The 144,179-nt window shown below is 39.7% G+C and overlaps 1 protein-coding gene and 1 long non-coding RNA gene across 3 annotated transcripts; one reads left to right on the top strand and one right to left on the bottom strand.

The window, feature by feature from the left end:
* The first annotated feature begins 53,187 nt into the window (after positions 1-53,187).
* LOC148037936 (uncharacterized) lies at positions 53,188-137,747 on the top strand. 2 transcript variants are annotated; one of them, XM_087676965.1, is made up of 31 exons: positions 53,188-53,601; positions 53,833-53,942; positions 54,016-54,050; positions 54,683-54,878; positions 54,969-55,222; positions 55,308-55,377; positions 55,488-55,636; positions 55,719-55,794; positions 55,878-55,933; positions 56,024-56,078; positions 56,181-56,387; positions 56,456-56,526; positions 85,144-85,225; positions 90,446-90,510; positions 112,082-112,157; positions 112,252-112,323; positions 112,472-112,572; positions 112,659-112,734; positions 113,670-113,714; positions 114,565-114,615; positions 114,718-114,801; positions 120,288-120,377; positions 120,482-120,583; positions 124,529-124,597; positions 124,748-124,852; positions 124,951-125,028; positions 125,113-125,181; positions 125,357-125,509; positions 128,385-128,462; positions 137,098-137,157; positions 137,256-137,747. In XM_087676965.1, the coding sequence occupies exons 2-31, from the start codon at positions 53,856-53,858 to the stop codon at positions 137,742-137,744; spliced, it is 3,201 nt and encodes a 1,066-aa protein (XP_087533091.1). In that variant the 5' UTR covers positions 53,188-53,601; positions 53,833-53,855; the 3' UTR covers positions 137,745-137,747. The 2 variants fall into 2 exon arrangements, with proteins under 2 accessions (XP_087533091.1, XP_087533092.1); XM_087676966.1 differs by lacking the exons at positions 53,188-53,601; positions 53,833-53,942; positions 54,016-54,050 and adding an exon at positions 54,105-54,570.
* Positions 137,748-138,309: 562 nt separating this feature from the next.
* LOC148037935 (uncharacterized) lies at positions 138,310-139,465 on the bottom strand. Its single transcript, XR_015690734.1, has 3 exons — positions 139,217-139,465; positions 138,946-139,120; positions 138,310-138,689 (listed from the first exon to the last, which is right to left on the bottom strand). It is a non-coding gene; the product is annotated as an uncharacterized LOC148037935 (long non-coding RNA).
* Positions 139,466-144,179: the final 4,714 nt, after the last annotated feature.

Here is a 144,179-nt window from a genome sequence, read left to right as displayed (position 1 = left end):
CTAGTTGTAGGCTTTCCCAAAATCCATGTTGATGAGGGTCCATTATATGCGGTCTGTCTAAGGCATAGACCATTAGAATAACTAAATTTATAATTGTATAACGTATTTTGTGTCTTGCCACATAGCCATATTGCAATTTGCTCACTAATCATTTCTTTAATCTTCAAGAGCCTTAGAAAATACATTTTATACTATAGTCAAAATTGTACGTGGTCGACACTAAGAGGGTTTATTGTGGTCAATTCCTCTTGAGACTAACTTAACGAGGCCTTTGTTGATGTATGATGATAGAGCATATGGCTTGCACATGATTAAGTATTCTACATATGCAAGGATCTCATAAGTGCTAGAAAACCTTCATATGAATCTCATTAAGGCGTTAGGACTTTCCAAGCTTTAGATTTTGGATTATTGCTTCCAATTCATCAATGGTTTACAAGTACAGGAGACTTATCTACTATTTTCTCCTCTAATGCACTTAGGAAGCCATTTCTAGCCTTCTTTCATGTATCATTGATTTTGGGCCTACACCAACCACTAATGCTAGATGCTTGCTGAAGATCTTGTTGGTTGCTTTGTCCTCCCCATTTGTATCAAAATGATAATTGAGATGGTATCTTCTTTAAGATTGAGTGCCTACAGATAAATGGCTGAAGAGGCTTTGCTTTGGAGGATCCATTTTGCCAATCCATCAATTGTATTTTGCACTTTCAAAATGATGCTATTTAAATTTTTGAATGAACATATCAATTTCTATAAGGAGCTTGCATATCAGCTCATCATCACCATGAATAGACATTTTAGTCAATGCTCTCTCTACACCAAGAAGCTTGATGGAGAGGGTCTCTTCTATCAACAATTGCATGATGTTTGAATGTTTTAGCAAATCTATGTACCTCAATTATAAACTTCTCTCAATTTTCCAAAGGGTCATCGGTCGGGCTTGGAATCAACTTGTAAGCTCTTTTGATACCCATACATTAGGGGAGATTTGGACTCACTTTTGGGCCTTTTAAACTCTTTTGGGATTCTAGAAATATTCCATAAGGACAAATGAGGGTAACCCTACTATTATTGAACTTTTAAGGTTACTTTTTGGTTAGGAAGCCATAACTTGACCACATAAACTCCAAATTTGTCAAACATTAGTACATTAGTATCCTTTCATCAAGACCTTTCCGATGATATGTTACATTGTATAGTTTTGAGGTATAATGGACATGGTTATCCATGGGCCCCCTTCTTTTAATATAACAATGGCATGACAATTTTACAAGGCCCGAAAGTGAGTTCAAATCTCCCCTAATGTCAAATTTTTTTTGTCTTGAGAAAGAATTATTTAGATTGAAAAAGGGTGGAACTTAATTTACTCTTTTCACACATACAATATTGTATGCACAAACCATTGGGGTGTGGTCTCATTGTCACATATGTTGCAAGTAAATTAAACTAGTGTTTAGGCCAACCCACTCCCTTGATCCTTCAATTTAAATCTAATCTAGATTCATTTTTGCATATCCTCTATTGATAAGTCACCATGGATATATTACAAGCCGCAAAGTGAAATGTACAACATAGGATATATCACGTGTGGAAAAGGGTGGACCCTAATGTACGTAATGTGTAATAGTAAACAAAGCTCTCATTCTCGAGTGTGCAACTTTTGAGCTTATACTTCTCTATCTTCTCTTCTACTGACTGAGAGAGAGAGAGAGAGAGAGAGAGAGAGAGAGAGAGAGAGAGAGAGTGTGTGTGTGTGTGTGTGTGTGTGTGTGTGTGTGTGTGAGGGACTAGTGAGGGTGAAACTTCACCTCTTGCACTCCAGAGCTTGAGAGAGAAAGAGGTTGAGTGAGAGAGAGTGTATATATGTGTGTGAGGGAGAGAGAGTGAGAGAACGTTTGGAAGTAGCTATTTTTCACATTCTTCTTTTTCTTCTTCTTTCTTTCTTTTATTCTTGTCTCTTGGCTTGGAGTTGTGGCAACTTGTTATTTGAAGAGGAAATGGTAGTAGCTTGAGGAGCATCACTTGAATCACAAGGCCACAAATGTCTTCTCTTCCATCATACTATAATAATAGAGCAATCAATTTTAGGTGAGTCTATTGCAACCTCATGAGCGGAAAATTAAAAAAATTTAAAAAAAGAAAATTAAAAAAAGAAAATTAAAAGAAGATACAAGGCAAAAAGAAAATTAAAAAAAGATACAAGGCAAAGCGGAAAAGGGTGGCTCGACTGAAAAAATAGAAGGCGGCCAAAAGCGCAAGGACAACCTTAAAAGTTCAGAGCGAGCACAAAAGAGGAAATGCACATTTTAAATATAAAATTGCACTCTAAATCTATATACAAGAGCGAAAAGCTCTCTCCTATGCAATCTCGTGACGGGCATGCGTGAGGGCACAATGTAAATAGGAAGGGAATAGGAAAGAGAACCTAGGCTACAAAGGCCGGTCATGTAAAAAAGGAATGGGTGTACAAAGGGGATTAGGGTTAGGGTTTTGTATAAAAGGCAAAAAGTGAATGAAGAAGCTCATTCTTGTGTATGGCCAAAACTAGCTCTCCTCTTTTTCTTGTTCTTGCTTGCTTAAGCTTCTGCTTAAGAGAGGGATTGTGACAGAGGAGCTCAAGACCCACAACTCGAGATAACATTGCCTCTAGAACCTCACAAAGAGCTACAACCACTAGTGAAAGATCTAGCCAAAGCATCCAAGATAAGGCAAAGAATGTCGATCAAAGCGAGGAGTTGGCGGACGTGAAGCTAGAGTTGGCTAAGCTGCAAGAGATGATGAGAAGGCATGCACAACCTCACGTGCAATGCATGCATTGTGGAGGAAATCACCTTCTGGTCAAGTGCATGGATCCTAGATCCAGACCCTATGCCAATTGCGATAGGTTTGGCCATGATCCAATGCATTGCCAATTACCGAGGTGGTTGCCATACCCACAGCCTTACTACCCAAGGAATAGACTGCCACATTATGGAAGGGGAGTTCCACTAGCTCTCCTAGCACCCAATGATTCAAAGTCAGTTGTCCCTAGGATGGACATCAACCCCACAGGGATACCTAGACCACTTGGATCCATTGTGACCCATCCATTGATGAGCAACGCTCCAATACATACGTAGAGGTGCCGAACGAGGACGAAGCATACGTGAACCCTTACGTCTCATATGATGAAGAGGGTAATCGCATCTTGATGGATTTCAGACCAATGCCGATGATGGCATTGGGCATGGGAAGAGGTAGAGATCTAGGAGGATAGAACCAAGGACCCATCACTTGCGGTCACCTAGGACACATCTCATCTCGATGCCCTGAAAGAAAGGGAGCAAGCCAATCAAGAGAAGGCCGACTTGAGATGCCCTAAGTGTGGGATCACACTTGTACGTTGAGTGTTCTTAGGCAAAAACCTTCCACTAGTTCAACTATCGTGCCATCCATACCATTGGGACTATTGGGAGGAGTAGAAACACTTGATAGCGAAGCCACACCAATTCCATTGAATGTCATGACTCGAGCACAAGCAAAGCAGGTCAATATTTCATAACTAGGACCTAGCAACCTTGATGCAGCCTCAATAGGGAAGAGAAGTCATAGAAGAAGAAAAAAGTGGGATGAGACAAGGATTACACTTAAGACAGATAGTGCCACCACGTTACTAGAGGTGAAGCAAGTCATGAATGTAGAAGCAGAGACGTCTGCTCCTAAGACAACAGAAAAGGGGAGTGCCAAGGTTGGAAAATCCCAATCTGAGGCACCAATTAGAAGTGGTTGATAAGGTCAAGGAGTGGGTTAGAGCAGCCCAGTTCAATCAAGAGACGCATCTGCACCCCACATAACACTGCATAGACAGAGTCTAGAGGCCACAAGTGGGTAGACTGCCCAACATCATTGGCAAAAGAGTGTAGAGCCTAACGAAAATCAGGCGATTGGCAACTTGCTCACAATGTTGATATTGGCTTTTATGACCCTACCTCTAGGAGAAATGCTTAGGCAGAACCCAATGTTATGGCAAGGGTTAAAGCACTGGGTAGAATGACATGACGAGTTTGGAGCGGCTGACTTGCTTGATCACGACACAGTAACACACATACCAAGCTTAACCTTGAACTAGTGCCTAAGTCTTTGCATGTGAATGCTTTTGGGAAGGCATAGAGATGCACATAGTCTTATCTGTCAACGCATTAGGAGATGCTACAAGGAAGGGAATTGTAGACACATGAGCGAGAGTCAGTGTGCTCAGCCATGCAATCATGCAGGCTTGGGGTAACCCAACCGTGGAGATTGCAAGGTTTAATATCACACTGCCTAATGGAATGAAGGTCAAATCGTTTGGAGTGCTAAAAGACTGGCCTTTGAAGATAGCGGGAGTCTAGTTCTCAGTGAACTTCATAGTCATGAAGGGAGTGGACTGCGACATCCTATTAGGTCGACCTTGGCCACTTGGAGTATAACCCCAACTTCTATGATTGGCTCATGATGAAGTAAAGCACAACAAGCATGCACTCAAATGCCCTTAAACCTTCACTCTCCATTCTGAGGAAGGATTTTCATCATTCTTAAGGGGGAGGGAGTAAAGTGAAACACAAAACATGACTTGAATTTCAAAACTTCAAACCGAATTTCAAAAGCTAAAAAGGGTAAATAAAGAAAACTTGTACTTCAAAAAAATATTTTATGGAATTAATGCTTGAACGTGTGGATTGCTTGGAGTATAAAAAGTTCACATTTCTTATTGAAACATCACACCATTCCATGATGTTCAATCTTAAACTTTTTTCTTTGTTGCAAAAAGTACTCTCAAATGAGTCAATTGTAAGCTATTGTGTCATAACAGGAACTTGAGATGGTTGGGCAACTTCTTTTCTCAAAGGAAGAGCACAATAGATATTGATTGGCCAATGAAATATATTTCTACAACCAACTAAAGTACCGCAACATTAGCAATTTGAAAGAGCTGGTAAACAAGGAGCAATGAGACAAATAGTTGACCAGTGCAATCTCCATAGATACATAGAGAAGTTGAGCCAAAAGATCGACCATGGTAGATGCACGAAATTCTTGAGAACCTTCGACACAAGGAAGAACAGTGGCAGGGTAACTGTCAGGAAGAAAGGCTCCCCTAAAAGAATAGAAGTTGTGCTTAGCCCAGAGATAGTGGAGAAGGCCTTAGGATTGGCCAACATACAGGGGGAAGAGATCGAAAAGGGACATTTATAGCATGTTGAAGATGCTCAAGACAAAGGTTCACATAAATAACGGAATTAGTCTAGTAGACATCCCTAACTCTGCCATTCAATTGCAAGCTAAGATGGTGCATGCCATGTTTTCCAATCACCAATACAATACCCTCATGGCTTAAATTCCAATGCATGTGCTTAAAAGTATTGCATAGGGCCGGGCCCCAAATGAAGTGAACCTAAATGCATATGTCTGCAAGATGATTGAATCATCAGCCAAGGCATTATCACTGCACCAGAGACCTGCACATAGCCGTACGCGCTCTCACACCTACAAGTGTAGTGAGCTTACCTCCATGTTTGATCGAGTTGCCTCCTCCCTCAAGCATTGGAGTAGCTCCACAATCCAAGGTGCAAGCTCAAGTAAGCTCGATCCTCAAGCTCCAAGCTCCATTCTCCATTGCCACACACGAGACAAGAGAAGAGAAGAGAATAAGAAAAAGAGAGGAGAAGATGGAGAGCTTCTCCACCATGGTCCCTCACCCTCACACACTCACTTCCTCACTCCCTCTCTCAACCACAAGCTCAAGCAAGCAAGAACAAGAAAATAAGAAGACGAGAGCTCGTTTTAGCGACACAAAAGAATGAGCTTCTTCATTCACTTTTTGCCTTTTATACAAAACCCTAACCCTAATACCCAATGGGCACCCAACCCTTTTTTACATGACTGGTCGTTTTAGCCTAGGTCCTCTTTCCTATTTCCTCCATATTTGCATTGTGCCTTCACCCTTGTCCATCTACATTTAAAATTGCACAGGAGGGAGCCTGGCGCTCTCTTACAAAGATTTAGAGTGCACTTTTATATTTAAAATGTGTATTTTCCCTTTTGCGCTCGCCCTAACCTTTTAAGGTTGTCCTTATGCTTTTGGCCTTTTCTCCTCCTATTTCTTCAGTCGGGCCACCCTATTTTGCTTTGCCTCGTCTTTTTTTAATTTCCTTTTTGCTTTCTTTGCATTGGGGTTAACACAATAGGAGGGATTGAGGTGTTTGAGAAGGATGAATGGTGAGGAATTACTCTCCTACTTGTACACTTTGCTTACTTCGAAACACATGCTACTAGCTAGGAGACCAAATTGGAAGCCAACCAGTTTGCAAAAAGAAAAGTATTAGATGAAAGTCTTAATAAATCTCATTCTCAATCTTTCATAGGCTTAAATGTGGTGTTCCAATTAGTAGATAGCTTGCACAAGTTGAGTTATTTGCATTATTAGATATGCTTGAGAGCAGTGTTTGAGTTGCAAGTAGTTTTCGTGTGGGTTGGGGACCATCAATATTGTAGATTCCATATGGTTGCTAGACTACTCCTACTTGACATTATTAAGGCTATAAGATGAATAGACTCCAACTCCTCATGTCCATTAAAATTGCATACCATGAGTGTAGGAGACCAACTAGGGTTGATTGTAATGCTTGCTTTTTGAATTTCTATGCTTGCCTTTTGGCCATATGCTACATAGGAGCCAAATCTATAGAGGTAGAAGAGCACCATCTCTGATAATAGCAAAAAAAGCACCTACATTTACTTAAGGCATAAACACTTGAACCTTACTTTTTATGTTCTTTGCCTAATCATGACTATATGATGGAACCCTAACAACTCCTTCAAGTTAACCATGAAAGTGCTTGCCTTGTCCTAGTGTTTTGCCATGTGTCGACATTGCCATGACTATACAAATCTACTTGACCATGACTATTGTGTGCCTTGACTACGACTATTGAGTGGCTAAGATTTGGAAACTTTTCCATTTTGACAACAATATTTTCCCATTGTCAAACCATAAGTAGTCTTTGACTCACAATTCCAAATTATTGCATCACAATGAGCACATACTTTATTCATTTCCAAAAGGCTATGAGCTCAATGGTGGCATAAATGCATTGGATGCATTCACAATGAATTTCCATCATAAGAAGATTGTATAGAAGTGAAACGACTCCACATTAGAAGGATCACCCCTTGGTGGTTCAGTTAAACTCAGTCATCAATGCAATAATGGGTGCACTTGACTTGTGAGGACAGAAATATTCAACGTTTCAACATTAGGAGCCTCATGAGAACCATTACTAATAACAAAGGACAGCCTATGTGTGCGAGTTTGTGTAGAGACAATTGTTGTGAAGAGTGAACTTGATCAAACATGTCAGTTTCATTTGCGTGACAATATGAAGCAAGACCTAAGTGGAACCTACACATTTGTGCATGAAGCCTTGCATGATGTCTTTGATTAACTCTTGTGGAGTTCAAAGTCTATGCAATTGTAGCAAGGGCTCCCTTGAAAGCATACACAAATTTGGAGCCATATTTGGGTGATGATATTGAGATCCATTCAAAAAAAAAAAAAAAACGACAATGTTCTCATAGAGAATAACATGAGAGAGAGAGAGAGAGAGAGTTGTAAAACACATGCACACTAAAATAGCAAAGAGAATGGTGACACACATCTCTCTCTCTCTCTCTCTCTCTCTCTCTCTCTCTCTCTCTCTCTCTCTCTCTCTCTCTCTCTCTCAAAACCATGCACATACAGAGAGTTTATTGGCCATTATCAAGGAGAGAGAGTGTGTGTGAGTGTGAGAGGAAACACATGAACACCAAGAGATAGAGCTATTGGCAATGATTTCACATGCACGCATGAAATACCCACACATCCCCATATAATTGTGAAAACTTTTTTATTGAAGAAACTATTGAACACACACACACACACACACACACACACACACACACACACACACACACACACACACACACACACACACACACACACACACACACACACACACACACACACACACACACACACACACACACACACACACACACACACACACACACACACACACACACACGAGAGCAGAATAAATGCATACTTCAATGCACCCTTAAAACCAACTATTTGTTCAAGGAAGAAAATGCAACGAAAGGGAAATCATTAGACAAAACTATTAAAGAAATAGTTCCACATGGAGGATACATTTTCCAAAAAAATATAATTGGCATGTTGTCAAGGCCTACCATAGTAACCCTTGAAGACCCAACATTTGTATTGATACTACCAAAGGGACAAATACCACGTCTCATAACATAGAAGACATTGCTATTTGTTCTACCACCTACTTCATTGCTTAGCCTAACAGTTGCTACATTAAGAGGACCAAGCTACATCTTGAAGTTTGTACCCTTTAAGACTTCGAGCTCTATAACATCGACCCTTCTTCCCCACCCCACAACAGCCCCCATATCTCTCTATATAATTTGCTTATGTCTCTATGTATGCATGAAGTGATGTCTAGCAGTCCTTGCAGAGCTATGTCAACTCCAACCCTCCATGCAATGTTCTACTGCATTATAGTTTGTTTATGTTGCTGCAAGTTTTGGAGCGCCTACTCAACCTGGCCTTCCAAGTAATGTCATTTTGTGTTGCACACTCAAATTGTTGATGTGAGCATTGGGGCTCTGACAAAAGTGCAACATCGAGACCATTGTTAGAGGTTTGCCTATTTCATGCAGTTGTTGTCAATGCTCGTTTAATGGCCTTAGCCTTGGCCATTTGCTTCACCTTTCTCACATTCATGTGCCTTTTGCAGAGTAGATGCAACCACCTTCGAAATGTCACTGTCAGAGGTCTTAATAGTGTTATTGCGATTGCACAACTTCATACTTGCAAAAATAACATTGAATCCTAAGTTTTTTTAAAATTTTACATAATGATACATATACTTTATAGACTCCGAGGGAGAATTTTGAGTGAAGCCTTGCTATTTCTAAGGATACAAAGTTACCTATTGGATTCACAAAAACACATTGCCAACCTCAAGCAGTTTGTAGCAATTACAATGATTGCAATGTGATCCAAATATCTTGAAAAGTTTTTTACCAAATGGTTTTAGTGTGCACTCCCAAAAACACTTTTCTTGAACATCATTCATAAGGTTGTAAAATTGTTCATGAAGGATATTAGATCTCATAGAAGGGTGAGAAAATGTGTACCCATATAAGAGTTTCCTATAAGAAAGCCCTTAAGGTACCTTTATCAAGCCACCCTTTGAAGGGTGCGACAAAATGTACCCTTAAAGATAAGAGTTTCCTATGAGAAAGCACTTAAGGCACCTTTATCAAGTCACCCTTTGAAAGCAAGAGTTACTCCTCTAAACATTCAAAACCAAGGGTTGGTGCAAATTTTGAGAGGAGAGGAGAGATGGGCATTCTGAGAGAGAGAGAGAGAGAGAGAGAGAGAGAGAGAGAGAGAGAGGCATGCTAATGAGAACCAAGAGCCTTATGTCTATCTATGGCTGTCCAAATATGACCCTACTTGAGGAGTACTTAGCTCACTTTTTGTTGCAAAAGTTGAGGCCAATCCTTTTTTCTTAACATTTGGATAAGCCTAACTAAGACCACATGATGATGTAAGCATTTCTAAAATTATCCAAAAAAGAAAAGTTATTCTAGAATAACAACCTATCTTCTCTTGTCACATGGAATTGTGTCCATAACTAACATATCTAGGGGGATATTGGCCCAAGGAAACATATAACTTGATACAACTTCAATGCCATCCTTGAAAAAACTTTTCATCTTGGATGGCAAGAGGTGGATGAATGAGATACTTTAAGAATGGAAAAGCCATAAATGAGTTAAATTAAAGGAATATAAAAGCAATGCAAAATCAAGAAAACTCTAGATCTTAAGAGCATTTCTAGTAGTCTTGGAATCTACAATGTCCTTTTGCATTTCAATGTGAGTATTTACACAGAAACAAATGTTTTTAGGATACCCTTTAAGAGAGATATTTATGTGAACTATACATCAAGGTCTAGTTGGCAAAGGTGTGCAATGTCCTTTTGGCATTTTAATGAGAATACTTGCACTATATATCAAGGTCTACTGCTCTGTCAAAGTTGAACTTATTATAAGTGAATTGAAACGAAAGCATAGTGTAGAATAGGAGAGTCTTGTGAAGTAGAGTGTGGTGGAGCTTCATGGTTGTGAAGGAGCTATGGCTATCACCCTATGCTTGTGGAGCAATTGTGGCTGTTGTGTTGTGGAGCAGTTGTGGCTGTTGTGTTGTGTTGTGTTGTGATGGGGGGGGCACACTCGACATGCGAGGAAGATGAGAGTTCTTCTTCTTCTTTGTTCTACCTCCCCTAGAGGGTGTCATAGGACTGCACCACAAACTAAGAATGTTAAAATGGTAGGGAGGCCCTTGAATGGCTCACTGTGGTTGGTGGGTGGCTCACATTAAGGAGATGGCCACGAGCTCCTCTTCTTGCTACTAAGGATCTCTGCCCCTAGTCTTTTCCTTGCTTCTCAATCCCTCCCATGGCTTTCCTTTGCAAAGGATTTGACCATATCCAATTCCTCCCATAAAGCTATGATGGTGTATGTGCAAATGGACAAGTTACCAAAAGTTATGAAGATCTTTTGACACTTCGCAAAAGCCCAACTAAATTTTGATGATTTTCCAAGGTGTTTGTTACAAAGCTATTCAACGCAAGATTTCATGCCGCATCTTGAAGATACTAGTTGCTTGAGGCCAAAACTAAAGACAAAAAGTTGTTACTTATTAGTAATTCTTAATAATTATGTATTGCTAACTCTTTCTAGTAGTTCTTAGTGAATCGTGTATTAGTGTGGCATTAATCAATAATTATGTATTACCCTAGTTGTTAGTCCAACATGATACAAAAGGTTCGCTAATGATAGTAGCTCTTAGTTAATTATGTATTAGTGTAGGGTTAATCAATAATTAGTAATTATGTATTAATTTAATTGTTAGTAGCTAATTAGGTATGTAAACCAATTAGTTAATTAGCAAGATTAGTTAAATAGTTAATTAGTTATTATAGTTAATTATATAATTAAGTAGAGAAAGTGTATGGAGTTAGTTTATATTATAGTTAATAAGTCTTAATATGGTACATTGATATAGCTAAATAGTTAGTAATGACTATTGTTATAGTTAATTAAATAATTAGTTAGATAGAGTGTGTATAGTCACTTGTAGTTAGTAATTAATTAGTTAATGAGTATGTGTAGTGATGCAATTAATTAATGACTATACACAATCATTAATTAGTTAATGAGTGTGTATAGTCACTTGAGAGAGAGAGAGAGAGAGAGAGAGAATATGTGTGTGTGTGCGTGCGATTGAATGTCAAATTAATAATTGTTGTACTCACAATTAATATAGTTTCCTCATTCCATTTTGTCTCATCATTGCATGTTTTATTTTAGCAAAGGCAATTGCAATCTTGATACTTACGATCGTTCACAAGTTTAGAAACTAGCTTTTTTCATTATTCTCATAATGAACATTATAGAAACTTAAAGAAAAGAAAGGGAAAGTGCATGTTTTCTCAAAGGTTGGGAGAAAGTCACCTTCCCCCATAATTATAAAACAATGAAGAGACCTGTACGAGCTCGAGACATGCTATTGTGTTATTACTATGCTTTTAAAAAGTTATAAGCTAATTCTTAACCAAAACAATTAGTCAAATGTGAAAGCCATCACACCTTAAACTTTGACTAAGTAAAATTCCTTTTTTGGTTTTATGTTTTACAATGTGCTTTTCATTGCGATGACATGTTAGGCCTATACAACAAGTTTCTCGCCAAATCTAATTAGCTTCAAAAACTTGTAACTAAACTCGATCCAAATCTTTTTCAGAATAGTATAGTTTTTTCAAACATAGAGATTAACATGTAAACCACTCTCTACCAAACCATTCAAAAAACATGGATGCACATGTCAACCTAGTTACTTTCTATAGACTCGTTGGTTCAAAAACAATAACAAAAAATCATAAACCCATATATAATAATTTGTATTTCATTGAAAGCAAAATGTGTGAGATGACAAGCAATGATATGTGAGAGATGACAAACAATGACGTATGTATCATTTCACACATTGTTATGTCATCTCATGGATGTGATAATCACATGACATGTGTGTCTATACATAAAAAAGTGTGTGAGTGTGTGAGTGTGTGTGTGTGTGGCCCCCTTTGTGAGGACTATGGTTCTTTATAGAAGAAGACCCCAAGGCTTTTCTTCAGCTTGTAATTTCCTATTGCTTCTCCTCCCCCTCCCGCACATGAGCAGCCCCCCTCTACTCCTCCTCCATTTTCTCCCTATTATGATGATGCTGATGTTGATGCTGAATAGTGGGCGGGTCTCCTCCTGGTGTTGTTGGAGTTACAGTCGATGGTGATGAACACCATGGCAGTGCAGAAGTCAGAGTCGGTAGTGACGATGAATACCATGCAGGGGAGGAAGGTGGTAGCATGTTGGAGAAGCTTAGACAGTTCAACTACCAATTATAATAAAAGAACCAGGCCCCTCAAAAACTCTGCATGAAGCATGCCTTGGCAAAGAAGCACATCCTCCTACATTTTCTCCATTTTACATACACATATGGTCTATTATTATTTTACATACACATATGGTCTCAGATAGACTCAATCCCTCCCTCCCTCTCTCTCTCTCTCTCTCTCTCTCTCTCTCTCTCTCTCTCTCTTACATATTGTCAAACAGTTTTGACAATGGCACATTCTCTTACTTTTTTTTTATTCATCATATTTTATTATATTATGAGGATTCAAGAAGACCTACTTGTGATTGATAAATGAGAACGAGAGGACTTTGAGATTGCTTAGCATACAATACTAAGTATGCACTTGTCACCTTTACACATGAAAAAATTTACATTTTTAAAAATTCTAACTTGTAATACATTAGTGTTGTTCATATGAGATTTGGAATGAAGACCCAGCTGGCAAAATGGCGCAACTGGCACTCAAACAGATTATGTAGTATGTAATCCAACATACCACCTACACATATTATAGATCAAATGCTAGCAACTTTGACAACTATGAAATCAAACCTAGATATGAAACTTTACAGCAAGGTATCACTACAAGATATAGGCCTTATACCGACGTTTAAAGCGACGAAAATACAAACAACAAAATTTGCCCACGTCATCGCAAAAAGCGTTCTGCACTACTGTGTACAATGCGCTTGCAAACAAAAACAATGTATACTAAAATCATAAAACTGATACATGAAATAAATACATGATCGCATAAAAATGATTGGTACAATCATGACAGGATATCATTAATACATAGAACATGTCTACATAGATCAGGCGACTCAAAAATAAAGGTGTGTGAGCTCCAGGGATCCAAGGGCGAGCTATGCATCCTCGTCCCCTGAAAGCTCATCCCGCCGCAAAGGAGCATCGAACGGACTCTGCAGAAAAAGAAACAACACATCAGTCCACCATACAATAATGCATTCAAATATCTCATGATAACTACGGACAAGAAAGATGAGTGACTTACAGGGCCGCCGCATCTATACAATCGGTCGATCAATACATTGAGACCGTGCTTCTCTGCATATCGAGTCTCAAGGCTAGACGGATCGCGATTTGTAATGGAGTGCTGCAAAGAAAACAAAATGCTAATTGTTAGAAACATGATTGTCAATACAAAGAATATTTCAAAAAAATAAACAAGCAAAACAAAAGAAAAACTTACAAAGTCCTCCAAATATGTCATGTGGCCGCCACTCCCAAGATGATGGACCACTCCGGCCTCGAGTCGTGCCCTCACCGCCTCGCGCTGCTGACTCAACGTCCTGGAGAATCTGTAGCCTCCTCCCTCAATCGTCGGCGCCAGTCGTCTGCATCTAACCACTCGGGTTTTGCAGCCCCACTCTTGATTGCCTTGCGTGCATCGGATCGTCTATGTGACATGTATGCACGCATGCAATCCATCATCCAGCCCGTAGAGAATCTATCTACTGTGGCTGGCACCGGAAACTCCTCATGCAAGGATGCTACTATGTAGTCCTTGCTCCACTCTGGTATGTTCTTCCAATGATCCAAGATGTTGTACCGAAAAACTTGTTGGCACAACTCTCTCATGCGAGCCATCACCCTCCTCCCCTCATCATTCATGATGATGGCTCCTGACCTACTATCGACCAGATATCCATGACCCCTAGGAGTATGCCTAAGATGGGTCCTCTCCCATCTGCGTCTACGCTCCTGGGCATATTCAAGAGACCCCTCTGCATCCGGTGTACCGACGGGGGTAATCTCTCTCGTAGTGGCACCCAAAGGGGTGCCACCTGTGCTGGCTGACGGCTACGCAAAAGCCGGAGTAACTGGAGTAGACGTCCCCATAGGTGTGACAAATCCTGGAGGTGATGCAGCTCCAGCTGAACGACGAGACGGAGATACCGCGTCCGCGTCTCCACAGCATCCACCTGAACCACGAGAGTGAGAAGTCGCACCTGTATCCCACGTCGACCGCGGGCTCACTACCTCTGTATCTCTGCAGCATCCCCCTGACCCTGATCCCGATGCACTCCCTCCCTCTGGCCCAAGTCGTGAGCGTCGAGATCGTCTACTCGAAGTTGAAGCATCCGATCTCGCAGAGCGCCCTGACGAAGAACGAGACAGCTCTCCTGGTCTACCATCTCTCTGAATCTAGTGATCTGGTCAAGAGACATGCGTACGAAGATGTCCTATAACTCTTCATCGCTCATCCCTCAACTCATCCTGAAAATGTCACCTGCACAGACAAAAAATGATGTTAGAATAATCAATTTAAATCATACAAAGCACAGTAATATAAATCATTTTTTAAAAAACTCACTTAAAATGCATATCTTATGTACCCTTATAAGCGATTGGTCAACGAATTGAGTAAGTGGATGCTCCAAGTATGAAGTATCCTATGGTCCCATGTTAATCTCCTGACACAACTCCGCATACACTGGAAGGTCGATAGACATGTCACCACAAAAGAATGAGTCCGCCTCGTTTTCAAAGAATTCTTGGACTCCTGTATTTCCATCATTGTTAGCCGATGCTGGCTCCAAGCTTTCGATGGCCTCCACCCCTTGCAATATTGACCCCCTCTATTTGCATATTATCTTTATCTATGCTCGAAATATCGCTTTGATCATATACTCTCGCACTTCGGGGAGTTGAAGGTATAACATACCACCATTGAGGTTGTCGGGGGTTTGGATAGAAGATTACATGTTCACAAACACGTACAAGAGAGTTCAAACCATTGTGACATAAACCATGTCGTAATACAATTAGCAAGCAAATGACTCCATGCACCTGTTCACAATGGGCCGGCAACACAAAGGTGTCGCACAAATCCGTCCATTTTTTTTCAGAATCTATTTCAAGAAATCAAGATGGACCTCATCGAACTGTTGCTCCAGCTCCTCCAAGTACCACTTTGAACCACTGCACATCGAATAGTATCATGGAGAAGCTACGGTAATCCATCGTAATAATACTTTGCAAGTTCCCAAAATACTCCATCTCATCCACAACCGTGTTTGGATCCGTTGCTCGTCGCCGGCTCTCTTGCTCAAACCTTGCCATGACACCACAGTCCATTGTGGAGCGCATTTTGTCAATACGCTCCACGCGAAAATGCCGTCCACGCGACCACGCTGCACTATATATTTTGTACTGTACATTGAAACACTCAAATTAGATGTTGCATATAAAATTTAGATACGACAGATTCTAAACCCCTCATCACCTTTGGACTACATCCCCTCGAGAATTTCCACTCCTCCATTGAGATCTTTGTCTCTTCGCGAGATGCTGCGGTCAAGGCTCCATGCAACCATCGCGTTGACATAAACCATGGCATCTCCTCCATTCCTTCGGGATATCGAATCGAGCGCTTCCTCTCGATCTTGCCTAGCGATTTGGTACTTGGCGAGCCACGTCTCCATAGAGGCATGGTGCAACATACAAAAGCGATTCACCTTCTCTTCCATTGAGGCATCCATTCTTTTGTCTACCCCATTTCCAACCACCGCATCTCCAGTCAGTCTATCATCGTCCTTCAGCGACCATAGCATTTCATTGTCTGGTTCCACCGTTGGTAGCCATTGTGAAATATGCACTAGCGCCTCAGACACCAACCAACCTTTGGCCATGCTACCTTCTGGCCAAGCTCGTTGTCGCACAAAGCCTTTCAGGGTTTTCATGAAGCGCTCCAAGAAAAACATCCATCGCGTATGAAAAGGTCCAGCAATCTCCACTTCATCCACAAGATGCACAAGAAGGTGGATTTGTATCGTGAGCATGCTGGTGGGCAGGTATTTCTCAAAGAGACAGACCGTCTCCACTACTCCCTGCCTCGCGAATTCAATAGAGGACATCTTAATCTCCTTCTGTGAGATCCATTGCACCAAAGTCGACAGCTTGTAAATGGCCCTGCGAATTTCTGGAGTAAGACATCCTGCGATCGCGATCGGTAGTACAAACTGCCACAAGTGGGAAAGCATTATGAATAATGGCCACATTCCAAATAGCAAAATGCCCACGCCCTTGCAAGTCCTATCGATACCTGCGAGCACCACACTTTGGACATGTCTCCATAGTCTCGTATTCTCCTCGAAACAGACAGCAATCGTTGATACACGCATGGATGTTATTGTAGTCCATGCCAAGCTTCCGTAAAACATGTTATGCATCATCACGAGACTCAGGCATGGTATTTGCAGGTGGTAATATATGATATTTCAATAACCTGAAAAAAATCATAAAACACCTTGAAAAAGCGTAAATTTTTGTAATAATAATATCGAAAAAAAATCAATGAAGCGTATATACAAGGTACCTGAACAACTCGGTCACACTCGTATCGCTCCACCCGTATTTTGCTTGCACACTTAAGAGTGCAAGTAGTGTCTTTAGCCGAGATACTCGGCACCCATCATATAATGGTATGGATGCTTCCTCTCTAAGCGGATCAAAAGTCTCGACATCCATGGGAATCAATGCATCGATCATTGCCTCCATCTCAAGCTCCAAGATTGTAGGTAGGTCTGGAAGGTTGCATGTCTCCTCTGGCATTAACGGTATAGATTGGCCTTGCGAGTGGTGGATTGGCTCCTGCACTCCATTCATCGCACGCCCATGAACTCTTCTAATTGGCCGCAAAGGGTACACTCCCCCTTGGGACGAGACATCACCTCCCTGGATAGAAATTTTGCCAGCAATACCCAATCTTCTTGTATATGGTATTCAATTAGCTTGCGAGTACAATGCATGATTGATATTAACTTCAAATTACCATTTGCTGAAAATCCGCAATCGCCTGATCAATGATCTCAGATTGAAACTCGCCAAATCGTCGTACGTATTCTATAGACAATCGGCGTTTTCGTCTAATTGCCAACTTGCATTGAGAGCAAGGACATGGGACACGCTGATTAAGATACGCCTCGCGATCTTGAACAACAGGACCTTCTTCGTTTTCCATCTTGTCTACGTTACAACAAACAATTTAATCACTTGTAATACAATTTGGGAAAACGACGCTCAAATGGATAGCTTTATGGAGATGTATGTCAAGTTGCAATTTGACCATAAGCTCTTGCTTGAGAGGTTTTAGCCTCTGCAAGAGGTTGAGAAGCAAATTTTGAAAAACATTGAGGTTGATATTGATGCATCCATGGTGTTGAAATCTAAACTTCAAGATATAAGAAATGCTTTACTGATTGATGTAAAAAATGCATGGGACATAGTAGTTGAGAGATTTATTGATGTTATATCTCGGCCATATACCATGCTCAAGGATTTGTTTGTCCCGGTAGATAATTATTCATTATTGTAGAAAAAAAAGGCATTGGTTCATAAGGTTCATGAGTTGGAGACTAAATGTTTGGACTTGACTAAAAGATTGGATAATGCCTTAGATGCTAAAAGGAAAAGTGATGAATATGTTACTTCATCATTGCAACAAAAAGATTGGTGACAAGGATGCTATGATTAATGAAGTTCTTTACGAGGTGAATATAGAGTTGAAGGGGATGGAACACGATTCTTCTTTGGGATTTAGTGGTGATCAGTCAATTATTGAGGTGTCTTCTTGTATGGCCATTATACCTTATATACCTAGCTACGGTCTCTAGGATATGTACTTTGAGTATCTTATCCACACTCTACTAGGATTAGTTATACAACTGCACTAGAGGGCTTTGAGTATAAGTAATCCTAGTCAACAAAATACAACTTTGTTAACACCTAGGATTACTTATTCATCATAGTCTCTTTCTTAGTCTATTGAGGCCATAAAATAAACTAAAGAAAATAATCATCAATTAAAGAGAAATACAATAGGAAACATTCATACTCATCCCTCAAATGTTACATATATATCATAATATGCATTAATCATGCATGTGTGTGTGTGTGTGTGCATGTGTGTGTGTGTGCGTGTGTGTGCACGTGCGCATGCGTGTGCATGTGCGCGTGCGTGTGTGAAGTAATATCATGAAGTAGCAATATGTGTCAGCGTACACCCTAGTTATGGGATATCAAGATGTCAAGTAAATTCTATATGCTTATGTACACTTACCCATATATTTATATATTCTTTCTAGCACAACATCAACATTGATGGTATAGAAAATTTATGAGTATCATTGAGGATCTCTTAGTCTAATAATAAACCAATCTCAACAAAAAGCATCTTAGTAATGTGGGTTTTTTGTCCTGGGTCCATGTATAAAAATTAATGCCATCTATGAAATTTATCAACTTTTATTGTAATGATTGGAAGACATCAAATGCAACAATGTAATACAAGGTTACCATGTCAAAGACAATATCAAATAGTAAAAATGTTTGTGCCTTTGTGGGGGTGTGTGTGTGTGTACCATAGTTATAAAATTTGTTCCAATCAATTATACTCATAGTCATAACCTTTGAAGAAATTATCCTATGCTCAATTTAAGGGATTCTTCTTCTATGGCAACACTTTTGGGTTCATTTTGATGAAGTACCATAATGACCATTAGCTAGGGGATCATTTTCTTTTAGTCCTTCCGTTGACTAGTTGGCATGATTACTAATTTGTTATGCCTATAAAGTTAATACAAAAACAAGGAATTATGCATATCACAATTAGATCCCCTACTTTGACATTATGAAGGATATGACCAATTTTAAGCCATCTTAAAGAGTCACCAATGTACGTGGCCCATGGTAAAGCACATTGCATACCATTATCGATAAGCCCATTATCGTGCATCTTAAATCTCCTAATTAGACTTTATAAAGTGTATGACCAATTTTTAGCCCTCTTAAGGAGTCGTTGATGTAATGGTACCCATAAAAAAAGCAAAGTGCATACCATTACCAAAAATCATGGATATCTTATCGTTCCAATATATACACACACAGGTGGACTACATCTTGAGTAGACAAAAGCTATCCATTTGAGTAGACATACATCTCCATAAAGCTATCCATTTGAGTATACATCTCTTTCTCTTTCTCTCCCTCTCTCATTTCCTCCCCCTCAGAGAATGCACTCTCCCTCCCTCTCCCTCTCCCTCTCCCTCTCTTTCTCTTTCTCTTTCTCTTCCTCTCTCATTTCCTCCCCCTCCCTCTCCCTCTCTTTCTCTCTCATTTCCTCTCCCTCTCACAATATATTCTAACACTCTCCAAAAGCAAAAGGGAGAGGGAGAGAGAGAATGCACTCTCCCTCCCTCTACCTCTCCCTCTCCCTCTCACAATATATTCTAACACTCTCCAAAAGCAAAAGGGAGAGGGAGAGAGAGAATGCACTCTCCCTCCCTCTCCCTCTCCCTCTCCCTCTCCCCCTCCCTCTCCCTCTCTTTCTCTCCCTCTCCCTCTCTCTTTCTCTTTCTCTCCCTCCCTCTCCCTCTCCCTCTCTTTCTCTCTCATTTCCTCTCCTAAACAAGCAAAAGAGAAAGTGATTTAAACCCTAAACAAGCAAAAGAAGGAGAGAGGGAGACTCACCGATAAGATGAAGGCTCCTCCTCTCCTTCGCAAACAACGGCAGTGGCAGCGGTGGCGGCGGCGGCAAGCCTTCTTCCTCTCCCTCTCTCACGATGGTCGCTCTCGCTCTTAAAACGCAAAACGCAAAAACGTGAAATAAACCCGCGCTCGGTTGCGGCCTGTTTTTTTTCCCTATGGAGCGTCCCTATTTGCATCGCTTTTTTGCGATGCAAATAGCGACGCCGGTACCCGCGTCGCTACCCACCGTCGCTATAGGCTTAAATCCTTGTAGTGTATGAACCTAGCAAGATGGGGAGGAAGACAAAAATCTTGAATGGGAGGACTAGTGTGGTTTTGTACCAACCATAACATATTTTCTTGAGGACACTCTCAAATGTTAGCTATTTGATTACATGCATTTTTGGTCAAGTCTCACCACTTGTAAAGGAAAGCCACAAACCAAGGAAAAATACATCCATTTTCTCTCTTCACTCTTCATGAACATACTATATTCGTAAATATCTTTGTTAGGTGTATTAAGAAAAAGTGTCCCTCTACTTGCTACTTTTGAAGCAAGCTATATTTACACATTGTTGTCATTATTCATAGGCCATTGTGTCTCTTTGGACACTCACATTTGCATCACCTACCATGGCTAGGTGTGGTTGCATGTTGATGCCATATCATGAGATTTGAAGTCCTTTCTAAGAGGATGTTCAATAGTTATAGGTTTGTACTACTTTGGGGTCAACATCTATGTCCCCTAATTTTTCAGGTATTTTATTATCGAGAAGAAGCTAAAACTAGCTCTAATCCTATTAAAGCATCCATCTTTATGGAGTAGCATTGAGCATGTCCTCTCCAATTGCCTCTCTCTTGGTCTCCTCGATTGTTGCAAGGTAGAGTGGTTAGCACCAAGTTCTCTAGCCTAATGCTACTACCAGAGTCCATTATGGAATGATTGCAAATGTTACCTTTTGATGATGATTGAATGAATGTGTTTAGCTTATAGATATGTTATTTAACTAAGAGCTAATTTATCATGTTTGATGTCAAAACTTATGGCTTTTCGATGTTGGATCAAATCAATAAATTAACAATGTGGGATCAAGGCAAGCCAAATATGTTGGTCATTTTGATTGGCTCTTGCATGTGGCATCACTAGGGTGGTGGATAGGCAAGCATGTAACTCCTCACATGATATGGGTGGAAAGAAGACCTTGATTTGCAAGAACTATGGTCATTGCTAGCTTCTTACATGCCAATTGGATTGATGTGAACATTTGCGACGAATTATGGCCAACATACTCAAACCAATTGAATGTTGTGATGGGGGATTGAAAATCGAGATCTAGAAGAGGTGCTTGTCCTTAATGATTACCCAATATACATAAGGAAATTCCGACACATTGAAGAAAAAGAGAGAGAAGAGACAATGGAAGTTTGTGTGTGTGTGTGTGTGTGTGTGTGTGTGTGTGTGTGTGTGTGTGTGTGTGTGTGTGTGTGTGTGTGTGTGTGTGTGTGTGTGTGTGTGTGTGTGTGTGTGTGTGTGTGTGTGTGTGTGTGTGTGTGTGTGTGTGTGTGTGTGTGTGTGTGTGTGTGTGTAGAGAGAGAGAGAGAATTGAAAACCTCCATGTGACCTTAGGCTGGGTTCAGACGAGCGATGGTAGAGATATGTCAAAGAGACGTACTTTTGACATGACATCCCACAAATGGCTGAGACTTCCCTCTTCTTTTCTCCTGACCCACCCTCTTTCTACCTACCCCTCCCCCTTGGAAGAGCCTTAGCACTAAGAAAAAACCTATTTATCTTCTTGTAGCACATTGTGCCTCCGGCTTCACTGTTCACACAAAGGAGGTGGAAGGCTGGTCATGTTTTGCAGTGATGCCACCTCTGTCTGAACCTGGCCGTCTTAGAAGAGATTTGAAAATTACTTTCTAACCTAAAAGTGTTTCCAAATGAGAACCCCTATAAGAACATCTCCTTTGTTTGAGAAGACTATTAGGAGGGTGTTTGCAAATGAAAACCAAGGGGGCAAAAGACCACAAACCATTCCAAGGCACCAGTTTTTGGGTTTTTGGAAATAAGCAATATTCGTCTAGAAACATTGTCTTGATGGTCTTCTCAAACAAAAACAAAGCCAAAAATTAGAGCATGTGTGTTCTCTTTGCTTATTGGTGAGGCAAGAAAGGATGATTTTCAAATATAAAATTGCATTTGAAAAACAATTTATGTGACCCTAAATCTACTTTGAAACCAAAAATTGGGCTTAAAAATGGATTCTAGTTTTCACCCTCACAAGAATAACTTCTTTTTTCCCTACTCCCTCAAATGATTTTTTATTTTTGGTCGAAAAACTCCAAATTGGTTGATGGAAAGAGTCCCATCACTTTAATCGACTAGATACTTCAATGGTAGACCACTTAATTTAGCATTGCTATACTTAGGTTACTTATTTGTACATAAAAAGAGTTTTTGAGTGTATATATAAATATTTTGTGTCTATCTATTTGTATGTCTGTCTCTATCTCTGTCTCTCTATGTGCATGCATGCGCACGCATGGAGACATGCACACATGTTCTCAAAAAAAGGCTTTTTTCATGATTGAGTAGCAACCTTATTGGTAAATCACTCATTTTATCAAGGGTTCAAATTTTGATTTTATCCTTATTTATAGATCACAATTCAAGTGTAGGAATTCAATTCAATATGTGTTAGTCACCATATTTTCAACCTACCATTTGAGCTACAATCATTTGGTCAATAACTTTAAACTCAACCCAATGTATTCTAGCTTAACTTCTTTCTTACTTTTGTTAATTTAAGGTGGGCTAAAAGCATAAGGTTTTTTTCTCCTTTGCACCTAAATGTCATTTGTAGTTAGCTTCACTTTTCAACATAAACATTGTAGAATTTAACTATGTCCTATTAGGAAATATTAGCTAACTTCACCTTCATGAATCATGAGAAGGAAAAGGACATTAAACATTTACTGCAGGAGTGCAAGCATGTGAAGGGCTTCTTAGAAGTCCAAAGATGTGTTTAAATTTTACTCTTGGAGTGACCATCCCAATTTTATACACTCAAAACTAAAAAACAACAGCATAAGGTGAATAGAAGAGCACTTATTATATTTGGTAAATTTGATATTGATATGGTTTGACTTTTTCATTTCCATACAATGAAGATGGAGCATAATGTGGGGACCTCCATGTGGATTATGTTGTTTATTTCTTATATCAATAATATATATCTTCCTAATAAGGCTTAGAAGATTGCTTTTCGTACTCTCAACTTGCTTCGAACCTAGGTTAAGGGTCTCTTATTATGTATAAGAGATAGGTCATTCATGTGTGCAAGAGCCACTTTGAAGTTGATGAATGTTGTATCCATTATAGCAAGGTAGATAGACTTGTGAGCAACTTGGTAGGTTGTGTGTACATGGTCTACATTGTGTTGTCACTTTGCGTGTCACAAGCATGCCACGTAGGTTGTCGAGTTGAAGATCAAATATGCATACTTGGCAAGATGAGTATCAAAAGTATGGCAACATGTAGCAATTCAATAATACCTAGTAGCTATGTGTGCGTGCATGCGTGCGTGCGTGCGTGCGTGCGTGCGTGTGTGTGTGTGTGTGTGCTATGGTTCTTGGTCATGAAAACCATGAGCAAAGGAAGATGATTAAAAAATCCATGACATGCATCTTAACCATTACTTCCAAAAAATTGAAAAGTGTATAAGCAACTAAATGGTCCACAAGAGAGTCTCAACTGCAAAGGTTCAATTAAGAGCTAGAGACATGATCAATGGTGAGTCTTCACATCAATTCTTTTTTAGGGCTCCTAAGTCCAAGTGAAGGAGGGATTCTATTGTCACAGTTGAAGATGAAGGTGGGAAGCAATCTAAAGACAACGAAGAACTCATTGATAGGTTCATGTGTCATCTTTCATCTATTGTTGGAACTTTTCCTTATCAAATAGAAGGGTATGAGAATCAACTTGTTTCGTTTCTTGGCTCAATGAAGGTTGTTGTCAGTAATGAAGTGGCCTTTGGTGGAAGACCATTTACTATGGATGAACTTTACTATGTTTTGAGGAGGATGAAGAAGGTAAAGGCACCAGGACTAGACAACATCCCTTTAAGTATCCTTAGCTCTTTAGGAATAAAATGACCCCAATTTATGTATTCTACTCAACAACTATAGATTGGATGGACACATGCTTGTGAAGAAAAATCAAGGCTTCATTTCCTTTCCAAGAGTGAGATTAGAAAGATGCATGAGCCACTGCATACCTCTTACCATGATGAATGTTGCTTATAAGGTCTACTCTAAAGCATTTTCTCTTAGAATTAAGCTTATTTTCCTTAAAGTACATATTGTGCAACTTGGTTTCATTCATTTTATGAGAATTCATGATGCAATCCTTAACTTGTTCGTTGTATTGACTATGTTATGGACCTTGGAGAGGAAATTTAGCTTATTAATATGGAGCTAGACAAAGCTTACAAACAAAGTAAGCCAAGATTTTGTTTTCAACGCAATTGAACAATGTGGGCTTGGCTCCTCCTTTTCTAAAATGGTCAACACAACATTCCATTAAACCTCTGCTATTGTTTGTATAAATGGTTATTACTCCTCTTCCTTTCCATTAAGATGTTCAATTGGGCAAGGTTGCCCCTTTACCTTGCTTTTGTAACATAGTCTCTCTTATATCAGATTGATTTTAAAATTTAGCAAGGAGTTATTAAGGTCTTCCACTTCCAAATGGTAAGATTTTTATCTCTCCAAAATGTTTCTTGGTGTGACAACTCAAATATTGTTGCAGTAGATCATGACTCCTTAAATTCTCTCTTGGCCATATATTTCAAATTGATTAAGGACCTTTTAGATATTTGAGAGCATCCTTGAGAGTTACTATTTCTATTTAGTGATTTGATTGGCTAATACACAAAATTTAATTTAAATTACAGCATATGCCATAAAGGCAAATTGACTCAAGGATTTGCTAGTTGTATCAATATTCTCAAACCTATTCTTACTTCAATGATGATTTTCCATGCCTTGTATTCTCATTTACCAACTCTAACTAATTTTTACTTAAACAATTATTTAGAAAGTTTTTTGGTCTTTTGGTGGCAAGTTGGGTGTTCATGCTATCAAATAACTCTACCTAAGAGCTTTGTGATCCGGTTTTGAACATAAGCATTTATTGAAAAATTTAATCAATTAGGAGGAACCTTGCTTTATATAAAAGCCTATTTGACAAAGGCCTTAAAATGTAGTCCATAGATAAGGAGGTCTTGACTATTTGACATGGCTTGTGTGTTGAAGAAAAGCATTAGCTTTTTGAGGTATTTAGTAAGATGAAAGAAGAGTGGCTACTACCTTTTCACCAAAGGTGGTTTGCCCTTTAAATTCCTACAAATTCCCTATGGCAGTACTAAGCTTTCCTTGAATGAGTGCATGCATTTAATACTAATACTATTTGGACTGTTAGAACTTTAGATGGTTGGAAGAAGGATGATGAATTAAGGAGTACTATTGGATTATGGAAGAAAATGCTCAAGAGAGTGTGGTCTTCCATCTCCTCCTTCAAACTTAACCTCATGTTGTGGAGGGTTTTACCCAAGTGTTTGCCTACTAAACATGAGCTGCAATTCATGAGGGTGTTGCCAACTTGACCATTGTGAAGAAGGGAAGATGAAACAATTAGACATGTATTTTGGGATTGTAGAGAAACCCAAAAAATGTTAGAAATATGTTGTGTCACTCATGGATAGAGCTAACCTTTATGGTGCTATTAGCTGGAAACAAGCCCTATTGAGGGATAAAGGAAACTTGAATGACATCTCCTAACAAGTTTGGGCCTTAATTCAAGCTCTCATTATCAGTATTTTTGAAGAAATTATTGCTCTTTTTGGTTATTTGGGAGAAAATAATCCACCTTTAACATGGCCAACAAACTGCTAGAAAAGCTTAATATTACATCCATGTAGAGATGTTGTACATACCTTTTACTCAATACAATTGTATTTCCCATTTAAAAAGCTAAATGGTACATAAGAGGTGATCTACTCACCAAATGAAGGTTCAAAGCAAAGCTAGCAAAGGCAAGCATGTATCCCAACTCTCAACTATCTCCAAGTAGTGAAGATGTAGAAGCAACAATTTACAAAGATCTTACAACTAAAAATGGTACCTATAAGAGGCAAACAAAAACTTTAGTGGAAACTTGCTCAAATAAGGCTATTGAAATAAAGAATCAAAGGATCCAAGAGCAAAATAATATACCACTTTATGATGTGTCAAAATAGCATGTGTATGTATGATACACATAGAGAGAAAAACACACGTATTTGCACATATGTATGTTGATATATACATATTTGTGGGTATATACATACATAAACAGACATGTATGTATGGATATGTTGATACACATATACATGTGTTTGTGCACTTTTTCATATTTATCTCTATGTGAGAAAATGTAAAAGTGATTTGCAAAACCACCCCTCCCTTGGATCATAGTTCTCACTTGATGTAAATCCTGAATTGCAAATAAAAATGCATCATCAGAGTGCTAAAGCCAAGATGATGAGAGTAATGGGGCCTAGACTACGGCTAGATTTTGTGAGTCCATTTTATGATGGTGAGAACAAAGTCCCCAAATCGTGGTAAAAGTTGGAGTCAAATTAATGAGGTTGACCTAAAGCTCTCCCAATCTTCCATACTTGAACAAATGAATTAGATAAGGTAAACTAAGCTAGAAATGTCAAATAAATAACACCCTCATGTGGGTGGATTGATCCTAAACAATTAGTTTAGGGATATATACCTTTATTAATCAATGTATTATTTTATCAAATGCATGTTTAAGGGATTGTTAAAAGGAACTTTCAATTAAGGACTTAAGAAAAAAGTACATTATTTAAGTGTTAAATAGTATAGTAGCATATAAATTGTCAAATCACATGTACCCTAATCGAGAGGAAAAACAGGCTAACCTTATTCTTAAACCAAGTGCAAGATTGGTTCATTGTCAATAAAAAAAGCCAATCGATCTAAGGGTACAATGTGAATTGGCCTAGAAAACCTTTATGACCTAACCATGTTTTCCCCTACATGACAAAAATATGTCTACCAATTGACAAAAGACCATTCCCCCAAAAGGGTTATGAAAGATGACAATTCAGTCTTCCTAATGGAATTGGTCAACTAATAAAGAGTCTCAAGAGACCTAGACTCACTTAGGGTCAAGAGCCTTACATGTGGTATCATAGTGCAAGTTGCATGAGACACATAGGATTGTGTAGACACTATTTATGCATTTGTGCATGATTTTTGGTCTTCAAAACATACCTAGTATGTAATTGGTTGAGAACAAATTGGTGAGCCTATAAATCGTTCCTCATATTTCACCTAATGTCTATGAAAACTTTCTAGTCATGGAACTTTTAACTTCTCTAAGAAAATGATGCACATCTTGGATAGAGTCTTTGATCCTACCTCGCACACATCTAGTATGGTTGGCCACAAGGAGCTAATCAAAAGCATTCCAACTTTGACTTGTTCACACTTATGTGAGTCACACCCTTAACCTCTCCATTGACATTAAGCACCTTATCGAAGAGCTGAGAACTTTGTCTGAATCTTCCTTGTTACGAAAGATCCACACTAGTACCATGGTTACCATCAACTACACCACTGTGATATAGAGTCATTGGGTGTATGGCTTGGTGATGTAGGTATTGCCCATAGATTGCATAGTTGTCATGGGGCAAAGGTGGTGGAGTGTATTATCTAAAAACTTTTCATTGTTGATATGGCCTTGAGCCATCGTAATATAACGATTAAAGCATGGACATTTAACTGTAGGATGCATCTAAAGTCTTTATAGAATAAAAGCATCAAAGCACAGGATGTATCTAAAGTCAACCATAGGATGTGTCTAACGTCTTTATAGAATAAAAGAGTATGCTTAGCTATTTTAAAGATGTTCATGTATATCCTTAATGGTTGTATGAGGTTGAATTTACTTGCCTTGTTCAATTTGAAAAGTTTGATTTTTTGAGATCTATGGATGGAATGATAAGGCTCTCTTGGGTAGAATATAAGAATTACTTCCAATGAAGGAACTAAACAAAGGCAATTTGAATTTAGAAAATTTGGAATGACTTCCAAGTTTCAATGTGGATCAGTCTTCTTCATATGGAGAGGAAATATTGAATTGATCTAATTAGCTGAAATTCTTAAGAGGAAATATTGAATTGATCTAAATAGCCGAAAATCTTAAGAGGATAGAGTAGGTGTTCCTCTAACTTGAATACATTAAATTGACCAATACATAAATAATGTTTACTATTGGAGTGAGATGTATGTTAAGTAGCTACACCTTAAATTGTAACAAGATGTGCAAAGGTTAAAGAATTAAGATTTTGTCTTTCAAAATTGTCAAATACTACTCGCCAACATCCAATGCTAGTCAACATCTATACCAAAGCTTTGGAGAAAAAGTTCCTTCTCAAGAAAATTCAATATTTTTTAGCAAATAAGGGATTGAGTTCACTTTGATGTAGCTCTTTTTTTGGCTACAACAACCAATGAGACCAACCAAAACATAATCACATGACTTTGACTTGCATGTCTAGTAAAGTTGTGGTGGAAGTAGTGGTGTTAAGACACCTCATTTCTACCATCAAGCCGTACTTTGCTTGCTCTTTCTCAGTGAATGGGAGCTTGCCACCTTTATCTTTCCCTACCATTTTAGGTTCTTGTCGTATATCATAGCTCACCATTAGTTTTCTTGAATCAACTTCCACGAGGTAGATAAACATACGTGAAAGCTCTTAAGAATGTGAAATGCTTAAGTATAGTGTAAAATTTCCACTTCAAGTGATCCACACGATCAAAAAAAAATCCATGATAATTTTTCCCACATTCTAACTCTTGTCCTTTAAACATTGATTGATGTTTTAAGGCATGTTTGTTTTCTTCTTTTCCAGTTTTCTTTTTATGCTTGTTTCCTTTCCACCTTACTCCTTCCCTCCCCTAAGAATGATTTGAATCCTTCCTAGGATTGGAGCGCCTGGGTGGGACATTACCTTGTAGAAGCCAGGCATAGAATTGTGGGTTATATTCCAACTAAGCATGGCAGTCCGTATCATGAAGTCTGATGCCTACGTGTGTGATATATGTGAGGACATCAGTGATAAGATCACCAAAGTTGATCTTGCTAGCAATGTGTAGCTTTTCTTCAGACTTGATCTAGGTAAGGGTGGCTTATTACATGATCTTCCAATGATCGGTTGCGAGTGATGGCCGATACCCTAAAAGAGGTAGGAGCTACATAAGTGGGATCATACTTGGAGGTCTTAATAGTGGGTCATTGCGCAGCATTGGTCATGATTTGACAGCCTGAGTTGGTGAGCATACCACTTGCATCAGAAGGATGAGTCATTATCGACTAGCTTACAAAGTTCGTCTAACTTTTGGCTCATGCCAGTGACTCTGCTCTTGCTATAGGAGGTGATCAGTTGTTGTTTACGGGCTTGGTCTCAAGATATCTCGACATTGGTGATCAATTCCTCCACAACCATGGGCATTTTTACTATCACAAATTCATATTCCTCCCAGGTGCATAGCAAGGAGCGGACATTTGACTCTAAGGATGCATCAAGTAGACCTAGGTCTAAGCGCTCATAGCTCTTAGAAAGTAGGGTGAAAGTGGTATCTAAGTGCTTGATGTAGGTGGCCAGGCTGTCTCCTATGTTTTTAGCTAGTCTTTAGCAAATGTGAGGATCGATCGTCGTTTGTAAGATGGCTTAATACTTGTTGGTAGAAAGGGTCGAAATGAGCTAGACAAGGGAGCTTCTAGTGGTGAGAAGTAGATGGGTCCTAGGCTCCTTGGGGGTGGTTGAAGTCAATGGGAGTCGGCGCCTGACTTGGTCGATGGACTTGCTATAGTGCCAGCAGGTTAGTGATCTTGGGCTCTATGGGTTTAGTATCTTTGGGCTCTGCAGGCTTGAGTATGAGGGTCTCTTGGGGCCTTACTTCCTTAATTGTTGTTTGATCTTGCGTAGATGGGTTTGAGGGTGGCACTTGAGTAGTGCCCTTGACATTTTTGGATTTAGGCACCCATATCTAGGCATTTCCCTCATAATAGCCCTGCGCTTGCAACAAGGTTTTGGAAACCCATCATGGCTTGACCATTCGTCTTCACATGTATCGCCTATTCTATGGCCTCCTAGCCCTTGGGTGTGAGTTTCTAGCGTTGCGAGGTTCCTCAATTTTCATTAATGTGGCAACTTGGACTTTCACTAGGGGCTCTAGCATGGGAGGCTCGTGCAATGGATGTGTGGGAGGGTAACACTTCCTAATGTGGGTCCCATTGAAGAAGCCTATGCCCTCTCCATCTAGGGTTTCGAGATCTACCTTGCAAGTCTTCTCTTCATTGTCCTCCTCTTTACTGTATTCGTTCATGGAATATCATTCTTCATATTCATCATTTGAACTATCCTCATCTAACTACTTGTCATCTCCTAAGCATCGATGCTCCATTACTTTCTCATCGATGACTAGGCCCCAATGGTACATCAAGTTGAGATCGTTCACCTTGGTCCACCTTGACTTAAGTTCGTTCATGAGATCCTTGAGAGGTTTCAAGTTAGCGGCAGGGTTGCTGGCTAACTTTCCTGTCAAGTACTCCAAGACCTCATGGAGTTTTAGCCTATTGCTAGGGACATGGAACATGATAGGTTTGGATTGGCTGCAAGAGCTTCTAGCCATCATGCATAGTGACACTATAGGCTACTTCTTGGGCACTCTCACTTTCTTTGCGGCTTGCTTGTATTCCTCTTCCTCGTCTAAGAATGACAGATCTATTGTAGCAAGTGCATGCATCCAATCTCACTCATCCTTTGGGCAAGGGATATAGCTTGTGAGTGGCCCATAAGAGTTCCTTACTTGCGCATCACCCTTTAGAATGGCAAAGATGGCGTCCAAGTCGACTAAAGTGGTCATGTAGGTGTCCATCTCCACCCTCGCTGCTTCCGTACAGGTACCTAAGAAGATCAAATTGTTACCCCAGTCCTCTATGACTCATGCATTCCTCATCCAAGGTCTTCTCCGTTCATGATGGTCCGACTCCTAGAGTCGGACGGTCTAAGTCGACTTGGGCTTGTTCGATCAAAATGGCAGTCCGATCGAACGGACCAAGGTGGTCCATTTTCTAAGTTTGGTCTGATTGGGGGTTGTCTGACTGGACAAAAAGGTGGTTTGAATGGGATGTCCGATTTGACAGAAAATCATCCGATTAGCATCGGTCCTGATCGGACGGTGATCCCGCTGACTGGGCCTAGTCCGACTGACCATTCATACGGTTCGATTCTACCAGTCGGATTGTTCGACTAGTTCGACTCCGAGAGTTGAACATTGAATGGGGTGGTTTAATCATGGCGAGCACAAATGCAGATGCTAGCGTGATCAATGTCGGGGATCCCTAAGGTTGATGGCATAACCTTTAACCTTCCAAAACAAGCAAATAGAGCACAATGAAGGTTTGGATGTACCTGGAATGGAAGATGGACTTGAAATCAGCATAGTCGATTCGTTTTGTACTTGCAAAACTCTTCTCTCTCTCTCTCTCTCTCTCTCTCTCTCTCTCTCTCTCTCTCTCTCTCTCTCTCTCTCTCTCTCTCTCTCTCTCTCTCTCTCTCTCTCTCTCTCTCTCTCTCTCTCTCATGCTGAAGTGCAGAAATGAGCTCTCCTCTATTGGTTTTGGGCTTTTAGGGTCATGTCCAACCATCTTTAACCTTCCAACTCAATGTCTTGCATGCATTAAAACCCAAAACTCTTTTTTTTCCCCTTTTCTTCTCCTTGTTTTTCATGTTTCATAGTAGCAAAACCCTACTATTTCCTTGCAAGTTCTTGGTCCTAATCTTCCTAAATGCAACCAAAAATCACAAACTAATCCCTGGGCTGAAGTAATCTACTTGTCTACTCATCAAAAAACTCTAAACACTTACTTATTTTGAGTATCAAAGCGCCTAAATCTCCTACCTATATCTAGCACCGGTTCAAGGGTGAAACCCTACTTCAATGCTCGATTCGAAGCACTCAAGGCTCAAATAAGTTGGTCCAAGCAATGAAACCAAAATGATGGGAGCTCACACTCAACCGCCAAGACCCACGGTCTGCTTATTCTTTCAAGCCGTTTCAAGCCGAGCACTAATGGCTACCTCTCACATTGCTGACGCGCTATCCCTCTCTACAAGTGTAGTGAGCTTACCTCGATGCATAATTGAGTACCCTCCTCCCTTGTGCACACTAATAACTTCACGATTTGCGATGCGAACTCGAGCAACCTCAATCCCTCTCCTGCAAGCTCTATCCTTCATAGCCGCGCAAGACAAGAAAAAAGAAGAAAAGAGAAGAAGAAGAGAGGAGATGGTGGGAGCTTCTCCACCCCGGTCCCTCACCCTCACACACTCACTTCCTCACTCAAGCACAAGCAAGAAGGCAAGAAGAAGAAGAAGAAGAAGAAGAAGAAGAAGAGCTTTTTCCACACACCAAAGAATGAGCTTCTCATTTACTTTTTGAGTTTATATATAAAACCCTTATCCCTTTGGGCACCCATCCCCTTTTTTACATCACTAGCCATTATGGCAAGGTTCTTTTTTTCCCATTCCCTTCTAGTTGCCCTTTCTATTTACCTACACCCATCTACCCTTTAAAAATTGCACAGAGGAAGCCTTGCACTCTTTTACAAAAGTTTTATGGGTGCCTTGCATTTAAAAATGTGTTTTTGCCTTCAACTTAGCTTTTGAGGCTGCCCTTGTGATTTCCCTTCGTGCTTCTTCCTTTGTGTCCTCATTTGGGGACTTCTTTGGACCTCTTTTTCTCCGTCTCGAACTGGGGTTAAGAGATAGAGAGGCAAGGGTAACAGGAACTAAGGACAAATTTGGAATAATGTAGGAAAGAACAAGAGGTTCCTTAAGCCCAAAGACAAAAGGACTAGGAAGATATGAATGAACCATTAGAAAATATTTTGAAGAAAATATAAGATAGGAAAAATACTCCTTACATCAAGAATATGAAAAATGATTGCAGAAGCCAATGAACAATTTGCAATAACTGCAAGAAAGGGTAAGTAGAAAGTGCCTAAAGAAATACCATCCATGGGATATATAAAGAACAACTACAAAAATCCCAAGAACAAGTAGCAACAAGTGCAAGAAAGATTAAGGAGAAAGTGCATGAGGGAGTACCATCCATTAAATATTGTCTATCTTAAGAAATTTTAGACATCCTACAAGGTCAATCATCAATAATAAGAAAACCAGCTGAGAAGGTAGAATGCATGGAGAAGAGGTACATAGAAGACATAACATTACTCTCCACTATATATTGTATGAAAAATGACTACAAAAAGCCCAAGAATAGGTACCAACAAGTGCAAGAAAGAGTTTGAAGAAAGTGTGTGAGGGAATACCATCTAGATATATTCTAACTCGAGAGATTTTAGACTTCTTACAAGGTCAAGAATTGATAGTAAGAAAACTAGTTGAGAAGGTAGAATGCATGGAGAAGATGTCTATTGAAGACAAGAATAAGTCTCCATTGCAGAAAGACTAACTTACATGAGTAGACCAATCAGCCTGTCGCATTGCCCCCCCCACCATTTTTGCACCTCTATTTGTAGACTATAGAGCAGGAACTCAATAGCTTTAGTTGACAACTAGCCTCTTCCGTAAGGCTCGAGACTATTTTCAACGAAGCCTAACCCAAATATGGTGGTATAAATGTATCTATTTGTGTAGAAGAGACCTTTTTCATCACAAATATTTTGAATTTTTTGGGTGAGCATAGTCTTGTCCCAAAATGTTAACCTATCTATGCAATTTATTCTTATTTTGGGTGTTTTGGTTTACTAGATGACTAGCCTATTTTGTGCATAAGGGTGAAGGCTATTTTTAGCAAGGTGTTGCTATCCTTCTTGGCAATCATTACTATGATGTGTCAAAGTGATGTTTAGTAATCGCTCAAACACTTTTCCACAAGCAACACCATTTGAACCCCATAGGATACACAGACTTAGCTAGTTGGATAGTCTTAGAGTCTACTCATAGCAAAATGTCAAGGCCTCAACCTAGAGGATCTACATTATAGTTCTTATACATCTAGAGTCTCTTATAAATGGGAGCTTAACACCCATGTAAGAAGAGTCACTTTACAACCAATCGAGCATGGGAGTGGGCTAACATCACACTTAGTTCAAAGAGAGTGGAGCTATATTTTAAACTTACATAGCCATTTTAGGACCAATACCCAATTGCACTCCAGTCTTCTAAAATGGTGTTAAGTCAAGTTCTATCCAACTAAAGGGGGGTAATCATGTTCTAGTAACACTATCTTGTGCGGGAAAGCTATCGACTTATCAAGTCTACCTACCCATAGATTCTCAATCATCAAGATTGGGATGTCCTACTTTCCTCGATGATTTGTTTTAGTTATCTAATTAGCAAAGCATGCTACCACATTGTGAGAACATATAAAACTAGTATTCTTTTTATTATCCCATCACACAAGGTTCATTACATATAATTTAAGCATAAGATGCAAGCAATAAATAATGAAAACAATTCCTTTTAATTAGTAGGGTTCATATTCTAGGTTGCATTTTACTAATACGAGATTAATATAATATGGAAAATCCATGACTATTATATGATGGCCCCCAAAACTATAGAGTATAGTGTGGATTTTAAGTCACTAAGAAAGTCAATAAATATTGGATTGGAAAAGATCCATATAGCTTTATAAATTGATTAAAACAAGTGCATGAAGTGAACAACCTAATGTTGAATACTTAAATAGCTCAAGCTTTTGGTTCGTACTTAAGTGAGAAGGCCAAGTCTCAATTTTTAAGTCTTATCACAAGTGAAAAGGCTAGATTCTTGTGACCTGCATAGAAGGTTGGCTCCACAATCGTTATCAATTACCTTAAGAACGAGGAACTATATAGAGGCACTAATAGTGACTTAGATTGATGAAGGAAAAGAGTAGGAGTTGAGCCTTTTGAATGAAGTAGAAAACTTAAAACAAGAGCTAATGAAGCTAATATAGAGCTTAAAGTCTAGGTATTTGTAGCAACCAAATGTTTAACGTATCTACATTGTCACATTCATTTTCTTCTAAAATGTACAAGACCTAAAAATAAAGATTATATTTGATTTGCCAAGGATATGGCTATTATACTATCATCTTCTAGATGGCTAGAAGATTGCCTTACTCTAATCCTTATACCAAAAACTTTATCCTACTAGTAGACAAGTACCATAGGATTAGGTCCTTTATTACCTTTCCCTACAATACAAGATGAAGAACCATAGTTCATTGATAAAGATTGGAATCTTTCAAATGAGTTGTTGCACAACCTCTGAGGGAAGTAGAGATTCGTGAGGTGGAGGTCATGGTGCATCCTTCTTCCACCTTGTTGTATGTCATAAGTCGGTTGAGTCTTCCACGTACCCTTACATCTTTAGCATTTCCACACTATTCTAGGGCTCTTCTAAGGAATTATTGCTTTTTATTTGTTGACGTTATCTACAAGCTAGAGCTTTGTGTGCCACCTCTTTTGTCATGTGTTCACTTGATAAAACCTAAGAGTAAACACAAATTGATATTGATATAGAAATCAAATATGTTAATTTAGGTCGTGGATTACCATATTAGGTTAAGGAGAATTTTAGGGTGACAACTTCTTTCCTACGAAAGTAAATGTTTAGTAAGAATCAACAAATCTTTAATACGAAAGAGTTTTTAAATACAAAAGCATATTTAGTACCATAGAATTCTAACACTTTCAGATGAGCCAAAGCACAAATGAAACTGTGGCTTGTCTCTTTGGAAAAACCTTGAGAGATTTAGCCTAGTTAATCAAAATATTGAAGTTGAAAAATAATAAATCAATTTAAAATAATTAAAATAATAAATAAAGGAGTAAAAATTATAATTAATAACATTACATTTTAATAACTAAATAACAATTTAAAACTTTTGATTTAAAAATACTTTTACTTATTATAATTTCAAATAATTAATAATAATGATAAAGAATCAAAAACTAATATAAAAAATCAATAATTTAACAATATTAAATGTAAATAATTAAAAATTAAAAATTTTATTTTGATTTTAACCATTATTCGTAATCTTTTATATGAAAGATTAGTAAAAGTATGATAATTAAGATATTTTGCACTTTATATGACTATATCAAACAATATATATATATACATATAATATGGTTATATAATTACAACTTAAATGAAATAAAAATGAATATATTTAATTTAAATATTATCAATTAAAATGTATATTTTAATATTAACCGTTATTAAAAATATTTTATTCAAAAGATTAGTGGAAGTATGATAATTAAGATATTTTGCACTTCATAGGACTATATCAAACATATAAAATATATTTTTACATACTAGAGTTGTATAACTGCAACTTACTTCAATTCATTTAATACAATCCCTATAGGGATCTTGAGTCTCACAAAGTCATCCTAGTCCTCACAAGGACTCTCAACCATCAAGGTCATTTTGATGGATTTTGACAAACCTTCCATGCACGAGGAGAAGAGGGAAAAAGCTTGGTGGATTTCAATAGAGTTTTAGCACAATAGACGAAGAGAGATAGAGAGAGAGAGAGAGAGAGAGAGAGAGAGAGAGAGAGAGAGAGAGAGAGAGAGAGAGAGAGAGAGAGAGAGAGAGAGAGAGAGAGAGAGAGAATTATGTTGATTGTGGAGGGTAGTTGTGTGTTGGGGGTTCAATCTCTTAAAATAGTTTTTGGAGAGGCACCAAGAAAAGGGAGGAGGGAATATGCTTTTCCTCTAATTGCAAAAGCATAAATGCACAAGCACGCTTCAAATCTTAGGGAACACAAAACTAAGTGTTTGGATTGTAAAACAACTAGAAAACACAAACGACACTTTTATTTTGCATTCATGCATAGTCAAATGCAATAGTTCCTACACATGGGAGAAAACCTCAAACAACCATAACTTTTGATCAAAAACTCATAAATCTAAAGCTTTGTGATCATGGTGATAACCTCTACAAGTTTATTGCTCCATTTAAAGAATTTGAAAATTTATGAAGAAACTAATTTTCAATCTCCATGTTTTGCCATTAGGAATCTTTCAAAAATGAAACAAAGCATGGCCTTCAGGATCCCTAATTGTTATTACTCTAAGACCTTGCTCATGTGCTACAAAACTCGCAACATTCTTGACCAACTTTTATTCAAATAATTATTGTGAGTATTACATAACATCTAAGGTGCCAAGGGGATTGCATTATATGTCCACTCCTCATCTCAACAAAAACTAGGGGTACATTCTCAAAAGTGATTCGATATACTTGCAACATTATTACTAGGTAACTACAAATATAGTATCCCAATACATATCAATTGGATAGTACAATTGATCTATTATTGAAGACATAGCTAGGGTTCAAAATTTGTACACTATATTTTCTTCAAATGTCTAATTAGTCCTTGGCTTTCCAATGATGATACAAGATTGTGATCTATTTGTATTGCCTAGACTAGTTGAGTTTTCCTTTCAAGGGCAACACAAAACCTTTAAAATTGGTAGTCCCATCATAATTGGAGTATATAAACTTGAACTAGCCAAGCTCATTACATTTAGAGTAGCCTCTTATTAGAAAATTGACTTGAAGTGACCCACTTTATCACAAATGTAGCATCAAACATTTTCTTGAGTTTCTCGTACATTCAAACATGACCATTTTGTATCATTGATCTTGTAGCACAATAATTTGCATTTTCTCTTGGAATATAATGTGGGAAAGAAAACATGAAGTAGACTAACCATTAAAAATAATAAGCCTAATCTCTTAAAAACAAGTTGTTTAAAATAAATAAATGGTAATTACATAAGTAATTAATAATAATTAATAAAATAATGAGTAATTAGGATAGTCATTTGAGGATTAATTCTCTTAAGAAAAAATTGTATAGATTACATAAATAGCAATTAGAATTATCCTTAATAAAAATATTAATAAAATAATGTGAGTGATTAGGAGAGTCACTCGAGGACTTCTCATCAAAATAATGAAACTTAGACTCACAAAATTCTCAATAAAATTACCCTTGAAGTATGTAGGTAAACATTGGCAAAATTGTTTACATATTTATGGTGAAAATCATAAAACTTATGTCAAATCATCATTAAAATATTAAATTTAAATGAAACATGCGTAGACTTGTCATTAAATTAAATTTACTTAGTTGAAATGGTAGCAAAAAATCCGATCAAATTTTTAAATCTCCAAGAAGAAAATTACTTAATAAAAAATAGTTAAACAATCATTTAGATATAAAAGTTAAAAATGAAATTACAATCGTCTTAAAATTGAGAAGTTTGCAAAAGTATAAAGAGATTTTTAAAAAAATAAAGCTAGCAAAATAATGATGAAGTGCTTGTAAAAATTAGAGTGAAAACATAGTAGAACTGAAAAATCATATTAAGTCAAGACGACCATATTACTATTAATTAAATGCTAGAAAAACCATACAAAACTTATAAGTAGGGATACCAAAAAAAAAAAAAAAACTTTGAGTAACAAAATGATTGCCCTTAAAAAAGGAAACTAAGGTATATTAGGACTTTGTCAAGACCTCATAAACAAAACCCTACATTAAGACCTAGAAAATATAGCTCAAAGAAATTAGAGACTTGAAAGTTAAAAACATGGAATACCGAAGAAAATCAAAACAATCAAAACCAAAACCAATTTAAAATATGATAAGAAATGTAACATACCCAAGATTTTCCTTAATAAGCATGTATGATCTTGCCAATTATACCCCTTTCCCTCCTCCATACAAACTATCAAATTTTACACATAACATTTAATTATATTCTTATTGATTTGATTTGATCCTATTTAGCTTAATTTTACTTTGATTTTTTTCCAATTATAAATAAGTTCTCATATTTTCTCGATTTGATTTTTATCAATTTGTTTAATTTACTAGTTCTCCTAAATGATCTATACTTATTATAAAAAAATTCAACTTATTTCAAATTATTATTAGTTGTTTTACTTATCCTAATGTTTTTTGAATTTTTTCTAAATTTTTTCATGTTATTTTTTAAAATTTAGATTTACCTTATTTTATGTAAATTTTAAAATTTTATTTTACTGGAAATTTCACTTTATGTTTATTAATTCAATAATTCTTAAATGTTTTGAAAAAGATTTCTTATTTTTTCCAAGGTAAATCAAATTTTTAATTGAAGTACTTTAATTATCTACATTTAATTTAGTTTTTTTAATTCATTTTTTGAATTTTTTAAGAAAACGAACAAAAGATTAATTTTAAAATGAGAGAAAATAAAGAAAAAAAGGTTGCCTCAAGGTGGGGTAGAGGGGGGACTCTCCTTAAAGAGGCGGATGTATGCATAGTCTCAATCCACCACAAACCCCCTCCCTCCCATGTCGTATTCTTTTTTCTTCTTTTAAGAATTTTTAAAAAATGCTTTCTCTTCCCCCGTAAGAAAAGAAACAAAAATCATTCCCTCCCCTCCCTACCCCCTAGAATATATATATGTAAGTAAGACCTCCCCTTTACATTTGGTACAATACTAACATGAGAAGACTTTGGAGAGAGAGAGAGAGAGAGAGAGAGAGAGAGAGAGAGAGAGAGAGAGAGAGAGAGAGAGAGAGAGGCAGCACCCAATGATAGCGGCCATTTGCAAGAAGTCAAGGTAGAATTCATCTTTGACTAAAATGGTTCCATGAAAGCACATATAAGTTGCAGGCCCAGCGCCCCTAATTCTGAGAATACTGTGATCAAAATCCAACCCAACAAATGAATCAATTAACCTTTAAATATCTTAAATTATAATTTAATATAAACCCTACATACATTAACTCTCAATTAATGCAAAATCTCAACTAAATACTTAAATTGATAGTAAATTAATGTATCAAAATAACAAGAAATAAAAATTTAAATGTTCAAATTGATTTTAGCTTATGTGATTAGAATTAAATTATATATAAGTATCTATTAATTTAAAAACACTTGAATAACTAAAACAAGTTATGATAAAATTATAGTAAATATTAAATTCAAGAATTTATTGAGTTATTATTAAAATTTACTAAAGAAATCTCAAAGTGTTAAGAAAAACTAAATTTTGATTCTATAAATTTATCAATAATTCCCCATGAAACTTATATTAATTTTATTTACAGATCCTCGAAAGGAAACTTATCTTGGGATTATTTAAAAACCCTAGAATAACTTTTTACTTGAATTATTATTCAAATAGTCAAAGAATACTAATATTGTTAACACAACAATTAAACCATAGTCTAGCATTTAGATCATGTCTATACATAAGAAATGTGCAAAAGAATCCTATGCCAAGATAATTAAGGAAGTTCTCTTTAGTTGTGTCACAAAGTGAGTAGTATGTCTATTTAAAAAACTAAAATATGCCACATCTCCAATGGAACCATCTTATGATTGGATGGGATGAGTTAACTAGGTGGCTTCTAACAAAAATTATAAATGAGACTATAAATCGTGACCATCCTAGGGTTGAATCTTAGAACCAACATAGAACCATTTTAGGGAAACGCTATGAGACTATGCCTTACAAGTAAAGGGGTCGATATTCAACTCCCCCTCATTTCTCACTCTCATTGAACTAAGTGCAATACTTGCCTACCTCAAGCCATTGATGGCTTGTGCAATAGTATATATCACTAGAGACCGTAAATATGCCATTAGGAACCTGCAAGTCAATCCTCATAGGATGAGATTGGATGCTTCACTTGCGACGTAGAATATCTAGTTGCCTAAATCTGTATGCTCATGGGTAGCACAGATGGTGATGGCTAAGATCAGATCCCTAGACAATTACCAAATTACCCTCCCTATGATTTAAGATTGGGTATGGTTTCATGTGGTATAAAAGCCATAAATTTTAGTGTGCTCTATAGAGAAAACAATATTAGATTAGAAATTGTGGATTGTTGTAATAAAAATAATCAAATTAACTTGGATTTGAATTATTTTGTTGTCACCTGATTAAAGCTTAGATTCTCTTAGGACTCTTTGATCAACTTATGAGCCACCAAGTGTTCCAAACAATATACACATGTGCACATGGATCAAGTAGTTTCCCCTTCCAACTTACCTTCAAAATTATCCTTGGATCCAACTGGTTTAGAGTCTAAGTTGAAGGTTGGGAACTGCAATATGGAAATTCATTAATCAATGCTTAGAAAGTAAAACATATAGAGAGGGACATGAAGATGACTGAAATTCTTGAGAAGCTTTTAACTTGATTAAAGCCTTTTGGTTCTTTGAAACAAAAGATCCCTAAGCCTTTATTTGTGTCAATGGGAAAATGAGCAATCAAATCAATATGTTCACTCACTGCTCATGGAAGTCATAGACCCTAAATGCATTGAAATTTGGTGCCATGAGTTCTTTGTACCTAATCTAAAAATATCTAATCATATTGATTATCCCACTGTGGCCATGGATATAAAAAGAGTTCCTCCTCGTGACTATTTGTTGAGCCTAATGTACCTATCACCCCTATTTTGCTAGAATACCACTTCAAGCTAACTAAAGCCTTGTAAATTAAAAGCTTTTCTAGGATAAATTTAGATATAAGGTCCACAATTGACTATTAGCCTCTGAATATTATAAACTTGTAAATTTATTATAAATACTAAAAATTTTCAATGGGCCACTATTATTATTTATGGAATAGTAGAGAATCACTATGTAAGACTCTAAGGGATAACATGAAAAACTCATAAATAATAAGATAGATTTATAAACTTAAATGCTCTCTTACTCACTTTCAAAAACTTGTGCAATAGGAATTTCTTGAGGTGTTCCCCTTTGTTTATCAAGTAAGGTTGCATTGCAATCTCCTTGTGTGTAAGCATCATTTTTGGATGATGGATTGGATTTTCGTTCCCCCTCACCACAAGCTCTTTAGGGCCCCTCCCCCCACCCTCCCTCCCCCCCCCCCCCCTCCCCCAATGAACATAGTATATGGGATGGTATATGACGCCTCCCAACTATTGCATCCATGTCGATCAAGTTGGTAACTTAGCATATGATTTGTAGAGACTTCATTGGGATGAGAGGCCCAACCTTGTTTGCCTCTTCATCTTTTATCCTAGGCACACCAACCCTATTGTGCACCATGAGGGTGAAAACTATGATCTAGACTTAGTGAATCTATAAGAGGATTACCCGAATCATTCAACCCAAACTTGTTGTATTTGTACATCAATCACAAGATTCCAATTGTCAAGTAGAGGGATTTCCCAATCTTCCTAGAGAGTATTTCGCCTTAGACATCATGAGCGAGCCACCTACATATTACTCTAGTTCCCTAGAGTAGTATCATAGTTAATGTTATATGAGATTTATCGCTCCTAATGAGTAAATTCTTTGTATATAAATAAATAAAATAATACAATCCATTTTTTTCTCTTCACAATTTTATTCTAAAATTATAATTCAAGTTAACTTGTTACAATTTACATTCAAAAATAACCATAGCATGACTTACTGGTCTTCTACACCATATACCAATCAGCCCTTCATTCATGGTATTCCTCTTAGAGGCTAGCTAACTACTTTGAAGTGGATTTGCTAAATGGAGTAAAAACTTGTCAATACATTATTGTTCAAAGAACCTAGGGTGAACTCCATCATAAATGTCAATTATCAAAATATCTATGAGGAGCCGTATATCTACGACTGAGTAACCAACATCCTACCTCGTGATAGGATAGCACATTTGGATAGAATTAAGCAAATGAATTATGTCATTAAGGGATTCCCAAAGCAGCCTAGTCAATATCGTATTTGTCAAATTCCACAAGGAGCCTCCAATGTATAAAGAATTCTTTGTCACCATTTCCACGACTAATTTTCCAATCACTAAAAAAGTTATTCTCAAGCTAGGAGCAATGTATATATTTCATGCAACAAAAGTTGAGCTTTCTATGGTACAGATATTTACATTTAAATTTTATAAACCCTTTGAGTTACCCCCACCTCTAGTCGATCTGACCAACTAGCAGAAAAAAAAAACATTACGAAAGGAAGTAAAGCCTCTTGAGTTCAATAGCGAGGGTCCTAGAATTGAAACCAACAGTGAGACTTGCATCGAGCAAATGAAGGATTACATCCCAGGCTATGATCACATGACTCCATCTCACCGAAGAGGCTCGTGTTTGGTGAAAGCAATGGTACCACAATAAGATCATCACCAAGATATCCCAAACTTGGAAAGAAATCAAGGTGGTAGTCCAAGGAAGATACAAGTCCCCATCTTACCAAATCCAGAATATAGATGAATTCTTCACATTAAAGCAACAAGGGTTAACGGTGGAAAGTTACTATTTTTACTTTGTTACCCTCTAAATATATGCCTCAAAGATGATGATAACATAGAAGTAGCTTGATTTTGCAAGGCCTAATGGTGGAAGGTTATTGCTTTCTCTTTGTTACCATCTAAATATATTTCTCGAAGATGATAATGACATAGCAAATAGCTTGATTTTGCAAGGGTTGACAGTGGAAGGTTACTATTTTTGCTTTGTTACCCTCTAAATATATGCCTCGAAGATTATAATGACATAGCAAGTAGTTCAATTTTGCAAGGCTTAAACCCATTGCTAAGGGTAGCTAAAAGCCATGAAACCCTCCCATTTTGAGGATGCCCTATTTTGAGCTTAGCTCTTGGTAAACCCCTCCCCAAGTGCAACTTTTAGACAATCCTACACCTTGCAAATGGAGGATTTCCCTACCCTAAGAGAGCCTAAGTCGATCTCCAAAAAGGCCACCAAAATTGGGGATGTCTTGATCTTGCTAACAATGCCCATAACTACCCACCCAATAACAACTTGAATACTCTTATGCCAATACTAACCAATGACCCCAAGCCCAATGTTTTTGATGCAACTAGCCATGCCATTTTCAAGCCTAGTGACCTGTCATGGCAAACAATGCTAATGCCAATCCTCCTTGTAACCCACTAGGGAGGGGCAACTTCAACAATCACGGTTGAGGATGAGAAATAAGATAAGGTATGCATGGTCGTCCTTACTTCTTGGCTAGGAAAGAAAAAGAAGACCCTATCATACAAGAAATAGAGAAAGGCATCATCCACATCGCTATAAACAATCACAAGGTTGGATGACAATATTCCATCCTACAAGTTTTCACATATCACCAAAGTAAATCCTTTCAAATCCTTATTGATTGTGGTGCTACTCATTCTTTCATCTCTCATAGGTGTGTGAAAAAATCACAATTCAGATTTGAACCAACTAAGAAATCGATAGTCCAACTAGCAAATGAGAATGAAGCTTTTTTTAGAATAGGCAATCAAAAATGTAGAGCTTCGATTAGGAAATCAACACACAAGTACCGACAGATATAAATAAATTAAGCGAGTGAAAATCTATTAGTCTCCAATAGGATAAATCAAGGGGAATGTGAGAATGCTATGGATATATGATTCCCAAAGGATAGCTAAGTGTTTTTAATAAATTCGCTCAATGTTGAAAGCATCATAATCTAGTCAAGCTTACCTAGATGAATTATTAAGTACAATGAGAAAACCTTCCCATGTCTCTAGTTATATGGCTAAGAGAGACTTGATGATATCTTGACCTGTTCCAAAGAAAACAAATATCATCCAAGTCATCTTTGACTTGTTCTAGAGACTCTCTACATGAATAAGCTCTTTCCCAATAAGAGTAAATGTGCCTTCTTCAAAAGGACATACTTGGGATTTATAATCTCAAAAGAAGGTATAGTTGTTGATCTTGCAAAGGTCGAAGTTATCTAGGATTGGCCCCCTCCTCCAAGTATTAGAGAACTCCAAGGATTTCTAGGCCTCATAGAGTGGTATAGGATCTTTATCAAGGATTATTCCTTGATAGTTGCACCTCTCACTGTGCTACTTAAGAAGCAAGCGAAGATAACATGGACAACATGAGAGAAAGACAACTTTAACAAACTAAAAGAATTCTTGACTACTACCTCTATTTTGAATCTACCTAACTTCTTTAAGGATTTGAAGGCATCATTAAAACTAGCATAATGGTGCTTGGGTGTGTTCTTACCCAAGAAGGTCTCCTAGTAGTGTATTCTTCTCAAAAACTTAAACCTCGTGAGAAGAACCATGCCACTCATGATCTAGAGCTTTTAGATATCATTCATGTATTGAAGCTTTGTGTCACTACTTGCTTTGGAGGAGATTTACACTTGTGACCTATCATGAAAGCCCCAAGTTGAATTTACCTAGCCAAATCTCAATATTAGGCAAAGAAGATGAATTGAAGTACTCTAGGAATTTGATTTTGAGATACTGCCCAAGGAATGACAATGTGGTGATGCTTGCATCTAGAAAGGCTTGTTGAATTCTTTAATCCTAGAGGAACCCCTAAGTAGCGGTTTTCTTGTAAGCTTAATTTCTATGCATAGCAACCTCATTTTGTAGGAGTAGGTATCTAAAAATGATCCTGAATATCTTGAGACAAAGACAACTATCCAAGTGGAAAAAAGACTCCTAAGGAGAAGGCCAAGCTCAAATATTACTACCTTGTAGAGGAGCTCCTATACTACTAGCATAGATTATGCATTTCCAACAGCTAGGATCTCAAAAAGAAAACCCTATGGGAAGCACATGATAGTTCTATAGCTAGACACCTTGACCATGCAAACATAGTGAATGTGGTAAGGAATAGCTACTTTTAGTATGGGATTAAATGAGGATATAATCCTATCCTAGTGATTGCGGATATGCTAGCCAATGTAGATATGTCATTCTTGTGAAGACTATCTTTAAAGGCATATGATATCACTGGCTTGTTTAATAAGGAACTCTTTCAAGTGCATGGGTTGCCCAAGAGAATTGTCATGAGTGAGGGATTTACTTTTCACCTCTAAGTTTTGGACTTGTCTCTTCTAGGCCATTAGAACCTCAACATAGCCTATCCCCCTCAAATTCATGGGTATACTAAAAGAGTCAACTAGGTTCTAGAACATATTCTAAGATTCTACTACAAACAACAAGGATCAAACAAAATGGATTGAATACTCACCTCTAGTTGAGTTGACTTACAATGCTTCATATCAACAAAGTACTAGAATGCCCCTCTTCAAGTGTTGTATGGGTAAGAGTGTTTATCTTCTCTAAGTTTTTCTGACCCTACCCTAAAGGTTGAAGATTTTAAGAAAATACTAGAAGATATGGAAGAGCAAACCAAGGCAATCCACTAGGATATTCACACAACCCAACGTCAATGAAATGCCTATGTAGATCCAAGGAGGATCCTTCAAATTTTCAAGGAGGGAGACACGGTCTTCTTAAGATTCTTCCCAAATAAGAGTTGACTCTTGAAAAAGTCAAGAAATTCATTCCATGATATTTTTGTCTTACATGGTTATCAAATGTCTTTGCAGAGATGCTTATAGATTAGAATTTTCACCTCATTTCAAAGTCCACAATGTATTTCATGTGAGCCTCCTAAAATCCTATATACTTAACCTTTATCATATCCTTGATGAAAGACAAACTATAATGCCAACTCAATGAGTCCTTGAGGTACAACCACCAAGAATACTAGATGTAAAGAAGAAGCCCCTTAAAAAGCACACTCTTTTTGTGAATTCCTCAAACAATGGAGAGATTTTCTAGAAGATGATGCAACATGGATTGAGAAATCCATCCTTTGGAAAGACTACATTTGGTTTCTCTTAAGACGAGGAAATCTTAATTTCTACAAGGGAAAGAGAATGCAGTATATCAACATTTCTTTATATAATTTACATCCACTTTTTCTTTTATTTATAATTTATATATGTGCTTAACTTCTACACATCATTGAGAAAATACATTGACCATGTGAAGAAATTCCCTAATTACAACAAGGATAAAAAAGTTGGAATGCTGGTGAGACACACTAAAAATTTATCAAGGTAAACTAGCTAAGACTAACTAGATTATTTAGTCAACTAATTGATGAGTTATTTAATTGATTTAATAATTTAAATTTAAAAATAAGAAATTAAGGCTATTGATTGAGGGACTAAAGTGGGGTAATGAAGGGGAATATGTGGCCAAAAAAAAAAACACAAATCGCCTCCACGATGCTTTGTTTAGAGATCACCCCCATCAACATCATCATCATTGTCATTAGCATTTCCTTATCCCCCTCTCCCCCATGCATCAAGTACATGATTTTCCCCCTCTCAATTGAAACAATTATCTCTCCCCCAAAAATATTGTATATGAAACCATCAACAACGAGCCCATGGCTATTGTTGTGGTGGAACATGCAGTGGAAGCATGACATGAGGAGGCCATGGAATGTTCACAATCCAAACTCATGAGGGTTGTGTACCAATGATGAAACTTGGTTGAGGTGCATTAACAATATGATTTTTCCCATTGAAGTGTACTTTTAATGCCTCAAATTAATGACATGGGACGTGCACAAATTAAATGGTTATAAAAAATGACCTCGACAATCCTAGGAAATTTGAGTAAAAAATAGAGTTTGATCTTTAGAAATAGTAGTAGCTAGAAATTGATCAAACTATCAAAGAAACCAAGAAAAACAACTTTATAATTACTATGATTTTTAGAAATGACAACATGGAAAAAATGAAGGCTAGGTTCATGCATGACATGGCTTATTAAAATGTAGTTGGTGTTTTTTTCTTCTATGTATGACTATCTTTGGTTGTGCTCAAATTCAATGGCTATGAAAAGAAAATTCACTAAAAGATAGAGTTTGATATTTAGTAATAGTAACAACTAAGAATTAATCAAAAGTATAACCCAGTAAATTAAGAAACCAACTTTAGAATTACTAAGGTTTTTATGAATGATAAAATGGGAATAACCAAGGGTAGATTCATGCACAATATGGTACGTTGATAAGTAATTAGTGATTGTTACATAAAGGTTGTGTTAAGGAACCCTCTGTAACAAAATAATAAAAGGAAGAAACTTTGATATTTTTTCACAATGTGGTAACATGCTTTGATAATCAGATAACTAAGACAACCCATTGTTGAGGAAAGTTAAAGATCTTTGTCCTAAAGACTAATCATCTATGTGACTAGGTGGACTGGTTAAGTCAGATAGCTTTCCTACACTAGATTGAACTGCTACATCATTTTAGGGAAATGGAGTGCGATTAAAAATCGATCTTAATGGCCACGGGTAAAAGATGACTATACTCTCTATTAACTAAGTGAAGTGTTAGTCCACTCTTACATATGATTGGTTATGAAGTGACCATTACGTGGATATTAGAACATTGTTAGGGATGACTATCCTTGCCCACCCTATGAAGTGAAACAACAACTCCCATACCCAACTAAGTCCATTGTTTCTCAAGGGGAGACTGGATGGTGTTGTGCATGGATATTAGTGTTTCGAGCAACTATTAGAGGACTCGTGTAGGGTTATAGAGGAGGCACCTAACAATCTTAGCCAAATAATATTTTTATAGCTTATTTAAAATCAAAAGTGGTTCCAAGGGCTTCAATGGAAGTTTCAATTCTACAACTACATTTAAAGAATGTTCCAAGGGTGGATGTAACCATGCCACATATTATATCAACATTAGTGTTGGGCCAATTGCTAGATTTTGTTCCAACCTTTTAAGATCATCGACTGCAATCTACAATCTATAGTTTCTTCCTCTCCCACGTCAAAAGTGGTGGTGCTATAATATCCCCATTATGTAGCTTAGATCAATAGAATAATGTGAATTTTAAAATAAGTCAATTGATATTTGAGAAATGTTGAATAAGTGATTTCATCAATGAAATGTGAATTCTTTACACTTTTGTACCTTTACACTTTGTGCCAGTTGCTAGATTTTGTTCCAACCTTTTAGGATCATCAGTTGCTGCAAAGTCTACAATCTATAGTTTCTTCCTCTCCCACATCAAAGGTGGTGGTGCTATAATGTCCCCATTACATAGCTTAGATCAATAGAATAATGTGAGTTCCAAAATAAGTCAATTAATATGTGAGAAATGCTAAGTAAGTGATTTCATCAATGATATGTGAATTCTTACACATTTGTACATTTAAACTTTGTTAAACATGAGTGTAGCTCATTAAATTTAACCCACAATGTTAAAGTGTAAAATTAGATTGGGCCATTTAACATTGAAATTTGGCAAATTTGACAACATAGATGTATTCATCTCAAAAGATTAGTCAATCTACAATTTTATAGCATATTCATCTAATACCAAGAGTATACTTATAGGCCTCCTTGCAAGAAACAACGAGAAAATGTGCTTTTGGAACAATACAAGAATGGATTAATGAAAAAGAAATTCATATTTTTCTTTTTTGGTGAAAGTAGAAAGGCTAAAAACAAGCAGGATTTTTTGGGAGAAGGCACAATTAATAAAGCTAAACTTAAAAAATATTGTTTAAAAAGGTCTAAGAAAAAGGGGGAAAACATGTTGAGCTCTTCTTCCCCTTTCTCTCCCCCAAAGATCTATATAAACTTTCCCTTTTAGGAAGAATGTCATTTCTTGTTGTTCGGAGAAGAAGTGCAATCATACATAGCCCAACCTTGTGGGTTGGAAGGTCCCATCCTAGGTGGGATGATTGTCTTCTCTTGAGGGCTAGCTCTGTATACCTTTTTGTCCTAATATAGCGTATTGTTTCATAAAGTATTTGTTATGTATTGAAGGCTATGTTAATGAACATTGTGTAATTGAATAATAAAAGGAAATTGCTTTTGTATGCCAAAACAATTGGTAGTGTGCTTTGCTTAATTAGGTAACTAAAAAAACTTGTCAAGGAAAGTAGGAGGCCTCAACCCAATGATTGATCATAGTGGACTTGATAAGTTGGGTACCTTTCATAAACACTAGATAGAGTTGTTAGAACTTGACCCTCCAAATTTAGTATGATAGTTATAATACAATAGGGCATTTAGCTAAGAAGTTTAACATTTAGTGTGAATAGTGAATGTAACATATTAGCATTGATTTAAAACTTAATCAATAAAATAAATACAATCAAACATAGAATGAAGAGGGAACACAAGCTTGATTGATAGGTGAACAATTGCCAAGTGCAATGATTGTAAGCCCAATCTACTAGAATGACTCTATACACTGACACTATTTGTACAATGAACTAGAATAATTAGGTAGAAGGAGAATCACACTATACACTAACACTAATATTGGCTAAAGATCCAAGCTATGGTACTTCACTTCTACACTTGTGTGCGCACAAGTGTGTGTTCTCTATATCTCCACTCATGCTTGACATGGCCATTATTTAGTTGTCTACATACAAGGATACATTATAATAGTAGATCTTGATGTGTACAACTGATTTGGACCAATCTCACCCAATGGTTGTATGTTAAAGTAGAAGTCCTCTAATCGCTATAGGTGGTTGTAGCCCACACTTCTTGCTATTGTTTGCTACCATAATGTAAGCTTAATATTAGGAAATCTAAGTCAAATTTGGACAATCCTAGTGGTCAAGTTATAGATCACATTGAGAGGAACATTTTGGCTTTTTACAATAGAGAAATTTAATGGTTAGATCTTTAGATATTAGGTTGGCAAGATTGCCATCTAAAGCTTGTTGCTTGAAATTTCTCCTCTAATGTAGGAGCACTTTCCAATTTGACTAATGCTCAGTTTTTGCTTTGATAAAAAGTACACGCAATATTATTGACCTTTGATACTATTCATATAGTTCTAAGGATGATGTGGGCTTCCAATAGTTAACTAGTTCGGACTTGTCATGGTATAGAATTACTTTAGATTTATTATGGCGAAAATTTGTTTAGATTTCTTGTGGTAAGGAATATGGTTTAGTTATAATACAATAGCTTAACTTTTTTTCTCTTAAATTAACAGAAACTTAATCTTGGGCAAAAATTATCATGTATTGACTTCTTGTACCTTTATGTCCAAATGCAACTCCAATCCTACTCATTAAACTCAATGTCTTACTTCCAATGTTTCCCTCATGTGTACACTCCTTAAGAACTCTCTACTTACAAGCGTCAAAACAATTCCCAAGTTCTCAGATACAATCCTTTGACATGATTAGCAACTACATAACTAACAGCCTCTAGTAGTTGCTCATTAATTGTACGAATGCCAATATGACATTGTAGAGTTTACTTCAATGTTGGGACAATATAATTGCTATACCCATTTTGATAAGAAGAGAACCAATTTGAGAAATGAAGCAAAAAACTTTGATAGTTTCATTTATTTGACATTTGTTATTGTGGTTCACTTCTAGATGTATGATAATATCAATGTTTTCATCATCAAGAGAAGGCAACACAATTCTAGAATTTGAAGCAAATGATTGTCATTGTATGCTATCAAATATAGCTCCTATAAAATCAAACACATTATCATTTAGCTTCACATAGATTTGGCAATACATCTTAAACACGATTTATTAAGCTTCCAAGTTGGACAACTAACTTTCTAAACACATATTCCTAGAAGGCATTTGTAATCAATTTACTTGCATGCATTCTAAATAGGTGGATCCACATGATTCTTTTAGAAGTACGAGTCTATTCAAACTGAATCGAAGGATTTAGATAATCTTAGATTCTTGCATTCAACAGCGATGGCTTTAATTTGTGTATTGTTTGGCATTGTTTAATCATCAATATTGCACATAGGTTAATCATATTGTTGATGTTTGAGATGTGTGATTTGTTGATCAAGGGCCTCTTCAAGTGCAATGGATGCGTAGATAAAGTGCCACTTATATATATGGAAACTTGAATCAACTTAGGTCTCTTAAATCAATAAAGTAGAGAGTGAAAATTTGTGTAATATGCCATTCTTGTGCCTTGCATGCACCAAATCAACATTGCTATATAGAAATAGACGATGTTGTAGAGAGAGAGAGATGTGAGTGAAAGGATTTAAAGACCTACAAGACTTGAGCGTGTTTTGCAATTATAGGTGACATCTCATCACAATATGCCAAAAAATTGAGACATGTATCAAACGAGAAGCAAAAATAATAGACGAATAGTCAAGTAAAAAGAACTATTTGGTCTAATGTAGATCTAATGAGTAAAGTAAATCTGTCTCAGTCTAACGAAGAGAGCTAGATTAGAAGTTGACTAAAGTGACTAGTTGTGGGCTTGTCATTCATGAGGATCCATTTATCATATATGGTGTCAAACCACCCCTTCGATGTAGAGTATATCCATCATAGAACTATGTCACCATTGCTTTATATTGTCCATGCTCAAGTATCTAGGCGGGCAACTCTTATATTTGATCATGATAGACCAAATTTGGTGATTGAACGAGGAACGAAGTCATCTCCTTGAGGGTTGTGGGCACCTTGAGTGGTGTAGGGTAGTGGCTCATTGTTTGGTATGGAATGAAATAAATATGGGTAAAAATCTCAATAAAACTTAAAGGTATATGCTATTGCTATAATTATTATCATGCATTTTTTAGCATTTCAAATATTTGTTTAGAAATATACAAAACTTTTTAACTATTGATATGATGAATTGGGTTGTAGCTCAAAAACTTCTAGACTTCTTTCCGATCAAACAATCAAAATGCAGTTAGTTGACAAATGAGTCTCGTCTACCAATCTAAGGGGAGGCGGCGTTCATCGGGAAAAGGCAGGTTCACATCAACTTAGAACTTGTTGACCTTGAGAAAAATCAATGTCAATTCTTTAGAAGGAGATAAATCATCTTCAAATTTTTCAAAATATAGTTATATTTTTTAAATGTATACATGAAATAACCCTCTTAATAGAGAAAACTTCGTTCTGAGACGATGTTGAAAAGGATGTGCTTCCAAGTTCCTCTTCCTCAAAAATTTTTTCCCGTGGAGGGGGCAGGCCAGAAAGAAGAAGAAGAAAAGAAAGATTTCGTACCGGGTTGGCAGAATGTGATAGCGGTGGGAATGGTCTAATAACCATTCACAAACGTTCGACTCCGTCTAAGTGCTTGCATTGTTCATGCGATTTAATTGATAAAGAACACACTTACGAAAACCCGCGATGGCGGGAGAATAGTGGCTCGCCTCTCCGGCTCGTCTCGCACGTGTGCGTGGTCGCACGCATGATCAGTGAGGGGAACACAGAGAGAGAGAGAGAGAAGAGGGCCGGAAAAGACAGTCTGTGTGAACACAGTGAAGGTCGACAGAAAGACACAACGTGCCTCGTACAACAGCTAGTAAGAATATTGGTAGGGAAGTTTTAACACCAGCAAAGATGGTACTTTTATGGAGCCCCCTATAAACCCCCCCGGGAGTTTCTCTCTCCGGGCTCTCTTTCCTCCTGCCTCCCTATACTCATTGTCGAGGCAGTCGTATCAGAAGGGGACTCGGGAGACGGAGACGATCGTCATCTGTCAGATTACAAGGAACAGACGGCCGAGGTACTTGTAGTACTTTCGCAATGTACCCCATCCCGCCAAATGATGCCTTTGCATGTCACGTTGCTATTTGTTTTTCCTGCATTTTCATTGTTACATCTTGTCGCCAACTCGTTCTGTGCATGCGCATGCTTCCTTTTGTGTTGTGCGCGTGCATGAGAGAGAGAGAGAGAGAACGAGCTTCCTTTGGTCTGCTTTCTTCTATTGCTTGTGAAGCTATTTCTGTTTTGGCAGTCGGTTTCTTGTTTTCTGCTAGCATGGGAGACACTCCTGTGCAAGAAACTGGGCCAAGGAGGAGCGAACGAGCTCGGAAGTCAAATATAGTTTACATCAATGGTCAACCGGTACGGTTTTCATTGGCAGTAGGGCAAGTATGGTAACCATGTGTCTCCTTATTGGACACCTTCCTCTGTGCAGGTCCTAAAGTTGAACACTTACACGCTTGAAGAGGGGTACGTAACACTCATTTAAGAGTTTATCTTGATGTTGATTTCTCTGAAAGGTTAAACTTAACGTGGAAGAGAGGGCAAGGTATTCATCAATACCTGCATTGTGGCACGCACATTGGTGGTATTACACGTTCTCATTAACTATGTTGGTCGTCAATGTTCCTTTCTGGTACTATGCTTATCACGGGCATGCTGCCTGTGTCTTCTCGTGCCTTGATATTTCTGTGCAGACGATTCCTACTACTTTACTATGCATTTTACGTGCGCATGTGCCCTCACTAGTGCCATTCATTTGCTCAATTCAAACACACATTCTCATTATTTGGGGCATAATCGTTCCTGGATCACTTTGGTGGTTTCTTTGAGAAATCTTACTTCACTCAGGTCACCGCTGTTCCAGCATACAAGAACGTCTTGTTGCAGGGAATAATCTCTATGCCTTGTTGTTTGAATTGATGTAAGAAGGCATGACAAAGAGTTGCCAAACAAAAACTGCTTTCCTTCTTCCAAATTTATCATAAGGGTTAGAGATGTGTTTCCACATTCTTATATTGTCAACAATGGTTCAGCTTGAACTCTTCAAATTTGCTCAAGCCCAAGAGTTTGGCTCTGTTTGCACCGCTGTGCTTGTGCAGTGAGCCCAGTGTCTACACTGAAGATAGAAATTACGATACATTGTTAAGTTCAATCACATCGAGAAAGAGAAAGCTCAGCATCGAAAACAAAGCCAAGCCAGAAAAAAGGAGAAAGCTTAGCAATGGAATACAAGATAGTGAAAATGGGAGATCCAATCACGTGAGAGAAAATTTATGGGCAAGTAATAATCAAAAGGTGTGTTTAGTGAGCCGTAACTGCCAATAACCTTCTCTTTATGGGTATGGGTGAGGGCAAATAGTCTGCTGACACCACTTCTGTTACTAGATAATTGATGATTCAAAGGTCGCCAGGAATAAGGCTATGGTTTTTATGGCAAGTGTTCTAGATGTACTTCAGCCTTTCATTACCAGAGATGTTGAAAAGAAAATACAGGACTTGGTAGCTAGCCTTCCGTTCAAAAAACCTCTTCCAAAATCACAAATCACCAGGCAGCCCAAGTGCATTGTGAATGGTGAGATGCGAGACTATCAGCTAGAAGGCCTCTCTTTTCTGGTCTCAATGTTCGACAATGGACTCAGGTACAATCTGCAAGGCCCTCTTAACAAAAGCCTATTGTATGTGGATAAGACCATTTGCTAATGCTACCTTTGGCTGTTCGGACAGTGCAATCCTTGCAGATGAAATGGGCCTTGGGAAAACACTTCAAACAATTTCATTCTTGGGCTATCTTAAGGTTGAAACTTGGGCTCTTTATCTTGAAAGCTTTATGCAAATGTGTCAATGCCTCTTCTTGGCCTGCCTCACTGATTCAACAAGCTAATTATGAAACTGCAATGCTTCCAGTACGAGCGGCACGTGGAAGGTCCACATCTGGTAGTGTGCCCTTTATCAGTTTTATCATCTTGGCTAAAGGAATTTCAGCACTGGTGCCCAGATTTAAAAGTTATTCGTCTTCACTCATCTGACAAAGCAGAGAGAGAACGTTTCCGCAGGTATTACTACCTCAGTTGGTCAGACAGCATGCCCTCTCCCCTTTGCTTGCAAACTCTTTTTTATTGACCTCAAACTTGTCAGGGAGGTCTTGTCTAAATCGACAGATTTTGATGTGGTTGTGACAACTTACGAAATGGTTACATCTCAAAACATGAAGGTAACTCTGTGCTTTTTTCTTGAGCCAAGTTGTCACGGGACATTTTCAATGGTTTGAGCAGCTTCTTAAACCCATTCTGGCAGATGATTCTTCGCTCAAAAATTCATTGGCGATATGTAGTACTTGATGAAGGACACAAGTAGGGCATTCTTGGGATGTTGCTTCAGTACAACCTGTTTTGCATGTTATCTAGCAATATGACTTATTGTGGACCATTTTCTTTTTTCAGGATAAAGAATGAGAATGCAATCATCACCGATGCTATTCGTCATATAAACCGACAGGTATGTTTGTTAGTATTCAGAGCTAGAGATGGTTCAAGTATATTATCATTTTGCATATGATGTAACAGAATGACCTTGATATTCTTTCAATTGTTGGTGCAGAGCCTTCTACTTCTAACTGGGACCCCCTTGCAAAACAATTTGCATGAACTCTGGGCACTTTTCAATCAATTGTTTCCAGAAATCTTCACCGATTGTTCTTTGTTTGACAAAATCTACAGTTTCAACGATTCTGTTTGTGACTATGAAACACTCGATAAGGCACATGTGTTATTAAAGACCTTCTGTCTACGGCGATTGAAAGTGGATGTAAGTTTTTATCCTGCAGTCAATTCTGAAAACAAGCTGCCTAGAGTGCTTACAGCTGCTATTTGTAGGTTGAGAAGACATTACCCCCAAGATCTGAGTTAAAGATATTCAGTCCACTATCGAAAATGCAGCATTTTTGGTATGGCCATCATTTTCATGCTGTATCAGCTTATAAGGTCTTCGTTTTCATAATTTTGGTAGCCACTTGTGTACGTCTGCCTGGGAGTGAGGCAACTGGTAATGGCTAGGAATCCATTTCCATAAACAACCATGTTGAGTACCCAATAAATTAAATTGTTAACAAGGAACTCTATTCAGAGGGACAATCATTCCACCCCATAATAGCATGGAAGTTGTTTTTATAAAGTGTGAATTGTTGTTCAATTTTGGATTCCAGATTTTTGGTCCTGCTGGACAGGCTGAAGGCTAGCTACCAAATCCTGGATTTTCTTTTTAACATCTCTGGTATCGAAAGGCTGAAGTACATCGAGAACATGTGTATAGATATTCTAGTCTTATTTCTCACAACCTTCGACTCTTCAATTATCTAGTAACGGAATGTCAGCAGACTATTCACACTTGCATGTAAGAGAAGCCTATTGGCAGTAGTAGTTCTCTAGACACACCTCTTGAATATCACTTGCCCATAAATTTTCTCCCACGTCATTGGATTTTCCATTTGCATTATGTTGTTTTTCATTGGTAAGTTTCCTTCCTTTTCCTGATTGTCTTTGTGCCCAGTGAGTTCCTGCAGCGCTCTCACCTGCAGCTGTATTTTTATTGACAACTCGAGCCAGTTTGACATTAGTTCTGAGCAGCATTTCTGGCCCAAAACAGCTGCATCACCTGCAGCTGTATTTTTCATGACAACTCCAGCCAGTTTGACATTAGTTCTGAGCGGCATTTCTGGCCCAGAGCAGCTGCATCTGTACTCCCTGCAGATTCAGCCAGCTTTGTCTCCCAGTTACACTTTTACATTCTCCGGTCTTAAGGGTAGGGGAGAACTTGAATTGTTTGTACTCAGCCCAGAGAGTTCATGCATTTCCTGCAGTGCTCTCACCTGCAGCTGTATTTTTCTTGACAACTCCAGCCAGTTTGACATTAGTTATGAGCAGCATTTCTCACCCAAAACAGCGGCATCTGTACTCACGACACATTCAGCCAGTGTTCTCTTCCATGGCTCTGTTGCCTCATCCTAGCTTGTCCATAAGAGCTTTGCTTTCCTAGGCTACACCATACTCGCTTTAGTCATTCTCCCTCAATCTACCACGTGCATTGAAATGTGGACCTTGTACACAATCTTCTCCTTGCTTGTACCCACCACGTGATTGCCCAAGATGCATGCCTCTTCTGCTTTTGCAAACTCAAGAGCATGTGTCCGCACTTATCCAACAGAAAGCGAAATGCCCTTTTGTAGGATATCTTCCTCAAAGGCCTATATCCATAATGACTAATCATATATGTAATCATACCATCAAATCAACTTGGGGAGTGTTCCCCCTTGATCTCTCTCCACTTTTTGGTTAACCAAAGTAAAGCCTTGTTGTGGGGACCAAGAGTTTTAGGAAGCAATAATTTTTTTTAAATATTGAGATCTGTGACTCTTAAGAGGCTTAAGTTTTGTTCAATCCATGAACATGTGTAGTAGACAGCATGAAGATTGCTAAAATGGCAAAGGCAACATGGAAGGAAATAACACAAACCTTTCTCTTCTCACCATGGGCCATTGATCTTACTTCGTACATTGTTAAGAGTAGCCAACTAAAGATGTAAGGGAAGACGAATGCTGACAATAATTATTGGAGCTAGAAGATGTTGCAGGTATAGCAAGATGCATACAGGGATTTGCACTAGAGCTTTACTTGCCAAAGAGTGGTTGACTCGCCTTTGTGGCTAACTTACTTCTAAAGTACAATTGCACAAGTGGAGAAAGATAAGAGAACCCAAAGGCATAAATGATATTTAAATCTTATGTAACAATATCAAGGAAATGTCCAAGGTGTGGCTCTGAGAGAGCAAGCTGTGCATTGTTCAACGCACTCCCACACTCCATGTTCGAAGAGCATGTCCCCTACCTAGCTAGTGTAGATAGGACAAATCACACTAGTCTTCACTCGATCTTATGCAACCATGAAAACTCTAGTTTGTAATCCTTGAATCTCCACCAACACATGGTGTCCAAGGCCAAATGTATTTGGGTATGGTTGATAATATGCATAACCCCATGTATGGCAGCATTGGCATGATGCCTAGGGCACAAAGTGGCATGTTTGGTAATGCATATGCACCCCCGAGTGCTTATGGGACTCAAGGAATGAGTGCTGGTTATGCAAATGTTTTTTTTGGTGTCGGTTATGATGCAAATACAACAAATGCCTCCTTTTTGCAGCAGCCAGTAGTGTATGACAACTTGACTCTTGAAGGGGCAGTAAAAGACCATGATGAGGGTGAAAAAGGGGTGAAGTTTGAATCCTTCAATGGTGTACAAGATAGGTTGAATGCTTTGACATTTATTGGGCAGTCTAATGTAGTCTATTTGGGAGGAAACTTCATTGAATCCTCAAAATTCAGAAGGCAGTCACTTTCTTGCAGGGGAATATATTGTAGTGGTGGTCCATGCTCTTAATGCAAGGTGAAGCACTACAACATGGGTACAATTCAAGTAAATGTTTGTATTGAATTGGTTGACTTGTACATTTGAGGTGGACATTATGGCATCTTGGAATAAGCTTGATGTAACACAATGCAAGAGCTTGGAATAGTATAATAGAAAGTTTGGGGATGCCTTGCTGCCAGCGACTTCTTATAGTTTGGTTCCTCTTCATGAGCAAGTGGAAAAGTATGTATGTGGGTTGTCAAAAGGAATTAGGGATTTTTGCATTAAATTCACCATGTCTAGTATGTCTTAGCTTATAGAAACTGTTGCTATAGCTAATGCATTGCTGTGTGGGAAAGATTTGGGCTATCTAAGATAGTGAAGAGAAGCCGAATAAGAAGATATCGAAGGTTGAGAATAGGGGCAAATCTGAAAATTAGGTTGAAAAGAGGTCAAAACAGTAAGGAAAGGGTTGGAAATTAGTTGTACAATGTTGGGAATTGAGGGTTGCAAATAAATGCTTTGTTTGTGAACAGGAGGGTCATATGGCTAAGGATTGTCCCAATAGGTAGCAAGATGGAAAATAAAAAATGAGGGATATTCTAAGAAAAAGCTGTGGTTTTACATGCTTTGGTTGCTACAGTGATTGTTACATACAGGCTTGAAGATTTTATTGGGTTTTATCCTCTTGGCTTATGGTTCATGCATCTTGGATTTCATGTACATGATTTATTGAGCTTGTCTGTTCAGTTGGCACTCGGTTTCATTTCAGTGGGAGTCACTTGACACTTCGATATTTGCATTGAGCTTTGGATTCATACAGTTGAGCTTGAGCTTCTTTAATTGCAACAATGGGATTCATTTGGGCTATATACATGCTATCTTGATACTTATTGGATGTGGTTACCCTTTAGTGGGCTGATTTGATTCATGCTTTCGACTTGGCACTTATTTCTATTAGAGTGATATCAGTGATGTATACACACTGCTTGGCTACATATTGAGCCTCATTATCCTTGCTCAGTCGGTTGTGCATTTGGCAGTTCTCTTTTATTTCTCATGAGACCTACTACATGCATGATGTCTATGCCTATTGGATGTATGGTTTACTAACACATCGAGATTGTGACAAACCTTAGTACTGGTTGTATGCATCTTTATTGCTAGTTGCTCGTACATATCATATTTGTTGGAGGACACCTAGCAATGTGAGCTTGGATTCTCGTGATTGATTGTCCACAGTTGATCTTGGATTTAATGTTGTATTTATCATAGTAGTGTTGCAATTGCAGGTTTATGCATTCTTTATGAGAGCAGATGCTTTGATTTGATAGCTCATTACTGGTAGTTAGTGAACAACCTCACACTTTGATGTTTTTTTTTGTTTAGACCTTGTCTTGGTTGTGATTTGGGGTTGATTTGCAGCCATTTACAGTAGCTTGTCTTCTTGTATTATGCTTTCATTTGTTGACATGGTGGTTGTTGGATCAAATGACAGTGCTATCTTTAAGATTAACAAATTGGATGGCACTAATTACAACTACTGCAAGGGATAGATATGACAAGTTTTGGTGCAGAAATTGCAAATTAAGCCATTGGGACACAAGGGCATAAAGCTCAAAAACTTTAACGAAGAGGATTGGGCTAAATTAGATGAGTTATGTAAATTTACAATCATTTTGTTGGTCTCTAAGTAGATATTTTACAATATAATCTTTGAAGGGTAGATTGCATGGCAATTATGGAGAGGATCCATGATGTTTATGATAAGCAGAGCCGTGCTTCTTAGATGTATCGGTTGAAACAACTCATGGGCCTTCGTTAAGAAGGTGGGGACTTCCATGACTGTCTACTTAAATGAGTTTTATTCTATTTTCAGTCCCTTGTCTTTGCAAGGGATTGACTTTAAGGAGTATCTTTTATCATTGTTCTTGTTGGTTACATTGCATGAATCTTGGAGAGGTCGATTATCAAAACGATAAGAAATATAGAATTTTTCGTCGAAGTAGTGGTTAAACTTGTTGAGAAATTGAAAATATTGAGAGATTCTATTGAATCAATTTAAACTTTAATTTGTAGTTTATTACTTGCTACAGGAGTAACCATATTGCAGGATATAGAGGGTGTATTATTGAATGAAGAAGCTAACCGAAAGAATGTTAATGCTTTTCATAGCTCTTATGCTTTGACAATGAAAGGTAGTAAGGATATTGAGAGCGGTAATGACTATCGTAGGAGAGACTCTTAAAAGTGCCGTTCTCAGTTATTTAGATAGTCTCGTGGTCGTAAGTCCTCATTGACTTGTCATTATCAGGGGAAGCGAGGTCATATTCAATCACAATGCCATAAAATGCTTGATGATAAGTGTAAGGAAAAGGAAAAGGGCAAAGTGCAAGAAAAAAATGATGATCGTAGCATTGTCATCAGTAAGTCTAGTGTCAAGATTGAAGAGATTAATATAGTGCTTATTGATTCGGATGATGATAACGTACTTGCAACTTTTTCTCTTGATGTTTTCTAATTGACTGATGTCTCATTTGCTTATGCTTAGTATTGGCTGATTGATTGAGGGGCTTTATTTCATGTTATCCCTCATCAAGAGTAGTTTTACTGTTATCGCACCATGATAGGATCGGTCTGATTAGGTAATGATATCGCATTGGATATTGTTGGTATTGGAGATGTATAGTTGTAGTTTGCTTCAGGTAGTATCTTTACTTTGTACGATATACGCAATGTTTCGTCCTTGACTAAAAGCTTACTCTCTGTTGGACAATTGAATGATGCTGGTTACTTTGTATCTTTTGGTCATTCCTCATGGAAGATTACGGGTGGGAATCTTGTTCTTGCATGCGGTGCCAAGATTGATGCTCTTTATTCCTTACTTGTATTTGGGGCTATTGACCATGTTTTGGCCATGGCTGTAGTACCTTGGGTACATGCCATTAAAGAAAATGAGAATGCTTATCTTTTTGTATTATCTTTTGTCCCTTGACTATAAATGTTTTGATTCATGTGATCATTGTCTTCATGGCAAGCAAACACGCAGTTTGTATAAAAAGTTTGACATTACACATATGGGTGAGTCTCTAGCTCTTGTTTTTTCTAATATTTATGGACCTATGCCTTGTCAGTTGCTAGGTATCGTGAAGTATTTCGTTACTTTCATCGATGATTACTCATATAAGGTTTGGGTATGTCCCATAAAGCAGAAATCAGAGGTATTGGCTATGTCTCAATGTTGACTTGCTCTCGTTAAGAATCGGTCTGGATATAGGCTAAAATGCTAACAATTTGACAATGGGGGTGAGTATGTATCTGAAGTCTTTGAGCAATTTTGTGATGAGAAGGGCTTTAAGCATTAGTTGACTAATACATATGCTCCACCCTAGAATGGTATGGTTGAGTGTATGAATATGATGGTTTAGGAGAGAGTCCTTAGCTGAGCAAGCTTATTGCAACATTTTTGGACTGAGACAATTACTATTACTGTATATTTGATTAATAGATTCCCATGCATTGTTATTGACTATCAAGTTGTAGAGGAGGTACGGTTTGGAAAATCACTTATTTGTATGCCTTTGGTTGTGAGGCTTTTTGTCATGTTTCCAAGGACAAGGATAGTAAGTTGGATCTTAAGTCAATGAAGTGCATATTTCTTCGTTATGGAGATGTAAGTGAGATGGGTTATCGTCTATGGGATCCGTAAGTTTGGAAGGTCATTTGGAATTAAGATATTGTTTTTCATGAGGAGAAAATGCATAAGTAGCTTGTTGAGCAAGTAGTTGAGGTACACAAGGTGATATTTTAGGAGGAGCCTCTTGCTCTCATACAACCAACTAAACAACCTATAGCTGATGCTTCAGTGATCCATGACCATGATGTTAGACAATATGTATAAGCCCCACAACTTGCTTTGAGAAGTTCTACTAGAGATAGATGTTCTCTTGAGTGGTTTGAGCTCTCTATGGACTATGTTATAGTGATAGATATTGGTGAGCCTCTTACCTATGATGAGGCCATGCACAAAGGTGATAGTTACTCTTGGGGGAAGGCCATGCAGTAAGAGTACAACTCATTGAAAAAAAATCATATGTGGAATTTGGTTTCTTTTAGTGTAAAGCGTGCATTGTTATATAAGTGGGTGTACAAGTTGAAAAGTATCCTTGGAGACCCTAAGCTAGCATATAAGGCCAGATTGATTATTGAGGGTTTTAAACAAGAGTATGATATTGACTTTAATAAATTTTTTTCTCCTATAGTCAAGATGAATATCTTACACTTGGTAATGGCTTGGTTGCTTAGTTAGATTTGGATCTTTATAAGATGAATTTCTTACATTGTATGATGAGATTTATATGCATTAATCTAAGGGCTTTGAGAAAAAAGGCAAAGAATACCTAGTATGTAAGTTGAGAATGAGCCTTTATGGTTGTAGGTGGACATGTAAGAAATGGTATCATAAGTTTGATGCTATTATGTATTCACAGGGATATATCCGTAGTGATATGGGTCAGTGTTTATATATAAAGAAGGCTCGTAATGATAGCCTTATGATTTTAGTATTCTATATGGATGGTATGTTGATTGTTATTGGGAGAGCTCATGATAAGTTGGATGCCTTGAAAAGTCAGCTTAAGTAGAACTTTTAGATGCAGGACATGGGACATGCCTCATATTCTTGGGATGTGTATCATGCTCTATCGCTCTAAGAGACTCCTTTACTTGTTAGTGAAGGAGTACATCCAAATGGTCCTTGAGCGGTTTCATATGCAAGATGTTAAGCCGATTGGTTGCCCTTTACCTTCTCATGTGAAGGTTAGTCATGTGGATTGACATTGATGAGTAGAAGGTCAAGATGGCCAAGTTTCCTTATGCATCCATAATGGGTAGTTTGATGTATGCCATGATAGCCACTCATCTTGACATAGCATTTGTAGGGGGAGTTGTGGTACGCTATATGGCTCTCACTGGCAGATGGCATAGGGATGCTGTGAAGGCTATCATGAGGTATCTTAAGGGCATAGCAGATATATACATATGTTATGGTGGCCAAGATAGAAGAGTTGTGGGATACACAGACTCTGATTATGTAGGACATGTAGATTGTAGGAAGTCCATCTTTGGTTGTTTTCACCTTGGCTAGAGGTGCTATTTCTTGGATGTTGAGGGTGTAGAAATGCATGGCTCTATCAACTATCGAGGCAGAGTATGTGGTAGTCACCGAGGCTTGTAAGGAGACTCTTTGGTTAGGTCGTCTAGTGACCTTGGTATTACCGATGTGGTTCTTATATCGCAATCGAATTCTATGAGTGTTATTCGGTTGGAGAAAAATTTCGTCTTTCATGCAAAGACAAAATACATTGAGATGCGTTATTACTTTATTAGAGAGGTTGTTGAGGATAAGTCCATTGAGCTTGTCAAGATCTCAATAGACCAAAATATTGCAAATTTGCCCATTAAAAGTCTCTCAACAAAACATTTTTCCTTCCTTAGAAAGATGATGGGCATAGGATGAGATGAGGTCTTTCCTCTATGCTATTGTGCTCCATATACATTTGTACATTGTTACTTTTTTCTTATTCTCTTTTCACTAGAGACACATTTGTCTTTAAGTTGAAGGTTATTAGGGGTAAAGGTGCTTGTGTCTATGTCGCTGGTGTATTCATTACACTTCACTAGACTTACAGCTCTAGCACACTTGTATATTGTAAGTGGCGGGCGTCTATCATTGTTACCTTATTCTTTATTCTTCCAGTAACTAATGGATAAGGCGGTCACACATTGTTACTGTTGGAGTTTCCACATCTCACATCTCTCTTTTGCTCTCTTGTTGCATTCTTCATAGCTTGTATCTCTCTTGCTTTCGCTTGCTTGTGCTTTCACTCGGGCTTTTCCCTTTACACTTGCACATTGAAGGATATGTGGATAGCGAAAAGTTTTTCATTGCACCACTTGAGGGTTGTCACTTTTTTCTTGTTCTCTTCTCACTAGAGACACATTTGCCTTTAATTGGAAGGTTATTAGGGATAAAGGTGCCTGTGTCTATGTCGCACGTGTATTCATTACACTTCACTATACTTACAGCTCTAGCACACTTGTATATTGTAAGTTGCGGGCGTCTATCATTGTTACCTTATTCTTTATTCTTCCAGTAACTATGAATAAGGCGGTCACACATTATTACTGTTGGAGTTTCCACATCTCATGTCTTTCTCTCTTGTTCTCTTGGTCCATCCTTCATAGCTTGCATCTCTCTTGCTCCTGCTTGCTTGTGCTTTTACTCGGGCTTCTCCCTTTACACTTGCACATTGAAGGAATGTGGATAGCGAAAAGTTTTTCATTGCACCGCTTGAGAGTTGTTATGTCTTGCTTGGTATGCCTTGGTGCCATCGTGTGTATATAGCAATTGATTCATATACTATAGTGATCATTATTCAGGATAAGGGAAGGTCCATACTTTGGATATGAAGTTGAAAGGGGAATCTGTACTTGTTGTATTGGTTGCTGTTATTTTTAAAGTAATGAAAATTCATCTTTTGATTCTCCAAATCCCAAGGATTTGTTTCACGATGAGAAGGGTATCTCTTCTAATCCTTTAGCTTCTAATTCCCATTCTTAAAGCCATTGAAATCTCCGTTCACAAGGTGGCATATTTAACTTTATTATTGCTTCTTACCCCAAGTTTGATTGTTTCTTTCTTAATTAGGGTTTCGTATGAATCATAGAATACAACACCCTTAGATGATGCTTCATGAGGTTTACGATATGACCCATCAAAATACATTAAACATGCATTATCAATTTTTTGGCTTATTTGATTTTTGGAAATGTATGCTAATTGCTCTCCTCAGTCACTTTTTGATGGCTATTGCTTGAAAGATTGGAAGATCATGGCATAGATCTTATGCCTGAAAGTAGCCACTCTAATAAGCCACCCTACAAGGTAAGTGTAGCCTAGCAAGAGGATATAATGAGTCATGTAGATGAGATTGTAGGGGGTAGCCATATTCAGTTGTATTGATTTAAAAAGTGAATATGATCAAATTCACATTAGACCGGAGGATGTGCCTAAGACAGCTTTTAAGCCATCTTTTGGGTTGTATGGGTTTCGTGTTATGCCTTTTGGGCTTACAAATGCTTTTGCCACATTTAATAAGATGATGGATCGTATCTTCAAGCTAGATTAGGGATTTGTGGGCACATTCTTTGATGGCACTATTATCTACTCAAAGAATGAGGCAAAGGATTTGGACATTGTGTTCAATTATCAATGAGTTGCATAAGCACAAGCTAGTTATAAATGACAAGAAAAGTGAGTTTTTCTTGCATGAGCTTCACTTTTTGATCTACATTGCATGAGTTGATGGCATTGGTATGGACCTTACAAAGATTGAGGCAATATGCATATGGCTGCCTTTGAAGAATGTGCATAAGATCCCTAGTTTCTTGGGTCTATGTTCCTATTATAGGAAAGTGTGTGTACAATTTTACTGAGATACCATCTCTATTGTATACTTTGCAGAAAAAGGGTGTGTCTTATAAGTGGACAACAATGGAAATTTCAGCATTTGAGAAGTTAAATGAAAAAAGGGATTTAGATCTTGTCACGTGTTGCTTGATCTAAGAAAGTCATTTGTTGTTCAGTGTGATGCATGTGGGAACAATATAGGGGTTGTTTTAATGCGTGATGGTTGAGTTGTGGCACATTAGAGTTGTGTTTTCCATGGTGCAGAAAGGAATTTGCAGGTTTATGAGGAAGAATTGCTTGCTGTAATTCATGCACTTTGGATATGGAAACAATTTCTTTTAGGGATTGATTTCACAATGTAGATAGACCATTAGACATTGTGCTCTATTTTGACTCTAAGATGGGTTAACTTCTTATCTATGTTTCACTTTAAGATTGTGTACATAGATGGGATAAAGAATGCAATGGTTGATGTATTGTCATGTAAGACTTAGATTTCGGTTGTCACTATGGTATATCACATTGAATTGGATGCTATGAAGGATTAGTATGACATTGATTTGGATTTTGCGAATGTATATGATCAGTTGCAATGGTTAGAGGTATGAGCATTTTGTGCTTAGAGATGGTTTTTTGATGATGCATGGACAGCTGTGTATCACAAAGCAGTTGAGGTCTAAGGCGATCATTAAGAGTTATCATACTCTATATGCATGGTATAATATAGATATTGATGCTATAGTTCAAGCGGTGGAACATCTTCTATTGACATTCTTTGAGACATGATGTTGAGCAGTTTGTTAGAACATGCATTCTATGTTAGAAAGTTAATTATGATAGATAAAAGATGTCTAGATAGGCCTTGGTAAAGCATTGCTATGGACTTTATCTTTGAGCTTCCTAGGAGCCTCAATCGAAGGTGGATGGTTGCTTTGGGCATTCCACCAACGAGGCTCCTCGTAACAACAATCCCTACCACAAGAGAGTGCACACCCCCCACCCTCCCCCTCCTTCCTCTATCCTCAGTTTTACAGATCTCCCTTCATGAAACTAGTTGTCACGAGAATGTGAAATTTTGATGCTATGTGTAGCATTTCATTAAGTTGTCAGTCAAATATGTAAATGTGAGGTGTACATGTGATGTGTAAGTTAGTTATAATTTTACCATGTCTAGACAAGGATTGCAAGATGTCAATGGGTGCAAAAGTTGCCATAAGTTATATAGTGGTGCCTAGTGACAGATTTTGGCATAGAATATTTTAATAAGTTATATTGGACATATGTCAATGGGTATCAAAGACAAAAGTTGTACTAAGCTATATTGGACAAGTATTAGGTAGTGCTTGGTGATAGATTTTGGTCTAGAATATTTTATTAGCCACTAATGTGAGTGGTGCAATTTCAAGGGCTAATAAATGCTCAAGATTTCTCGAATAACAAATTGGCCCAATCAATTTCATTGTTGGTGTAGGTGTCTACTGTGGAGGTTGAATGCACAAGAGGTAGGCAATAGCTGATCAAGGACTCTTATAGGTTGACAACATTAGGTTTGATCGTTCCAATGCGTACATTGTATTTCAACAATTGCTTGAAAGTTGATGCTATAAAGGATTATTTGAATGAGTGTGCATTTTAAGTTAAGGTTATATCAACACAGGTTAGGCTTGGAGATGTGTGGTAGATCTTTGCCAAGGTAAGCTGCTATGAAACTTTTTACCAAGGAGTTGTTTATGTACTCCGAATACTAGGATTGGCTATGGACACAAGAGGTCTCACCTTTGAGACTAGTTTTTAGCTAGCAGACGCTAAGGAGCTGGGGAGACTTTGTTGTGATTTCTTGGGTACCCTAAGACTAGTCTAAAGGCCAATCCCCAAGTAAACCAAGGGGTAAATTGGTTTGAAGGTTTTACTGGCTAGTTTTTAGCTAGCAGACGCTAAGGAGCTGGGGAGACTTTGTTGTGATTTCTTGGGTACCCTAAGACTAGTCTAAAGGCCAATCCCCAAGTAAACCAAGGGGCGAATTGATTTGAAGGCTTTATTGGTTTCTATGGATAGTAAGATGTATTGGAGATTAAAGGAGATCAGGTTTGATCTTAGTATTCTTTAACCTTTGTTAATACAAGTTAAAGAAATATTGCAAGGGTGCTAGTTTTTGGGCAAATCAAGTGTCCAATATCCAAGATTAGGTTGTAACATTTGCATCGTAGCAAATTTTAATCAGTAATAGCTTCATAAAATAAATAATATTTATAAAATCAAATATTTTACCATTTTGGGCTAGAATACTCCTTGAAATTGAGAGGAGTTGACACTTGAGTTACCCCAAAATGGTAGCGGGCCCTTGTAGTATTTCTTTTCACATCGATTTCAAAAACCACCATAGATACTGTATCATTTTGGGCTAGAATGTCCCTTGAAATTGCGATGAGTTGACACTTGAATGACCCCAAAATGTTGGTGTTTCTTATAATATTTCTTCACATTAATTACAAAAAACACTTGTTGTATCATAGAAACATGAAACAAGGAACGAGAATGGGAAACGGAGACGGGGGCAGTGAACAGGATGACAAACCTAGGGAATGGGGACATGGGAACGAAAATGGCATTAAATATTTAAAATTCATGAAAAACATTAATATTTTACTCATAATTCACGTGGAGTATTAAAATAAAGGTATGTAATCGACAACGACAAATCATTTTAAGTTTTAACTTTAAAGATATCATGCATTATTCTAAAACTAGTCATTATAAATTGAATTACAACTTACAAGGCTCAAGAGTCAAGCTAGTCAATTATAAAATGCGTAATACATATGCCATAAAACAATGAACAATGAACTAAACTTTAAAGTCTTGGCAAAAAGGACATGTCCATTGCCAAAAAAGACTATAAATATGAAGTATAATCTCTAGATTAAAGTAAAAATGCGGCATGCCAAAATAGCCCAAAGGGCAATTGTAAGACTGTAAGTACAAATAGTATGTTAGTATGATACAACAGCCCAAGTGTCACACTGTCATTAATGATCATATACATGTATCATGAGACTCATTATAAACAAAGTAAATCAAAGATTATTATCATGATCTGAGATTGCTCTAGCTACTCCAGAAGTGCCAGTCTCATCATCATGTGTACCATGAATTGTTGCATCTTCCTCAACATCAGCACACGTATTCTCTTCTTGTTGCATCTTCCACTCTGTGAATGGATCGAACTTTGCTATCATATTGTTACATAACATCCTCAAATTAACACTAACAAATACCAGATTGTTTGTCCTCTCCACACCAAGACGGATCCTCTTCTTTGAATCAATGTGAGCATATGTACTCCACAATTGCTTTAAACAAGAGAAGCTAACTGATTGACTCAAAATATAGATGGCTAGCTATTGCAACTCAAGACTATCCGAATCATAGTCCTCCCACTACAAAGCCCTAATCTTGCAACGATTCTCTTGTGCATCCTCACAACCAAAAGAACTCCGAAAGGTTCTATAATATGAAAGTTGGTTTTTGATCTTTCGTCTACAGACACTAGAAGAGACAATATTAGTCTCCATGTATCCATAACCTCAGTGTTGTTCTTGATCCTTGCTTGGGACTTAGGATCCATAACAAATGCAGCTGCATGCATGGGTGAGCTATAAGAGTTTCACCTCGTTACAACTAAATGGTGTATCTCCTCATATGTCTCATCATCTGGTACCAACTCTTGAAGCTTTTCATTTAGCCTATCCATAGTTTCATATACCTTGCCAATGCAAGGTTACGTAGCATCCATAACCCTCAACAAATGCACAATAGGTGATACCATAGCATCTGTTTGCTTTACATTATCTCGAAAAGTGGAGTTATTTGCGTTCTCCAAGCATAAGATATCCATAGGAGTATTTGCCAATGCTGTTGAGGTAAACTCATCACCAATAAATAATTGCCTCAAGGCATCACTGCATTCTCTTAATCTACCTAGCATCAAGAAGTTAAAGACAAACCTGGTATCAGAGTATTTTAAAAGCGCCTTCTTCGACCACAAAGAGAACTGATGGTGAAGAAACTGGTGATTTAAAACAAAGCTAACCATTTGAGCTCCTTGCTCTATGACAGGTGTAATCCATGACAGCTTATCAATATCCTTTAGTAGGTTACTTAAGCAATGAGTCATACAATATGAAATTGTGGTATGTGGATATTATCCTTGGATGATAGCACTTGCGACCTTGTTTACGAGCTTTCCATCTTCAACAAATCCAACAATATGTTTTGGGCTAATAATAAGCTCAATACCTGTGACCCACTCTGTTGCAAGTATATCTACTGACTTTTCTATCCTTGATGCATCATGCGAAGATATTAAATATATCTCCCCAAAAGAATAAGCAACCATGCCATGAATGGATTGCTTGCCTGTACCACTCCAATCATCAACAATCAATGAAAGTTCATTTTTAGTCCACATGCTCTTTCTAGTCACTGTTGCTTGCTAAATGAGGCACTTTTCCTTGTCAAGCAAAGTGGTATGTAAGGTCTTCGTCGATGATGAAGGTATATATAAAGGGCCATACTTATAAATCTTCTTGTACATCAATTTAAAATACTCTGATTTGGTCGTAAAAAATTGAATGTGGTTTTGATAGAAAAAACATGCCATTGATGTATCCACTTATTTCTTCTTCTTGGGATCCCAACTATCATGAAGTGTGCTCTGTTTACGTGCAACATGTGGCATTGTTGATGCCACGGTTGATGCAATGTTTGCAATAGGTGTGATAGTAGTACTTGTTGATTTTGATCCGGCTCTAAACAATCTGATGGTGGTGGTGGTGTCATAAAAGTTGCAAGGTTAATTGCAACATGTTGTGGGATAGTTGTTAGGTACGAAAGGTAAGATATGGTATGGTATGATAAAATACGGTACTAAATGGTATCTTATGATTTTACAACAAACGGTATGATATTAGTACTTGTTGATTTTGATCCGGCTCTAAACAATCTGATGGTGGTGGTGGTGTCATAAAAGTTGCAAGGTTAATTGCAACATGTTGTGGGATAGTTGTTAGGTATGAAAGGTAAGATATGGTATGGTATGATAAAATACGGTACTAAATGGTATCTTATGATTTTATAACGTACGGTATGATATTAGCACAACAAATTTTTTTGACACAATTAAAAAAAATCATAAATCATTAAATGATAGAATATATGTTTAAAGTGGAAATAGCCATTTCATTACAAAATAAGATGAATACACGAGGGTGGCCATTGCGGTCATGATGGGTTGTACATAATATACGATACAATTAGAGTCTAGTACATACATGGTCCATGGATGATGTATCATAGTGGCATGTGGATACAATGATAGTAGATACAAAAGAGAAACCTATGAATCTATGATGAGGCATCATCATTAGAACCATCAGAGTGCTTATCAAGAGAGTTTCAAGACTTCTCGGCATCGGATGATGAGACACTAATACTCATTCTCATTGAGAGTTTGAAGATAGACTTCTCGGCATCGGATGATGAGACACTTATACTCATTCTCATTGATGAGCTTACCATCATTATCAAATGATGGCTCCCTAGGTGTCGGTTGTGTAGGCAAGGGGGGGATGTCATCATGATGCACGAGATGTGAGCTACTAGAGCCTTGGCTTATATATGTCTGCAAGCCACTCAAATCACCCCTCCTCAATGTGGAGGGTTCCGAATGACCATGCCCTTGCTACCACCTATTGAAGCTCCTCGCCCATGAGCACGTTGATTGGGAGTGTCACAAGTATTTGCTGCTATAAGCTCTCTATAGAAGCTTCCATGGATCAATCTTAATCATATCTTCTTTTCCTAGCTTCTAGCATCAAAGAGGCTTACCTAGCTCGAATCTTGACCAAGCAACATACTGTGGAGGATTGATGTTATGTGTACCCCAAGCTGATCAGCGTGAATTTTGCCGTAAATCTTGTGCTGTTTTACTGCTCAACTTCTCCAGCTTTGATCGGTGTAACTGGGGCTAGAGTAAATTTTTAAGCCTGGGACCTGAGGAAAGCAAGCGATGTCAAAGGCAAAAGTTGCTATATGTTATGTTGTATAAGAACTTGGTAGAATCCGGTGTTAGTTGTTGGCCTAGGTCATTCATTTGGCCATATGTTATGTTAGGTCATTTTGGACAGCAAGGGGAGTTGGAATACCAAAAGGGTATAGTTGCCTTTGTATGGCGTACACATGGATTTGTACCATACCTATTCGTACCGTACGAATTCATGCGATATTTTTGGTGCATTTTTGCCATTCATCCTGTGGACAAAAATCGGTTATGCAGCACGATTTCAGCATATTTTTGTGAGGGCCCGGGGCAGTATTTGGCAAAAAGAGACGGGTTGTGGCCTTGGACCTAACTTGCACACTCTAGTCTCTCTCAAGTCTCACTCTCTCCTCAAGGCTCATCCCCACCCTCTTGTCTTGAAGCATCAACAACCCAGCCCCTCCCTCTTTAAGCATCATCTACTCTTCCCCTCATTTTCTCCCTTTTAATTGTTCTTTCAAGTTCCCCCCATGCCCTCTCTCTTGAAGCATCATCTCCCCACCCTATCTCTCCTGGGTCTTCAAGTCTCTAAAGCTCTAACTCTCACCTCTACCTTTCATTTTCTCCCTCTTCGAGCATCATTATGATTGTCGATCGGAGTGACAAGTCTTGACTCTCTTCTCTCCATTGAGCCTTGCCTTGACATCTTGGAAATTGGCAACTTGCACGCCATCCATGTGGAGAAGGACATAAAGAAGTCCAACTCCCACCATTGGATATGCAAGTATTGTGGGAAGCGCTACACAAGTCGTACGACCCGGCTTCTTCAACATTTTTCCAAGACAGGGGGCCAAGTTGTTGTATGCAAGGCGATCCCTCAATACAATGCGGAGGAGATTCTTGACACCTTGGAAATTGGCATCATGATATGCGAGAAGCATGAGGCTTTCAACTTGCACGCCATCCATGTGGAGAAGGACACAAAGAAGTCCAACTCCCAGCATTGGATATGTAAGTATTGTGGGAAGTGCTACACAAGTGGTACGACTCGGCTTCTTCAACATTTTTCCAAGACGGGGGGCCAAGTTGTTGTATGCAAGGCGATCCCTCAACACAATGCGGAGGAGATTCTTGCCAAGATGAGAGAGGGGGCTTTCACTAGAGGAGGAGAAAGTGGTGCATTGGTGACAGTATCCACATCTATGTCTACTTGTGAGGAAGCCTCAAATGTAGGCGTATCTTCATCCGATGCGGGTTAAGCCTCCACCATTGGTGGTGTCGACTCCACATCTGTTTTCGACTTTGACATTGGTAAAAGGCAAATATTTAAGGCTCATGCGAGACAATCCTCTCTTTCTCAAGCTCTTCGTCATATGCTTGAATTGGTTGTTTTTCTTAGAGAAAGGCAATGACAAGTGGATATTGAGATTGCATGCCCGATGATCGAGTGTAATTTTGCATTCAATGTCCTAAAGCATGCACAATGGAAAAAGATGGTGAGAACCATCACCAATGTGGACCCATGTGAAGGATGGAGCGGTGTTACATATAATGTCATGAGGACGAAGAAGATTGATGAAGAGAAGGAGAGGATTGCTAAAGCCCTTGATCCTATTCGGGCTACATGGACAAAATACGGTTGCTTCATTCTCACCAACGGTGGAGAGGCCGTAGGAAATGATGCATCATCAATTTACTTGTTTCATGTCTACTCGGCATATATTTTTTGCGGGCCGTAGATATCGGCAAGAGGGGAAGTAAAACTGTTACATTAATAAATGTAACTTATGGGGAAACAACAAGAGAGATGACCGTCCGGGGGCCTTGGGCGCCCGTACAGGGTTCAGGGGGCTTAGGAAGGAAGTGAGTTATAAAATTAGTATAACTTATTAGAAGTTGACGGTGGGTAGGGAGAGACACGCTTTTCTCCTTCTTGCATCTTTCTAAGCGAGGTTGGGAGGGAAATCGACAACCTCTCGTGCTTCCCTACATTAGGCGATTGAAACTGGAGTTCTGCCATGCAACACTGGTATCAGAGCCATTCGCGACTGGAGATGGGTGTCGTTGCTAAGGGCCACTCGTGACTTGGGGACAGGCGGCAACGATCTCGTCCACTTGTAATTTGGAGACGGGCGATGTTGCTAAGGGCTGTTGTCCAAGTGACCCCGCGATCTCAGTACACATGGCTGATGACAGGGGGGTTGTTCAAGCGACCCTGCAATCTTAGTACATGTGGCTGGTGACATCCACCACTCCGGTGGCAAATTTTTCCTCTCCTCGAGTTACAGGCGACACAATAAATCCAAGCCGCAGACCTGAAAGAGTTGTCCTCCCGATGTAGAGAAAAGGGGGATATTCTCGCTGCGGCTAAGACCCCACATTGTGGGAGCCTAATACCCACTTTGTCGGGAGTAGCTAACTAATGCAGGTGCTTGCGATCTCGCAACCAGAAAGAAGACGAATTTTCAACTGGCTTGCTCGTGGAAGCTTTTTATAGCGTTGGACACCGCATTGAATTTCGAGAATTTCTAGCATGCTGAAAATTGGAATGAAGCGGATGCAATACAGGGAAGTGCCCCACCTTTGTTTGCAAATTTGTTATATTTTCTTTCAAATTCTAGTGTATAGATGGAGGAAAAAGAGAGAGGGTGCAATGGAATGCTCTAGTTCCGGGAACCACCCTATGGTGGATCCCCCATGAAACTGAAATGCAAGAAGAACACTGGGAATAATTTTTTGCTACATGAGAGCAATTTGATGATTTAAAGCACAAGGGGTTCAAATGGAGTTGCTAACTCAAGTACTCACTAAAATAAAATCCCAATTAGCCTTATTATTAGAAAGGGTTGAAAGGGATAAAAGTAAAGCAGAGGCCTCGGATATTCCATCTTCATTGAAAGATGTAGATGTGAATGCGAGACCCAAGGGAACCCCACCAAAAGCTGAGGGATAGCATAGTGTTAAAAGATATGAAACCCCCTTGGTTTCATGGGGAGGAAAAAGATAGAAACAAAGAAACTATCTTTAACTTCCTCCAAAAATGGGAGGATTTGCTCAAATTAAAGAATACTCCACTACATCTCCAAGCGTTGGAGGCTATGTTAACCTTGGGACCAAAAGCATATAAATGGTGAAGAACTTTAAAGGAGGCAAATAAAATACCTGAAACTTGGGTTCAATTTGAATCGGTCTTTTTGAAAGAATTCATTTTTGAAAATGAAATGGAAAGAAATTGGGAAGATTGGGATTTTGTTAGACAAAAGGGAAGACCTTTGCTGACATATCTTGAGGAGTATCATGAGATAATCCTGAAATTGGAAGAAATAGATGAATTTCAAAAGACGAGGATTTATAAGGGGACTAGATAAGGCCTGTAAAAAGGAAGTGAAAAGAAGTTCACCTAAGACACTTGAAGAGGCAATTAAATTTGTATTAATTAATGAAGATAATATGCATCCAGGTGCACTCACTAGTCCCACCGACATAGAGCCCAAGACAAAGGAATTTGAGGCCTCAAAATTTATAGGTAAATCCAAAAGGAAAATGCCATTCCTTAAGGGTAAGAAACAACTCTTTGAAAAGAAACAATATGTACGGCTGAAGCTAAGTCAAGATGACTTTGATAAGGCCAAAAAAGAAAGGCTGTGTTTCAATTGCCTATCCCCTAACCATGTTTCTTGGAATTGCCCTCAAAGAAAGAAGGGGGAAGATAAAGGAAAGGATAAGGACAAGGGCAAGGGAAAATAGAAACAAATCCATGTAGTGCAAACCTTAGAATTAAAGAGGCATGAAAGGCTAAATCTTTAGAAGTCTTGCACAAGGATATACAACACAGGTGTTGTATGTCAATTTCCATGTGGCAACCTATCTTCAAGCCACATGATTTACTTAAGAGTGCATGGATTGATAGATGGGAAGAGGGTTAGAGTCATGATTGATGACTCTGCCACCCACAATTTCATAAGTTATGCACTTGTCAAAAAGCTGAAACTTCCCCAACAAAAGAGTGAGCATCAATATATTGTTCGTATGATGCGAGGTCAGGATAACAAAATATGGGATACAATGGTATCCAGTTTGGAAATCGAGATCCAAGGATATAAAGATAAGCTTGATTTCCAAATTATGAATATGGAAATGGCCGATATCGTTCTAGGGAGGAAGTGGCTATGGGGATTGGAATCATCCTTAAAGAATAGTTATCATCATAATACATTGGAATTTGAAAGGGATGGTAAGACTTTTGTGATTCAAGGTGAATATGAAGTATCTGATAACCCTCTGATGTGTTGCCTTGAAGTACAGAAGTTGATGAAGAAAGAAGCTTGTGAGGTATACATGTTATGGTCCTTCCCTGTACAGACACTTTTACTTCTTGTAATATAAAGCAACAATTTTCTTATGCTTGTGATTTGAATGTAAATAATGAATTAAGTGGTTTGTTAGATGAATTTAAAGATGTGTTTCCATTTGACTTACCTAGTGGCCTTCCACCAGATAGGGGTGATATAAATCACCCAATTGACATAGATAGAGATACACACCTTGTTTCTAAATCACCTTACAGGCTAAGTGAAACACAACACCAAGAAGTCGAAAGACAAATCAAGGATTATCTTGATAAGGGGTTTATACAACCCAGCAATTCACCTTGGGCTTCGCCAATTTTATGGTCAAGAAAAAAGATGGCTTCATGCGACTTTGTGTTGATTATGAATAATAAATTTCCTATGCCTTGAATAGAATATCTTTTTGATCAATTACAAGGGGCAAAATTCTTCACCAAGATGACTTAAGGTTAGGCTATCACCAAGTAAGAATTAAGGCCTAGGATGCTTTTAAGACGGCATTTTGTACTAGATACGGGCATTGTGATTTTTTGGTGATGCCTTTTGGCCTCACAAATGCACCAGCTACATTTATGAAGCTGATGAATAGTGAGTGTGTTACAGCCCTATCTAGGACACTTTGTAGTAGTCTTCTTGGATGATATCTTGATCTTTAGTAAATCAAGAGAAGAACATTTGGAACACTTACGATTAGTATTTCAATTGTTAAGAACCCATTTTCTTTATGCGAAGGAAACTAAATGTGAATTCTTCGGACAAGAGGTCAAATATTTGGGGCATATTATCTCGAAAGAGGGAATTAAGATGGATTCAAAAAAAGTATTGAATGGCCATCTCCAAGGAACCTGGAAGAGTTGCAAATCTTCCTAGGTTTGTCTGGATTTTATCGTAGATTCATTCAAGATTATGCCAAGATAGCTATTCCAATGACGGACCAACTTAAAGGGAAAAAGAAAAGCTTTAATTGGGGAACAGACCAAAATGAAAGTTGTGAAAAACTTAAAGTAGCTATTGTTGCAACTCCAATACTATTAATTGTGTATTCCGATAAACCATTTGTGGTTGAAGCTGATTCCAGTGATAGGGCAATAGGCGCGGTCTTATTACAAGAGGGTCGATTGGTTGCTTTTGAAAGCAAGAAATTAGACCGTGCAAAACGGAATTATTCCGTTTATGAGAGGGAATTGTATGTAATAGTACATGCAATGAAGAAATGGAGGCACTATCTGTACGGTGCTAAACTTTTGATCTTGTCGGATCATGAAAGCATGAAGTGGCTTAATGGCCACCAATCGGATCTATAAGGGCGTAGAGCCAGATGGGCCGAACTCCTCCAAGAGTTCGACTATGAGATAAGATATAGAAAAGGAAAGTACAATATAGTGGCTGATGCGCTTAGCAGAATGCCCATCATAAATGAATTGGGTTTTACTCAATTTTCTTTCGATTTGCTTGAATTCTTAAAGGGGAATTGCCAGGTTGATTTGACATATTCCGACATATGGGAAGTAATTGAAAATGGGGATCCAAATGTAAGGGCCTCCACTGAGGAAGGAACATCTGAGGATGTTCAATAGGGAAATGGAGCATCAGGGGTTGCTCAAATGGGATTCAGGTGGAAGAATTTTACCATTGATAATGGTTATTTACTCTACAAGGGTAGGGTATGTGTCTCGAAAGATGAAGAAATAAGACGCCAGATACTCTTTGAGTGTCATGATATCCCTAGTGCAGGACATCCAGGAGTTAATAAGGCTTATAGTCTTATTAAAAGGCAGTTCTATTGGCTTGGAATGAATAAGGATGTCCTTGAATATGTGGTTAAATGTAATAAGTGCTAGGTTAATAAAGCTAAAAGATTGAAAATTGGACTTCTCTATCCATTAGAGATTCCTCAGGAAAATGGGAGAATATCTGCATGGATTTTAATTTTTATTGTTGGGTTACCCAGGACACAGAGGGGGCACGACTCTATGTGGGTGATTGTGGATAGGTTAACCAAAATGGCTAACTTTATTCCAACTTCAACTGATGTGAAAACACCAGAATTGGCTAGATTATACATAGAGAACATATACTGATTGTATGGCCTTTCGGCAAATATAGTTTTTGATCGGGATAGAAAATTTGATAGTCAATTTTGGCGCGCTGTATTTAGGAAGTTGGATACTAAACTTAGCACGAGCATAGCGGAGTTCCCGCAAATTGATGGGCAAACTAAAAGGGTTAACCAAATCCATGAAGTTACGTTGAGAGCATATGTAAGTAAAAGGCAAACTAATTGGGAAGAGTATTTACCGATAGTAGAGTTTGCATATAATAGTGCCAAACACTCTTCCACTGGATATAGTCCATTTATGCTAATGTATGGTTTTCAGCCCAGAGCTCCTTATGCACTAGGATTGCATAAGGAAAAGGTTCAGGCAGCAAAAGACTTTTTAAAGGATATGAATAATATGTTAAAATTTGCTCAAGAAAATATTAAGAAAGCTCAAGACCGAGCTAGAGCTTATGCAGATTCTCACCGAAGAGACATCTCCTTTGAAGAAGGGGAATTGGTCTATCTTAAAGTACTTGGACAAACTAAAACCATGAAGACGGGATGATGTCCAAAGCTTTCACCCAGGTATTGTGGTCCTTTCACAATACTTAAGAGGGTGGGGAAACATGCTTATAAGCTTCAACTACCTGCTGGTAGTAAAACACATCCAATTTTTCATGTAAGCAAGTTAAGAAAGAAGCTGGGTGATATGGATAATCTACTCTTAAATGATAAGATTGAGGAGCTATTCAGTGACCAATTTGTTTCACATGAACCAAAAAGAATTTTAAATGTTCGTAATAGACGAAGAAGGCATACTATTTATCAAGAATGTCTGGTAAAATGGAGAGATTGTTCAGAAGAAAGCTCAACATGGGAGCGAGGAAGTACTCTAGGAAAAAGGTTTCCCAATTTACAGTTAGACTTTTCAAGTATGGTTTTCGAGGATGAAACCGATTCTTAAGGGGGAGGAAATGTTACATTAATAAATGTAACTTATGGAGAAACAACACGAGAGATGATCGTTCGGGGGCCTTGGGCGCCCGTACGGGGTTCAGGGGGCTTAGAAAGTAAGCGAGTTATAAAATTAGTATAACTCATTAGAAATTGACGGTTGGCAAGGAGAGACATATTTTTTTTTCCTTGCATCTTCTTGAGCGAGGTTGGGCTGGTGAATCGACAGCCGCTCGTGCTTCCCTATATTAGGTGACTGAAACTAGAGTTACACGACACCACAAAAACGATCGGCATATTCATCTACTACCACATTCGGCAAGCTATCATTGAGGTATACATTGTCTTTTTAAATTTTAAAGTTGTTGCTTTCATTATTATAAATTATAATTTTAAATCATGTTCCCTCGAAGCTTTCTTGATCACAATTTTGAATTTGTGCCATGTATAATGTGGTTATAGGTGGGCCTGTCAAATGTGGTGCAAGTTGCTATTGACAATGCATCTAATTGTCGGTGCATGCTCATGGAGGACATTGGGAAGTTCAAATGGGTGAAGAGGGTGGTGCAAAAGGCTACATCAGTTGTCACCTTCTTCGCGGTGAAGGTGAAGGTACTTGCGATGTATCGGAGCATAGCATGCTTTTGTGGAAGAAGCCTTCTTCAACTGGCTTTGCTTATATGTTGTTGCTATCGGAGTGCCTTTATGAGGTGTGGTCCACCCTACGCTAGGAATGGTGGTGTCCACTCTATGGAATGAGTGGTATGAGCACGAGATAGAGGAGGCGAAAGCCATGTAGTGCTTTTTCAGAAGTGGAGTAGCAATGGAAGCATGAAGATATGCTTTAATAACTTGTTGAAGCACAAGACAATAGAGAAGATATGAAAGTGTGAAGATATGCTGTAATAACTTGTTGAAGCACAAGACAAAAGAGAAAGGGAAAGAAAGAACACTAAAAAACACAATACAATTGATAACTTGGAAGTATGCTCAGGAAATGGAATCCATATATCCAACACGAGATAGTTATATACAATAGTGAGTCACTGGTTGCGTGGGCATCAGCATTGGCTCCTCTCTCCATGGATTCTCCACACGTGTGATGGCAGATGAGTAATTGATTGAGGAGGAGATTGAATATATAGGACACAAATATGTCCTCAATATGATCAGGTCGGCCAACTTTTAATATTGGTTAGCAAACAATAAATGCTCAACATGACCAAAATGAAGACCATAAAAATGTCAAAAATATCCTAAATAATGTGCCCAGCCTTTGCATGCACAGACACACATGAGCTAACATATTTGCTAATATCCTCTCTTAGATCATGGGTGATTTGATACAATACAATGGTACAATGAGAACGAATCATAAACCATATAAGATTGAACCACCAAGTAGAACCATGGATACCCGAGCAATGGGTGATCAAGCCACCACCAAGGTGAGAACACAATGTCGAGATCCATATTTCTAGCACCTGAAAAAAGAGAAGATCATAGCATATCTTTGTGTGTGTCTCAATGTCTCCTCATAGCATACATAACCATTGTGTCAGAAATGCCTCTGGTACATACATGACCATGGATTCCTTGCCTTTGGCCAGACTACCAAAGTGTCCCCTCATGTGAGCTCATGACTAGGAACCGATCTCCCGCTCTGTCAAATAAACAGCGCATCATAAACCTGGATGGCAATCCTAGCTCAAATAGAGATCGGGCATTTGGACGAGGAGTGTCATACTAGGACCTAGGGTCTTCCAACTAGAAAACACAGCAGATCGCTATGATTGCCTCGACTTCGATTGGCCAATCCAGTGGGGCTATGCCTTCTATTTGTTGGCCCATTTGCTCCTTCGGCCTTAGTGATTACTAGAGATGTGGGACGTAGACAACCTCGATAGACATTCTCTTTCACTACTCAAGGACTGGTTGATTGGTCTATGAGCACTGATCCCTTTGCACTTTACGCATCCACTTCACATCCACCTCCATCTAGGACTACCTCACCAACTCGTGAGGTGTTTCATTGGTGAAGCCTTGCTAGTGGGCGTACGTGATGGTGGCCACATCCTTAGATTAGCTCCATATTATCACTCTTAGGTCCTTAGGCTATTGAGTTAGGCCCATAGGATTTTTGTCCTTAGTTTTTTATTCTTAAGTCTCTTGTTGCATTTACTCTTCCACATATACACATTTGCAGCATTGTATTGTTCTTTTAATTAGCTTTTCATTTCATTTTTGTTTTGTTTTTCGGAGCATCTCACTATTGACCTCTATGACTGAGATCTTCATCTCTTTTGTAAGGTTTTGTTTTCAATGTAGGATTAACATTTAGGTTTGCACTAGTTCTACTTGGACTGGAGGCTTGGGATGTGTGCCATTCCATTCATGGTTTCATCATCCTAGGAGTTTTACTCTTCTACCAATATGGAGGCTTTCCCACTCGAGGTGGATCATGTAACATCTCTCTTGATGCTATCATGGCCATGACTTCTATCTTGTTCTTCTAGTTGGGACGCTTTCTCACATCATGGTTCTCGGCACCACATAAAGATTAACATTCTACTCCTCTTCGGCATTGAATTTCAGGTTTGAGTGGGGGTTGCTATCATTCACTTTGGTTCCATCCACCTTTGCGGGACTTGGTAGGCCATTGGGTAGCTGACAAGCACCCTTTGTCCGATGCATTGTCCTCTCTTTGGGGTGTCTACTTGGACTCCCTTGGTAAGACAACTATCGCCTCTATAGTCTTGGTAGGCCATTGGGTAGCCACCGTTCACCCTTTGTTCGATGCCTTGGTTGCTTTGGGGTGGGACGCCTTTGGCAATGCTTTCCTTTCTAGCCTTGTTTAGGGCTTGAGAGGGGTTGTTGAGCTAAAAAATGCATTACATGCTGATTAACCTCTTAAACAGCCCCAAAACATGCTTATTTAATGGAAAACGCGAAAATGATGTGTGGTTTGTGAGAGTTTTAAGTGAAACTATAAGTTAGGGGGCTCCATCCACATCTACAAATAGACAAGTTGCCTCCATTCAATCTTCATCCTTTTGTACAGGTTTCTCACTTTACTGTTTAGATTTCAGCCATCAGCCACCTGCCATGTGTTGTCTAGCCATCATTGATTGTAGCCCATCACCATCCAGCCCTAGATGGCCTGCTTTCAGCCATTGCCTTGCTGTTTGGAGGTAGGTCTCCATTTGTTGCATCATCATAGCACTTGATTAGCTTGTGTTTGCAACATTTGGTGCTACACGACAGGTTGCTGCCATCTCTCCCACTAGGTGACTGCTGCAGTACCTACGTTTTTGCTGTCCAGCAGATCGCCTACATGAACAAACACTTCTCCTATTGTTGCTTGACAGTTCTCTGCCTTGGTGATCAGTTTTCCACCTTCTTTGGTGGTACATTGTTGCGTTTACCGGTTTTTAGCCTCCGACTGCTGTGTTTTGGTGACCTGCCTACTACCCTTCATGGTTTAGCACTCTCTCATCTCCGACTAGTGGTTATAGTACTTGGGATCCGTCTCCAGTGGATGTCACTCTTTGACACTAGTGCTCTCTACCCTTCGGCATTCTGTACACTCTTCATTCACTTCAGAGTTGTGTTCTTTCTCTCTCCTTTTGCTTGTGTTTGTTTCTATATTTGAGATTTGAGTTTTGCTTTTAGGGTTTGATTTTGCATGTCTGTGTCTCTATCGTTCAACTATGGTTCCATATGCAACTAGACAAGGCATGTTGCTGAGAATTGCCTCAAGAAGCTTGATTTGGAGGACAAAGCTCCCTAGGGGAAGTCAAGACCATGGAGGCTGTCTCAACCTGGTCCTTCATGGCTTCTTCCCTAAGATATAAATGTTGAGAGATAATTATTCTTCTTTGGGGTGTCATGATCTTGTGGTCTTGTAGGCGATGGTTGCGGGTCATCCTGCATTTTGCTTGGTGGATGGTGGAACATTCAATGTAAATTGATCCAAGATAGGTTTGCAGAGAAGTATCATCTCCAAATGGTACTCACAAGTCTAGCAAAACTAGTGGAGCAGGGTTTACATCCTAAGAGAAAGACTAAAGCTGAGAAATACGACTTGAGGCAGCAAGTGGAGGATGTTGCTATCCACATAGATTATTTCAAGGTTTGAGATACTTTCAAGGTAGCTCCTCTTGGTTTGCATATAGCCTTGCATAGCCCAAAAGTCTTTGGTCTTTTTGGCATCCTTGTCACGAAAAGATTGGATAGACCTCAATTTGATGTTTTTCATGAGTGACGTTGGACCTTCAGCTACTTTGTAAATTGATTGTTTATACATTATCTTTCCTTTAGAAAAGTGTGCTTTGTTGGGGCTGGTAGAAACAAGAAGGCTTCCTCAGTGATGCAGAAGGGCTGGATGGAGTTTGGTTGTAGCCAGAAAAGTGGAGGGAGGAGGTTGGGATCAGGAAGGGGAGAGAGTCAAACAGACTCCAGGGCATGCATGGCAGGAGGGGGAGGACAAGAGGCTAGACTACGGAAAGAGCAAGATGAGGCCTGGACTATGGCTGGTGGAGCCTGGCATGCAGGTTGGGAGAAACAGGTATGGGAGTCAGGCAGGGTGTGAAGAAGGGCTGGGGGGCCATGCAGATCCAAAAAATGGATAGCAGCTCACAGTTCAGGTAGCGGACATGCCCTGTTTTAGCATACAGAATAATTAGGTGGGCTCAGGGAGCTGCCATACCTGCTTCAGGAAACAAAATAATTGGGTGTGCCTCTGTGATGCAGGGAGAGAGACTTGGTGGGCATGAAGAGGCAGAGAGTTAGGGGGGAGGGGCTGGAGGGCATGCAGGGTGGCAAAGCAAGGAAGGAGAGACACAAGTTAAAAATAGGCTGGAGGCTTGGCAGCTGGAAGCCAGGCCTGCTGGCTGGGAGGAGGGGGAGAAGGCAGGCAAAGTGGGTGAAGGGGTCGAGAGGGGCAGAAGCCACATGCTACATGGTTGGGCAGCAGCTTGCAATTCATATCAGCTGATACCGCAAACTGGCCCTACCTTTCCCTACCTTTGAGAGTGCTTCACTTGTTAAACGTGTCCAAGTGGAGTCTTCAATTTCAGTGTAGTCAGGGTCAGGTTTCCATGAAATGAGCAGTCGTCAGACTGGTTGAAATGGAAGCACTGGGGAAATTGCTTCTATTTGAATTCACTTTATTGACAGCCAATGATTATAGTAGTTTCATGTATAATTTTTAACCATCCAACTTTGTTGTATTTAAATTCCAAATGTAAGTTTGAATTGCACCACCTGCAGATGAAATTTTTACTGCTGCTATTTGTGAATGATGCAGGTATAGGCGTTTGCTACTTAAAAATAGTAAGGTTTTAGTGCAACTTGAGCAAGAAGCAGCTGGCCTGTTTGGGAAGAAAAAGGCAAGTTCATAAGTCCCTGTAAAAAAAACAGTTTCTTTAATTATCTGGTTTCCTGCATTTCTACCGATGAAAAGTTTACAATTATCATTGGAGCTGTGTTTTTGGAGTCGCCTTGCCTCAACTTTGTATCTCACCTTGTGTGTATAACATGTACTTATCCTTGTTTTACAACAGAAGAAATGCACCTTCCTGCCCTCTAGCTACTGGTTCCCTGACTACCATGCTAGGTCTTTTAGCTTCTGGAATGAGGGATAACGACGTTAAAAGCCATTAGTTACCATCCCCTATGGTTATGTGCTTTTTGTCTGTCTGGTCTTATTCTAACTGTGCTGCAATCAGCCCATCCAGACGATTAGGTAGCTTACAATCTCATGGGATAACGACGTTAAAAGCCATTAGTTACCAGCCCCTATGGTTATGTGCTTTTTGTCTGTCTGGTCTTATTCTAACTGTGCTGCAATCAGCCCATCCAGACGATTAGGTAGCTTACAATCTCATTGTTCAATTCTGAGTGCAAGGAACTGTAATGATCAGCAACAAGTTCTTTAAGTGCTGCATGGTCAGTTCATCTTAGTATTCTTGGAAAGTGATCTTGTTTTGTGAGTTGGAAAGAATGTTACGCTTTTTGCCTGCTCTATCTGAACACTCTGCATTCTGTGTTTTTGTGTATGAAAGAAAACATTGTTGAAGATTTATTTTCTTAAAGAGATATTACCCTTCATTTAGTGGAGATGAACATCAGAGTATAAAGTATCAATGGTAAGTAGTATAAAGTATTGATGGTAAGTGGTATAAAGTATTGATGGTAAGTTGTATAGAAGGAATGCAAGAGAGTAACACGCCTGGCTGCTTTGTGGGTAGAGTCTTGCATCAATCAGGAGGGAAAAGCTGTATGACAATTGAATAATGTGATGTAATCGTCTGAATCAAGGGTCAGTTGACGAGGTTTACATGAGAGCACGTGGATGGGCTCCTGCAGCACCTGATGATCCTTGTAGTCTCTTCCAATGAGCCTTGGAGCTGTTGAAGTTTCTATTGTAAACTATGATTAGACAATTCTGCAGAAAGTTTGAAGTTGATTGCTTGTCATTTTAGCATCTTGATTGGGATACTGTGATGGGATGAGCATCATGGAAAATACAAAATATGACATATGCTCTATGCTACTTGAAGGTCTGGAAGAAGTTTGGAATCTGTGGACTGTGACTTATTGAGGTGGAACATGACATTCAAGTAAATTTTGTTCTGTTGCATTGGAATGGCTTTTTGAGGTTTTTGTACTCATCGAAGATATGGTGACTGATTTTGAATAATGTTGGTAGTTCACGACAGGAAAGAAATGTACTATCCTTGAATGAGGCATCTTAGATACTTTGTTGCAATATGAAGGCCACTTTGTACTTGACTCACACCAGTACCTCTTTGTTTCTTTGCTGAAATGTGAACAGAAATGATTTTGTACTGGTGTTTTTTGTTTAGGCTTTGAATGCTTTCAAAAGAGCTCTCTTGGCAGAGAAAACCTAAACATCGAGTCTGTGCTGAGTTCAAGAACTAAATAATTACAACTTGAATGTCAGTACTAAATACCCTGGTCACTAAGATGCCAACAACCAGATTGGCTTCCATTTCACTTTATTTCAAATGACGAAGCCTTGATAAGCTTATGCTGGCATATTGAGTGTGCAAATAAATTGAAGTAGAAGTCCTATTGTTAGGAAGTGATGTGGAAACCTATTGATACTGTACATTCTAGTGATATTATGCAGGTCCTTTGCTTTGTGAGATCCCCTGGCAATTTCTGTGAAATCTATCTTTGTTATGACCACTTTTGAGACTTTACAGAATTGATCAATCATGCTTCTTGAACATGCCACATGCCTTACTTAATCATGATACGGGTAGAAAAAGCTTGTAGGAAACTTGGTCATTCGCATAACCAACCTACTAATATATTGAGTAGTTATTGTTCAATACTGAATTTAAGTAGAAGTTTAACCGTTTGTCCATTAGAGATTTTGATGTATTGCTTGAGAGGGAAATTCTTGTTCAAAGGTTAAAAATCCATAGTTTAAGGTAGGGAGTGCAGATAGTAACCATTGAATGTAATAGCATTTGCGTGGATTTTCTTAATGGACACAAAAGTACTGAGTAAAGAATGAGAATTTTTGTGGTCAGCTTGATGTTGTATTTTTTGTATTCAAGTGAAGCTTTATATTTACTATCACCTAGTCATACCATTATTGTGTTTTCTTGCATGTTTATGGTGTTGGATTTTATGAACAATTGAAACTACCAAATAGATTCAAACATTTGTAATGTTTTCTGAGAAACAAATTGTCAGAAGTGGAGCAGCGGTGGAAGCATAAACATGTGCTGAAATAAACTGCTGAAACACAAGACAAAAAGAGAAAAGAAAAGAACACGATATAGATGAGAACTCAGATGTATGCACGGGAAATGGAATCCATATATCTGAACACGAGACAGTCGCATACAACAGTGAGTCACTGGCTGCGTGGGCACTGGCACTGGCTCCTCTCTCCACAGAGTCTGCAGATGGTGAAGATGAAGTGATTGACTGAGGAGGAGCCACTGAGTATAAATAGGCTAAAAAAGTGGGGAGCAATAATGCTGGTCGGACAGCATTTAATGCTGGCCGACTGGTGCATAAAATGCCCCAATGGCATAAAATGCCACACCAGAAAAATACCTAAAATACCTAATAAAAATGCCCAGCCCAGATCAAGCTCAGACTCACACATGGGCTGACAAATACTCTGCTAACACCCTCTCTCAGATCATGAGTGGTCTGATACAATACAATAGTACAATGAAAAGGGATCATAAACTATACAACATAGAACCACCAAGTAGAACCATGGATACCCAAGCAGTGGGTGATCAAGCCACCACCAAGGTGCCTCGGAGAGAACCCGATGTCGATGTCGATCGTACCAAACACTTGAAAATAGAGAAGATCATAGCATGTCTCTGTGTCCATCACCAATATCTCGCAGTAGCATACAAGACCATCCTGTCAAAAATGCCTCTAAACATAGGTGACCATGGAGTCCCTGCCTTTGGTCAGACCGCCAAAGTGTCCCCTCATGTGAGCTCCAGACGAAAGCCTCCCGCTCTCTGTCAGATAACCAGCTCAGCATGAACCTGGATGTCAATCCCAGCTCCAGGATTTGATTCCGCCAGACTGAAGTCGATGCGTCAGGGACGTCCCTCTCTGGAACCTGTGCACCTGTATAATAGTATAGATGAGGCGCGGCTGCCCCATCTGAACACCCGCTCACACTCCCTCTCTGGCACAAGAGAGTCGTGAGGGATGACCTCATCACCACCACTAGAAAGCAGCCGAGGAAGGGGCCACCAAGCCCTTCTCGCGATCCAAAGAAGAGGATCCCTTCCGCGCCTTGGACTTCACTGTGGTCGAAGGATCGGAGTCGGAGTCGGATGAAGGAGAGGACTCATCGGTAGAGTCAGCATCCCGCTTCGTTGTCTGCTCCTTCCTGGAAGCCGCTAACTTCTTGCAATCCTTCCGCAAATGTTCCTTCTTGCCACAGTGGTAACACTGGGCCTTCGACTTCTTCTTCCCGTCAACCCTCTCTGAAGCTACATAAGCCTCACCTCCATAATGTGCTGAAAGCCGCCCCTGTAATCTCAAGGATGTCGCATGGTTGTCCTCATCAAAATCTTCAGGAAGAAGAAAAGGACAGAGAGGTCGAGGAATAGCTCCACAGACGATGTACCATAACCGCTTCTGCACAAACCAAGCTTTCATGACAGCACTCCATGTGAGATAATCAGGTCCATGTAACTTATCATCAGTGGAAGTGCACGGAGGAGCCATATGGAGAGGATAAGAAGAGAAGTAGAGAAGAGATGGAATTGAGAGAGGAAACACAGCCAAAACACAAGCACAGACTGTAGAAAATGAGAGTTCACATGCAATATAACCCAAAATCTGATCAATAGAAGACAAAATCTGCTGCAGAAAGTTAAAAAATCAGTCAAAAACTGCCAAAAACAGCAAAAACGGCCTGAATTAACAGTCACCCAGCCACGAGAGACACTGAATCAGCAAAACGCAGGCTGTAAACTGGAGAAAAGCAGGTAGAAAACTGTCGCCAGCAGCTGCTGATGAAAAACGCAGGCAGCAGAGGGTGCGTAGGCAGCAGGCGATGGCAAAACTGCAAAAAACGCAGGCTGAAAACAGCCCCAAAACAGGTCGCCTGGCTGCGACAACAGTCGTCTGATCAGCAGGGGTACAAAACAGTCCTGAAATCAGCAAGAAAACACAGTAGAAACACAAATCCTGAAAATTGATACCATGTTAGAAGTGGAGCAGCGGTGGAAGCATAAACATGTGCTGAAATAAACTGCTGAAACACAAGACAAAAAGAGAAAAGAAAAGAACACGATATAGATGAGAACTCAGATGTATGCACGGGAAATGGAATCCATATATCTGAACACGAGACAGTCGCATACAACAGTGAGTCACTGGCTGCATGGGCACTGGCACTGGCTCCTCTCTCCACAGAGTCTGCAGATGGTGAAGATGAAGTGACTGACTGAGGAGGAGCCACTGAGTATAAATAGGCTAAAAAAGTGGGGAGCAATAATGCTGGTCGGACATCATTTAATGCTGGCCGACTGGTGCATAAAATGCCCCAATGGCATAAAATGCCACACCAGGACAATACCTAAAATACCTAATAAAAATGCCCAGCCCAGATCAAGCTCAGACTCACACATGAGCTGACAAATACTCTGCTAACACAAATTTCATCTATCGTGTGAGGTTGCCATGTTTTACATCAAACTTTCTTGTCTTTGTTTGGGGGTGCCAAGTATCCATGGTTAATACATCAATGCAAGTCCTAGTAGGTTGTACCAATACTCGCATGGGTTTTTGTGGTGAACACAAGAGTACTCAAGTGAAACTTTACCTTTATTGTCACCTAATCATGATTTTTTAATGTTTTCTTGCCTGTTTATCGTGTTGGATGTCATACTGGATTTTCAACCATTGAAACTACTAGAACAACTAATACATTCTTAATGATTTTGAAAGAAACAAATCTCATCTACGATCTGATTTTGCTATGCTTTAGATCAAACTTCTTTGTCTTTGTTTGGAGTGGTGACTCTTTCCAAGGTCAACACATCAATGGTAGTACTAATAGGTTGTACGATTATTATAAACAGGATGGTGATGCTTGGAAGAAGCTTCAAAGCTTACTTATGCAGTTGAGGAAATGTGCAAACCACCCGTAAGTCTTTCACGACTTTTAGGATATTTAAATATTTGATTTCATCAGTTGTAAATGCTGAGAAGATGCAGTATTTTGTATTGTGAGTTCTCATATGATTGCCATATTTTGGTAGTTAAATCAGCTGCATCCACATTTGTTTTCCACAGCTTGTAGTTCTAGTCAAGAGATGATCTCTTGTGTGAAGGACTCTTTGTTTTTTTATAGTAAAGTCTTCATGATGGTTTTGAGAAAAAATGTGTTTGTGTGTGTGTGTGTGTTTGTTTTGAGGGACTGCTTTTCCAGCACCTGTTTAATTGACCATTCTGCTAATTATGCTTGCATTGCTCAAGTTAAAACTATGAATGCGTAGGAAGCAATTGAATTCTCGCACAGTAATGTTCTTCTTTGACAGATCTTGTTTCTGGCAAATTGGGAGCCTCTTCAAGTGATTGAGAGAGTGCGTGTTTGTGTAGGCAATTGAGATATAACACTTGTCCCTTCTTGGGGGTGTGCGAGATGTGGGTAGGGATGGTAGGGGAGGGTTTAGGAAGGGGGGCATCAAGAGGCGGGGGAGGAAGGATTTGCTAAGTAAGAAGGGGGGGGACTGACTGTACCTATTGACGTTGTTACAGGGGGTTGGGGGGGAGGACATGGGGAGGTGTAGGCGAAGGTGGTTTTTGAGCCATCAAAACTTACCTTCACATTATTTTATTTTTTTGGGAGGTTTCAGCCTCATTAAACCGGCTCCAGGAAAGCATTTTATCCATTTTGTACAACACTTTAGATAGCTGTATGACGCACGAGACATCCTTCGGCTCCAATTGTTCTTATAAAAGGGATGATAGGGGAGGGGTTAGGAAGGGGGCCATCAAGAGGAGGGGGAGGAAGGATTTGCGACTGTAGCTATCGAGGTTGTTGCAGGGGTTTTGGGGGGGGTTTGGGGAGGTGTAGGCGGAGGTGGTTGTTGAGCCACCAAAACTTTCCTTTACATTATCTTTTTTTTTGGGTGGTTTTGGGCTCATTTGACCGGCCCTAGGAAAGCACTTTATCCATTTTGTACAACACTCTAGATAGATGTATGACACACAAGACATCCTTTGGCTCCAATTGTTCTTATAAAAGGGATTGAGTGTGCACACCACTCTTCATCTTCGCCTGCCCTTTGCATCCACAATTGTCAACATCATTATTACCCAACACTAGCTGCCAGTTTGCTGTTTTTCAGAGGCATCCTCACCCTGTTTCAGCTGCCACAACCTGGTTCTAGCATCAACATCAGTCATCCTCATCAGGCGCCTGTTGTACTGCTGTTGCAACCTTATCCACAGCCAAGCGACCTGATTTGCAGCAGCTGTGACCTGATTCAGCCAGGTAACATCACCCTGATCTGTATTTTCATCATTAATTGCTGCCTTTTCCGTCATTCAGACGAGCTGCTATCTGTATACAGCCAGGCAAGTCCATTTGGCCCTGCATTTTGATCAGGAACAACTGTCTTTTCAATTGCACACTCTACCTGCGCTTTGCAATCCAGCATGTCATTGATCAGATTTACAACAATCTGCATCTGATTTTCAGACATGCTGTTTGACATCACCCTCAGGTCCAGTGGGCTCCATCTTTGTCAGATTTGGAGGTGTTGCGACACAGGATTCTGCTTGGAGGACGCTAACAGTTACTCTCTAGCAGTCTTGCTTAGCCTACTGTCCCTAGAGTTAATGGTTGTTGGATGTCTCTGCTTCTTGAGCATCATATTGTATCATGTTCTTCACTCATTCATGTCCAACATTCATTCATTCATCATATTCTACTTCTCTATGTGTTTTTGCATTTTTGCTTGGGTTAATGTGTTTGAGTTGTATTTGTACATTTCGTGTTTTCCTAGTGCAACACCTAGCATATTTCAACACGATATGAGAGCCAATGCTCGCCTAAGAGTATCATGTGGTTATTGTGAATGCTTGGTTTGTACAAGTGACACAACAATTGTTGAGACGCTTTCACTTGGGAACCCATTGTGCCTCCTCAAGCTTCTACTTTCTTTGGAGCTCTTTATGCAATATTATGCTCTCAATGAGGAGGACAATGCACCCTCCCTCTCGTCTTCATCCACCTTACCAGAAGTCAGATGCAGAATTGGAAGAGTACAGCGTAGAAGATGCTTCGTGCGCATCAGTCAGAGGCAATTGGTGAGGCTGGCTCGCCTCTCCACTCAGGGTGGACATACTACATTTGGGTGATTAGTGGTCCATCCTCTTCATCACTACTATGTCCACTTTGATTTGTATGAGCCAAAACCTTTTTTTGTTTCTCCCTTTGTTGTGTAGGATCCAATTGTAAGTCAACATGGAGACCATGATTGGTATATGAGTATGTTGATGGCCATAATGGAGGCTCTAGAGGCAGATTTACGTCTCTTGGTATATCTTCTTATTACCTTTTGCTTCATTTGTGCATGTTATTGGTGCTACTCATATAGCAAGCATTGCATATGCATAGTTATCCTAAATACCCATTGGATCCACTTGGTACGCCCCTTTGCAGGACCCGAAACACTGAAATGTATGGAGGACCCGAAGTGTTTCCCCTTTGGGGAGATGGTTGCCACGTGGTTTGGTTTTCTCGTTTCCTAACAAGCCCGAAACATTTTCAGCAAAACATAGTATATTTTTTACGCTTTAAATGTAACATCATTAATCGTCATGTTATTTACGCTTGTTCAACATAGTGTTAGTAATGGTCATGTTCTTTACGCTTTAAACTTAGCGTTCAAAGCATTATTACTCATGTTCTTTGTGCTTTTTAAAAATTAAATATTTCATTAATTAAGCTTAAATTGTTAAAGATTTGATGTTTAATGATTTAAAATGATTAAGCTTAAAGTTGTTTCTAACAGTTTCAATTGTCTTCCTTAATGAGGAGGATGAGAATGAAGAGGATTTGCCTACAACACAACTAAAGGCTATGACATGGATGAGGAAGAGGGAGTTATCAACATATTAATTATGTGCTAAAATCGTTGTATGTATTAGAAAGCTCCTTTGAGCTTATGCCTTTTGTAGAACTCTTTTAAAGCTTGGACATTAGAAAACTTTGATTTTGAGTATGAAACTTGTATTCTAAGTTTTATCGTCTAAGCACCTAGACTCTAAGACAACCCCTCCCTTCCCTCCCCTAGTGCTAGACCGGATGAAGTGGCATTTCCATTTTCCCCTCGAAATTTGACGTTTCCGTTTCCATTCCCATTTTTGTTTTTTGGTTTCCCTCAACTATGACGCTAACCCCCCACCCTACCATCCCTATTCTCCATTCAATACCGACAATCTTGTTGGTATGGTCAACAATACTTTAGTGACAAAGCTCATTTTAATTGGTTGAATTTCACGACTTGGTTGAATGTTATGCAATAAGTGCTTGAGTCTCAAGGTCTTTGGGACCTAGTACTTGGTCTAAAGGTTATGTCGAACCCTCAAGTGGCCCATTTTGATCATATCCATTAATAGAATGCTCGCAGGGGTTACAACTTGATTTTTACTCACAACTTACAATACTTTTCCTTTTCATCAAGTCATCTCATTGACCACAATGCAGCTAGAGATTAAACCCAATGCATTAATCTTAATCATGAGCTATAAGAGTTATCAATTAAGTAAGGGAATGATCTTAAAGTCTAGATAGCCTAGTATAGGTAGTTGTTTGTTGAGTTCACCACCACTGGCAAAGCTAGATTACAATTAAGTCACACTAGTCTTAAACAACTTGTCATTCACTTTATGTAGGTAGTCATCTCTTTGCATTGACTATCAACATTTTATGAGTTCAAGTGTTAGCTTCTATATTACATAAGGTTGCATGACTATGCCCACGTGGCATAGAATAGCGTTCCCCACATTGTTTACTTTAGAGGGGAAGTCAAGTATCCTCTTCTTCAAGGGTGTAGTTTGGAGGCGGCAAGAACTTTCAAGAAGTGAAGGCAAGTCCTAAAAAGGGTGCATCTTTTTCAGACAAAAACAAAGAAACTAGATCCATTTGGTAACAGTGACCTAAAAACCACAGATACTGTACTTGTTGCCATTGCTTGGGTTATATAGATGAGGAGTTTTGTAACAAGCCCTAGGAGGCTCTACCTAGATTATCACTTTTTTTCCAAGTAAAATATGGTTGATTATATTACTAAAAAAAACTGATTACACCGGAGTGCTCATGCTCACAACAGACTAGCTGAAGTTGATGAAAGTCACAAGTATATAATGTATACAAGCCTCTCAAGGCGGTCTGGGGGCAAGAAGCCATGGAGGGGGGTGTATTGCCATCTAGGGCTGCCTGCTTGTATCACGAAAAATAGGTCCTAGCCGCCCCAAGTGCGTAGGAAATGACATCGGAGCTCCCGATGAGCCTTGGACTCGCCTTGCACTTGATTCCATCGGCCGCGGAGGGAGTGGATGATGGTCCAGAGCTCTGCTAAGGTTGCCTCCTGTACTGAAAGTCTCTCTTCGCCGAAAGCCTTGTGACACCGCGCCTTCTAGATATGCCAACTAGTAAGACTCCCTATGATCTCCTATACCTTAGAACAGTCTTTTGTGGGCTCTAGTAGTACTTGGAGGATGGGTAGAGCATCTAAACAGACCATTGCACACGACCTTGTCTCAATAATGAATATCGTGTCTTACATCCCCGCTTCATAGAGAAGGTGACAGCCCTGGCTGATTGCCTGTCAGTAGAAAGTTTCCCTTGAGATACATCCAAGGTTGGGTGCTATACGGCGAAGGATCCGGCATGCACATCTCCACACGAGCTGTGTCGCCTCACACAATCAAAGATAGTGCTTTGGGGTTTCCAGAGGCTGCTGTGTGCAGCGCTTACAACCTCCCTCCTTTTGCATTTGGGCAAGCCAGTTTTCCACCATGAAGCCCCCATGTGCCACCAGCCATAAAAAATACGATACCCTCATCGGCCTTTAGCTATCCCATAGGCGGTATCAGAAGGTTCGTCGGAAAGGCTCCGTGATGTTGTGCTCGGCCGAGTGCTTGCTACGTGACGGCGCCCAATCCATACCCTCCTGCATCAGTACATGTCTGCCAATCTTGGTGGTATACTCCAAGAACCTCGGTGGCTTCATGGCAACTGCAATGGCCGACCATAGCCACTCTCTCGAATTCCACTCTAGCTCATCAAGTGGTATGCCCTCCCAAATCTAGAGGCGCCACTCCCTGAGCTCTTGTAAAAAGACAAAAGGGTGGAGTCGCCATGTCTTCCCCTGAAGGCCTATCACCTGGATCGTGTTCCATGAAAGGACAGCTATCTCCTTATCTTATTGCCCTCTGTCAAGAGCCAGACGCCCCCCGTCCTGTACGGTGAAGAAGGTCCCAGGTGCAGCGCCGCCCACTCTACTTGCCACCTGTAGGGGGATGCTTGCTCGTGAAAACCTAGCGGCCCATACCTCCTCGGGCTCTATTGGCTCTCGTATTGGGGGAGCAAGCCACTCCTGAGGTATTGTTGCATCTATCTCCCTTCTCAAGTCCACTTCTCTCTGGCACCATGATACTTGTTGCAACACTTTCTCGTCTGCCAACTTGTACACCTCTTGCCATGTCTTGATGGTACGAGCCGGCACAGCCTTCCAACCAGCCCACTTGATGTGGGGATGCTTGCCAATCTGTGCCTTTTCCCGATCCTTGACATGGGGGTTCTAGATCATTGGCCGACGGTCTATCTCCTCTTGGCAGCCTGGGGGGCTCAGGATTAGGGCCTTACGGAGGCCCTAGCACACGCGGAGCAAGCTGCGTAGGAAAGGTGATCTAGGGGGGTGATTTGGGTTGACGTGAAGATCCATCTCAAGGACGGCCTCCACTCACTGCCAAGCCTCGGTCTACAATCTTGGAGAACCTCCTGCAATAGGATCTTCCAGTTCTGCCCTCTTGGTGTGAGGCTGCGAACAACTAGTTTGCCCAAGAGGGCCATACTCTGATACTTTGTGTCCATGATCCCAAGCCCTCCCTTTGACCGATGCCGTATGATGGTCGCCCACGCCACCTTGGCCTTGGAATCCTTGGAGCCGTTTGACCCGGATCAAAGGAAATCCGTCTGACCTGGATCAAAGGAAATTCTGCACTAGGCGGCAAAGTTGCACTATGCAGGATGAGGAGAAGCACCAACACGAGGCGATGTATCAGGCCGTCGCTAGGATGACCTGGTTAACCACCAGGGCTCGGCCGGCTAGTGAGAGGCGAGCCGTGCTCCAGTAGGTCAGCTTACTTCGAATAGAATAGGGGACTGAAAGAAATTGCTGGGCGGAAGTGATGTTGAGTCCCACTTGGAGCCCTAAGTACTGAATGGTCGCTCTCTGCTCACCTATCTAAATCCCAGGTGGACGCCCCACTACGTGCTAGAGTCCGGGTCTGTGAGGAAGCCAATTGACTTTCGCCAGTTGATTTCCGCTCCCGTTGCAAAACAGAACACCTCAAGAGGTAGCCTCACTCTCTCCAGCATCAACTCATCGTCCTCTATGTACAACGTCGTATCATCTGCATACTCTGAGTCTAACAACTCAGTCTCCTCTCTCACTGGAAGTCGGAGTCCGCGTAATCTGCTCACATGCAACCTAAGGAAGTGAGACATCGCCTCTGCAAAGAGTAGGAACAGGTATGGGGCCAGGTGGCAGCACTGCCGGACCGATCTCTCCAGTTGGAACTCCTCCCCTCGCCTACCACCTATGAGAATCCTGTTGGTGGCCGATTTGTAAAGTGCAGAGACTTCGCGAATCCAAGCCTGGGGGAAACCCAACCTCACCATGGTGCCCTCTAGGAAATCCCAATCCACGATGTCATAAGCTTTCTCGAAATCCAAGAGTAGTACGTCAGTTCCAATCCGCGATGTCATAAGCTTTCTCGAAATCCAAGAGTAGTACGTCAGTTTCTACCCATTGTGCTGAACCCACTCTGTCGCTTCAAAGAAGGTGAATACATTGTCGAGGATGCTCCTATCCTGGACAAAGCTTGTCTGTGTCATGGATGATATCTAGAAGCACAGGGTGTAGTCGCCTACCAATCATCTTTGCGAGTGCTTTATAGGCCACTGACAATAAGGTGATCGGTCTCCACTGGGAAAGCTCCAACTGGTCTCCCCCTTTGGGGAAAAGATTGATAAGGCTTGTCGAAAGGCTCCCTAGCATCTCTCCTGAAGTAAAAATCTCCTGGAAGGCCATCAGTAGGGGGTCCTTCACTACTTTCCAGTAAGTAGTGAAGAAGGCCTTAGAGAGGCCATCCTCTCCCAGGCATTTCTGCCTGTCCTGTGTACAGAAAGCCTCCTCTAGTTCCTTCTTTGTGAAGGGGGCTAGGAGGGAGCGTCCCATCTCCTCTGTGACGAGGGACGAGATGTGATCCTAGACCTGCTGCCTACATCGCTGTCCTCTAGCTGAGGCTATCTTTTGCTGGAAAAGGCGTCTGTAGTAGTGGGTGGCAATCTCCATCACCTCATATGGGCTATAAAGAGTCCTCCCATACTAATCTCAAAGGCTGTGCATCTGCTTCCCTGAGGTGCGAGGCTGGTGCACCTGGAAAAACTCCCTGCACATCGTGTTCCCCTTCTGCGCCTAGAAAGCTGCTGTGGTGAGGAAAGATAACTTTGAGCACCTGTCCTCTAGACCAGCAATGGCTGCTTGCGCACGCACCACCTGTGTGTGGAGGGTGGGAGTAATAATCTCTTGGTGCCTCCTGTAATAATCTCTTCGTGGCTGCAAGGTCCCGTCGGAGTGCTCTCTCCTCCTCCCAGCTCTGCTGCCTGGCCTGTATGGCTGCCTCTTGGTAGATTCTGCTTGACTCGGCTAGGACCTCACCAACCTCCTTTGCGATATGGTCCCTCTTGTCCCACTTCTTTGTCCAAATCTGCTCTATCTGTCTCGTCACCTCCTCCGTTCTATAGATCGAGTCAAGGATTTGACATCATTGTGTGTCTAGGGAAGATGCTGGGGGATCTAGTGTTAGGAGAATTGGGCAATGATTGGACAACATGGTGTCTGCCAAATACCCAATTTGGCCTGCACAAGAGCCTCCCCACTCTCCCCCATAAAACTTGTCCAGCCGCTCTACCAAGACTCCACCTAGCCGTTTGTATCCCCTAGAGAAGCCCAATGACCTCTCCCTCTTGTGGAAGGCAGGGTCTCTCCAGGCATCGCGTGCTCCTACTGCTAGTAGAAAGATCTCCCATGCCTCCTACTCCTCCTCGGCCATGCCTTGGGAGTTTCTGCCTCTGCCCTGTTGGTCCTCCACAGCCTCCGGGTTGTTGAAGTCTCCTCCAACGATCCAGGAGTCCACCTCTTAGAGTCCAACCGCGATCTACACCCAGAACCTACTGCGTGTCCTAACCTCCGTAGGGGCATAGACATTGAGGACTCCAAGGCACGAGTCCCCAATATCCAATCTAATCCATAGAACCCTCCTTGCCACTATCGTCCCGTGGTTTGGTATACACGCAGTGAGGCTCGGGCCAATAGAGGTGCATACGCCTCCACTCTTGCCGTGGGCCCCTTTGGCATGCTGCTAGTAAGTGTGTGAGGTGCTCGGCAGTACTTCCGTACCCCTTGGGCCTGGGTGGGAGTGAGCTTGTGCTCTTGTAGAAGTAGGATGTTGATCCGTCTGGCAAGGGCAGGTTGTAGCTCTTGCCGAACAATCAACTTCCTGGAACCACGTGCCCCATTGTAGTGGCGTCTATTCACTTTCCAAGATGCAAGGTGTAAGCTCATGGTTAAACTTGCGACCGATCGAACAGCTCATGGAGAAACCTGCGATTGATCGAATAGGCGGGGAGATGGATGGGCCACAAGCAACGGGGAGGACAAGTGGGGCAGGCGTGAGGAGTCAGTTGAGGGGCAATAACCACGGGCACTGGCGGGGGGAGGCGTGACCACAGGCGGGATATGGATTTTCTCGACCGGACGGTGGCAGCCCTTGGCCTTGATTCCGATGCAGAGGAGCCGGAGGATATGGTGCCATGCATGGAGGAGTTGCCTCCGGGTTCTGAATTGTTGCCTGTCGGCAAACGCTCCAAGCATACTTCTGATGAGCCAATGGGTCCTCAGGAACGTTCCTATGCACAAGTGGCCTCTGATCCTGTGGATTCGCAGGAAATTGACTGGGAGCATTTGCTGGACTTTGCCAATACTCTGCTTGGCGATTATGTCCAGCATAATAATGAATCTTTTTCTGATGCGGGAACGGATGATGTGCTGGAAGCCACGGTGGACCCCAAATCAGTCTTGCGATCCTTCTCGGTGTTTTATGACCGTGCAGTTATACTTTTCTTCACTGGCAGGATCCCAGTGCTTTCGCATATTCGCCAGTGGATGCACCATTTATTGCAAGGGGAGTGTGTTGAGGAGATCTTCCTTGGACCTCGCGGCTTTTATGAGGTGCTGTTGAATTCGGAAACGCATCGAGCTGAGCTCCTGTCCAAGTTGCCACTATTCTTTGATCGCCGCTTGGTCCATGTTGTGCCATGGCGCCCCATGGCCGACTTCCAGCGTCTGCTTCAACGAGAATGCCCGGTGTGGGTGGAGGTGGAAAATTGTCCGGCGGTCTATTGGCCCATGTTGAAGGATGCGATGGCGGTTGTGGGAACAGTGCTGGTTCCCCCAAGCCTCAGGGCGATGAACCGAAACCGTTTATGCATGCTATGGGACACGGCGAGGAAAAGGTCCGCGTGGCTTCGCCTCAATTGTTCAGGCATGCATCCTTTGCATTTTCGCTTGAAATGGGGCAACTTTGCGGGACACTGCTTTTCATGTGGTAAATTGGGGCCTTTCATGGCCGAATGCCCTGAAAGGCAACCGTCTTCGGAGGATGCGCAGGTTGTGCTGCCCAAGGATGACATGGTGCTTGATGCCACGCCCCAGGAAGCCCTTCAGTCTCCTCATGTCATGGATAAAGGCAAACAACAGGTCCTGAGTGTGGATTCCCGTCGCACTGATTGGATTGAGGCACGTCCCAAAAAAGGTAAAAAGTTGGATGCAGGCCTGGCGGATCCTGGGCTTACTGCTTCCCAGGATTCTGTGTGCACATATACGCGCAGGAAAGAAATGGTCACTTCACAGCAGGCTGCGCGTCCTACGGCCCCGTTTGCCCCCCGTAATCAGTCTCCAAGGAGAGTCTATACCGACGGCCCCAAAGGCCCACCTGCTAAGCTGGCGTTTGATACCAAAGGTAATGTTATTACACCCTGGGATCGGCGTTATCCCCGCCCCTCTCCCAAGGCAGTGGATTTCCCTTCTACCTCTAAAGCAGGTCGCCAGAATTCGTTTGCAGTATTGGCTGATTTTCTGGATGAGGGTGTCCTGGATGCTCTCGCGGAAAAGGTGAAATCGAGGCAACAGGCGCCTCGTTCCTGACTTCCTTTTTTGAAGATACATGAAGATAGCCACGTGGAATGTGTGAGGCATTTGCTCTCGCCATAAGCAACATGCCATGTGGACCGTCTTGCATGAGAACCAGTGGAATGTATTGTGTGCAGTTGAGCACAAAAGTCACGGTGAAGCAGGAAAAGTTGTGGATTGTCATGGATTCCGTTTGTTTTATGCAGGGACCCATGCTACGCACTATTCGTGCGTGCTGATGATTGTCCATGAGAAATATCAGCCTGTCCTTGTTAAAAATGATGTGCAGGGCCGCTTTCTGGTAATCGAAGTCTTATTTGAAGGAGAGATTTTATGGTTGTTGGGCCTCTATGCTCCGAATGATCCCGCATCCCGACGGGATCTTTGGTCCACTTTGCAGGGCTCCATGTCACTCGGCCGAAGGGGGTTTTTGATGGGAGATGTCAATATGTGTGTTGAGTCTTCTCAATCCACTTCAGGGCATTCGGTAATGGATACGCCGGAAAGCCGGGTGTGGAGTTCCTTTGCTTTGCACGTACTCAAGCAAGATCTTTGGTCGTGGCTTCACCCTTCTTTTTAAGGGTTTACTTTTCATTCCGCACAATATGCAACTACCTGGTCGCGGCTGGACAGAATGTATATCATGCAGGGGGATGATTTTCTTCCCGAGATGCTGGAAATGAAGGTCTTGCAGCAATATGCGTTGTCGGACCATTTCCCCCTCCAGCTTGAGATGCGGGCACAATCTATTGCACCTTTTGTGCAGTTGCTGGATAGGCTCCCTTTACGTTTCAACTCCTCTTATTTGAAGCATTCAATTTTCCAGGGCTATATGCAGCAATTGATTGAGAGGTTCTTATTGGACTTCGCCTCTGAGGGCTTGCCTTCATTTGCACGGCTGCTCTCTAATGTGCAGCGGGTTGCTCGGCAGTATGGGATCCATCATGCCTCGCTTTGTCGCCGACGTCGACATGCAACAGAGGACTTACTGGCTTTGGTCCGTTCCTTGCTGCTGGATTTCCCAGATGATGATTTTCTGCTGTCACTGGAGAGGCGTTTGGCCCATCTTATTCAAGTGTTTCAGTTGAAATCTTATCAGCAGGCCAAGCTGCATAACTTGACTGTCACATTGCAAGATAGTGCCTGCTAGTCTCATAAGTTCTTTCGCGCCTTGCATGCGTCTCCGGCTCGCGAAAATATGACCAGACTCCAGGATTCGGAAGGTCGCATGGTCACTGATCCGCAAACCATTGTCACTATGTGGAGAAATTATTTTATGGAACTTCTTGGTTCTTCTCCCTCGCCTTCTAGCCAGGTTACGCATGCCCGCTCGGTCTTCTATCATCTAGTCCGCCAGCAGGTTCCAGTTGATATGCAAGCCACTTTGGAGGCGGATATTTGCGAGGAGGAGGTTATGGATGTTTTGTTGCACTTGCCTAAGGATAAAAGTCCTGGCTGGGATGGTCTCACTAATGAATTCTTTCAGACCTCGGCCACGCAGTTGGTGAAGCCATTGGTGGTCATGTTTCAGCAGGTTTGGGAAACAGGGGTCATGCCCTCCTCATGGAAAGAAGGCCTTATGAAACTGATTCCAAAGGTCCCTTCGCCGTCAAAGCTGCAACACTGGAGACCAATCTCTTTGATGGGCTCCATGTATAAAATCTACTCCAAAGTGCTGGCGAATCGGCTTCACAAGCACCTTCCAGCTATTGTGGATCCTCTCCAATATGGTTTCATTAAGGGCCGCAACATTCTGCATAATATCTTAAATGTGCAAATGGCTGTTGACTATGCGCGGCACTCCGGTCAGGAAGTGGTATTGATTCAATTGGACTTGGAAAAGGCGTTTGATTATGTGGACTGGTCTTTCATTGCAGATCTCATGTCTGCTATGGGCTTTGGTACCCGGATGTCCCGATTGATCTACACCATTAGTGCTGCGGCTTCCTCCAGAGTTATGCTCAATGGTGGGGTTACAGAGCCATTTGTCCTTGCACGCTCGGTCAGACAGGGTTGTCCTTTGAGCCCTCTCTTCTTTGCCCTGGCGACTCACCCGGTCCTTTCAATGTTATCCTCCATGGCAGCCTATGCTCAGCTGGCAGGGTTGTCTCTTCCTTTGGGTCAGCACTTCGTTAGCCAATCTTTGGCTGATGACACCTTTATGATTTTGCAGGCGGACAGGGACAACATTCGAAAGGCATTAGATGTTTGGACGCTCTTTGGTCAGGCCTCTGGGCTTCGCATCAATGCCTTTAAGTCAGCCATTCTCAGTTGCACGGAGCTTGATTTACAGTCATTAGGCTGGCAAGGCCAGGTGGTTTCTCGTGGCTCCATTGTCAGGCATCTTGGATACCCATTGGGGGTGGATGTACGGCCAAAGGACCTGCTGGAGTGGATTTCACAAAAACTGGCGGCGAAGTTTATGTATTGGAAGTCGCAAGCATGGCCATTCCATGTCCGCCACAAAGTGGCCCAGACAATCATGCTACCAATGCTAATGTATTTTCTGCCATTGTTGCCATGGACGCCTACTACTTTGAAGGCTCTCACTCATCCCATCCGTTTCATGCTATGGAAGAAGGATTCACTGCAGGCAGGCATTTTGTGGATTTCATGGTCACATAGATGTACCCCTAAGCGCATGGGTAGTGGAGCTATTTTGGATGCAGAAACTCATATGCTAGCTCTCCGTTGGTCCCTTTTTCGTGCCATGTGTGTGGATCATCACCCGTGGACCATCATAGCCCGTTATTTTCTTGAGGACAGCGGGCTCCGCCATGGTAACACACGGCTTCGGGCCTCCTGGTGGCATGTCCTTAATGCTGACTCTCGTTTTTCCAGTCCCTCTTGCTCTTTGTTACTGCACTTGGTCGGCTCTTGGAAAGTGGTGCTCCAAAAGACCCGTTGGCACCCAGTAGAGGACCGCTTGCAGACTAACTCCTTTCAGCTGGAATTGTTGGCAGTATCGAGACTCCTTTCAGGGGAAGATAAACATCAGCTCAGACCAAGATTTAACCGCATGGCCCGTTTAGGTGTGACGTCGGTTGCGGATGCTACCCTTGCCACTCGCAATGTCCCTCGTATCGTTTCGGACTGCTAGGCGACTTTTCAAGATCCCGCGCGGATACCGTGATTTATGGGAAAAGCTTTCGTCGGAGCTTCAGGGTAGGCAACCCTTTCCTGCCCTGGCTGTGGATCGCCCTTGGCAGGACTGGGACCTTGCAGGCCGGTTGAGTCTGGAAAAGGCCTCTACTAATCAGGTGTATCATCTTCTCATTCAAGATCACCAATGGCTGGGTGAGAAAGCTAATATTGTTTGGGGACTGCGGAAATCGCTGTCATGGTGGCAGACAACGCTGATGGAGGGCTGGCTGAATAAGACACCTTTCAAATGCAAGGTCTTTCTTTGGCGGGTGATGATTGGTGGTCTTCCTCTTGCCTCGGCCCTTGCCAAGCGTCGCATCTCGAATGGCAATTGTTTCTTCTGTACCACACCGGCGGAATCGGCCCGACATCGTTTTCTTTCTTGCCCGCTCGCCAAGAATATTTGGTCACTCTTGTCACACATTTGGCGCGCGGTGGTGGGGTCCTCACTAACTCCTTTCGACTGGGTTTTTGTGCGCCCGAAGTATCGCACACCGCCACAGTTGCATGTGAAGATCTTATTTCACTTTTTCAGATACTGGGGATGCTGGCACATTTGGACCACGCGCAATGCTTCTCTTTGATTCGGCCTCTAATGTACCGCGACATATTGCCAGGCTTAAAGGGCTCTTGCATTGGCAGCTAGATCTCATCCGACACTCCGACTTGCTCCCTCGGGAGGATTTGCATCCTTGGCATATGGCAATTGCCTTTGGGTCGTTGCCATGATTGGTGTAACCTTTTTAGTGCATTACTACGGGGATTTCCCACACGTTGGCCTAGGGCCCTCGTCTCTTGTAATCAGAAAAAAGAGAGAGAGAAAGAGAGAGAGAACCTCTTCACATGATGGCTTAGTGTCATCATGTATCTTGCAATCAAGTAATCTTGTATTTTTTTTCGTAATTAATACAATTACCTTTTACGAAAAAAAAGAGAGAGAGAGAGAGAGAGTTACGGAGAGAGAGAGAGAGAGAGAGAGAGAGAGAGAGAGAGAGAGAGAGAGAGAGAGAGAGAGAGAGAGAGAGAGAGAGAGAGAGAGAGAGAGAGAGAGAGAGAGAGAGAGAGAGAGAGAGAGAGAGAGAGATATGGGGCTCACCTGCTCGAGTCCGTCCGCTTCTGTACCGACGCCCAGTTGCGGCCTGCGTGTCTCTGCCCCCCGCGATTTTTTCACTCGGCCTCTGTCCGACATACGTACTGATACAATATGGCTGGCCTGGATTTGGCTTTCATAGACCAAACAGTGGCAGCTCTTGGTCCGGATTCTGACACCGAGGAACCAGAGGACATGGTTCCGTGCATAGAGGAGATGCCCCCTGCTCCTGTCCTCCACCCAGCGGGCAAACGCACCAAGCATACTTCGGTAGGGATAATGGATCATCAGGATCGTTCCTATGCTCAGGTTGCTTCTGATTCTGTGGACTCCCAGGAGGTTGATTGGGAGCACCTGTTGGAGTTTGCTAACACTTTGCTGGGCGATTATGTTCAACATAATTAGGAAGTCTTTTCGGACTCTGCAACGGAAGATGTTCTAGAAGCCACTGTGGATCCGAAACATGTCTTGCGTTCCTTTTCAGTGTTCTATGAACGTGCTGTGATACTTTTTTTCACTGGTAGGATCCCGCTGTTTTTCGTATTCGCCAGTGGCTGCACAGTCTGCTACAAGAGGAATGTATTGAAGAGATTTTTGTTGGCCCCTGGGGTTTTTTTGAGGTGCTGTTGAAATCAGAGACACACCGTGTTGCTCTCTTGTCTAAACTGCCATTGTTCGTTGATCGCCGTCTGGTCCATGTGGTGCCATGGCGCCCCATGGCAGGTTTTCAGCGTCTACTGCAAAGTGAATGCCCTGTGTGGGTTGAAGTGGAAAACTGTCCGGCTGTTTATTGGCCATTGCTAAAAGACGCCATGGCTGCTGTGGGCATTGTTCTGGTCCCCGCAAGCCTAAGGGCCATGAATCGCAACCGCCTGTGTATGTTATGGGACACTGCTTGAGAAAGGCATGCTTCGTTACGCATTAACTGCTCTGGCATGCATCCTTTACATTTTCGTTTGAAATGGGGCAACTTTGCAAGACATTGCTTTTCATGTGGAAAATTGGGGCCCCATTTTCCACATGAAAAGCAATGTCCTGCAAAGTTGCCCCATTTCAAACGAAGTGTGGTGCAGGACATTGCTTTGCAGGACATTGCATCTGAAGTGTGGTGCTTTTCATGATCCTCTATCTCGTCGGGAGCTTTGGCATACCTTGCAGAGTTCCTTGTCCCTTGGCAGACGGGGTTTTTTGATGGGGGATTTTAATATGTGTGTTGATTCTTTACAGTCCACATCAGAACATTGGATCATAGATGCGTCGGAAAGACGTACGTGGCAGCAGTTGGATTTTGCCGTTCTTAAGCAAGATCTCTGGTCTTGGCTGTATCCTTCTTCTACAGGGTTTACCTTCCATTCTGCCCAGTATGCCACAACATGGTCGCGGTTAGACCGTATATACATCATGCAGGATGATGATTTTCTTCCTGAGATGCTCGAAATGAAAGTGTTACAACAATATGCATTGTCGAATTATTTCCCTCTGCAGCTTGAGCTCCTTGCACAACCAATTGCTCCTTTCAAGCAATTTCTGGATAGACTCCCGTTGCATTTCAACTCGTCTTATTTGAAGCATGCAATCTTCCAGGGCTATATGCAGCAATTGATTGATCGGTTCTTATTGGATTTCTCATCCCAGGGCACTGCTTCCTTTCAACGATTGCTCTCCAATGTGCAGCGGGTTGCTCGCCAGTATGGGATCCATCATGCCTCTCTTTGTTGGCGGCGCCGATAAGCAGCCGAGGAACTGCTGACTTTGGTTCGTTCTTTGCTGGTGGACACTCCCGATGACGCATTTCTGCTATCACTGGCAACGCGTCTGGCTGATCTTATTAAAGAGTTTCAATTGAAACCTATCAGCAGGTCAAATTGCAACATTTGACGGACACTCTGCAAGACAGTGCTTTTCAGACCCATAAGTTTTTTCGAGCTCTCCATGCCTCTCCTGCTCGAGAGAATATGACGAGGCTCCAGGATGAAGAAGGTCAAATGGTTCTTGATCCGCAGATGATTGTGAATATGTGTAGAAATTATTTCCTCGACCTTCTTGGTTCTACTTCTCCGCCTTCAGGCCAAATTACTCATGCCCGTTCAGTTTTTTATGATCTGGTCCGCAATTAGGTTCCTCAGGACATGCAATCTACTCTGGAGGCAGATATTTGTGAGTCGGAGGTCATGAATGTTCTGTCACACTTGCCTAAGGATAAAAGTCCTGGCTGGGATGGTCTTACCAATGAGTTCTTTGAGTTTTTTGCCACCCAGCTCGCGAAACCTTTGACGGCTTTGTTTCAGTGGGTATGGGAAACGGGGATTATGCCTTCCTCTTGGAAAGATGGTCTTATTAAACTGCTTCCAAAAGTTCCTTCGCCATCCATGTCGAAACAATGGCGCCCAATTTCTTTGATGGGTTCTATGTATAAAATCTTCAAAAGTTATGGCGAATCGCCTCCATAAGCATCTTCTTGCCATTGTGCATTCTCTCCAATATGGTTTTATTAAGGGCATAAACATTTTGCACAATGTCTTAAATGCGCAACTGGCAATTGATTATGCAAGGCATTCAAATCAGGAGGTCGTACTGGTTCAATTGGACCTGGAAAAGGCTTTTGATTATCTGGACTGGTCTTTCATTGCAGAACTTATGTCTGCTATGGGCTTTGGTGCCTGGATGTCTCGTCTGATCTATACTATTAGTGTTGCAGCATCTTCGTGGGTCATGTTGAATGGAGGAGTTACCAAGCCAATTGTCCTTGCCCGCTCTGTCAGACAGGGGTGCCCTTGGAGTCCTCTCTTCTTTGCCCTTGCGACTCATCCGGTTCTTTCGATGCTATCTCATATGGCAGCTTCTACTCAGTTGGCTGGATTGTTACTTCCCTCTGGACAGCACTTCATTGGTCAATCCTTGGCTGATGACAGTTTTATGATTTTGCGTGCGGACAAAGATAATCTTCATAAAGCATTAGATGTTTGGGCTCTTTTTGGTCAGGCTTCTGGTCTGCGCATTAACTCCTTGAAATCGGCCATTCTCAGCTGCACGGAGTCGGATTTGCAGTCACTGGACTGGCAGGGTGATGGTTGTCTCCCGTGGCTCCATTGCGAGGCATCTTGGGTACCCTTTGGGGGTTGATGTTTCCCCAAAGCAGCTATTACAGTGGATTTCACAGAAACTGGCGGCTAAGTTTCTGTATTGGAAGTCTCACGCCTGGCCCTTCCATGTTCGCCTCAAAGTAGCCCAGACAATAATGTTGCCAATGCTTACATATTTCTTGCCATTGCTACCCTGGACTACTATGACACTGAATGATCTTACGAAGTCTATTCGTTTCATGTTATGGAAGAAGGATTCCTTGCATGCGGGTATTTCTTGGATTTCTTGGTCGCATGCATGCACCCCAAAACGCATGGGTGGAGGGGCTGTTTTGGATGCCCACACTCATATGCTGGCACTCCGTTGGTCTCTTTTTCGCGCCATGTGCTCGGATTGTCATCCTTGGGTCGTCATAGCCCGTTACTTTCTTGAGGATCACGGGCTTTTGCATGGTAATACCCACATCCGCAGTTCGTGGTGGCATGTTCTTAATGCAGATTCTCGGTTCTCTAGTTCTTCCTCATCTCTGCTTGCCCATTTGGTGTGTTCCTGGAAACTGGTCCTCCGGAAGTCTCAGTGGCATCCAGCGAGGATCGTTTAGCCACTAATTCGTTTCAATTGGAACTGTTGGCAGTCTCGCGGTTACTTTCGTGGGACGGTAAACATGAGCTTCGACCACAATTCAACCGTATGGCACGTTTGGGCTTAACTTCGGTCGCGGATGCTACTCTTGCCAGTCGCAATGTGTTCATGTCATTTCGTACAGCCAGGAGGATTTTCAGGATCCCTCGTGGATACAGGTTTTTATGGGAACAGCTTTTGAGGGTGCTTCAGAGCAGACAACCCTTTCCTGCCCTTGCTACGGATCGTCCCTGGCAGGATTGGGACTTTGCAGGTCGGCTGCATTTAGAAAAGGCTTCAGCTAACCAGGTGTATCATCTTCTGATTAAAGATCATCAATGGCTGGTTACTAAAGCTAATATTCTATGGGGATTGCATAAATCCTGGTCATGGTGGAGGGTAACTGTGATGGAGGGCTGGTTAAATAAGACACCATTCAAATATAAGGTCTTTCTTTGGAGGGTGATGATTGGTGGTCTTCCGCTTGCTTCAGCTCTTTCAAAGCGCCGAATCTCCAATGGCAATTGTTTCTTTTGCACCACCACTGTGGAATCCGCCCGTCATCATTTTATTTGTTGCCCCCTTGCTCAAAAAATCTGGTCATTCTTGTCAGCCATCCGGCGAGCGGTGGTTGGTTTCTCGCTTCGCCCGTTTGATTGGGTTTTTGCGCTGCCCAAATATCCCACACCGACACAGCCACATATGAAGATCTTGTTTCACTTTCTTCGATATTGGGGCTGTTGGCACAACTGGACCATTCGGAATGCTTTCCTTTTTGATTCTGCTTATAATGTTTAGCGGCATATCGCTAGGCTTAAAGGTTTCTTGTATTGGAGATAGATCTTCTCCGGCACTCTGACATCCTCTCTCGGGAGGACTTACGCCCTTGGCACATGGCAATTTCCTCCGCATCTTTGCCATGATTTTGTAACTATTTGGCCCTCTGGTTCTTGTAAACAGTCAGTTTGTACACATGATGGGGTAGAGCCATCGTGTATCTTGTAATCATGAAAACTTTTCGTAATTAATACAATTACCTTCTACGAAAAAAAAGAGAGAGAGAGAGAGAGAGAGATTAGTTTTACGAAAAAAAAAAGAGAGAGATTAGTGTGTGCACATTAGGCAATGGAGATGGGTGAATATGTGGTAGGACAGTGACCCAAGCAAAAAAAAAACGGAAAAAACGTCAATTTTCAGTCAATAGGCTTGGAACGGCCGTTCCAAGCAGGGAATGGCAGGGGGATTGGCAGGGAACGTTCCTTGGCCATTTCACCTCCTTGGAGGGTTTGGAACGCGTTAGGCCGTTCCTACAGGCCGGAACGGCCATTGCCTGTTTCTATGTCCATGTTAGCTAGTGACTTGTAGGTTGGATGCACCAAAGCTGCAAAATCATGGATGGGCTTATGCATCAATTTCCATCTTCTCTTTGCTATGTCTACAAGGTGTGCATGCTATGACTATGTAATGACCGTGCAAGCTCACACCTTGACCAATGTTACTATGATGAAGTGAATGAGAAGGTCTGCAGTGGACCCCTTGCAATCACTTATGTGTAACACCCTATAAAAAGGAGTCATTGCAATCACAATAGCATAGACATTCTGCCGAAACTGTTTATTCAAGCACAAGCGTTGCATGGCATTGGCCTCCTTTGCTCATCCCACTCATTCCATAGACTGGACACTAGTGTTTGAGGGTGGACCACTCCTCATAAAGGCGCTCCCACACCTCCACCAATGCTGCTATGAAGCAGTGAATGAGAAGGCCCGCGGTGGACCTCTCGCAAACACTCATACTCAACACCCTATGAAAAGGAGTCGTTGCAATCACAATAGCACAGACCTTCTGCCAAAACTATTTATTGAGGCACAAGAGTTGCATGGCTTTGGCCTCCTTTGTGTTGTGCTTATCCCACTCATTCCATAGATTGGATAGTAGTTGCTATTTCACAAAGCGTTGTAAATGACATCTTTTGTGGCTACCATAGGCAAGCTCGATCTAGCTTGTGTTGTGTTTGTGAAGGTGAAACAAATCATGAATGAAGGTAATGTTTTCTATCAACAATGCCTTGAAGTGGGTGATATGCTGATGCGAAGGATAGAATCAATATAGTAGCAGAGTTGATTCGAAGAAGGCTAGTGACCCATGACTGGGCTGAAGATTGAGGTCTGCTGATACTCCTTTGTGGCTTCATGGATTGTTTGGAGTTTTTTGTACATGCGAGGTAGAAGGCTTGGTGCCTCCATGGGTTGTCAATGTTGGATGAGTGGTTTTGTTACATGTGCTTCTTTAGGACCTCCCAAATGAGTTGTAGGCCTACTAATGAAGGGGGCAAAGGCGGCTACATATAGTTGAGGGGCAGTGTGGCTGTTCGGCCGAACTTGGGGTAGTAGGAGGCAGCCACAGGGCATGCACCAGGAGAGTATGGCAAGGGAATTCTCACATATAGGTGGGATAGTTGATGAGTGGGGAACTTTGGTATGAGTAGTAGGTAGGCAGGAAACATAGGTAGGTCTCTAGCTAAATGGCCATTGTTGTTCTGTGATGCATTCCCTGGCCCATTCCTTGTTGTTTCTTGTCATTCCCTGCTGTTGCCTAGCCGTTCTGTGGTTGAAATCTTTTGGATTGGCTTTTGTCTCTCTTGTCTCTTTCTCCTTGTTTGTTCCTTCTTTGCTTGGCTTTCCACCTCCCTTGGCACTTTGCCTCACTGCTTTGAGCATGAAGCCATCCTTCATCTTGGAAAGAGTCGTGGGCGTACCTTCTAAAAACTTTCTATAGCTATTTGCAAAACTGCTTTTATGGCTTTGCATGCTAGTCTCAGGAGAACCCCATTTGAGTGTTCATTTAAACAGTCTTTACACTTACATATAATTAAGAGAAAGACAAAATAGTATTATATTTGCAATTTTGTCTGAGCAAATTCTCCCGGAACTGGTCCTCTTTACCTTCAATTAATCCAGAAAATGATTTTTAGGGTTTTCCTGTAGTGCTAGTCAAACTTCCTGTGCAGTAAGATACCTGAAGGCTGTTTGATATACCTCGAATGACCCAGATTCTAGACATGCAGCTGTAAAGAGTTTAGACACACAACTTTAAAGAGTTTGGAGATGGGCTGTCCAGAGTGGATGCAATGCTTGATATTGATGGTGGACCTAGATGTCGAATTCTGACTTGGAATGTGGTTGAAGCAAATGATGTTCAGAAGTTGTAAAGAGCTTTGGAGGATGGGCGTCATATATATGTTCCAGAGGTTGATTGGTTGTTCTTGTTTCTGCATCTGGCAGATATCTGTTTCCTGGAGCACAAGACAATCCAGAGATTGTGGGTGAAGATCTCATTACGGCATCAGGAAAGATGCAGGTTTGCATCAATCTCATAACATATCTGGACAAGTTGGGCTTAAATTCCTTTGCTGTGATGTGTCTAACTAGTCTGGTTGCTTTTTTTGTTGCAGCTGCTGGATCGTCTCTTGCAGAGATTGAAAAAGAATGGCCATCGTGTAGTCCTTTTTTCTCAGTTCACGATGGTAATTGATGACCTTGTTTTGTTGGCATTACCTGGCCCTTGCAAAAGATAAACCTCATAGACATTTTGAAATTACACAGATGTTGAACCTTCTTGAAGATCTCTGTGATTTGCAAGGATTTCACTATAGACATTTTGGAATTACACAGATGCTGGACCTTCTTGAAGATTACTGTGATTTGCGAGGATTTGACTGTAGAAGACTGGATGGTTCTACCAACCGTGTGAGGCGAACCATTGACATGCATATGTAAGTGACAATAGGAGTTTTCAAAGGTTATTGAAAATTTTGCTGAAAACTATGGAGGCTTATCACTTTGGTTAATCTTGTCACAGGTTCAATAAGCCCTGCAGTCCAATCTTTATATTTCTTTTGTCCACAAGAGCAGGCGGTTTGGGAATAAACCTTCAGGTGATAATGGCAGATTTGCTATGATGCTATCTTATGATTATATTATCTTTCATTTGCATCTTAGTAAGGGTTCAGAGTCATCCAAATCCAATTCAAATTATTAGGACAAGTTATCAATTGGATTACATGAAGTTGAAATTTGGTGTCCTTATATTGATTGTACATCTGAATAGACAAGTTAAAGTCTAGCTTGCAGTGTTTGCAATCTTTGCTGTGTCTCTTGCTTTGCCAGTAGATTTTGATGTTGGTTGAAAAGTTACAGGAAAGTAGAAGATGGTGTGTGATTGCATGGTTGCTTTGAAAAGTTACAACAAAGTAAAAGAAGGTGGGTGATTGCCTGGTTGCCCTCTGATAACATTAAGATGGTCATAAATATGTCCAATCTAGTGTCTTTGTGTGCTTTAACCTTATGTTCAATTGGGTTTTTTGGCTTAATGATCCAATCTCTAGCTAAATGCCTCTTCTATGGCTCTTGCCTTCGAATATTAAGCCTTATTATCAATAGCATTAAACTTCTTTTATAAAAGCATAGCCAAGAAACCTTATGCTTCACTTTGGATTCCTCTAGTCCTTCTCAGCAACTATTACTCAACTAAACAGTATCATCAAACAATTGTATAGGGGGCCTGTGCAAAGCCCCTCTTAGAACTTTTGAAGCACTGTTTGATTGTTTAGGGGTATATAGTGGTTTTCTAAATTTAGAAAGAAAGTCTGTGAACTCTAAAAATGGGACCTCATTATTGCAGATGGAAGGGTAGGTGATAATGAACTAAATCAAGGTTTGGGAAAATAAACTAATCAGAGTTAAAGTATACAAGATCTACTCTTTATTGTTTGCTTAATGTGGAAAAGGTTTTATATGAGGATCATTTTCTGAGTTCTACTTCTGATTGTTTGCTTATATGAGTAATCTGAGGTGAATGTTTCTTCTGCAGACAGCTGACACTGTAATATTGTTTGACAGTGACTGGAATCCACAGGTAGTGTCTTCTGTCTGAATGTCACAATTTATGGACTGTTCAGTTTTGCATGTTAATCACTTTCATTTTCCTTTAATTTTGGAAACAGTTGATGCATAACAACTGTACAAGAGTGATACTTGCCTGTGTTGTTGTTTTTCAAACTCATTTTTTCCTTTTTATATTGCATTTCTTACACCTCAAAGGCCTGCCTTATGTGATTTTAGCTTCTGAGTTCGATTACCTAGTCCATGACTGTCCTAGGTGAGATTAACAACTTTCTATTGATTTTATAGGCTCTTGATGTTCTGGGGGAATGGGATCCTCAAGAGACCTGGCTCTATTGGGACTTGAAGTGATTCTTGTGCTCAAGAGCCCATGAACACTGCTTACTATCTCTCCTGAACCAATGGTTCTAGCTCTTCTATCTCTCTTTGTGGGATAATTAACAAGTCATGTATCTTGTCCTCTCATGATCAGTATAAAGTAGCATTTGCACTTCCTTGTAAGGTTATATTAAAGAAAAAGTGTGTGCCACTTTGCTATAAAAGGACTTTTTAGCTTCTCTCCTTGGCCATTTTGTTTCTTGACGCTATCAGTGCTTAACCTTGAAGAGAGGTTTTTAAGGATGCCAAGTCACAATGTGTTGTCCTCTTTTATGCAAAAAGATATTCAAGTGCAACCCTTAAAGTTTCAGTTTGTGATAATTCACACAAGCTGTCTGGGTACTGGTGCATATCATTTCACATCACGAATTGGATTAGGGAGCATAAGCTAGCCCTGTTCGGTTTCAATGTTTTCATCAATGCTTTAAAGCTAAAATGATAAGATTATATTTTGATCTTTCTGAATGTTGTTCTCATCTCTTCAGGTTGATCTTCAAGCTATGGCACGTGTACATAGAATCGGACAGACAAAGCCAGTGAGGACATTTGTTGTGCAGTTCAAGACATTTTATACAGATGTTTGGTATTTCAGGTTTTGTTATGAAATGAGCTCAGCATTTCTGCTTGGTTTTTTGTAGGTACATGTCTATAGACTTGTAACAGCTGGCACAGTGGAGGAAAGAATCCAGCAACGATCTGAAAAGAAGCTGTTCCTTGATCATGTAAGTGTAATGACAGTGATACAAGAGCTAGTTATCTGTTAGCTTTTTGTTGCTGTTTCGTTGGATTCAAATCATCATGTTCATGGAAGAAATTGCAATGAGCAGGTGTTCTTTATGAGTGGCACCGTAAACCTTTGATTGCTACAGTATCAGATTTTTCTATCCCAACATTGTGTAACTTTATTAATGTGAGGATTGAAAAGGTCAAGTATGCAAACTAGCACTCAAAGAAAATCCAGATCTAACTTTTTTTTCTGAGGAAAGAAAATTCTATTACTAACACCTTGGAGAAAGTTGTTTTGAGGTACAATACAAAGTACAAAGAGCTCTGTGAAGAGTAGCTAAGTACATCACAAATATCAATTTAGTGGGCTATAATGCTAGACCACCTTAGAGCAGCATGGGAAAAAGTGCTTGAGTCTCAGGTCCACAGGAAGGCGTGCTCTCAGAGCCACCTTGCATCCTTTCCCATCTCTGTCCAAATCCTTGAAAGTGTCTCTGCAGTGGATACATGCTGAAGGTCTATAGCATGTTTGCACGTCGTGGTCCAAATGTACCAGGCCATAGCAGCTAAGAAACACATTTCTTTGAATTTGAAACTTGCGAAACGTTTCTTAAAGTACAAAACGTTTCTAAGAGTAAAAAATGTGGGCGTTTTTAAAATGTTTTGATTTTTTTGGTGAGTTAGAATCCAAAACATGGTTTTTTTGACAAAAACTAACAGGCAATGTTAAGCATGATGATGATGATGATGTGTAATGACTTGTGAGGGCTCAAGATTTTGGATGAGACTGATTTTTTTGTGATTTTGTTTAGTTATTTAACTTTGCCAATCTAGTATCTATTCTTGTCTTGAGATTTGAATATTATACGACTTTAGTCTCATTTATGAGTTATTTATGATATATTATGAATCATTTTTTATTTTGATATTTTCTCAGTTTGTTTTGAAATGAGAATCATGATGTTGCAACGTGACTTAGTCCATATTATAGATAGGCTATTTACATGTTAATTTCAATTTTCTTTGTATGATATGTATGAATCATAATGTTTGAGTTCTAAACTATAGTATAGCTTGTCCAAAGACTAACTTTAACATAAGTGACAAGTCAATAATGGATCATGGATATGTAATGTATAATGTATTATTCTCAATTGACTCTATTATCACTCAAGCTCAATTAGCCATTCTTTGTTTAAGAGAGAGTTCCGTGGAGGTTTAGAACCTCTTTTCCCAATCAAAACTATTAAAAATCCCTATATTATAAAACATGTGTTTGTTATTTTACCCCCTATTGAAAGAAACTTATGAAACACGTTTTTGACGTTTTGTTTGTGACACAAGCTATAACTCTCCAAGTCACGAAAATGCTCTTTGTTGTGCCATGGAATATTATCCTAAGGACTCTTCTCCATACCTCCTAAGCTCTAGAACAGCCCTGTACGTAGTATCTATGTGTCTACTTTGGCTCACTGCATGCGATGCATGCTATTGGGTCCCTGCTATATCCAAGCCAAGTGTCAATTGCTAAGCTCCCTTTTGAGCTAATAGCCATAAGAAGAGGGATATCTTTTTAGGCTTGAAGTTGTCATATGGCCTGCACCAAAAATTTGATAAGAAATGATTGGAGATGCTCTATCTGTGCCAATGGGAGGTGGCTAGAGGTTACGCTCTGGTTGTGCTTATTCAAATCCTCCTGCCCAGTTTATTAGTGTAGCCAAAGAAGGCCATGCGGCATGGCCCAGCAAGCAATGGATCTCTCCACACACACTCTTTGGGATTCCACTGTAATCTCTAGAGAGGCCTTCTTTGTTATGCCCAATATCTCGATTTGTTTGACAAGTAGGTGGTTGGGTCTGGGTCAATGTACCACTCTGATTCTTTGTCTAGAGCATCTTGTGAAATTTGATTGGTCCAAATCCTCTCGTTGGAGGTGGCCATCCTTCTTGATCATAAAAGTGAATATTTGTCTTTGCTAGATGTAACGATCAGTAGAAGGACGTCCCCTTTGGAGAAGAGACCAACCTAGGTCCGATGTATTTGTTCACGAATCAGTAGATTTTCCCTTTTTCGTGGCCTCGATTATGCAATTGGCTCCCTTGAGACATTGTTGTCTTTGCATTTGAATCTCTTGCGCTAGCTCTTTGTGGTTGTAGTTAGTGGTAGAGCTGATGAAGGCTGGATGAAATAGATCTCCATGCTCTGATGATATCAGTTGGAAATCTGATCTCAAAGCTCCTCCTCAAGTCTCTGGTCTTGATCCCTTGAAAAATTTAGTGAGGAATGTTGGGCTGCCATGGTGCCTCATGTGTCAGTGTGATATATCCTAGATTGAAGCCTCCCTATCAAAAGCTTCTTTGAAGGCTCCTCACTTGGAAGAAGACTTGTGACAATGAACCTATTAGCCTTTTGCTTCTTGGTTCTATGATCCCCAAGCATCCCCTAATCTAGGTTGTATGATGACATGCCAAGCCACCTTTGCTCTACTTTGGCTCCCGTCCTTCCGTGAGCAAAAAGTGATAAGGTGCTTCATCTAGCAAATATACAACTTGGAGAATGCCCAACAAGTAGTGATGTATCACATGGTAACAAGAAGAACTTGGTTGGCAACCACCACTCTCATTGCTAATGAAAGCTTGTGGAAGCTTGAATAAGGGAGCTTTTGTCTCATGCTTGGAAGTAGTGCGAACTATTGCTTTGAGATAATGCCCATCCCCACATGGCATCCAATATATCTCTTTGTGGTCTCATAGATAAACCAGATGGAGTCCTCGGATAATCGCCATTGTGGTTGCCTATTGTTGCATACCCAAAATCCATACGACTTGTGCTAATTAACTAAGGCACTTGCTGCTTTTTAAAGTATCTCCAAGGTCATCACAAAGGCCTAAAGTTTCTCGGATCCCTTGTCTAAACAAATTGTTGTGTCGTCAGCACACACCACATCAAGAAGCTTCTTAGACTCAAGAATGGGTAACTTGATGCCTTTCATACTGGTGGATTTGTAATATGTATCTCAACAAAGAACTCACGGCCTCTGCTACAGATAAGAACAAGGAGGGGGCTGCTGGAAAGCCTTGTCTCATTGATCCTTGAATGCTGAATCTCTCTTCTCTGGCCCCATTGGTTGTATACTTAGGAATAAAGAGTTGCTACTCCCTTGACCCATTGGTCTTGGAAACTTATCCTTGACATTGTGCCCTTCTAGAACTCCCAATCCACATGGTCATATGCCTCCTAAAAGTCGAGAAGCAGCACAGTAACATCCTGGTTCTTGGAATGAGATAGAGCGGTGGAGTTCCAAAAGGTGAAGATGTGCTGCTGGCAGACAAGACCTGCTTGGGTAGTCGGAGATTGACTACTTTCACAAGGATCTTGTAGGTTGTTTCAAGCAAAGTGATCAGTCTCCATTGCATGATCTTGAATCTATCTCCAGCTAGTCAGAGACTAATTGCCTTTACAAGGATCTTGTAGGTAGTTTCAAGCAAAGTGATCCATCTCCGTCGTGTGATCTTGAATCTATCTCCAGTTTCCTTGGGAATGAGGTGAATCAGTCCTCTGGAAGTCTCTTTGGCTATCTCTAATGTTATGATCTTTTGGAAAGATGAGATGAGGCCTATGTTGATAAGATCCGAGTAGCTTGAAGAAGATGCTTGAGGGCAATGTTATAAAATATATTGAGTACAATGATGCCTTGAACTAACCAATGCACTTAATTGTAGAGTCAAAGAGGTGATTGTATTAATTTCATTGATCCAAATTACGTTATTATGTATGCCTCAAGTTGGATAATTTATGTCAAGCAACATACAAAACCTAACAATGCATTTACTTTGAAATAACATTTAATAATGAGTGAAGTATTTTATATGATTTTACTAGGTTGGACCATTGATGTAGGGCAATATACGCAACCTAATTATTTATTTACTTTGAGATAGTATTTAATTGATGGGAGATATATTTCCAGTCCTTTGCCATATTCTTTCTCTGTCCCTCTCATAGTGTTGGGTTCTAGGAAAGCTATGTAGTACTATGCGGCCACCTATCTTACCTCTTGAGGGCCTTGTGCAATGGATCCATCAGCTCTCACGAATCTCTATATACCTTGTTTAGACTGTTTTAGCCTTGTGTGGAAAAATCATTGTTAACCTTGGCTCCAGACCAAGTCTAGAAGGAAGTTTTTGCATGAAATCTGTACTCTAATTAGGAAACGAGTGGGTTTCTTTGTCTCTCTTGAAAAGAATTAGCTGAATCAGTGAGTGATTGAAGAGGGTTGTGCAAGGTATGATGCCTATTAGGCCACCTTTGTTATAGGCCTAGCTATTCACATAGAACCGATGCTAGAGAAGGTAATAGCTCTTGCTGTTCTGTCTCTTCTAGAGAATGGAAGTGAGCTTGTAGAGATTTGCCAAACTTTGCTTTGAGCCTTGGGTCCTGTCCCTTGATCCAAAATAAGAGCTCCTCCCAAACAGCATGCTCTTCTCCCCAAATGGTCTGTATGTATATGCCTTCCTTGGAACCGCTATACTCCAGCCTTGGACCAACTGGGTTCTTTGCTCCCTTCATGGAATATACAAATGCCAACATGTCTCTTTGTTCCTCCCACCTATTATGTCAGGTTGTGTGACGTGTCAATATCCACTTGACTAGAAAGGTCAGCAAGAATGGTCTACTTATCATGTTTTTGGTCATCATCTTTGGGGGTTATCTTTGTGTTTCTTGTTAACTCTTTACTTGTGGCTTCAAGCTACTGATGATTGTCAGTCCCATAAAATTGTCAAAGGTGAAATTGGCTATATTGACCAATATATGCAGTTTATTGAAATCTTGAAGTGTGGGCTTTTCTTGCAAGGAGAGAGGAACTTCTAATGCAAACATAGCTCAACAAGGTGAAATCGTTATTCTGATACTATTGGAAGGAACGAGAGTTGAAAACATAACCTGATAATTTAATTGATGCTTCATATCCCCAAGGAAGTCTCAAATACACATGGGCCACCCTACCAGCCGCTTCTCATTTATGTCAGTGCTGGCCCTTAGGAAGGTCCCATAGACAAGATAGTCCCTCTTATGATACCCTGATGGACAGAGAAGATGCAGCACACATATGGTGGCATGGCAACTAACTGTTTATGTTTGGGAGTTGGGGGGTTTGGGGACATAGTGGAAAAGTGTGAGAAGGTAGGGAGGCTGGAGAAAAGGAGAGCAGCAATTGGCAGAGGTGTCCATTGGCATTGCATTGTTAATGTTCTGATTGTCCATCCATTCAATTGACTTGATCAAACTATTTTGGGTGCTCTTCATACAGGCACACCCATGATCATTGGATCTATTAATTATGCACTCTTCTCTACATTATTAAACTATTCAAATTCCTTGTGCTAACTTTTTTTTACTATACCATGATTGTCTTGGTTGCTATGTATGGCACCAGTGGTCCAAAGCTGAAACTTCATCATGTGCTGATCTTGTTGTGTAGGCGGTTAATAAAGGCGGCCTCAGTGAAGATGGAGGTCTGGAGACCAGTAATTTGTCGGAATTGCTGTCAACAATCACATTTGGGGCAAAGGTAACATGAAATGCAGTATTATTTGCATTCTATGCATTCTCAAATGACCAATAGAAGGAATGTCTTTTGGCATGTTGACGGTGAATTAAATCTTATACTTGAAGGCTTTTATAAACTCGGAAGATGCAAGGGAACTGACTGATGCGGAATTGGATTCGCTGATAGATCGTTCTTCGGTGGTTTCTGATGGAGAGATAGGAAAGCAGGTGCGTGGTACTGAGGATCTCTCTCTTTGATTTTGGCTAGGTATTGCTGTAGGGAGCGTGCAATTTTGTGCATGTTCAAATTGTTTTTTTAAAATGATGAACTTGTACAATGCTATGTTGTTGAAAGTATACCCTAGCGATACATTAAATAAACCAAAAGTCTAAACTGAGTGTCACGAAAGTTGAGCTGCAAGATTTGATGCTCTGTAAGTTCTGAAATAAGGTGGTTGAGCAAAAGTCTAAATTGTGTCACTAAAGTTAAGCTGCTAGATGTGATGCTTTAAATTCTAAAATAAGGTGGTTGAAGTAGGAAAGCAGGGGCGTGATACTGACATTACTGCTGTATTAATTGGGCTATGTATTGTTCTGCTGAGCCTTCATTTTTCTGCATGTTGAAATGGTGTTATACACTACAAAATCATATATGTTAGGTTCTTGAAAGTAGAATACAAGGTATGGCTCAAACATAAGAGTTCGAGCTGAATGCCATCAGATTTAAGCTGCACAATGTGATGTTATAAGTTTTGAAACAATGCACTAGGTGTAACTTGGCTATACATAGAAAAACCTGCAGCTCTTATGATGCAATTTTGGTTGTGGGTATTGAGGGGTTCCTAGCTTTTAAACAATCTTTCTATTTCAATACATACACTTTGCTGCCTACATATGATGTGAATGTACACTTTTGATATTGTGCTTCTTGACTTCGAAAAGGCATATGATCAAGTAGATTGGGAGTTCTTGGAGTACGTGACACTAGACAACCAGGAGGTCTCGAAGAACTTCACTTGGGTTCCTTGCTAGACCTCAATGAGATGTCTTGGATTTCATGAGGGGATTTCACTACTTTAAAAGAATTGACTTACACCTCTTCTTTTGAGCATCATGAATGAGTTTCTTTATGAGAGCTCAACGAGACTTTCTTCAGCAAGAAGAGTGCTGATTACTATTTGAGTTCTCCTTGTGACAATGTTGTATATCACTTCCCCTTGGGCATTGTCCAAGTCATGTATTGGCCAAGTGAAGCTCCTCATTAGGAATTTTATTTGGTTTAGAGGAGGCGAGCCGAGCCAAGGCAATGTAGGTTGGGATGTTACGGTCCAATCGACTCAAGAGGTGGTTTGTGGATCTTCGGCCTAGATTTTAAGAATAGAGGCTTATTGATCAAGCTTATTGTTTGAGGTCATCTTAAAGCCTTGGAAGAAGTTGCTAACATGGAGATTAGAACCCATTACACTTGCACTTGTAGAACCATTCAATGAATCTTCCAAGAGATCATAGCTAGAGACTTGGGAGGGGACTTGAAGTTAAATTCACAAGTACCATCATCAAAGCCTAGAGACTTGTTTCATGTGGCCTCCACCAAATACAAAGGCAGCTTGTAGAAAGATTAGAGTGGGATCCAAGAGAGTGGATTTGGAGAGACTCTTTTCTCGAGAGGTCTTGCAATATAGCTTTGCTTGGTTCCACAACAAGGTTAGGGAGGAGTACAAATGCAGTTGCTAAGAGGTGCTTTCCCCTTTTTGTCCTTGTTACCCTTTGTTAGTGACCAAATAATCTGAGCAAAACATGGGTCTTTTGTTAGCTTTGACAAACTACCCACTGCTGCAATCAATTGTGCCTTGAATTGAGCTTCGGAATCCTCTTCCTCTTGCTGATCCCCAAAATCATGAAGCATAGAAGTTCCAATTTCATGACCAAAACCAGCCTTCTCAGTGCGCTGACAGTCCATTCCATGATTGGGCAATGCATTTTTTCCATTGTCTTTGAATTCCTCAATTGTTTGTAATTGTTGCTTCCAATTAGGAACCTTGGGCCCCCTTATTTGAGAGACTTGATGTATCTTTGTGATGGAAGCATGGAACCAGCATTCATTTTCAAGAAAGGGTGATGGAACCTTGTTTTATGCTGATTACAGCAAGCAATAAATGCATTAAATAAAGAGTAACCTAAAGTTCAACACTCTTTCCATGTTGGGCTAGATTGCTGCATGAAATTGAGACGAGCTGACACTGATTGGCCCCAAAAACATTGGTGTCCCTTGTGATATTCTTTCCATGCTAATTTCAAAAATGGTTTACAAATGGAATACAGTAACACTCTTTACCATTTTGGGGTAGATTGCTGCAAGAAATTGAGATGAGCTGACACCGATTGGCCCCAAGGACATTGGTTATCCACTAAAACTCACTGAATCTGTTATCCACTAACTAAATTTACTTCAAAAACCTTCCTCAATCACTAAGGCATGCATGTGGTGTATTACAATGCAGCCATGAAAATCCTAAACCTTACTGGTTACAAATTTGGGATTAGCAAATTCCAAATTAGCAACATTTCGGGTCCAAATTAAGGCTTGAATCTTCATATTTCATCACTAGTTGGCACATGCATCAAGGTAAGAGAAGAGAGAATGAGTAAGATGAAATATTAGACGTTTAGCCCTAAACTAATAATCAACATCAATTTCTAGCCTAAAATAGTGACAAGCATCATAAGTCTCAATAGCCAAATTGAGTCTTCAACAGTTGCATGCAAGCTACCCTTGCAAATCTTTTCAAATCTATTGCTAATTGACAGATTAGATGGTTAGGGTTTTTTGTTGTCAAACTACCTAACATTAGGTTCAATAGTTGTTGATTGTTCCCAAATATGCCTTTAGCTGCACTACTGAGAATTGACCTAGAATGGCTCTCTAGTCTTGCAGGGCTTCAAATAGGGGGGCATGTCAAGCAGTGAACCTGCCCATGCAAAACTTCCAGCCAAAAATAATTCGCTTAAATGAAAAATATATGGCCTTGCCCAAAATTTGGCCACTGTCCAGCCTCAAGTTTTAATTTCTAAGCCCTTTGCACATGACAATGTTGTAACTTTCCACAATGGTTACTGCAAGACATTAAATGATTTAATTCCCTAATCCTCATGACACCAAAGCTCATTTCCAAGGGGCTATTTAATGCGCCTCACCAAGGTCCTAGGTATGCCATTGGCCTTTCACAACAACTTCTGCCACTATCTCCCATTGCCAAAGTTAGGATTGTCCATCGCTATGACTCACATTCATCCTAACCTACGTGTGCTGGACTTAAGTGTCCCCAAAGCATTAAATTAAGAACTTATAGCCAAAATTCTCCGACCCTCCTCAATAATGGCTTTGTGTGTGAATACATGATCCAAAGTGTCCCTATGCTCTGAGGCCCACTGTCTTTGCTTATCAACACGTATGCTTGGTCAGTGTGTGGCCAACCATGCTAGTCCTAGTTATTTGTTAAGGGATGATTAGTTGACTTGCAAATGAGCGCAATAGTGTTAGTGCTTCAGCTCTTTGTGAAGCCTTCACACATTTGCCTATTAAACATGTATGCGAGAAGTTTTGCCAGCCATATCCCTAGCATGTATCAAGTGCCCAACTACCAAGCCATCTTGACCTTATGCCTTAACTGAGTGAAGTGTGTCAATGGCATCTGGAACCATGTTCTTTGTGAAGAAGGCAGCCATTTGTCGGTAGGATGCCAATGGATTAGGGAGAGAAGAGAAGAGGGGGTTGAAGATCGGAAGGCGAGGGAGTAGAGGGGTACATGAATATGCTAGACATTGGCTGGCAGATTTGGTATCTTGAAGGTGTTGAACGAGCAGGAGCAAAAACAAGCTGGGGAGGGGGGGAACGGCTGCGTTTTGGGTTGGCAGATGGGGGCGGGGACTGCATGGATAAAGATGGATTTAATTGGTGAATTGGTCCAAATTGGCAATTTTCTAGTGGATTTTCTTATCTCGTCAATTGAATGTACTCTAATAATATTAGTGCATTACCATTGAATTTTTGGAGGATTATATTCTATTCAACATTTTGAGAGCAGTAGTTGGTTCCAATTGTGAATATAAGTTTTTTAAATACTCATACTGTTTCTATGTGTACTATAGCTCAAAATTGTGCATTTTCTGTAGGAATGCTCTAAAGTACAGCAAAAGGAGTCGAGCCTCTTGGATTCCTTTACTGCAATCAGAGTTTTTGAGGTGCTGTAGAATCTGTACCACACACTCTCTCTCTTTATCTTTATGTGCAATGAAACTCAAAATAAGGCTTTAATATGCAAATATAAGCCATAGAAATGGATACATATTTTTCTTTTCTCCCAAAATACTTAAAGTGAAAAGATCCTGCAGGGTGTTGACTACTCTCAGTCTAGTGTTAGAGATATAGGTGAAGAATGGATGGAGACGACAAAACGAAAGCGTGTATCAACTACTGTAGAGATAAATGGCTTCAGAGTGAGTAATGTTTTCATGCTCTCCAGGTAAATTATATTGCAGCCTGCCAGCCCAAGGCATAAAAAAGCTTTTACTTGAATACTTATCTAATTCTGCAGGTCCGTCGTCAAAATCTTTACAATTTGGAGGATGGTGAACCGAGTATCTTTGGACGTGAATGCTCAAATGGGACTCAGGTGAGGATCATTAACTACAAATCAAGTTTATGTACTTTGTTTTCAAATCTCTGGAGACCCTATTAAGTGGAGGTTGTTCTGCAGGAGTTCCAAACTACAAAAAGGAAACTTCAGAAGGCTGGCATTGATTACGACAATGAGGACACATGTTTGGTATGATCTGTGGTGTTGAGGGTGACCTACTTCAACATTTATATGTTCCCTCTTTTTTCCCTACTTATCTTCCCTTTTCATGTGCATGCATCTGGACTGCAAAAATAACTTTATCTTTTTTCACATTTTGCAAAGATTGCCGTAGTTGGACTTGACCATATGTTGAATCCTGCAGTTGTGCAAAGATGGAGGCACATTGATTTGTTGTGATGGGTGTCCGGCTGCATATCATGCTGAGTGTTTAGGTTTTTCGGAGGCTGAAGTTTCCAAGATCACAAAATTTAAGTGGTTCTGTCCTCATCATTTTTGTGGGATTTGCGGGAGGAAGGTAACATTAGTTTTCATTTCCTAAAGTCCTGTTTTTTATACAATTCTGTTTCCTTGATACGAGGAAAAGGAATGCAAAGCTTATTAGGGAGAATTGTTTGTGCACATATTTTGCACCTTGAAATTTGCAGGTAATATTTAGAAAATTTTTCAGAAAAGCCTTTACAATCTTACATAATTTATGTTCTAGTTTATCATATCTATAAGTACATACCTGCTATATGAGCCATGAAAGGTTGAGATAGCAATTAAAAGTTTCAGAGCTCTCTCCGGTATGCAAAATTTGTCCTCTTTCTCTGACCAAACTCTCTTGGTAAATGACCAAGCACTACATTTGTCTCCCAGATTTTGTGTGGACTGTGCAAATTCCGTTGTATTATTATATTATATTATATATTTTTTTGATTGTCTTTTTTCAGGGTGGGGGGGAGGGCACTGAACTGGGATCTGCTTAGAGGACATAAATATGCTTGACGTAAATGTGCTTGGTGGTGGGTTTTGCGATGGGAGAAGTGATCGTGGCTCACAGATGTGCTTCCAAGTCTTCGTCGAGTTAATACTCAAGAATAAATGGCATAATTCCAAAAATTGCATGATCTTTGTTGTTGTCTTTTATGGCGCGTCCCATCAAGATTCTTGCTTGGCGATTTCCCTTTATGCCTTTTTTCATCTTAGATGTGCATGAGGCTTATGGATCTCCTCGTTGTCCAACCACTTTGGGGTATTGTGCCTATTTTGGATGTAGAGGAAGGGTGTGTAGTGTGGGGGAATTTGGTGATGGCATATTAGGGTAATAGATCAGTGAGTTTTGTTGTGCCTCTGGAGCTGCCTTTGGATCTGTAGTGTAGATCCCATGGTAGAGAGCAGTCTCATGTACGTAGAAATGGAGAGCTATGTATGGTCTGCTCCAACAGGTGGAGAGGATACATAGAAGTGATGTTTGAGCTGCATTGTCTCAATGTGAATCCTCGAAGTATTCAATTAACAAGAAAGTGTATAAAATTAGTACACTGAATGCCAAAATCTCAAATGACAAACATCCAAATAGTAAATGCAATGTTACTAATACATGCTAAGAACATGATACAAGCTACAGCCTCAAGGCAAGCTGATCACTAATAGCAAAGCCCAATAAGCTATAGCAAGTATATGCATCATGACCTTACATTCTAGAGGCGCATGGTGCGCACCCACCTCATCCTCACTGATATCTGCCTTCAAAAACATAGCTATATGGGGGGTGGGGAGGACCTTATTCTTGACCAAATCATCCTCACTGATATCTGCCTTCAAAAACATAGCTATATGGGGGGGACCTTATTCTTGACCAAATCATAAAAAATAGATTGAGCAATTTCAATAATCTCAGATGTATGCAATTAGAGTGCAAGCATAGTTGCCTCCGTATGTAGTACGGTATGATCCATATGGTACGCATTAGTACGATTTCGTACAAAAAAATAGGGTACTTTTGGCCACAAACCCCCAACCTCTTTTTTTCATGAAACATCAATAAGCCTCTCTCTCTCATGATCAAGCCTCTCCATACCCTCTTTCTCTCAAGCCTCTCTCATGATCAAGCTTTTCACACCCCTCTTTCTCTCTCTCTCCTCCAAGCCTACACTTCTCTTATTTTTATGATCATTTATGTGTATGATGTATCCAATCCCATCTATGTTACTTGTAACTTGTATGTTGTAGCGCATATTGTGCATGAGGCATTTACCAGAGGTTTTAGCATGTTACTCTCAAGTACTCATCTCATATACTCTAATAGCATTGCTCTTTAGACTTTAAACACTTACTCTATCATCTTTAGTCCAAAATATCGAAGATAATTTTTTTTTCGTAATAATATTGTACCATACCTTATAAATATTGAGGTACCATTTAGTACCGTATCTTATCATGCCGTATGGTATCGCACCTTTCGTACTTGACAACTATGGGCGCAAGTTTGTTCTTGAAGTAATGTTTGGGGTTTGTAACCATTTGATTCGAGGTGTTGCACAACCGTACAACATTCTCCAAGAAGCATGCAAGCTGCAATAAACCTTGTACCTGGCAATCATTGTTGGTCAAAGACTCTCTAAGCCCAAGATTGTCAGGCAATGGACTTGTCTAGATATATTGTCGAGAGAGAGGCTATCATCATATGAAACTTGTTGGGACTCTGCCACATTGCATATGAGAAGTTAAAATCAGTTTAACAAGCTCCAGAGGCTTAGGGTTGAAGGTTTATTTATGACATGGCAATTGTCAGTGTTTTTCATTTGAAGTAAGTTGTGAGTCTAGACCACATTGTGAGGATGTGTCTAAGCAAATAATAATACTGGTGGTTCCTGCATGTTGTCACATCTGAATGTTTACTTTAATGGCTTGGGGTACTCCATATAAGTAGCATATCTTAAAGGCGAGTTTGATTGGAAGAAGACATTGTTTTTCTAGAAGATTATCTGTGTACAATGCAATGTAAAGGACATGTGGGCTAAGAGCAGTTTATTCTGAAATTTGTTGCTCAGAACTCATTATATTAATCTGTGTAAGCAGGCATAGGGGATTGTCAAAGTCTCGAACATTTTGTAAATGAGTGGTAACAAGGAAAATATTGTTCTGTGCATATTAATAAGGGACTCACATGTCTGTATAAGTGATCTGATGTGTTCCCAGTTGCTGTGTTGCAAAATGCATGCAGATAAATTGAAATTGGCATTTGGAGTGCCCTTGTTTTTGTACAACTTGGATAATAAGGGCAACACAATTGTTCCAGGCATATTTAAAAGAAAAAGTTTTAAGTCCATAGTATGAATTGTGACAAATGTGGCACTAGTGTTGGCCATGTTTCTGATTCAAAAAACACACTAAAATCTGTGCAGGCTGCTGCTGTTGGAGGACTTCTCTTTCGATGTGAGATGTGCCCAAACGCTTATTGTGAAGATGATCTTCCTGCTGAGGTAAGTGTTGTCAGCATGCATACATACCCTTCTTTGTACATCTGAAAGAGTGGCTTAAATATGCTGTCTGGGTCTTTTGTGACTGGTTACAAATTTTTAAACTAGTGTCCTTACTTGACTATGTTATTCAGTGTGATTGTATACCAAACATTGATATCTTTGGTTTCAATACACCCTGCTCTACACCTTAGCAAAAATCTAGTTAGAGTGACACGGCGACGGGCCAATCAAAGCTTCGAAAATATTGGACAGGAGGGTCTTGTCCCTCTTGGCCAAAGGTCAGGAAATAAATTTGTGATGCAAACATTTGACACTGGTAAAAAAGCAATTGGAATTTGAGGTTTTGCTCTTTGAAAGAGCTAAGACAAGGGGAAGTCCACCAATGAGCACTCTCCAAAGAAAGACCTTGCATTTGAATAGGGTCTTGTTCTTCCAACCTTCCATGATAGTCATTTTTGACGGTCTTAGAGATTTATGCATCCCCCAAACAAAATTGGCTTTGACAACCAGTGAATTTTGATTCTTAATCATGAGATGATATATGTGGTTAGTCGAAGCCTTCTCAAGGTTGAGTTGGCTCGCAAGATCCTGCCAAGGACTATTAAAATCAAGTGCAGAAAAGGGTTGCTTAGGTTGCAATACCCTCTCAATCTAGCCGTGTGAATCACAATATCCACAAGGGATCCAAAAAAGTCTTCACATTGTGTGGAAAAACCTCAGCATTAGATGATAAACCTAGATTTGCTATACAATTAAATTTGGTCGGACCTCCTATTTCCCATTCCAATAGAGGAATTTTGACACAACCAATGGTTTTGTTTGAAATGAGTTAGCCAGTAAGCGATCTTTGTTGGATTCAAGTGCACCTTCCAAGAACTAGCTTTCAAGAATGAACCAAATGGTTCATAAAAAAGAAGAGGGTATCAACAATTAAAGAACTATCTTTCAAGAACGAATCAAATGTCACCAAAAAAGAGAAGGGATTTGAGAAATGGGCATCAATATTAAGAATATGCCACCACAAGACTTATATATTGTTATTACCAAGTTGGTTTCAGCATCTAAGATAGCACCACCACCTATGCTTTTTAGGGTATAAATGTGACTCCAAGAAATCCAAGAAATACTTGCATGCAAGGAGTCATTTTTCACAACATGAAATGGATGTGCTTGGTAAGGGCATTTTATAGTGGTAGTGCAAGGTAGAAGTGACAAAAAGTAAGTAAGGTTGGTTAGCTACTAGTATTATGGATTGTAAGTTTGAAACATACACATAATGACCAAGCTTCGGATTTCCAATAAACAAATTTAGCTTGCAACTTTTGCGAGGTCCGTTCCAATAAGTGCTTTGGTTGAAATATCCACATCCAAGGGATGCTAGATGCCTGGCAACATTGCCACGGGGTATTACCACACCCTACCATCCCAAGCATTGGAAATGAGACTCAATGCAGGTATGTCCAAAAAGATTCCAAACATCCAATGCCTTGCGAAGATTATTATTTTTTGTCTTCCGGATCATGAAAATATCATGAGCTAATGATTGTGCAATAAAATGATGACCAAAAGGCAGGGATAAACTCGTCACAATTGTCTAATGACTAGCATATGGGATAACATGGTGATGATCGGATGGGTCACCAAAGCAAAGAACAAATGACTCAAAGGGCAACCTTGCCTGACTGAGGGTGCAAGAGTAAAGTGGTCTTTGCGTGTTTATATGTGTGTCTCCATTAAAAAAAAAAGCATTTCATAGCTTTTGGTTATTCATATATTTATAACTCAGTTGGTTTATGGTTGTATTTGGAGTTCCATTTTTTATTTTTTTAAAAAACATTTATTGGTCCTTGTGTCTATGAATTTATGTAACATTCTTTTCACAATCACGAGAAAGCATATAACTAATCAAACTGAATAAAGATACACATGAAAAAAATAGAGAAAAATAGAAATCTACATAATATTTAATCAAGTTTATGGAGTAGGAGACGTGAAACATAATAACATGCAGTTCAATACGGAGCTCAAAGCTCCCGAGCTTATATCATGTATATGATAAGGGATTCCAATCTCACTCTCAATCTCATTCACAATCATAATCAAAATCTCAAATTGTTGAATGAAGATGAAGAATAAGAATTGTCTCAATCAGCTGTCTTATATATAGATCCGTGAATTGCATGTATTTTTCAAAAATGTATTTGTCAAGAAAAGCCAGTTCCTACTAGTGTGATATACCAAGTTAGATGTGTATGTATGACTCTTAATTTTGCTTTTGATCTTAATTCTCATAATTAAACTCAATAACATAAGAGAAAATAGTTATACATAACTCAAAACTAAAAAATATAAGGAACAAAAACTCCATGTATCTATATGGTCTGGAACTATCCTATAGTAGTCTACAACTTGTTTTCGCTGTAACTTTCTCCCATTGAACTCAGAATATAGACATACGGGTACTCATATCGATCGGAACTAGCTTGGTTGATAAGGCAATGTAGGCAGATTTTGTGAAAAAAGGTTTTTTGTAAGAGAAAAACAATGATTTTAGGTCAAGTATCATAAAAAACATGTTTTTTGTTTTTCACTACTTCTACATATTATTTTAGACTCTTTTATGTGTTTTATTTTTAAAAAATAATATCTATTTAAAATATCAAAAGTATAATTGATAATCAATATGACTATATTTAACCTCTGCAAACTACAGAGCTTGAATAATGCTACCTATTAACAAGTTTATGGATATATATTTTGATTATAGTATGATTTATTTATATAATTTTTCACATGAAGAGATCTTAAAATTAATATGTTTGATAGTTTTACGGAGAGGATTATTACATTCGATCTCTTTTCAAAAGCTTTGTTCTCAAAGCTTAGCTATCTAACATATATTAGAAAAGATAAATGATAATCGATTTCTTTTCAAAAACTTTATTTTAAATCTCCTTTATTATTGTGAAATAGAATTTAGACTCATTAAGCTAAAATATCAAGAAAAAGTAAAAGAACTTATCTTTTGTATACATTCATGTTTGTTGTCGTATCTTGAATGTGATTGTAGATCTTAAGCATTACTTGCCTTATATTCAAATCCATATATATCTTTATAAGAGTAGAGTCTTCAAATCAAGAGTCTTTGTCATAAAATATCCACAAAGAGTCGTCTTAAGAGCTCGCATCCTCTTCGTAAAGTCTCAAAAAAAGTCTTTTGGATAGTTAGATATCTTTATAGTTTTTCACATTTACTCTTCATAGAGCAATCATTAATCATGATTGGTTTAAATTAATCTTACTTTCACTTGGAGATTATATCTAAGCATATCTAGTTAGAAATAAATGTGACCATATTTTTTCTCATTTAGATTTAAATTTTCATTTCTATTCAAAGTTGCTTCTTTTGCAAGACACTTATATAATCTCCCATTCAAAGAGACTCAATCATCTTAAGATTTCTCTAAAGAAATATTCAATCATTCATACGATCTTCCATCCAAAGAGACTCAATGATCTTTAGGTTTCTTAAAAGAAATATTCAATCACTATTAATAATATAATATCACAAATATATTTCATATCATAGGATGAAGATTCTTATGCATGTGTTTCTATAGTATCGATCATAATGTTTACATATAAAAGGATGTCATAGAATATAAGTCAACACATCCAAAACAACAATGTTTCACATATCTCTATCACTGTATATATTATGTTTGCATCTATAAAATAAAACATCTTTGATATTTCATAGTAAGATTATAAAATTCTTTATAAAGTATATAATCTACAAACTCAATCAATTTGAGTTTTTCTTCTTTTCTTTCTCTCTCTATCATGGTTACATGTATATTTTCTCATGTAGTCTACACGCAATAATAACTATATTATTTGTCAATAAGATAACTGTATTTTTACAATATATGCAATAATATTTTTTTAAAAAATAGATAATGTGCTTAAGTATATATAACTAAATATACAAGTTTATAATATAGATTTTATACTATCTAGTTGCAAAATAAAGCTCATGAAGCAATCGGTTTACTCATAGCATTTGATCGTAATATCTTATATCTATAAAGAATAGCTTATTCTTTAGAATCATGAAATGATAACTCTTGAATTTAATATATTTTATTTTATTTATTTTACTATATGTATTTCATATCATTTTTAAAAGAATGAATATATATAAATATATTAGAGTTTATTAGGATAAGTAAAATAAGTAAATACTTATTTATTGAGTTTCATATAGCTCGAATATTTTTAAGAGAGTTGCATCATATATTGCTTAAAGTTATCCAAATAGTACGATTGTATGTAATTCTTACTTTCTAAGATTCAATACTCCATGAAATATAATATAAAATAACCATGTAATAAATAGTTCTTATAAAATGAGTTATTATTCACTATTTCTCTCATCCGAAGAAAAGTTGTAAATCTAAAGATTTGCCATTCAATGTCCACATAAGATGTAAATATATCAATTCTATCAAATCCACGAACTTTGAAAAAGATAAATCTTTGAGTTGCATCAAAAGAGATTAGATATCTCTTTTTCATCTTGATGTTGCTTCTATAATTAATTTGATTAAAGCATGTATTCTATGCAAAAACTAATCCTATGAAATAAGATAGTTTCTAATTGCAAAAATCCATTCACTTTAAAGGGGCTTAAAAAATGATGATCACATTACTCTTAAATCAAATATTTACTAGATTAAAAAAAAACTTAATCTTGAACCTTGCAGTATAAGATTTTTTTTAAAAATCTCTTTTATAAATAATCAAATATTCTTATCAAAATTTTCTTTGAAGATTTATAAAATAAGAATTTTACTAATATTTTTTTTTCTTTTGAAATATTTAAATTATGATATTAAGTATTTTTATGCTTTATTTTTTCTTAAAATCACTAATAAAATAATCATTATCTTTTAAAGAAAATCCTTTATAGAAATTTAAAGAGAGATTTTTTGCTAGAATAGAAGTTTAACATTTTAAACAATGCTAAAGAGATTGAAAAATTATGTTTCAATAAGATAGAAAGTATTTGCTATAATTGTGCAAATAAAGAATAGAAAAATACAATCACTTCTCGGTCACTATGGATTGAATATACAATTACATATCTAATAGGGAGTTTTTTTTTTTTTGACTCTATGAGTAGAGTAAATTTAAAATATACTCAAGTATAAGAGTTTTTTAATTTAAAATATACTCAAGTATAAGAGTTTTTTTAAAATTTCAAAGAAACTCTTTGTTAAGAGTTGGAACAGAAAAAAGGAAATCTCTTTTGAAAAAATTAAACTTCGAATAATAATATCTAATCAACATAAAAGGATGTATGATAATATTTAGAAAATAGGATAAATAAAATAAAAAATGTACTCATCTATTTTAAGTATTGTGATCAATCGTAGAGAAAATATCAAATCAAAATACCACATAATCTCAAATAATCCTTGCGTCACTATTGTCTTTTATATAGATACTCTTTTATTATTTATCTCCATCATTGCTTGTTCACTCTTTATCTTCACTCTCCCAAACATCAACTTCATAGTCAAATCTTCCTTCTATCTCGAATAGTCAAGTCATTCTTCTATCTTTAAGTCGGTAAGAAAATCACTGCTTAATAGCAAATTCTGCAACATTATCTTTAAAAGATCTTTATTTTCTCTTTGCTGTTGTGATCTAGGTTGTTGAGGGGTTTTTTATTTAACTCGCCTATACGAGTTTATTTGCTTTAGCTCCTAGATCCACAATAATCTTTGGTATCTTTGTAGGTTTCTTATCGGCTTATTCTTTCTCAAATCAGCACGAAGACGTCGAATAAGTTCTTGCTTCTTGATTTTTTGTTTCAAGATTTTCATCTTTATAGATTAGAATTGCTCTGATATCACTTGCAACATATCTCCTTCATAATCAGGATAAAGCATTTAGCCAATTAAAATAAATAAGGATACATATGGAGAAAATAGAGAATAATCAGAAATCTACATAATATTTGATCAAGTTTATGGAGTAGAAGTGAAATATCACATGCAGTCCAACATGATATTCGAATCTCTCGTCCATCCTTGAGTTTGTATCATGTACATGATAAAGGATCCCAATTTCACTCTTAATCTCATTCAGAATCACAATGATAATTACAATCTCGAAGTGTTGGATGAAGATGAAGAATAAGAATTGTCTTAATCAAGTGTTTTTCATATGAATTTGTAAATTGTATGTCTTCTCCAACTATGTATTTCTAAAGAAAAGCACATTCTAATCTATGTAATATACTAAGTTAGATGTGTATGCATGACTCTTAATTCTACTTTCTCATAATGAAGCTCAAGAACATAACAGAAAATGATAATACATAACTCAAAAAGAATAGAAGTAAGAAACAACAACTCCGTGTATCTATGTAGTTTGAATTGTTTTGAAGTAGTTTGCAACTTGTTTTTGTTATGACTTTTTTCCATGAACTCAGAATATAGACGCATGGGTGTTCAAATCAATCGAAATAAGGTTGGTCAACAAGGCAGTGTGGACAAAATGACAAAATTTGGCTTTTTGTAAGAGAAAGACGACGATTTTAAGTCAAGCATCATAAAAAGCATGTTTTTTGTTTTTCATGACTTATGCATACTATTTTAGACTCTCTTATGTGTTTTATTTTTTAAAAAATAATAATATTTATTAAAATATCTTAAATATCATATATAACCAATATGACTATATTCAATCTCCGACAGACTACTATCTATTAACAAGTTCATAGATATATATTTTGATTAGAGCACGATTTATTCATTATATTACAATCTATTAGATAATATAGTACATATAAATTTTCACATGGAGAGATTAGAAAATTAAAATATTTGATAGTTTTACAAAGAAGATCGTTACAAGTTATATGCATTACTCAACCAATGATTGACTAGTGTTGTGAATAACATGTTTGTATTTTCTGTTCTAGCCCATTACACAAATGCAAATAATGGCAATGTTCATGGGTTCCTTGCATAGGAGGACAATTTGTATGGTACCAACTACTCCTTCTGGAGTTACGGTTGCAAAAATTTTGTGGGATTGCCACAATAGATGAGATTGGATATGGAAGTTGGGCTCTTAATACTGCCCTTGAAGTCATTCCTGATGTTGAGATGATCACCATCAGCACTTTCTACTAGAAGCCTACTTGGGATGATCCTAGAATTGCAAAAGGGGGATTTTTTTCTCTTGATTTTTAGGGGTTGATTGGACTCTTATTGCAAGAGTAGCAGACAATAAAGAACAAGGAAAGCGCGATGAAGAGAAGGCTATTGTTGCAAAATACAAATACAGTGCTTAAGTACCAGGAGAATACACATACATGTAAGAAATTACACGGCGGAGTGAACAGAATCTGAGGAAGAGATAGAGATAGAGAGTACTCAATAGATAAGAGGAGAATTAGAAAATTTCTTTAGCTCCAAACAATTAATACAAAGATGGCTCTATCCACCCGTGCGCTTCCACTGTGAAGCTTAGATGGCGATCTAGACAGAAGATAGGTGAAGAGGTTAAGGCTAGCTGGAACAACTATGACTAGGTGAAAGATAGATAATCGATGGCTATGAAGGGGTTTAGCTTTTATAGCTCGCGAAGGCGGTTAGGTCCACCAGACCAACCTACCATATGAGCCTCCACTAGTCGGCCAAGGAATATTCCATTTACCGTCGGGCCCCTTTTAACTCCCTTACCCCACAACTCCATGCAATGTGCCTCGAGTTGCTACCAGCTTAACTACTCAGTCCAACCCAAATATTAGACCCACAATGGTCACCTTTTTGCCATTCAGTCACATAGACCTCATCTGATATACAAGTCAGGACATAACCAATATCCGGGCTCACATTTGGCTTCTCCTCATAATGGGGACCTTACAACTTTGAGAACCATGGATCATTGGTGGCACCTTATGAGGGTGGGGCATTGAGCATATCTAACAACACATGGACACACAAAAATGTGTATGTTGTAAGAAGAATGCGTTTGTTTTTGCTAAACCCCCGTGTATTAGGATTCTCTGTTGAATCAAAGAGCATCCAATACTGTACCAGGTTTTGTCTACTATGTAATCCTCACTATATCCACTATTGTATGGTTCTATTTTTATCCTGAGATTTTTTAAAATACTAATAACACATCAGAAGAAATTCCCTGAGGTAAAATACAAAGCACAAAGGAACTCTAGAGTCTACAAAGAGTAGCCAAGTGCATCACAAATACAATGACTGTGTGAACAACCAATCTGGTGGGCTATAATGCCAGAGTTATCCTAAATGATAATTCTAGCACCATTTAGAATGGCAAGAAAATAAGTCATTGTTTGAAGTACATGATCATTGGTGCAATAATTAGAAATTGCAGTTTTGTAAGTTAATTGCTAGCCATCAATGGTATACCACAAAATTCCAAATTTAAAATTTGGCTGTGGACTGTTAGGTCATATGCAGAAAAAGTCGTCAACAAAGCATACATACAGTTAATTCATATTGCTACATTGTTGAATTTGTAATTTAAGCCTTCAACTGGAATTTTAGTATGTGTAGCATTGATGTGTTTGCTTTTGTAGGCTGAACTTGTGGGGTGTTGTGAGCGTTTCCAAGACCTCGGTTTTGAACATCCATCCCAGGTCTGACTTGTGCCAGTTTTGACATGAGCGTAAGATTTTCTAAACAACAATGAGGGGTGATTTTTTCAATATGCTTGACACCTTTTTGGATTTTGCAGGCATATTTCATACAGTGCTGCAGCTATTGTGGATATTTAGCAAAACAGCTGGCAGACAGGAGCAACCAATCTGCAGAATTCAATCACACAAATGGCAATGCGCAAACTATTGATGTTAAAATCCCTGAATTAGGAAGCATGGAATCAAAGGAAGTGAATGCACAGACTTTTTCTTCCATGACATGCCAGTCAGTAGATTCAGATTTGGTGAAGAAGGAAAGTCTCCCTGAGCTTGAAGTAAAGCCTCCTCTAGGTGCTAGAAGGTGTGACAGTGCAGGTAAACAGGCGTACTCATCAGAGCTTGAAGTAAAGCCTCCTCTAGGTGCTAGAAGGTGTGACAGTGCAGGTAAACAGGCGTACTCATCAGAGCTGCAGGAATCGAAGCCAGCCTTGTCTGATTTGGAGGAAACAAAGCCAGCTGTCACTGTTCCATTGAGCATGGAGGGTGGAAGATGGGTTGGCCGAGATGAGATCGTGGTGCTTGACTAGGGCCTTGTTGGTTGCTTTCATCAGGCATTTTGTTAAAGGAAGGGTTTTTGATGAAAGGGCCTTTCTGCTGATTTAGAACCACGTCATATGCAACATGCAGAGAATCAGGCATTTTCTTACAGGAAGGGCTTGCCATGCAAGGGTCTTTCTGCTGATTCAGAACCGGGTCATGTGTGACAGGCAGACTATCAGACACATTTGGGAGACTGATTATGCAGTAGGTGATCTCAAATATCCTGCTACTGCTGGTGCTGGTGCTTTGCATCTGCAGTCCCCATTTTTGTACCCTATAGGATAAGACAGACTTATAAAAAGATAGTGGCACACTAAGGATCTCATATTTGGTCTGAAGATGACCACTGTAAACATTTTTGTAAGAGCTCAACTTTGATCAAAGGTCAAGTTTTGAAGGCAATAGAAAGATCCATTGAACCTTGATAGAAGTAAGCGTTATTGTAATATGGTAACTGCAGGAGGTTCAGAACAATTATGTGAGACACTGTGAGATGAGGGCAAAAGCAGCATTTACATAGAGAATCTAAGGTTATAGCAAACCAACAAAAAAGGTTTTTGTCAGGGACAACTGAGCAGCCATAGTAAATAGCTTAGACATAAATCAGGTAGATATGATTTGTTTGTCAGAATTTCTGCAGCATCAATCTTTGCAAGCTGATCCATAGAGGAGTTGAACTTCACTTGAATCTTTTTGTTCCTGCTTTGAGTCTTCAACATCAGCTTTTGCCCTTTGAATATTCTCCAAATCAACGTCAACTTGCATCAAAATATCTATTTATGGGCCAGGCATATCATCAGCATTAGATGCCATGAAGAACTCTGTAGTTCCTGCTTAGCCAGATATGCCATAGGTAAACCGGATTGGGAGGGGGAGACTATAATCAGCTTCCATTGCAGATTCAGTGAGGGATGATAGGGAAGAATAAGTTCCTGCATAAAATTTTAACGAAGAGTTAGCTTTGCAAATTGATAAAAAGATGGGGGGTGGTTTCCACCTGAGAATTACATCTGGAGTAGATTGTGGAACCAAAGCCTAAGTTATGAGCTTTCTCCTTGGTCCCAGTTCTAGACTAAGGAGAAGCATGGCTTAAGAGTCCAAGTGAGAAGCTATTATTTGAGCTTATTTACCAAGTTGTTGGGAGAGGAGGGAAAATCAGGAACACGTAGGTGGTTCTTAGTATAATACCAGTAAAAGTCTTCGGGGTTGAAGGTTCCTCTAATATTGACTGCAGCCTTGAGGTGAGGCCTCCCAAAGAGTGATTCTTCAAAGAGTCATGTTTATCTAAGATTGATCTGCTGTCATGTTGCTCTGCCTTTGTCTGTGCTAATGACTGAGAGCTGCTGGTTGCATCATTTTCACCCTGCACATATGGCAAGAGATTTGATTTTGTGTTAGATCAGTGGAACGGTTCCAATGTGTGCCTTGTAGTTTTGAGATTGTGTACTGGGTCTCATACCGAAGGGGTTTAGGATTCCTGGTAAGTGGTGGAAGTGCAAGATGTTTGCCTTTTTATCCAAGATTCATTGAATAAAGAAGGAAAAACGTACTACAAGGGGTGCACAGATTTTGGGCCAATAATATGTTGGCATACTGGAGTATTTCTGTAGGAGCACTCTTGCTATCCTTGTTTCTTTCATTTAAGTTGTAAGGTTTGTTTCCGTTGATTAATCTACTCTTTGAAGGAGGTGAACCTGAGATTTGTGGGTACAAACTGGATAAATCCATTATCTCAGAGAGTGAGGATAATCTACAGTCACTATGTAGGCCTTTGACTAGGTGATGATGATAATGATCCAATGTATAGAGCTGGTATGCAGTGTCTTTGAGAATACTGTTTTTGTCAAAGATAAGAGATTCTTTGTCATCCTTAGAGACACAATTGGGGGCCAAGGAGACAAAAAGAAGATGCCACTTGAAAGAGGGACTTCAGATGTTCTTGTCAGTCAGGGCCCTATGCAACAAATTCCCTCTTAGCATCTCTTGTCAACAGTATCTAGGTTCACAGTACCCATTCCAGCCTATCCCTTTCTAGCAACGTCCCTTTGTAGCTGTTCCCTTCACAAAATTATCAAAGCCACTTTGTCCTCTCCCTGGTACTTTTGGGGGCGCTTCAATTTTTTAGATTGCAGCTGGTGCCCATTCGCAAGAGTGTGTGCAGGCATGCATTGAGTTGTGGAACCTAAGGTACAAACAGGGATCTACCACAGTCTTTACAAGTGTTTTTTGGAGCTTTCTCGGCAGCATCAGCAGGAGCTGCCAATCCGACTGGAGGCGTTGGACCAGCAGGCAGTATCACGTTCAACTCCAAAAGGGGAGGCTAAGTAAGGACTTGAAAGATGGAGGCCACTCTGCAATCTGAGTCTTTCAGTGGAGCATAAGATGAGCTAAAGGCCCTCTCTTTCTTAGAACAGTTTGATGCAACTTTATGGAGTCCTTAAAAGTTTGCAAGCGAAAACCCTTTACAATGATATGTGCCTCTGATGGACAAGTAGGTCTTTTCCGTTGTATGGCTGATTGCCTCTTTTGAGGTTGATGTGATGGAAGCTTGGGACAAGGATTGCTGCAGCCTAGAGGACTATGACTCAAAGGTTTGGTTTACCCTGTTACCTTATGGGATAGCATCTCTATCTGAGTAAATAGAGATGTATTATTGCGGTTTGGGTGAGGAGCTTTAGGACTACAATACCAAATTCAAAGTGGACAACATGCTCTAGTTGATTTAGAATGTCTAGAAGGGCAATGCTTTACTCGTAGGCAAATGTCGTGGTTCAGGCAGGGCAAATGCTCTACTCATAGGGCAAATCTCAGGGTTCAGGCAGGGCAAGGGCCAATTTATAGAGAAGTCAGAGTGCACTTCATGCATCCGTTGGTGGCAAGAAGAGGAAAGGAAGTTTTGAGACGAAGAGTCCAAAGGAAAGTTCAACATTGAGGACAGTTGCAAGTGCTTCTTTCAGGAGGGCCATATTGCCAAAGATTGTCCTGAAAAGAAGTCCAATGGGGGTTCAAGAGCACAGATTAACTCTAAAGTAAAGAAGAAAAGGTCAACTATGGGGCTAGCTCCAGGTCTAGTGGGAACGCAACAAAGTGGAGTGAAAGTCATGTACGTCATGGATAAAAGTGAGGAATTAGACTACTGTGATCTTTGGTACTTTGTTGTAAGCTGAATCAACAGAGCGCCAAAAATTCAGCATTACAAGATCTTTCACAGCAGCCAAAAGGAGAAAACTTGATCTATGAGATAGTGGTTGGTCCATCCTGCACCTTTGGTGACTCTAGTGCAGCTCCCATGGCTCCCACGGCCGATACTGTCCCGCAGAACAAGTTTGATCCTAACACGGAGATCGACATTAGAGATAGAGTGGCGGCCTTGGAGACGTCATCTTTGGTGTGCCGATTGGCAGGTGGCCGACCACTGATGGGACGCATTGAAAGACATGATATAGGCAGCTCTCGTAGGCACACCAGAGCTGTCTACAGTGGTGCTTGCCACTAACCGCAGTTAGGGCAAGGATTATTCTACACTCGGAGATGGCACGACTATCACGATACATCTTGGACTCGACGAGTATTTCTTGCCTAATATAGCCCAAATTGGCAGAGCTTTTGGGAATTATTCAGCTTAAGACAATATATTACATCGGTCTCCTAGGATAGTGCTTTGCTTGTAGAATGGTAGGCCATCTTGTAGTAGGTTGCCCTAAAATGGAGTGGAGGAGATACAATTCTAGTCCTTGCTCTGACTTCTTTCAGGACGGATGGGGAGGGCTCTTACCTCACAAGAGGAGTGACAGGGAGCAACAAAGGAGATGAGCCTCTAGAAAAAGGAGGTAGAGATGGAGACGGAGAGAGATATGGGTGAGAGCAACATGTTGAGAGATGATGGATAGTAGTGAGGGATCCTAGGCCTACACACATGAATTTGATTGTGCTACCTGAGGCAGCAAAATGATTGTACTTGAGGTTCCCTCTCCCATGCCATAGGTGACAGAGGTTCCAGCCACCTTGTAGTATCACTAGTAGCTAGAGTGGTAGCGACTTCCCCATACGGGATAATGGAGTAGCTAGCTCACATTCCCTAGCCTTGTAAGGCAATGATGGATGCCCTTGGAACACTTGAGATGGAGGAGACATTTGATGGCCCCATTCTCAGGGAAGGAGATTGCTGAGGCCTTGGTAGTACTACCATCAAGAAAGTGCCCAAGGGATGATGGATTATGTCAAAAGTGGATGCAACAATGGAAGCATAAAGAATGTTGAAATAGATTGTCAAATGCAAGATAGAAGAGAGAGAAAATAAAAAATGCAACACTGTAAAGGAAGACTCGGAGATGTGCTTGAGAAATGGAATTCATATACCAAACATGAGACAATCGTATAGAACAGTGAGTCACTGGTTGTGTGGACACTGGCCTTGGCTCCCTCTCTCCACAAGGCATGCATTGGATCTGCAAGTGATCCAATGCATGCCTAAATAAATAGGCCAAAAGAATATCATAAATGGCATCATGTCGGCTAGCATTTAATGCTCGTCAGCCAACATAAAATGCAAAAATAACCATCAATATGACCAATGAAAAATACCTAAATATTCCCAAAATGTCTAGCCTGTTGGAATACATGCCAGACTTACACATGAGTTGAGTAGATTGCTAACACCTCTCAGATCATGGGTAATCTGGTACAATATATACAATGATAAGGACCCATCATAGTCTATACAACAAGGACCATTAAAACATGACCATGGATATCCAAGTAGTGGGTAATCAAAACACCATTAAGGTGCCTTACAAACAACCCGATTGTCGATGTCGATCGTACTAGTTCCTTAAAATAAAGAAGAATCATAGTATCTCTCTGTGTCTCTCATCAATGCCTCGTAGTAGCATAAATGAGCACCTTGTCAAAAATGCCTTTGAGCATATGTGAACATGGATTCTCGACCTTTGGCCAAGATTGTCAAAGTGTCCCCTCATGTGAGCTCAGACTAGGAGCCAATCCCACTCTATCAAGTAACAACCCATCATGAACATGAAGTGAATCCCAACTCCAGGATTTCAAATCTTCTAGACTTCAGTTGATGTGTTAGGGAAGTCCATCTTTGGAACTTGTGCACTCCCTCTTTGGCAATAGAGAGTCATTAGAAAGTAGGAGGGTTTGCCAAGCCCTTCCCTTGGCCTGAAGAAGATTATATTTTCTACACCTTGGCCTAGGCCTTGGTGGTTGGGGGATTTGAGTCGGAGTTAGAGGTGGCAGATGACTCGGTAGAGGAGTCAATACCATGCTACTTCTTCTCCTTCTTCTTCCTTGAAGATGCTAATTGTGTGCATTCCTTGCACAAATGTCCCTTCGTACCATAGTGATAGTAATGGCCTTTGACTTCTTCCTATCACCCCTCTTTGAAGCCAATAAGGCCTCATTGGAGTCACCATATTGGGATAACAGTTGCCCATGTAGCATAAAGATGCCTCGTGCTCAAGCAACATGAACATATGGGTAAAGCTCACTGGTGTTGATGACATATGGGCCTACAAGGGATTTGACACTCTGTCAAACTCTGGTGGAAGCTTGTAGAGTAGAATCCCCACAAGATGAGTCTCAGCAAGGGTGGATTGCATGTGGCCAAGCTGATCATGTACTTATGTAACACGAATCAAAAATGAATGGATAGTATCCTTTTGCTCAAACTTGATCTACTAGAGCTAGCTATAAAGGGTAACTACATGCATGTTTTAACGGGCCTCGTATAGCATCTGAAGCTTCACCCAAATCTCAAAAGAAGTCCTATAGGAGGTGATCACCAAAAGAACTTCTTTGGAGATACAATAAAGAAGAGCAGAATATGCATGGTTATCATCAGTATCCCATGTGAGCACAGCTTCTTCATAGTTGTCCTCATTGAAATTAGTTGGAAGGGGAGGGGGGTACTCAGGGCACTCAAAAGCTATAGAATCAACATACCATAATCTCTTTTGAACAAACCATGATTTCATAATAGCACTCCATGTTAGATAATCAGGGCCATGCAATTTGTCATCTAAGTAGAACTGCAGGGAGAAGCCATTTGGAGAGGATGGAAAGAGAAATTAAAGGAAAGAAGAGAGAGAGAGAGAGAGAGAGCACATTTAAAGCACAACACATACTGCACTCATGGGAGTTCACAAGGGGTGTAAGACAAGTGGATCACAAAATATCTGTGGCAAAATTATAAAATCTAAGCAAACACAATGTAAAGGTGAAAGTTATTGCCAACAAAATTTGAAAATACAATTGCCTAACCTATAGAGCAAAACATAGGCACTAAATGCAATAGTACCATAATAAAATAATGCAAAAATTGGAAATGCAGACCAACGGAGAAAAAAAAAGGCAATATGAGCAATTAATGCAATAAACAAAGAATGTAGAGGCTGAAAAAA

The sequence above is a fragment of the Lygodium microphyllum genome, chromosome 4 (genome assembly GCF_053477565.2).
Source record: "Lygodium microphyllum isolate KBCC chromosome 4, Lygodium_microphyllum_v1.1.10, whole genome shotgun sequence".
Lineage (NCBI taxonomy): Eukaryota > Viridiplantae > Streptophyta > Polypodiopsida > Schizaeales > Lygodiaceae > Lygodium > Lygodium microphyllum.
This window is presented reverse-complemented; position numbering and strand designations above follow the sequence as displayed.

Bases quoted from the DNA above. Each gene is read 5' to 3' on its own strand.
- LOC148037936 (XM_087676965.1), top strand. From the start codon at position 53,856: ATGGGAGACACTCCTGTGCAAGAAACTGGGCCAAGGAGGAGCGAACGA. The intron at 54,879-54,968 runs GTGTGTTTAGTG...TTCTGTTACTAG, and splicing joins GGGCAAGTAATAATCAAAAG to ATAATTGATGATTCAAAGGT. The intron at 113,715-114,564 runs GTAGTGTCTTCT...TCATCTCTTCAG, and splicing joins ACAGTGACTGGAATCCACAG to GTTGATCTTCAAGCTATGGC.